This window comes from Fringilla coelebs, assembly GCF_963513975.1.
Source record: "Fringilla coelebs genome assembly, chromosome: 11".
In the NCBI taxonomy this organism is placed as follows: domain Eukaryota; kingdom Metazoa; phylum Chordata; class Aves; order Passeriformes; family Fringillidae; genus Fringilla; species Fringilla coelebs.
Window position 1 is genome coordinate 17956581 of NC_140037.1, and position 106081 is coordinate 18062661.

The 106081-nt window shown below is 45.4% G+C and overlaps 3 protein-coding genes across 3 annotated transcripts; 2 read left to right on the forward strand and 1 right to left on the reverse strand.

Annotated features, from left to right (window-relative positions):
- The first annotated feature begins 2035 nt into the window (after positions 1-2035).
- Positions 2036-41938, forward strand: MSN (moesin). The gene is made up of 13 exons (XM_084213341.1): positions 2036-2173; positions 23451-23534; positions 31464-31559; positions 32080-32354; positions 32814-32897; positions 33242-33388; positions 33846-33942; positions 35003-35166; positions 35538-35668; positions 36296-36456; positions 36961-37053; positions 37456-37689; positions 38732-41938. The coding sequence occupies exons 1-13, from the start codon at positions 2162-2164 to the stop codon at positions 38894-38896; spliced, it is 1743 nt and encodes a 580-aa protein (XP_084069467.1). The 5' UTR covers positions 2036-2161; the 3' UTR covers positions 38897-41938.
- Positions 41939-46894: 4956 nt separating this feature from the next.
- On the forward strand, positions 46895-51674 carry LOC311157909 (adrenodoxin-like; the record flags this gene model as incomplete). Its single annotated transcript, XM_084212959.1, is given in 6 exon segments — positions 46895-46926; positions 48171-48237; positions 48240-48409; positions 50611-50735; positions 51162-51291; positions 51548-51674. Coding segments are annotated over 6 exon segments (645 nt in total). The 3' UTR covers positions 51669-51674.
- A 3549-nt stretch (positions 51675-55223) lies between these two features.
- Positions 55224-82927, reverse strand: LOC311158111 (rho GTPase-activating protein 20-like). Its single transcript, XM_084213269.1, has 15 exons — positions 82775-82927; positions 71427-71509; positions 68676-68846; positions 68015-68164; positions 67451-67492; positions 66652-66736; positions 65739-65816; positions 65491-65557; positions 64017-64205; positions 63111-63286; positions 62432-62593; positions 61261-61370; positions 60145-60334; positions 59440-59557; positions 55224-58934 (listed from the first exon to the last, which is right to left on the reverse strand). The coding sequence occupies exons 2-15, from the start codon at positions 71504-71506 to the stop codon at positions 57202-57204; spliced, it is 3351 nt and encodes a 1116-aa protein (XP_084069395.1). The 5' UTR covers positions 71507-71509; positions 82775-82927; the 3' UTR covers positions 55224-57201.
- Positions 82928-106081: the final 23154 nt, after the last annotated feature.

The window sequence follows — 106081 nt, forward strand, 5'->3', positions numbered from 1 at the left end:
ATTTACCTCATTAGCACTCCTGTCATTAGCACTATGAAGAAAATCTTAGGTCCCTGGATGTTAAACTTAGGACCCTTAAACCTTAAACCCTTAAAAGGGATAGCCAAATAAGATAAAGATTGCCAGACTTTTATCATATAAAGTTTTATCACCTCTGCAATAAAGATTGATAGAATTCTCCGAACAGTTAGTTACCTAACTAAGACTCATGAAGGAATGCTGGTATAGAAGTTTCAATAGAATTGAGCTCTCCCCATCATATATGTTGCTAGCATACAAGAAATCTCCACAGAGTCTCTTGAATTCTAGGAGAAAGCTCTCACCTAACATTTCTGGATCCAAACCTGGCGAAAAATCCCGAGCACATGAATTTATTATTCTGCATGTCTTCTGTCAGTATCTATTTCTGTAGGAAATAAGTGTAACCAGTCTTATTTGACCTTGTCTAAGAAAGTCTCAATGTAAAAAGGAGACAGAAAAGGAAGAAAACTTTGTAAAACAGCCTCTTAGGCACCCTGTGACTTTCTGTGCAGGAAAGTTACACCAGTTTACATCAATCCAATTATACTCCTGCTTTTTCCTATGTAGGCACAGCATAGAGATTCTAGTTTAAGTGAAATCCGTATATTCAGCTGAAGCAAACAAAGTGCCTGGACCCTGTTTCCATCTCCTGCCAGACAGAAAATGTTTAACAGATTTGACAAGAAGACACAGTCAAGGAAAAAATATAGTATGTTCCTATTTTCTTTAAAAACAAGACATTACATTTATTTAATTTCCTTCTTCTGGATACTCTTAACTTAAAAAGAATGACTTCTAATTTCCTGGGAGAAAATAGTACTTACTTTGCTGTATGAAAGTTATATTCAAAGTCCCAAATGAGATGAGAAGGCTTCTTTAAATCCCCATGAAAATGCTGAACCTTGATTCCCTCCATCAGTAGTTGCAAAACAGAGATGGCAAGAGAAGCTTTGGTGTCTGGCCTGCCACTGGTTCTCTGCTAGTTTTATCCTTGAATTTGTTTGATTATTTATATTCTGTGATTGTGGGTGTGGTCTTGGAGAAGCCCTGAAGCCCAGACGTGATGTGCCAAGCTTCAGGGAGCCACAGTCCCTTAGGCTTTTGAAGCATCTGGGACCTGAGAGGGAAGCCGTGTGGTAATGTCTTTACAAACAATTCGATGGGTGAAGGTATGGATGTTAGAGTCTTTGAAATGGGTCTTAACGTCTCTACTAACTTTGGGCGCTAGGTTTGTTGCAGATCCCAGACAGCCAGGCTCCTGAAACAGTCAATTGGGTCTGCACAAGCTTGAGTTTCTGAACTTTGGGGTAAAATGACAGGTTCAAGGGGGAATATGCGGTGTGCTGTTCGGGAAGGCTGTGCCTTCCTTGTACCCCAGCCAGTGGGGAAAGGAAGAGGACAACGTGCGGCCAGGAGTTCAAGAGAAGAGGAGGCTGTACCCTCCAAAACCTCGAGAGAAAAAACCCTGGGGAGGTGTGTGTGCGCGCCAGTGGACTCTCTCCCTTTATTCGAATAAAGTTGCAGGACTCCTCTGCCTCTTTTATGGAGGCTGGCTTATCACAGCGTGATTTTCCATACAAGCTGGAAGTGTACTTTTTAGTCAAACAGATGGCTGTGAAAACCTTGTACAGAGCAGCACACTGACCGGCCACAGCACGGGCCGAGGAGCCTGGGCTGAGCTGCACCTGTGCGTACACAGCTCTGGCTGACAAGGGACAGAAGCACTGGTCACAGGTCAGTGCTGCGGTCTTACTTTGAACAGCGCAATCGCCGACGAAACAGCATTATTTTCTTCAAGAGTGCTTTTATCAAGGACCAGAAGTCCCAACGATCCGCACATAAACTTCTGCGACCGGGGCTGTCTATGGGCGCTGGAAGCCCCCGGCTCCAGCCGATGGGAGCGCGCCGCAGCCCCGCAGCCCCCGAGGCCGCGCCCCTCCCAGGCCGCCCCGGCCTTCTCGGGGCGGGGGCGCCGCGGCTCCAGCCCCGCACGGAGGCGGCCAGACGGCGGCGGCCGGGCGGGGCCGGGCGGGGCCTGGCCGGGCGGAGAGGCGCGGAGTCCCGTTAGAAGCAGCGAGGAGCCCGTGCGGATCCCCACCGGCGCAGGAGGAGCGACGGCCGTGCCCAGCCCGCCGGGAAGATGCCGAAAACGGTGGGTGCCGCCGGCGCGGGGCAGGACGGAGGCCCCGCCGCGGGGTCCGGGCGGGTGCGCGGGGCCGGGCGGGCGCGGCCTGGGGGGCTCCTCCCGCCCGGGGTCGGCTGCGCCCCGGAGGGAGCGGCGAGGGCCGCGAAGGAATGCCGGGGAGCGGAGCCTCCCGCCCGCCCCTCCATCTTGTGCTCCCCCGCCCGAGGGGCCGCGCCTGGAGCGCGGGGTCTCGGCGCGGCGGGGCCGCCTCTCCGCCCTAAAATGTCCGGCGGAGCGCGGCGGCGGCGCCGCCCGCCCGCGTGTGCGCCCGGGCCGGGACGGGAACGGGGCGAGGCTCCCGAGAGCCCGGAGGGAGCGGGTGGCTGCTATGGCCGCCTCGTGCGCTCCATGAAGAGGAGAAGTTGGGGTTTTCACAACTTGCGATTAGTCAGGTTGGGTTGCCAGGGAACCTTGTCCCAGCTTGACTCGAGGTATTTCTTGGCTGAGGAGATTTTGGTACTTTAGAAAGTCTAGTCAAGTCCGTACTTGACTCTCCTCGCAGCAGGAGTTCGGTGACTAATGAGGAGCATGGGGTTTTTCCATTTAATTTCTCCTGGTTGGAGCGAAAGAATTAGTCCCAGCCCTTCATTGATAAAACAGGAAGGAGCAGGCTGGAAGTCTCTGGATGTTTCCGTACCGGAGTGATCTGAAACGGCCTAAGAAAATCTAATGTTTGAGCTAAGAGTCTGTGGTTTACATAAAGGAGAGGAAAAAAACAAATCCAAACAAAAACTCACCTCTGTGCAAATAGAAGTTGAAATGAAATCCGCTGTGATTTTCTTTTAATAGTTTACTTTTTTTACTTTAGATATTGAATGCCTATTGGATTGTCAGCTACTTTTCCTGATGTCTTAAATGCCATCTCTGATAGCATGGATAGCTAGATGATGGTTATTATTATTCAAACATCAACATCTTAAAGGATATCAAACCTCAGCCTCTTCAAGGTTAAGACAGTATTTTCTTAAGCTTTAGAAAGACCTTCCATCAAATATTAGTGATTAGTGAAGATTTACTTACTAAAAAGCTAACATATAGGCAACAAGTTCAGTAAGATTAACTGAAATAGCACAAGCTAGGGGACTTCTATGTAAAATGCTTGAGACCTTATAGCCAGAGAGTTTACAGTTGTGATGAGTGGCTTTTTTTTAGTGTGAATCGGCCAAGAAATCCTGAACAGAGCTGCTTGCGGGGCGGGGCGGGGTTCCCAGCACCAGCCTGAATCTGAGCTGGCTGCGAGGTGCTCATTGCAGCCTCCCAGACACACCCTGGGCTGGATTCACCTTCTCAGTCTGCTGCTTTCTGGTTTTGACAGAGCAGTTCTGGTTTTGACAGAGGAGTTCTGCTTTCCGAGCTTTTAAAAGCTGGAGCAGATAGAGAAATGCAAGTGTTTTGGTGTAACGCTTTGTGTTGCACACTGAAGGCTCTCCAGAGAGCGGTAACAGTGTCTGTGCCTGTTGCAGTACAGAGCTGCAGGCCTGCTGCTGTATCAGCCTTTGGTTTCCTGCCCCATCTGCCTAGTTACAGACCCAACTGAAATAATATTTGAAACATTATTTCTTGATCTTTGGTTTGCAGGAACAGGATATGCTGGCATAACTGTGTAATCAGTTCTTCATGTGAAATAAACATGACTACTACTGTGCTAGCTTAAGATTTGTTAATAGCTGCTTAATTAACAAAACAGTAAAATGCAAGAGACTTTCCTCAGTCAAGGAAAAAAAAATCAAGGTCAAATGTGGGTGAAACCTGGGCAGTTAGATGTAGGTTTATGTGGGCTTCATCACAAAAATAAATCCACTGTGAAGAAGACAGATGGAGGAAATGTTCTAGGGAACAGTTCTGGCTGGGCAGGAAAAGCATTTGTGTCAAAACTACTTGGTTGGTAGCTCTTATCATTCATCTCACCAGGCTTACAGAAACATGCTGCTGCGTGGCTTAAGCAGCAAAACCTGTTGAGTTCTGAGTCTCTACACCTCCTCAAGCTAGGCTAAATGTTAGCACATGTACCTGGAGATTTCCATTTTGTTATGGGAGGCTCGCTATGAGTGACACTAGGCTGTGTAGCACTATTAATAAGAATCCAAGATTAACCCTGGTAACCTTTGAACTAGTGCACATGATTTGCTGTTGTGACATGTAATGGGGGGGTTTGGTTGCTGGAGGCTTTGTAAGCTGTGTAGAAAGTCCATCATGCATCAGCCTGCTGATCTTGCTATACTCTCAACAGGAAACCTTCCCTGTTTAATCTAGTGATACAACTCTGGTTTAAATATGTCGTGTTCTGCAAAGTTTGTGAAGTGTGAACAGTTAAAACAGACACCAAAAAGGGCATATAATTCCCCCCATGCTTTGTATTGCAGAGGGTGGAAGTAGTTGAGTGCTAAAAATGAGCTGTTGTCAAGCTCTGAGAAGTGTCTCCTCCATTTGTGTGCAGTCTGTTTATTTGCCATGAGTAGGCTCTGATCTCTCCCTGATTGATTGGAGCAAGGCTTCTGTTCTGGCATTCATTGACTATTTTGCCTGTGCATGTGCTTGCTCTGTGAATGGATGGGCCACTGAACGTGAAACAGGAGCATTCATCACATGTGATGTGAGGTGTGCACTCAACAGTCCTGTCACCAGGGCTTGGGCTGTTCTATTTTGGGTAACATTGCAGAGAAAGGGCTTTAATCAAAGCTAGTCTTGTGAATACAGAAAGTTTTAGAAGGTAATAAGGGAAAAGGTGCCAGTCCAGACTTGATTATACCTTAGTTTGAAGCTAAGTGTAGCAATGGTTATTAGGATTTTGAGACCCTGTCTGTAGTTTGAATTGATGGTCCTAGAAGTTTTTTTTTTTCCATTGTTCTTTAGAGCTTCAAGGTTCTAGTTAGAAAAGTCACTGAGAGATAGAGGTGTGTATCAGGAGAATCCTCTGGTTAATTAGTTTCTTGTGTCTGTGACTACTTGCTACCAAATGCTGCAACAAGATGGCAACTATGAGTAGAATGCTACACTTGTTTGGATCGTCTTTTTTTTCTTCTCGTGGAATTTGCTTGATGTCTTGAAGGGGGAAAGGGTACTGATGAAAACTGTGCCTTGAATAGATGGGCACTGCTCTCTTGATCCTGTTGTGCTATGAAGGAACTCTAGAAGCATTCTAGATGCCCTTTGTCTTATTTCGTGACTGGCCCATTGGTGCTGTCTCTTCCTTTCCTCACTCAGTACAACTTGGGAAGCTTGGTGACACTGATCCAAGTTTTACATGTGTGCTAACTTGTTAGGCAAACTCAATCCATTATATGTTTCTTCTAATGCCATCAGATCTATGACTTGCTGTAGAGAGGTGTGTTTGAATGCTCCAAAAGATCTTTATACAGAAGTGTTTCCCCTGTTGGTGATTTTCAGATGATTTTGTACTTCAGAAGCAGCAATAGCTAAAATATGCTGAGTTTACAGTGGAAGCAGGTAAACTACTGAAACTGGGAAGCAGTGAATTTTCTGTAGCTTTATACGTACCATGGGATTTTGCAAAACAGGAAAGGCCTTTGCACCCTAGCTTGTATTGTATTCAACAGCTTGGTCCTTAGATTCTGCAAGAATAGCAAGGTTTTACTTCATGTCAGGTGAAGCAATTAAGCCTGACAGTGAGCAAAAGCTTCTGTTTGGTACTTTTAGGCCTACTATATTAAAGTTAAACAGGGATTTAAAAGTACACCATTGATGAGAAACAAATATTCACTTTGTTTTTACATACTGGTAAAATCTTCCTTTCTCATCTTATGGCAAGCCCTGCCCCTGACAGAGCAAAACCCATCAGGTTTTACACTGTTGTGAGCAAGAACTGTTCTAAGTGCCTGAGCTGAATTGGAATTTATGATCAGGATCCAGCTCATAAAACTTCAAGGTGACAATGTTACCTATAAGAGTGCTTATCATACAAGAGGTTTTTGAAGATTAAACATCTTAGTTGAGTCCTTTATTTAATTTTTGCCCTGTTGATTTGTTGCCTGAGGCAGCTGAGAAGCATCAGGTTGGTGAGGTGCACCCAGTAAAAGGGGCCCCAGGAGAGCTTTAAGTCTGCTGTTTCTGCTGTAAGAATCCTATGGGGAACAGGGTGCCTCCTATCAGGGGTTCACCACCACTTGCTTCTTGTAAATATCCTGTCACCATAACGACTACAAGCAACATCTTTTTTAAACCTTCAGGGTATTTCCTTGGGTGATTCTGCTTTGTGTGATTAGTCACCCCTGAAGTTTCATTACAATTCTTGCTTTAGTCATGAGGATGGTTCATAAGATGTCTTAATATGGACTCATTTATTTTGAAAGGAAATGGCATCTCTGCCTCTAGAGGAAACTTGGTTCGGTTGTTTTATGTATAATGTCTAGTCTGTAGTGAAATTCTCCTCAAAAAGCTCACTAAGTCCCTAGTAGCTGCATGAAAGACAGCTGATGAACTGAAACCGGAGGATTCAAATACCTTCTGCTTGTGACACTGGGTGTGCCTGGGGACAGCACCCTCCTGGCCACGTCCCTGCTGGTCAATGGCTGCTCCACAGAGAAGCCCCTCTTCCTCCACAGAGGTGATTCTGGCTCTGCTCCAGGCTGCGAAGGAAACTGACTAAAAGCTTCCTCTGGCTGCGTCATCTCCTGGACTCTTTCCTGGCTTGGTGCAGCTCAAGCAACCTTATTTGGCTGACTTCTTTTTTTTTTTTTCCCTTCTGTGCAGCAAGAGGGCCTCCCTGAATTTGCACAATAAAGCTGTTATCTGTGCTTAATCACTGTTCTGAGAACTACAATGGGGTTTGTTTGAAAAGAGCTCCAAGATTTCAACTCCTTGGATCTCTATCATTCCAGTGTCCCGTTTCCCTTTTGTCTGTTTGCTCAGTGATTATACCAGAAACCAATTCTATGCTGCTGTAGTCACACTATTGGAAAAGAGGAAATCTCTCTCTACCCAGGAATAATCCAGGGCAATTAACTGATGTAAATTAAGAGCAATAGTAAGCAGCCAGTTAATTGCTTGCTTTTCCCTAGGGGTATTTGGGAACAGCAGTTATTTGCATAGTGCAGCCAATAATACTGAGTTAAAAGTTTGTTTTTATCCCATCTGAAACTTCCAAACTAGGCTGAAGTCTCTAGGTTGTGGGAAGGCTACTCTTTCAGGCACATCTCTCTGTAACGTTCCTGTGGCTGTTTCTAGGTGGAGCATTCAAGTGTTTTGGAAGTTGTGGGCATAAACCCCACCCTCCTGAGTCCAGTAGCTAATGCTGACTCTTAAGGTAGTGTTTAAAGTAAATACTTGGCAGGGAGAGAGGAAGAGACAGTCTCTGGCAGGCTTGGTGGTTGTAAGACCACAGGATCATCTACAACTGTTCAGGGGTTTAGAATCTGAAATTGCAGAGGTTTGGGCCTTATATTGACAAGAAACAATTATGGCTGCAGCTTCCTTCCTGTGCAGCTGTGAAAGGTTATATTCACTTCTATGAATGTGTGATCCTCCAGGGCAGTAGTGGGGCAGTCACTCCTCGCCTTTGTATAGCAGTTTGTTTACCTTAAATGGGGAAAAAACATCCTTTGAAGATGTTTTTAAAGGCACAACTCCTGCAGAATGCTTTTTCCTAGTTGTTCTAACATCTCTGAAGCTGCAGTAGTAGCTGAGGAGCCGATTGAAAGATACAAAGTGTGGATGAAAGAACATTGATCAGTTCTCATCCTATTGCCAGGCTAAGGAAGAGAACTACTTGGCCATGCTAAACCTCTTTCCCTTTGGCTGTTGCTGGTTGATGAATAGCTATGGGAAAGGGCACAGGAGTGCCCCTGAAGGAGGAATGAATGAAAAAGCTCTGAACCTGATCAGCTCTGTAGAGAAACATGTAATTAGGCAAGAATGAGATGACAGACTAGAAGAGGGAAGAGACACTCCTTTCTCTGCCAGCTGTGATTCTGTGTAGAGTAAAATGAAATCTCAGAAGAGTTCAGAAAGAATACCTGAAGTAGTGAATCAAGTGCCATGGTATGCATGGTCCAGACTGAGCTGTATTCTTGCAAATTTCTAGTTCTCTTTGTCAGCTTGTTTGTTTCCTAGAGGAAGGCTTCTCAGGGACAGAATTTTACTGTCCTGGAGTGTGAATACTGTAAAAACTTGCTTGTTGTATTTTTTCATTGTCTTTTTTTTTGGTGGGGCAGTGGGGTTGTTAAATTGATATTGGAGAATTTTGCATACAATGAGTTTGAGAACAGTTACTCTGCCATTGTATACCTTCCTGCGTTCTTGAGGTGGAATCATAGAATCAGTTTGGTTGGAAAAGACCTTTAAGTTTGAGTTCAGCTGTAAACTGATGACATGCAGCCATGAACCAGTCTTGTCTGTCTGTTTATCACTGATATTTACTATTCTCCTTTGTAGGCCTTTATCAGAGCATTTTTTCCTCTCTTGATTGGGAATTTCGTTATGGTGGCAAAGTGACAGTACAGGAAAAACCTGCCATTGCAATCTGATCAACCACTTAGTCACAGCATTTAATAAATGTATTTGGTTTTATATAACATAAGATAATAAAGCATAGAATTCTAGGCTAACTCATGGAACTCTGGGCTAACTTTTTCCTTGCCATAGCTTTTCAACTGTACAGTACAGTTGAAAAGCTATGGCAAGGAAAAAGTTAGCCCAGAATTCCATTGTGCTTGGTTACAGTGCAGAAACTGAACTTCCAGAGAAATGATTAGGATGAAGTGTCAGGATACTTGATATCTTCCATCCCCCAGAGGTGTGGTTTTTCATTCATAATGTCTCTAAGAATATAAATATGGCATAGATTTTATTTTTTAAATTCACTTTGCCTGAACGAGATACACAGAGGGCAAAAAAAATTAGTTCCTCAACATGCTAAATGTCTTTTCAGTCAGTTTTCTGGATGGACAAGAGGGTTCTGGTTGTGTATAATTTTTTTTCTCTGTTGAAATTGAGAACTGGATATCTTCCTGACTATTGTAGTCTACAGGACTTGCGGAATGTCAGCAAATGGTTCTGAAGGAACACTCTAAGAAATAAGGCAGTTCCACTGCTGACAAATTCAAGCAATATCAGGTTGCCCAGAAAAAAGTTCTATTGCAAAATCCACACAGTACTTGGTGGTCCAATACATCTTATATGAAAACAATCCTATTAGTCAGAAATTATAGAGAGGGAGGGCATGTACATATGTATTAAAAGTAAGGATTTGCTTACAGATCATTAAGTAGACACTTAATGAAAATAACCTCTTTGGACTGGTTGTTTTTGCTGTGTTTAATACCCCCCAGGGTGTGTTTTGCCCTCTTGTCTCCAAGGGCACAGTGCTGGCTCCTCTTGAGCCTGCTGCTGACAGCACTCTCAGATCCCTTTCTGCAGGGCTGCTCTCCTCCCACTCCTTTCCCACTTTGGAGTTGTGCCTGGTATTACTCTGCTCCACGTGCAGAATCTGGCATTTGTTCTTTTCAAATTTAATGCCACTGATCAATCATGCTCTGAGTTATCTAGATGCCTTTGCAAGACCTCGTGTCCCTTGAGTGAGTCAGCAGCACAGCCAGTGCTGCTATTGTCAGGACCTTTGCTAATGGTGCATTCAGCTCCTGCAAACCACATCATTGATAAAAATACTGAGCCACACTGGCCCCATTATGGAGACCTGGGGAACATCACTGCTGACTGGTTGCCAGCCAGACACAGCCCCATTCCCTGCAGCCCTCTGAGCCCTGCTGCCACTTCTTCTTCATCCAGCACACTTTGTTCAGCTGCAGGATAAGTTCAGTTTGTCCAGAAGGATGCTGTGAGAGACAGTATCAAAAGCTTTACCAAAATACTGAAAAACTGCATCCACCACCTTTCCTTCATCCATTGAGTGACCTTATTGTAGAAGGATATCAAGAGCCCTCATTGGCTGTGCCTGATGACTTCATTGTCTTTTAAACACTTTACTGTCCTTTAATTGCCTTTCAGTAGCACCCAGTAACTTGGTTAATCTAATTACTCTCTGATTTCTAAAACAGATCTGCAAGAAAGCAAAATTGCCTGGAAAGCTGGAAGGATTAAAAGAAACTTGCTTATATTGTAGCTTATAGCACAGCTGGGACAATAGAATACTCAATGTTTAGGCAATAAAAACCTGTAATATTGTGACATGTTTGCTTTGGTGTATGGTTTGTGTGTGTTTTGTTTTCTTTTTAAAGTCAGCAAAGTTATCATTTAAGAATGTCACTAGATTATATTACTCACTGTATTCATAAGTTCCTCTAAGTTTTGACAGCAGTCCTTAATGGAGACACTGCACAGCAGGTATAAAAAGGGTGTTGCTTCTCTAGTGCGTTGTTTGTTACTACTGTATGTTGCATCCAAACGTCTGTGGTCTGTGAGATGAGATTGAAAGCTTAAGCATCAATTACTGTTTTGCCAACATCTATTTATTTCATTTGTTCCTATGTGTATCTCAATATTAAGGAGTCATAAAACCACTTTTGAAAAAGTGACTGATTAACTTCATTTGTTTTTTTGGATAGACAATGAAGGTTGTATTGCATCCTGTGTCTGTCCATATTCAGTGTACTGTAGCTACTATTATCCTCCTGCAGTGAAAAATGAGGATCTAAGCTTGCCTAAAGAGAAACCTGGCTTCTTCTGTTACTGAAAATGTGGTGTTTGAGCTGCTGGATTTTTGTTGCAGTATCTGTAATTTTCACTAAGACACACTCAACATGGGAATGTGTTTGCATTGGTGAAGTACTGGAAGCAGAAGGCAGTAAAATGATTATGTTCTATCACTTCACTCTTCACAATCCCCTAGACAACCAGAAGCTGCTGTATGAGCTGTTAGACATGACTGCTCATTTTGTGAGCTGCCTCAAAAACTGTAAGCTTGCTAGTAATTTGAACAATGGGGTCAGAAAATACTAGTATTACTAAAAATGTCAGGAAGTTCCAAGTCCATGGTTGGGACTGTGGAAGGCTTGAAAATGTTATTATTCAAGAGCATGAAATGCTTTATCACTAAGCCAAGAAACCATTTTGATAAGTGACGTCTTGGTGCTCCAGCCTGCAGCTCCATTGTGCTGATTTTGTTACAGAAGCTGGACTGTAACTTATTCTTTGCTGTAGTACTGAGGTGACGTACTTCTGTTGTTGCTATGCTAGTCCTTCACTTCTAAAGCTGTTGAGGAACCCCTCTTACCTGAACTTGGTATTGAAGAAAATCCAAGTTTTTTTGTTTTCTTAAAACACTAAACTGTACCTGAAATTGATAGTATTCTGACCCAGCCATGATGAACTGGGAACCAGCAAGTTCCTGAAAATTAATTTTCTTACTGTACTTGTAGTGCCTTGCTGCTGCTTGTGTCTTTGGCTCTGTGAAATCTATAGACACCAATGTCTTCTGCGCTGTTTACCTGGAATTCTGTGTTGACAGCCACACATGTAGAAGTGCAATTCTCAAAACCCCCCAACATAGGTTTTTTTTTTCCCCTTTATCTTGCTCTGTGGTTTGTTACTAACATCTCAGATTGAAGGGTGACTGCAAGAGGCAATGCAATGTATTATGCTCAGTTTGAATACCCTTTTGGTCTTCCAGCACTTTAGGGTAGAGAGCTTTTTTTTGAAAGGGTCCATGTCAGTGTTTTACATTTTATTTTATTTTATTTCTTACAGCATTTTCAGCTGTAAGAATATATCAGTATAGTAGTGTTGTCTTGAATCTACCAAAAAACAGAGCAAATAGAACGACTGAGTAATTTCCAAATCACTAAAAATCAGACCAATATGAACAGTACTTGCTTCAGCGTGATGCACAGAAATACAATGCTATCTCACAGTTTGTTCAGACAATGGTCAATAATCAGGTAAAAATCTGACAGAAGGCTGCCCTGCTCCTTTGATGCTTCAAGTTCTGACAGATTTAATACATAGGCTTTGCCATTAAATGCTTTTATCATATTCAAATGACAGCTTTGATTTAGCAGTGTTTGGAAGGATTTGACAATAATTGTGATTGGAGAGGATGCAGATAGTCTTATAAACCAAGTGATTTTGCTGTTCTGCCATTCCCTTAGAGAGAGATGGGTGATTAGATGCATTAATGTGGATCTATCCATTTCTACAACAAGCCTGAGCAGGAGTAGTTAGCTGCTCTTACTGCTCCCAGTGTTCTGGACAAGTGCAGTTAGGGTAAGATATTTGCATGAAGGAATATTGAAGGAGCCCTGATTTTGATCAAAGTTGAATTCATCTCTGCCAACCCTGTGCTGCTGTACCTTAGCATAGGGAAAAACCTGAAAGCATAAAGCAACCCTACACTGCAGGTCTGGGTAAGAGCTAAACTCTTCTGAGTGTTCTTTGCAGAAGGCTGGTTTTCAGGCTCCCTGCCTCTCCTTAGTCTAGTGAGTTTTACTGTTTGCTTTTTTAGGTTATATCTGCATGTATGTTGACCTTTTCAGGAGATGTACTCAGCATCTGGCTATTTCTCTTCCTACTGCCCAGTAGAGTGTCTCAGTTTTGACCGGCAGCTTTAGGAAGATCACTAACAGTTTGGCTTATCTGCATGTTTGGCTGCATAAAGATGATCCATAACATCTCTGTAGAGGAGAATTAGGGATCCAGGTATGCCTGGGAGTGAGGAGTAAGAGTGGTTCAGAAAGTTGGTCCATCTTGTCCAGTTGTACCCAAAAAGCCGTCTTGCCCTTGCTGTTCTATGGCCTGCAGCACCTCCCCTGTGTAAATGTAGTGAACAGGACCAATGAAATTATTCTGTTGGAGAAAATAACAGGAAAGTTATTCCCACCCTGATTTCTCTTTTGAATTTCTACTTGTGCTGTAGTTGTGGAGTACAAGAATGAACCCAGAGAAGTGATTGGAAGGATGCTGGTTGTTCAGGATGGCTTCCTGTGGATAGCCAGGTGGTGGATACAGACACTGTATGTGCTGGCACTGCTCTCCTCAGCTTCTTCAGGAACCTTTTGGGACATGGGGTTCTGTGTCAGGGTGGTGTAGCTGCTCTCCTCTGTATTAGGAAAGCTCAGTTGCCTGACTAGATGGAGCTTAAAATAACAAAGACTACTTCAGCAATCACAAGCTGATCTTTTATAAACTGTGGACAGTCCCAACAGAACTATTTAAAATCTAAAATAGGTCGCTGGTGAGGGAAGCAAATATGGGTGGGGAAACTGAATATTAAAAAGAAGTGTAGAACTGAGCCATTTAGGGGAAATCCTGTGTTTTAGGGAACTGTGACCTAAATAGATATGAAAATTTAGCCAGCCTAAATGAGACCCTGTACTGAAAGGAAGTTGCAGGATTTGTCTAGCGTGCTGGAAATGATAAAGCTGAAAATCACAGGATGATGAAACATCTTTAGCTCACACTTGACTGTGCATGTAGTTAAATTTGGAGGGATGGCTCATAGTCTGGGCAGTCAGATCCCACAGTAAGACTGTGTTCTAGCTCCTAGAAGTCTGGCCATTGTTCAGAGGTTCAGTGAGGGCTGTGAGCTGGCCAAGAACTTGATGTGCCACACCCAGGCCATGCTCTGGGTGTCTAGAACAGGCAGCCCTGTGTTCAGCTCCCCTCCCTGTAACAGAGCTAAACTGCTAGGAGTCTCTTAGTTGAAGGCCAGAGAGAAGCACATGAAACAAGATAAGCTTGCTCTGACTTTTTATCTAAATGTGAGTCCTTTAGAAGGAAGAGCTTGGCCACAGCAGTTATCTTCATGCTTTCTTCCCTGTAGAAAGTGTCTTTAGTGATTAGCAGAGAGTTGGAGTGTAGCAATTTTATTTGCCCTTGATTCCAAGTTACCTCTGAAACAATTCTTAACTGTAGATGAATTTAGAGACCTTTACATAGGAACTGAGTATTTAGTCTATTAGCTCATGAACCTCAAGTACTTGCTGTACATGTGATACCTCAATGCAGGTCACACTTGTCTTGTTAGCATCCTGTCTTGATCTTGTTTTGAGCTCCTTCCAGCAAAGTAGGTGCTTGTGATTTTGGCAGACATTCACTGGATGCTATGTTTGGAAAGCTCACTGACTTTTTGGGAACATATCCTGGCTCCCAGTCTTGCCTGATCAGCCCCTCAAACTGGGTCTTTGCAACTGTTGAACAGTTCTGTGAAATTCACTGCCCTTGGCTTCAGGATAGAAGGGGAAGAACTGGATACAGGGGAGGTTGGGGTGGGGGGAAAGTTGCTTCCTAAGAGCCGTTCAGAAAACCTGAAGTGCCTCTGATGGTGGTAGGGAGTGCAGGGACTGTTTTGCTGGTTGAGTGACTGCAGTCACAGCCAGGACCATAACACCTTTGTACAGTGTACAACATAAGGGGTGGTGGCACAAAACACTTGTTTGTAACCTGTGAGTAGGATGGCCTGGGAGGAGCACACAGTGTGAGGAATGTCACCCATACCACGGCTGGCACTCAAACATGCCCACTGCCTGCTAACTGCCCTTAGGTTGAAGAGCTTTAGCAAGGGATGTGGTTAAAGTCTGACATGTGAAATACAACTGCCAACCCTACTATTAGTGTGCAGAGCCCATAATAGGTGTATGTGCTTCTCCAGAGAAAAGCTCTTCTAACAGGCACAAAAAAAAAAGGTGTTTATAAAACAAACAACCTCCCTAAAACAAACCCAAAGCTGCGCAGATTGTAAAAGTTGAATGATGGCAACTGCACGTTGCTAGATTTTGCTTCAAGTTTTACCTGCTGATCCAGATGTTGTGGAAAAGGGGTTGGGGATTTTCCCCATGGTGTTTTAATTTCCTAGTTTTGACTAGTAAAGGATGTTCTCTCTAAGCAGCTCAAACAGCAGGTACAAAAATAGTTATTCCAAGGTCTTCTTCAAACTGACTCTAAAGAAACAGAAAATGGCAATGTTAATTACTTGGAACAGCTACAGGAAAGCAAAGGGAGGTGCTTGAAGAATCTATTTATGGAAAAGGAAATGGCAGAAATAGAGGAATTGATCCATTGCACAAGGCTGGGAGTAAGTAGTGTAATAAGTGGCATACAAGTATCTGCTCTTGACTGTAAATGTGGGGATCCACCCATGGCTGCTTCTACTGGCTCAGTACTCTCATCTTGCAACTCCTTTCCTCTAAGTGAAACTCGTTTGCCCTCTGGAGAGGATGACAAGCCGCTAATATCCAGGGTGTTCAGACATCATTGGTGGGAGGTAACTGGTTGAAAAGTAAGGAATTACATTTAAGTACCTTTAACCTGGAAACATCATTAATGATTTTGGAAGACATGCTGTGTAGGTGGCAGGGGAATTTTAATAATAGGTTTGAATTAATAACTTCATAGTAGTCTTTGTAAAGTAGAACCTTCTTCCTGAAAAAGTTGCCGGCCCAAATCGGATCACTGACTAAATTGGGTAAATGGTACCTCCAGAATTGTGAAATGTGGCGATCTCCAGCCCTATGGAGCCAGCTTTGGCACAGCCCTGGCTTTGAGTGCTTGTGCAGGGCACTTATGAGTGTGTGCTCACTGGTGCTAATGGAGGAAGTGTCTCCAGAGCAGGGAAACATTGATTGTGAGAAAGCTGCAAAGCTGGGGCAGGGTGAGTGAGTGAAGGCATCTAAAGTAAGGCAACTGCAGACAACAGACTCTTTGCATGAGGAGTAGGCTTTTTTTAACTTTTCTTGTGAACTCTGTGAACGTGGATTGAAGGAGACCTGGTTTTTAAGAGAAACTGTCCTTGAGGGTAATAAATCTGATTCTCCACCATTTGAGGGAAAAAAAATGGAATCTGTAGTTTATATAAGGGTGTCTGAAGTAGACTCCCTGACTTGATATGAATAGCTGATCTCTGGACTGATGAACATGTCCTGCAAGGACAGTCCCCTCCAACTCCGCTTAGTGATCCTCTGCTCAGGCCTCTGTGAGTACCAGGTATCAATCACATGCAGAGGAGGACTTAAACAGGAAAGTAGCTGCGGCTTCTCACTCTTGGTCTTGAGAACCAGATAAGCAACAAAGTATTGCTGTGTTGCTGTGCTCTGTAGGGATTGCCTTTTCAATGGTAGCAACTGCCTTTAAGGAAACAGATTTTTTTTTTTTTAATGGGAGCATTCCTGATTACCACTTGCTATATGGAAGAATTTTATTTTCCTTCTCATCACTGTGAGATAAGCAGTACAAATTAACACAGGAATATTTTGAGATTAACAGTCAAACAAATATACCAGGGCTCTGACAATACCATATGGCAGGGTTTGTATTAGAATAACTCACTTGGTTTCCTTTTTTGAAACTGACCTTTAGCATTATATATTGTAGCAGATTTTTAGTTACAGACACATACACACACAGAGAGACTATTCTGAATTTGAAGGGACCCACGAAGATCAAGTCCAACTCTCAAGTGTATGATGTGTATGGGGATTGAAACTGCAACCTTGGCAAGCACTGGAGCATCCCTTGGTGCCTCAATGAGGTATTAAATGCCACAGGTGACACTGATCCTGTCTGCCCAGACACTGCTGCTTTCACCCTTTCTTAGTTGCTGGTCCCTCCAGCCTTTCTCTATACAGTTTTTGCAAGCAGGCTTCTCAAAGCTGTGAACTTTCTTGATCTTGTAGGCTGGTGCTCTGGCTTGCTTCCTCTTCCTGTCCCCAGCAGTGTGGCCCTGAAGCTGTGTGTGTGCTGTGGTTTGTTGCCCACATGAGCCATCTTGTCTTGCTGGGGACAAAGAGCAGTTGGTGGTGGTGGGGATACAGCTCTGGTGTGACTGTGCTCAGGTGTGGCTCCACAACAGCTTCTGAATCTGAGCTGGCTTGTTACCCTGTTCCTTCATAAGGAAGGAATAAGACCATGTGAGCACAAATTTATTTAGGTTTAGCCTGAATTCTGTTGCTCACAAGAGAGGTTTGTGAAGCTGGGGAGTAGCAGCTGCCCCTTCACTGCTCTGTCTGCAGGCTCCATGCTAAAGTCATTAGGGATGCTTTAAAGGGTGCATTCCTGCTACAGGCTGTACTTACGTACCAAAAGAAAGCCATACACTCCATAGGATGTGAGTACTGCTTTTGGCTCACTGGTACCAGAAGTACCATGGCAAGCTTTCTCCTCAGGTGTTAGCTTTATTCAAATAGTGGGGTGGGATGGGATGGGATGCCTCCTGTGGACTTACTGCATGGCCTGTGCTCCAGTCAAATGAGAAGTGCTGTGTCCCCAGCAGAGCAGGATGGGGCTGGTGAAGGGAGCTGAGAAGCTCCCAGGAGCTGCAGGGAGGGTTAACCTCTCTTGGTGTCTGCAGTGTGGTGCCTAGGGTGTCCCTGCTGCTGTTCTGTTCCCTGATGAGCTTAGAGGTATGAAAAGGCCCTTTAAGACTGCTGGAAGGGGGCTTGGTTATTTAAGTGTAATCCTTTGAGAAATTGCAAGCGCTTTCACATGACCCGATCCCAGCCTCACCCTGACACAGAGGAGCCAGGGCTGTTTCGGCAGGGTGCTGGCACTCGGGAAGGAGCCAGATGTCTGTGAGTATGGCTGGTGCTGAGGTGTGGGGCATCACCTCTGCTTCCCCTCCAAGGCATTGCAAAGCTCTGCTGTCCTTGCAGTGGGCTGTGCAGGCTGACCAGTGGTGGGAAGGGAAGTGCAGCACTGCAGAGAACTCTGCTCCACTTGCACGTTCTGAGAAACAGGGACACTTCTTGTTAAACTTACCATATTGCTGCTGATCTTGCTAAAAATCCAAAACTGGGCAGCTTTTTAGGTTATTAAGGTGCTTTATGAGATTTTAGTTTGTGCAACTCCAGCTGGATTTGATGTGCTTCCCAGGTTGGAACTGGTGAATGGCATTGGTCTAGTATTTTTACATGGAGTAAGTTCTGAGTAAACTGGTGCCTTTCAGTGCAGAGGCTATAAAGGTTGGTCTGGAATTTCTTTTTAATTGAGCTTGCTTCTTTTCTGTACCAGTCAAATTTGCAATAAAGTATGTTTTCCTTATGTTACTTTCTCCAGAAATAGTCCACTTGGAGGCTTGAAGCTGGGCAGCAGGGAATATCTGAAGATCGAAGCCTCCAGCCCAGCAGGGTATAACAGCTTCCTTGCATACAGGAAATGCAGGGAGGAAAGAAGCTTTAGCTCAGGGTCAGGGTTTTGTAGAGGTCGATACTCTGTTGTGCTGACTCCACTTATTATTCTGACATGAATTTCCTAGTACTCTATTCCTGTCTCAACTTGTGACAAACAGAATTGTCTTTTCTACCTCTCGTGCTGCTCAATGCACTGGGGCATTAGCACAGGCAATACATCCGTTACTGAGTGTGACAGTATCGGTCTTTCCTGTTTGTCCTGCCATATGCAGCTAAACATTTTCATCTCAGGAAGTTGTTATAGCACACTATTAGGAGGACTTATTCAGAAACCTAACAATTACTGCTGCTAGTAAAATTTATTTGAAATCAGAGTGGGGCAGAAAGTGAGACTTGTAGGTGTATGGGCAATATTAAAATACCTGAAAGGATGCTGCAGACAGGTGGCTGGTACCACTGTCTTTTAAGTGTGTCTCTTGTAGATTGCTAAGCACCATAGCAGGAGGGGGTAGTAGTGGCCTGGGCCTTTGGAAAACTTTTGCTGGTCAAAGGGAGCTTTCTTTGGATGCAGCTGCTCTGGGGCTGGAAGAGTATCTCTTCCATGCATGAGGTTCTGTCTCTGCAGGACGTACCACTCTTGACAATACTGTCCTTGGCAGCAGGAAGCTCTTTAATGTGCTCTGGCAGTGGCAAGCTTTAGCAGTGCTTAGACTGGTGGAACTATGGTAATTCCCCAAATAGAGAAGAGGAAGGGTTGCTAGTTTTCTATCTCTTTCCTGTAGCTGTTATGAAAGGAATCAGTTAAATATGGGCACTTTTTTTTGCATGCTTTTTAAATTTGATGAGTATAAATTTGCCAGTTGAACTGTGATAGTTGAATGTTCTTGCAATGTGCAAAATGGTGTCTGGAAGCATTTAATTAGTAGCTGTTTGTATGAGAGGATATTAAATGATAGAAAGACAAAGGACTATTTAGAGGCCACCTACTAGAATAAACTTCTGTGACTTTAGGATCCAAGTAGAATTCAGAGAATTGAAAATATTTGCATGTTGCAGTGGGTATATTATTAATGCTACGATGAATAAATTCAATTAATGGCTTTAAACAGAGTTTGAGTATAAATTACTGCCTTAGGATAGTATTTTTGATAAATCTGTCAGTGAAATCCAGTAAGCCTTCTTAAAACACCTCCTAAGTGTTGAAAGATTGATAGATGTTTAGTAAGAGAATATTTGGAATAGAAGGGCAGTATCCTTGGGGATGAGTGCTGCCACTAGACCTTGTGATTGAATCACTGGTGTGCAACGTCTCTTTTGCACATCTCTCAGCAGTGTGCACCTTACCTGTCTGGACTGACAGAGCTAAATTTGTATATGCTCAGCAGTTCAAGTCAGATACCTTATTGACTTTTTTTTCTGTTTGCAACCCAAATTATAAACATCCTAAGGCTTATGCCATCCCTCAAACCTAGGAAAACCTTATTAGATGGCTTAGAAATACAAAATCTAATAGCTTAATGCTGATGAATCTTGAGGCTTTTCTTAGAATAAGCACTGGTAGCAAGCTAGATAGATTGTTTAAAAGTGCTTTTAGGCAGAGTAACTCTCAAGGAACGAAGCAGATAAGTCCAAATTTTGAAGGGACTGCATAGTGTTGCTTTGTTTTGCTACAGCATTTTTATTCCTATGTGTAACATTTGTGTTGGTTGGTATTCAGCTATGAATACCTTAATAAAGTGGTTTTACCTAAAGTGAGACTTTAAATGAACAAGGAGGAAGAAGGTAAACATGCAGTGCCTGGCACATACTTGTCTGGTAGAGATTATAGCAGTCTGTAGATCTCTTCTTGTAGCTTGTTTGAGCTGCAGGCAGAGTGCATTAAGATCAGTGCCTCCCACCACCTGAAATGGTAGAAACCTCCCTCTGAGCCAGTTGTGAACTGGAAAAACAAAACCACTCTAGCTTGGTAGGGTATGGGGAAAAAATGTCTTTGTGTGTTGTTTTCACACCAATGAGCCTTAACAAAGCTCAATTTTACAGCAAACTAGCTTCTCAGCCAAGTATTAAATTACCACTGATGGTTCAAAGTAACTAATGGTTAAAATGTCACTGGCACAGCCCAGGATGTGCTCTGTCCCCAGCTCGTTGTGCTGACAGTTCACAGCAGTGTGCTGTTGAACGTGTTAAAACCCTGTTCAGCCTGGGGAAACAGCACTACCGGGGTGTGGTTCTGCAAAGCACAAGCCTGTTTCCTGTGGTATCTCAGCTTCTGCTCTCTTAGATCAGCCTGAAGCTGCAAGTGCAGACCCATTCAAGACTTCAGGTTGCTACTCATCCTGAGCACAGGGGGCTTCTGGGGGTGGTGGGGGGAAATGTGTAAATCTTCCTATTGAATGTACTAATTGAAGGATTACCTTGGGTCAGATAGCTTCAGGGCATATAAGTGACTGACAGTGAAGGAATTTTGCTGGTTCCAACTGTGCTAACAAAGATGTGAGTTTTAGTAAGTATTCTGCATGAATTATGGGGTTACTGAAGCAGCTTCATTTTAAATGTTAAGGTGTGATTTGTTCTGAATAACTCCTAAGAGCTATTTAGGCACATGTTACAAAGAGGTGCCACTGATGTTTCAGTTCAGTTTTCTGGCGCTCAGATATTTGGCACTTAATCACCTACGCACATGAAATCAGATAAGAGTAGCTACTGTGCTTTGTCCATAAACAGAGGAGCAAAGAGTGTTTTCTTTCATCGTAGCTGATACATTCATGCTTTAGGGAACAGGAAATACTTCAAAGCTAACAGAATATAAGGTGCAACTTTAAGGCTCATGAAATGTAACCCTTCTTTTACCTGAGTGTAGCTTATGGACAGCTTTGCTCTCACTGGTGGCTGTGCTGGGTGAATCAGGCTTACAGAGGAGAGAAGAAGAAATCTGCTTCCAAGTGTAAGCAGCAAAGCTGTTTTGGGGAGCATTCAGCCCTTCTAGGAAGTGGCTAGATTTTTGTTTCACCAAAGCACCATGAAATTAGCCCATTGTCAAGGTCCAGGATTCAAAGAGAGTAATTTTGGGAAGGTGTACACTAAGAGAACTTAGGGAATCTGCATGCTATTGAAAAATTGCTAATTAAAAAAAAAAAAAAGCTTTGTTCTCAGGAGTTTAGGCCATTTGTGCTTTCCTTGCTACATCTGTGGGATGGTTTTGCCTTAGTTTGACATTGTGTCAGAAGGTTTAGAGGGCTTCAAAAACAACTTATTCCTGATATACTTGTTCATGATATCTTTGTTCTAGTAATGTCTAAATACATTCCTTTTGCATGAAACAGGCAGAACTTCCAACTTATGTGTACTTCAGCTTAGCTGTGCTAAGCCTACCTTTAACCTTACAGAATTTTTAGCTTAACTTGAAACAAGAAAACCTTTAGGTTTATCTCAAGTAGATATCAAGTACAAAATAGTCATGTGCCTAGTCTGAATCAGGCTTTCTGGGAAACCTCAAAAAGTATTTGTTATAGTTAGTGGTGGTCCCTTTTTGGTACTTACCTAGATTACCTAGCAGAACATTTCTTGCTTATTGGGGAAAAAACCCTGGTTCTAGTTCACTTGCAGTCTAGTTTCTTAGTAAACAAGATGTGAAATCTGTACATATTTTTGGTAGAAATACAGGAATCAGAACTCTTTGTGATCATACTGGTATTATGTAGTTCCTTGAATATTTCTCTGCTTACTCTTGCTTTTTTGGTCTGCTGTGTCATGCAGTTAGCTTATAGTCCAAATATGACTTGGAGTTGTTCTTAAAGCTGTTCACAGTGTAATTCCCTCCACCCTTCACCACTGGAAGCCTGGTAGAGTGTACTAATAGGATTGATTGCACTGAAGAGCAAAAAAATTAGGATTTGTTGATCTGAGGTAAATGACTTAGCAAGAGAGGGAACTGTTAATGCAAGGCCTGTGTGCTGGGGTTTGGGGCATTGTGAGTATCTTGTCTGTACAATTTCAAGCCTTGAACCTCTGCTTTCATGGAAAAATATTTTAAATAAAGGTGTTTTAATATGTACAGCTTGTGCTCAATAATTGTGAAATATCTTTACCCTTTTCAGTTGATAGGCATGCAAGTAGAATTGGATTCTCAAGCAGCTTGGTGTACTCATGGACCTCACTCTCCCTAAAATTAAGGCATCTGCTTTCAGGCCAGGACAGTTTCTGTCTAGCCCCAAGCATCTAAATCATGTATCCCAGTAATTATCAGGAGTTTTGAATGGGATCAGCAGTGTTTTCCAGTAGCATTTGACCTGAAATGCCTCTGCTGTTTAACTGGCTTGATGAGAAGTGGAAAACGTGTATGTGTGTCTTCCTGCTTCTGTGGGATGAAGCTGTGAACTTCTTGTGCAGTTCCTTGCCACTTTCATGCCACAAGTGAAAATGTGATGGTGAGACATTCCTGTCAAAATAATGCATCATATAACATTTCTTCTGGAAGACCATTGATGATCTTGCATCTAAGGCTAGTATAGTCATGAAATCTTGGTTATAATTTTAAATAACACCTAAACAATTTCTGCAGTTTTTAGAAGTCTTTCATTTCCCTGAAAGAATTGGAAAGCAGCACTGGCACCTCCGCTGCTATGGGAATTGTTCTCATGTTCATCATGCAGCCTTTTTGTTATAGCCTATGAGGGTATCCTTGCATTCTGTCTCCTTCATCCCCACAGCCCCTGGAGCATGTCAGGGATTGTGCCTTCTAACTTCTCCAGATACTCACAATGACTGGAAGTGTGTTACTGTTGACCAGCCTTCTGTGGCAGAGTTGTTGATGCTTCTGGGAGCTTCCCTGATGTTCACCCTTCAAACAAAAGGGTTAAATGTCTTCTTGTGTGCCCCAAGTTTTGGAACATCTCTGCTTTTGTGAAAGACACCAGTATGTTCTACTCTACTCTGGAAATTAAACTTTCTAAGATGTAAATGGCTCTCATGTGTGTCACTACATGTGAATATTCGTAGGACCAGAGAGGATAAAACCACTGTGAAACAGGAAAGTTATATTCTACAGGAAAGTTGTGAGTGCCATGCTGGCAGAGCAGGTGACTTTGTGCCTGCTGGCAGTGAAGTCCCTGGAGGCCTGAAAGCTGCATCCTGGTCCTGGGCAGGTGTTTGTTTTCATTTTTGGGTAGCATCACTTAGAGGATGTGTTGTAATGATGCCTTTTTGTCTTCCAGATCAGTGTGCGTGTTACCACCATGGATGCTGAGCTGGAGTTTGCCATCCAGCCCAACACCACAGGGAAGCAACTCTTTGATCAGGTAAGAGATGCAGCTGCAGAAGATATAAAGTTGATAAAGACATTGTAATCCTTTTGAGGCAACAGCAAATAATTTCTAAAGGACTTCAAAGATTGAGTGTCATTATATATAATAGCTTCAAGAGAACTCAGCACAGTAAGGAATTGTACTTTTTCCCCAAAACTACTGCATTTCATGATCTCAAGGATTGTGTTAGGAGCTATTACTTCTAGTGAACTGAATTGGTGCTCAAAATAAAAGCAATTGGAAAGCACTGGATATCTGCAGTCTTAGTTTTTAAGAAAAGTCTTATGGGGGACCTAGTAAGCTATTTTTGGTTGACTTACCTGCAAACATTGTGTAATTGATTCCAAAGGGTAGTTGGTCCCTAAACCAGGAGAGGCTCACCTGGGTTTCAAATGCTGCTGTAGCCTTTAAGTGCAGGTAAAGTGATGCTCTGTACTCCCACCAGGCCCTGAGGGAAACCTTAAGAGCAGTGATGGTTGTACCACACTACATTGGCCTGTCTGCATGTGCTTTAGCCTTCCCCAGCTTTCACTGGGCAGGCAAATTTCCTGCTGCTCTGGCCCAGGCAGAAGCAGGGAAGTGTGTGCAGCCCAAAGCTGGAGCAGCAGAAGACAGACATTATCAGCTGCAGAGAATGAAACTTTGTCAGACTCTACAGCAGTGTTTCTCTGCTGTAATTGGCCATGGATTTGCTCCTTGGAGGGAAATGGGAACAGTCAATTCATAGCTCAAAGATATGCAAATTGAATCTTGGCCTAATGACAAGATGAGGGAACTGCCAGACCAGATAGGTCAGATTTGGGTGTGGTTCAGTAGAGCTAAGCATTCTGGGGTCAGCTCTACATAGTACCTATCATAAGGAAGAGAGAAAATTAAGGCCTGATTCACCCATTGAAGTCAGCTATTTCATTTGGGGCCAGCAAATATAATTTAAATTTTATTTATTTTTTTAGATCTTTAACCACAAACTACTGTTTTCTCTTGTACTCAGCTGGATGATTCAACACTAGATGATATACTGCTCTTTGCAGCCCAGCCCTGAAAAGGAGGGAGATCCAAAGCTTTAGTAAAAGAGCATCCTTTCATAATGGAGAAAGTAAAAAGGCTTTTGAAAAAGTTCTGAATTGCAGTGTAGTTCTCAGCTATGTCTTACTATGTAGTAGCTCCTGCATATTTTAGCCCTCTGTGGTCTCACATCTGACAGGTTTGGATTTATAAAAGTCAAAGCCAAGTTCTGTCCAGAATCCAGCTGTACAACATGGAACTCTGCCACAGTTAGTTCATGAAAGTGCTTGCTAATGAAGCTGAGGTGACATGTCCCCAGGTTCATAACAAAGTGAATTGGGTTTTTTTGTTTTTGTTTTTTTGAAGGGGGTGTTCTTCATGTGGAAGCTTCCCATGATTATTTTTCAATATCTGCCTTCTGCTATTATCCAAGCAAAGCACCAAGTGCTGAGAAACAATACTACTCACGTCAGTAATATTTTTAATCTGCACATGATATTTTCAGTCAGCTCTAGGTCATCTGTGGCTTCTGCTGCAAACTGACATTGGTGGCAGACTTGGGCTTCATCAGTTTGTCTCCGAGAAGCCTCCAGCCATGTTTCCAATATAGCAGCTCTTCATTTCTAGTAATTGATTCCACTCCTTTGTCATGCTCTTGGACAGCTGCACATTTTCCTCCCTTCAGTGTATTTCACACAGCACCTGTCTAAACAGACTTTTGTTTTGCTTTTCCACAGTAAACACTTTGCCAAGGGAGAAAACAAATGCTGTTGCAGAACTGAGTTTCTAAGTTGAGGCAGTGCTTACTTCACGTAAATTGGATTGTAGGTGAAGCTGGAAATGGGAGAGGGGAAAAAAAGTGTCTGAAGCTAGTTTTAAACATTTGTTATTTCTAAAAGGTCTGGCTGGCATAAAACGTGGTTTCTGTAGGAAAGGGATGGGCCTTTAAATGTATTGTCAGCTGTTGCGTGTCCAGTATTTTTCACATGACTGAGCTGCTTTTGTGTATTGGCTCCTGTAAAGGGAGAGTCCAGTGCTGCTGTCCCTGCTGACACTGTGGCTGCTCTCTGGCTGGTCACTGTTCACTCTGCCTCAGTTTCTATCCTTATGTTGTCTGGGGTCCCATGATGGGGTGTGTGAGAACAAAGTTACTTCTGTTTATTTTCTAGCTCCCTTTAGCCATGCTGTGCCCCTGGACTTGATTATCTAGTGTTTTCTACATGATACTGGTTCTGAGAAAAGATTTGCTTTCATCAGTGCTTTTTTGAGGGAAGGGAGAGCTCCTCTACAAAGCAGACATATGGTTTTGCTGTTGTAGGACATTGACTTCTGGTGTGAAACCTGATTTTTGACTCTTGTACAGAAAAATTTTAAGATATCCAGCATCTTTTTGCCCTGGGGTGCCCTTTCACTTTGAACTGTCAGTTCTGAGTTAAGCAAGAAGGAAGCTGCTAAGCATTACCAACTTTTTAGCTGCATGGCTACCTCAGTGCAATCTGCTGGCTTTGCTCAGTAACATTTAGGCAGTATTTATTTTCACCTCTTCTGTATAAAGGTAGATAAATGTATTCATTATGGCACACATGATTCTGGCCCACTCTGAATAGGATTCAGAAGATTTTGGAAAGCTTGTAGCTAGGTTTTAGCTTAATGAGGAGAATTTGAGTCTAAAGTTCCATAGTAATAATAGGTGAATGGGCATGAGGTAGAAATGTTCCTGTCTTCCTCTTTCCTGCTTGGTTAAATTTCAAAGTGAATTTTTGTAGTGACAGAACAATGTAGACACTTCACTGCTTTGAAGGAAGTGGTTTCTGCCCCAAAGTAGCTGGCTGTAGAAATACCACTGAACTGATATACCTGTGCAGTAACATCATGATGTATTCTAGAGCTCTTCCTATTCCCTAATCTTGTAACTGTACAGCTTTAGCTTAAATATCTTAGGCTTGTGTGCAAGGACAAAACCTGGATTAAATGAGACAGGATTGTACTGTCTGTCTTCTGCATTTTTGCTGACTTTTTAACATCAGCTGCTGAACTCCAGCACTTACAGTTTTTGCTAGTGAGTCAGTAACTTTGCTCCCGTTCCTCAGCTGCCAGTGATGGATTAAAAGAAGAGCTCAAGGATGGGCTGTGCATGTCAGGGGTGCTGCTTATCCCATAGGCTTTATCACTTCCCAGGTACCTTGAATTGTTGCTGTTCTGGGGATGCAGAGCACAGGCACTGCAGCAGTGATAGCTGCTGGTTTTCCTCCATTGACCCTTTTCTGTATTGGTCTGGAGAGCAGTCAGTACACCACAGCAGTGCTTTGCACTGTATGTCTTCTACACAGAAAGATTAATGTGTTGTGTGGTGAAAATTCTTAGTTATTTGTTGCTGTGGATGGCTTTGAAATTGTCTCTTCAATCTTTTGCCTCTCAAACTTCCTTTTTTTAGGTTAAAAAAAAAAAAGGGAAAAAAACCCCGTCCCTTTTCTGAGTAGCTAGAATCACTGAGCATCCAATCTCCTTAAAGGTGATTTCTGTCCCATTAAGAGCCATGAAGACAAGTCACAGGTTAAAGAAAATATCACATGAGAAACTTCAATAGCTATCACTTCAAACTTTAAAAACATGTGGTTAACTTTCCAAAGATGCTTTTCCTCATTATTGTGAGCTTTTTGGATCAAAACTAAGCTTGTAATAGACGTACACTTATCTATGGGTTAAAATGATAACAATAAGCATCTTTCTGCACACTTTAAACCTGGTCACTGATCCTGTATTTTATATTCAGCATTAAATCTTATACATTTTCTTTTTAATTCTTAAGATTCTTTCAGATTTCATCAAGAGCCAGATCTCCTGAGATCCTGCTTTTGTGTGCCCTGGTTTATCTTGCCTCGCTTTTCTGCATGACTGAGGTGTTGTGCAGCTAGAAAACTTGGTAATGCTTAGCAGCTTCCTCCTTGTTTATCTGCTGCAGTGAATTTAGTGGTTTTGTAGAGTGCTGGTTTGGTTTCATGGAGTACCAGAAGTCAGACTTCTTTCATGTTTGCTTAAGCTTATAGCACAGGCTGATCAAACCCCTCTTGAATTTTGAGTAACTCCATCTGAGTTGAGCTGTGCTTGGAGTAAAGGTGGTTGGTGTCTCATGGCTTACAAACGAAGCTTTTTGAGGAGGGAGAGTGTAAGAAATCTTTAGCTACTATTAGGTCCTACCTAGTAGCATTTAAACACATATAAAATGGCTCTGGAACACTTAATCCACTAGATGAAAGCACTGAAATCAAAACTCACTAAGGTAGTTTCATGGTAGAAAGCAGCAAGTCTCAGGATAGCGGCTGGTTGTCCCAGCAAACCCCAGAACACGTCCCTGTGCTGAAGGCTTGTGGTTGAGCAGTATGAAAATGTGTCTCAAATTTCACAGGAACATGTGGAAAGTTTCTGACTTTTAGAAAAGCAGTAGTTCCAACCAAAAATGGACTGCTTGTTGCTAAAGATGTCGATGGCAAACTGTAGTAAGTACAAAAACTCAAAGATCCTGTAGTTTAGCACTCTGGCATTTTGGAAGGGAAAACTAAAAGTACATCCACCAGCTAAATGGAGGGGGAACAATTGAATATTTGTGGCTGTAAATGGAGCCTAACCTGGTACTAAGTTAGGGTACCTGGAAGACCCCATTCTAAGTTGTTTTTAGCTGGCAGTTTTCTCTCAGATATACTTGACATGCCTGTCATAGAAAGGGAGAGAGAGACCTACCTCATCTTTAACTAGAGCAACATTCAAGGCACTTGTCCCATGATATAGCCTGAGATGATTTGGCCTTTGAGGCAGGAACATGATCCAAGTGCTACGCCTTTTCCTCTGCTGCATGCTTTGCTCTTGCCTGTGTGTAAATAGTGCTTCCATCAGAACCTGTGCTTGTTTGCCAGTGTGGTGGTGTGTTTCCTGGGCTGAGAATGACAGCCATTTTCAGTCATCATCTTGGTGCTAAAATATACATTAAAGAGGCTGCTTATGGCTCCCTCTTCTGCTGTGGAGCAGCACCCAACAGCAGGAACATAGTTCAGAGGGAGCTGGGTGAGTACTGAGGGGAAGGACAGGAATTGTCATGCAGACCTAGAAAACATGGAGTAAGAAGTAGTGAGGGAAAAGGTTACCTGAAAGGTCTTCTGTTTCTTCTCTGAACACAAGTAAAAAACCCCAACTAATGTGTGCTTAGACTTTCTGCAGAGGATGAAGTGAGTCACCAGAAAGGCACCTTTTTCCCTAAGTCAATATGGCTTACTGAGTAGAATTTTAAGCTAAAAGTAGTACTCAATTAACAGTTTTGTAGTAGCCAGTCAAGGTACCATGGGACAGCTGGATTTTAAGGCTGCATCCAATCTGTTGCCCATTGTAAACTGAGCTTTACCCAGCAGGCTGAACAAGACCCAGGGACTGACTTAATGCTCCCCCTGGAATGAAGAAGAGATGCTGCTGTCCAGATGGATGAGAGTGTAGAATTTAGGTATTGTGGTCTGTGTTAAACAGACTCTCTATTCTCCCATCCTTTGTGCCAGCCCTTCTCCATCCTTAGCCACTGCCAGTAGCTGTTTGCTTTTTGGAACATCTCACAATTCATTAGGGCTCTGAATGCTGTACACCCCCAGACATAATTATGCTGCTGCCAGTCAGATTCTTTGCAGCTGCAGAAAGCTGTTTCTTCTTCATGCCTTTCCCCTTGCTAAATGGAACTAAATAGCCTGCTAAAGCTGAGGAGGGAGGAGGACTATCCTCCCTGCCTTAGTTCAGTGGCAGCTTGGGACCATGATGGTGAGTGCTCTGCTGTCTCCCCTCTTCTCTGCCCCCAGCTCGTTGTTGTCTCTGCTATTGCTGTGCAGGCTTCTGCTATGGAATAAAAGTCCTTTTGTGTGGGACCACAGTGTGGAGCCTTTCAGCTCCTTGCTGGCAGCCCAGCCTCCCAGCCTGTTGAATTCCCAGGCATAAGCTGCTGTCAAGTGGAAGAGAGGAAAGCAGACCCATGCAGTCGAGTGAGGAGCTTCCATCCCATTCATATGTTAATGCTTCTAAGAACAGAGCTATCCTTGGGCTCTAGGACAGCCTTTCTTCTCCTCCTTGAACCATCTGCTTCCAATCACAGAATCACAGAGTATGCTGGCTTGGAAGGGACCCACAAGGATCATTGAGTCCAGTCCAGCTCTTGGCCCTGCACAGGACCATCCTCAAGAATCACACCATGTGCCTGACAGCATTGTCCAAATGTTCTCGAACTGTCAAGCTTGGTGCTGTGACCACTTCCCTGGGGAGCCAGTTCCAGTGCCCAACAACCTTCTGGGAGAAGAATCTTTTTTTCTGGTATCTAACCTAGACCTTCCCTGACTATTTCAGGCCATTCCCTTGGGTTTGGTCACTGGTCACCACAGGAAAGTGATCAGTGTCTGCCCCTCCTCTTCCCCTCATGAGGAAGTTGTAGAGTGTGATGAGGTCCCCCCTCAGTCTTCTCCAGGCTGAATGGACCAAGTGCCCTCAGCTGCTCCTCATACAGCTTCCCCTCAAGGCCCTCCATCTTCATTGCCCCCTTTAGACCCTCTCTAATATTTTAATATTAGAGATGAATAGTTTTCTTATATTGCAGTGCCAAAACTTCATGTATATAGCAAACCCTGCTTCTTCTCCAAAAGCCTCCTTAGCTGTGTGCATCCTGCTGTGTGATGCACAAGTGATCTGCATCCCCCTGAATCTGCAGGGGCTCTAGCCCAGCTCTCCTGTGCATGTTCAAGCAAGGACAGGCTGAATAATTTTAGGAACCCCAGTGGGATGATGTACATGGACTACATGCCCTAGTGTAGGTTTTGTCTGTGTGTGTGCCATCAATGGCATCCCTCTGCTGAAAACTGCATTTGGTTTTTCTGCCTGAAAGGAACAAAGGCCCTAATGCTGCTTTTGAAAGGCCAGATGAAATGTCTGATCCAATCCCTAAACAATCTAATTAGTGACGTGTTTGTGGGGAACCTATGTCTTTGGTGTTGTATCTTGCCAAAGTAGAGACCACATCAGAAGGGAACAGAGTGCACCTTTGGGCAGTACAAAATTATATTAACTGACCTGGCAGCTGGTTTTCACAGGGCAAGCCTCAGTCTCTGCACCAATGTTAGCCCCTTGCTGCACCCTGTGGATTGTCCCAGGCTTTTCAGGGCACAAAGAGAGATGTCTTGATAGTAATCAGGCTTTGGAGAAACTTTCCCCTCTTTTTAACCAACAGTGGCACTGTGCTGCAGTAGACTTGCTCCCCCACCATGAAGCTCTTCTCTCTTGTCACAACATGTCTTTAAAGCCTTCTAAATTCCTATTTACATGCCTGGTGTGCTAGGGAAGTAACTACAGAGAGAGCTCATATAGTGGTGTAGTTCATGTCTGTGGTGGCTTTGTCCTGGCACAGGGGCTAGCATATGGATGTAGCCTCTGCACTTCCTCTGAATGGTGCTGCTCAGTAAAGAGCTGTATGAAAGGCTGTCTGTAGCTATGAGTGGAGTAGAAACAAATCTTAAAGTAGCACATGACTTGCCCAGGAATAGTACATTTGCATGTTAAGTGTGGGATATACCTGAAAATGGAGCTGTGTTCCTCATTCCTGGAAGTTACTAGACCTGTCAGAGCTGCTGCATTGTATTTTGGCTGTACATGTTGGCTTATAAATAGCTGAAAAAAATAATGTCCCAGCTGTTGTTTATAAATAGCAACAAGCCTTAAAGAGCTGAAGGAGAAGAAAGAATATCACACACATCCACTTAAGATCTCTTAGATGCCCAATCATCTTTCTGTGCAGTGCAGCAGGAGAGGCAGGTGATCAGGGCACTTGTCTGAACTTACCTCTAACATGTTCTCAGCCAACTTCAGTCTATCTGGGGATCTTGCTAATAATCACCTTTCTTTCAGGTTGTCAAGACAATTGGTTTGCGAGAGGTCTGGTTTTTTGGACTTCAGTATCAAGACACCAAGGGCTTCTCAACATGGCTAAAATTGAACAAAAAGGTATGGTGGCTCCAAAATTTTGCTTGTCCTTGTTCCCTTCTGAGAGTGCAGGGGCAAATTCAGTCCCCATACTTCTGTCAGGGATCTGTTCTTGCCTACCCATGCACCTCAAGTACTGCAAGATCAGTGAGTTGGTGCTGTGGTGTCCAGGCACTCCCTCTCCCGGGTATGAGGAATTGTGGTATCTGACCTTGTCCTGCAACTAGCTCTGTTTACCAGGCTAGATTTGTTACCCTTCTTGGTAAAATGCTGATGATGTGCTCAAGTGAGCATCTTAGTTGGGGAGAAACCTGGAAAGTAACTTAGCTACCACTGGTCATAAGTACTGGCTTGTGTAAGTCCAGTGGGGAGAAGTGAGGAGGTATTTAACAGTAAGTAATTGAAAATCCTTGCTTTTCTGCACACTCTTCTGCATTGGAAAGGAGAATTTTTTTTTTCCTAGTGCATGCTTGTCTCCCTGTTTGTAAACTGCTCCCTTTCACTTGTATATAGGCTATAAAATCTGCTAACTCTGTTCCAGGTAACAGCACAGGATGTACGTAAAGAAAGCCCCCTGCTTTTCAAATTCCGTGCCAAGTTCTACCCAGAAGATGTGGCAGAAGAGCTGATCCAGGACATCACACAGCGCCTGTTCTTCCTCCAAGTGAAGGAGGCAATTCTGAACGATGACATTTACTGTCCCCCAGAAACAGCAGTCCTGCTGGCTTCCTATGCCGTCCAGTCCAAATACGGAGACTTCAACAAAGATGTGCACAAGTCTGGCTACCTTGCTAGTGATAAACTGCTCCCACAAAGGCAAGTGAACCTGCATAGTCTTAGCCATTCTCTTTCTTAAAGAGTTTGTGATTTTTTAAATTATTTTTTTTAAATGTAGGGGATGTTTTGATTGCAATGCTCAGAATAAAATATAGCCTTGTGCGACTTTGAGCATTTAGATTAGTATGCAATTAATTAAGTGCTTTAACCTTAAATTTCCTATTACTACTCTGAAACTCTAATCAGAAGTAGTGAGAGAAGTTCCAAAACAAAATACACTACAAGAAAAAGAATAAAATTTGTCATGTATTAGAAGTCTGAATACTGACCATTGTCTCTATCCAGCCATTTATTGAAGCTGTATTTCTTGGAATGTTTTTGTGGGGGAGCTCTGATAACAACGGAGTATTTAATGAAGCATTATTATAGAGTGATGTGATTGTGCGTGTGCATATATGTAGTGCTTGGTTTGAAACATTCCATGTGTACTCTTTCTAGGGTTTTGGAGCAGCACAAACTTAACAAGGACCAGTGGGAGGAGAGGATCCAGGTGTGGCATGAGGAACATCGAGGAATGATTAGGTAACTGATGCAGTGAGAAACTGCTGTATTTCAAGTAGTGTCAGTGTGTAATGTACAAATACATGAAAAAAAAATTAATCTGTGACTTGCTTCAGGATAAGTTAGCATTCTCCAGGTTATTTTGCTCAGAGTAACTAGGTTTACATGCCTCTGCTGGTCCATGTCAGCTGGTTGCTCTTAGTAAAACAAGACTGAGTTTGCAGAGTTTGTAATTATCTACTTAGAGTGATGCTTAGAACCTTTGCCAGCTTGTTGCTGCTCTGTCCACGTGGGAAGATAACACCTTCTTGCTCTAATGGCTTTAATACTCAAAAGAGAATATTTGCTTTTTTTACATGCTGCAGAGAAGATGCTGTCTTGGAGTACCTGAAAATTGCACAGGATCTGGAAATGTACGGTGTGAACTACTTCAGCATTAAGAACAAGAAAGGCTCTGAGCTCTGGCTAGGTGTAGATGCTCTTGGACTCAACATTTATGAGCAGAATGATAGGTAATAAACCCCTCTCTCTTCATTATTGCCTTCAGCTCCTTTCCAGTATAAAGTTATTCAAAATCAATCTCTCCTGGAATTCAAATCTTTAATTAAACTCCACCATTTCTGTATCATTCTTGGCTGTGTTTTTGACATTGCTAGAATAATCCATAAAATGTGCTTTTTTAGAGCAACAAATACAAGAAATTGGCAAATCCCTAGTCTTCCTGCTATAGATGCATTCTCCAGTTCTGGTTTTCATTTACAAAACCAAAAAAAGTGGGATTGAAAAATGGCTTCTTATATTTACATTTATATTTCATCTGCGTGACTAATTTTGTCTGCTGATTTCAACTACCATAAGAGCACTGAAATATAAGGGTGGATTTGGTATAATTTTGAGCTTTGTATTCTAAGTCAAGAATTTGGAATGACTTTGGGCTCTCTTATTTCTTTCTGCTTCCCATTTTTGCAGGCTAACACCGAAAATTGGATTCCCCTGGAGTGAGATCAGAAATATCTCATTCAATGACAAGAAATTTGTTATTAAGCCTATTGACAAGAAAGCACCAGTAAGAAGCAAGATTCATATTAAGCTATTAAACTTTCAGCTTCTTAGTTGAACTATTTCTGTGGGTTTGGTTTTGGGGGCTTTTTGGGGTTTTTTGCACAGAATCTTTTCATCAATAGCATGAATGCTGATGTAAGCAGGGAGACCTGTTCAGGGCAGTCGGGTGATAGTTATGATTTTCTTTTCTGGCTAAGAGGGTAGAAATTTTGTATAAGCTTAAGCTTTTAACAATAGTGGCAGGGAGTAGCTCTTTGCTTAAAGTTTCTGATTCTCCTAAGACTGTTGAGATTCTCTGATAATACAGTTAGGGATCTGAGGGACCTCTGTTAGCTGTGGATGCTTCCTTTGCAACCTGTTGGCTTTAACAGTGTGTGTGATGATCTTTTGCAGATTTTCACCTTACTTAAAGCAGAAGCTTTAAGTCATTTTGTAGGGTAGGGTGGAAGTTTTTTCCTTGCAAATTTATATTGAATGTGATTGCTTTAATCTTTAAGGCCTATTAATTTCCAGTGCTAGCCAGTACCTTCTGTTCCTCTGGTCATTCTTGTTTCATTGCTGCTTGAAAGCATTTCCCTGTTGCTGTTGCTCCTTTAGAACAGAGCAAAGTTATTTATCCATTGATTGTAACATTTAACACCCTTTCTGGCATAAGCCAAGACACATTACATTTTAAGTGACTGGCCAGGCTATTATACAGATTATTGAAGTGGGAAGGAAGGTGGGAGAAGCCAGGGACTTGGTGTGCCTGGTAAAGCAGCCCTGCTGCTGTTTGTAATGAAATGGTGATGGTAAGATGCTGTGTGCTTGGTGCTAGGGATGTGTTACAGTGAAACCCAGAACACTGGAATGATACATTGGGTGCTCCTGCCCTGGGTGTGCTTGTCAGGTTGAAACCTATTTCAGAAATAAGTGCCTAACTGCCACCACCAATGAATTAGACATTATTAAGAAAAGCTGGCTGGCAACTCTAAAAAGCTCGGGGTCTTAGGAGCATAGTGCATAGCACAAGGGGCTTCTTATGCTGAAAGAACAAATCTAATGCTGCCTTTTCTTGTCCCAAGGACTTTGTATTCTATGCCCCTCGGTTACGGATTAACAAGCGAATCCTGGCACTTTGCATGGGGAACCATGAGCTCTACATGCGCAGACGTAAACCAGACACCATTGAGGTGCAGCAGATGAAGGCACAGGCTCGGGAAGAGAAACACCAGAAACAGATGGAGAGGTTGGTAGGGCTCTGAGTAACCTGGGTGTGATTAATCAGTGCATGAGTAGCATCATGTGCTAGATAAATGGCTGACAGCACCTTAATCTGCTTGAGCCAAAACCAGAACAGGTTGCTTTCTGCTTCAGTAGGTCTGATGGGTTGATAGTAATGGTACTCACCACAAGTGTGACTTCCCATTACTTTCTTGGACTTATGAACTTGTCATTGAGATGAATGCCAGCAGAGCTTTATAGTTTTGCACTTCTATAAAGGGAGTAAAGCTCATTATCTGAGTGCTGTAGGGCACATCTTGTGTGTGCTCTTCTTGTGTGTTTACTAGGAAGTGCCCCAAGTTGGTTTGAAATTATATTGTGACTTCCTTCCATCAGAGCCCTGCTGGAGAATGAGAAGAAGAAGAGGGAGTTGGCAGAAAAAGAGAAGGAGAAGATTGAGCGTGAGAAGGAGGAGCTGATGGAGAGACTCAAGCAAATTGAGGAGCAAACCAAGAAAGCTCAGCAAGGTAATAGGAAATCTTTCAGTGTTTCCTTTGATGATGAATAGTCTGAGTGAAAAGGGGTCAAATAGTAAAGCTATGAGCATTTCTGAGTAATTTGTCTCTCCAGTGTTGTTTGCTGACTGGTTTAGCCTCCTGAAGCTGAATGTAAGCCCTCCATATGCAGTTGCTGAGAAAAGATATGCATTAAAGAAATGGGTAACAGTCAAGATGTCTCTCCGGCAGCAAAAGTACCTTGCCATTGTCCCTGAGCTGGTTGGAAACTTTATCCCAGCATATCTATAAAGGAAGGAGTCAGAGAGTAGCAGGGGTCACACCAGCCATTGCTGTGGTGATTTATTATCTAATTGCTTGGCTAGAGTTAGTGTGGTGTTGCCCAAGCAAAATGCTGAATGCTTCTCTGCCCTTAGGTATGTAATTTTGGGATGGGCGCTTCCCCACAAATTCATTGCGGGTGGGCCTGATTTTCAGTCTTACAGCTCCAGGTAAAATGTAAAGCAAAGGACAGGGAACAGTTGCTTCCTTCCCTCCTTTTCCTGTCCCTCTGAAGGAAAACCCTTATCCAGACAGACTTTCGTCTTCTACTGCCATTCTTTACTTGACCTGACTTGAAATGTGCTCCCCTGTTTTCAGAATTGGAAGAACAGACCCGCAGAGCTCTGGAGCTGGAACAGGAGAGAAAAAGAGCTCAGGAGGAAGCAGAGAAACTGGCTAAGGAACGTAGAGAAGCAGAAGAGGCCAAGGAGGCCCTATTGAGAGCATCCCATGATCAACAAAAGACCCAGGAACAGTTGGTAAGTCAGTGAACTGAAAATCAAGTAGGGAAAATAGTGAAAGGGGAAGCATCTAAGCTTTTGAAGCAAACCAGCCTATGAATATAGTGAGGAAGCACTACATTCATAGGTTCTTCAATTTTTATCCTCAAGTAGATGAAAATATATGTAAATACAAGTGTATTTGTACAGTAGATTTGTATTGCTTTTTGTCTTTTTTTGCATGTGATAATGATAAAGTGTTGCTTTCCCTGGTTTGGATTCAAAGAATTGAGTTTTGTAGCTCTGTTTTGGGGAGAAGGAAAAAGAACAAATCAACAACCAAACAAAACCCCAACCCACAATGAAATGCAAAATTTTTTTGGCTTCCTTTCATCTTTCATCATGGAGGTATTGGTGGAACTGAAGTTAACAGGAAGGCTTTCTTCTCACTGAAAAGATGTGTTTTCACTCAGGACTTGAACTAAATGCTTGATTTAGCAAGTACCTTGGGTTTTGTTTCCACTAAAAGCCTTTCTTCTGCAGGCTGCTGAGATGGCAGAACTCACAGCTAGGATCACACAGCTGGAGCTGGCCAGGCAGAAGAAGGAGAGTGAGGCACAGGAGTGGCAGTATAAGGTAAAGCAGAATCTGAGCAAATGGCATACTTTGTGTGGAATTGCTCTTTGTTCTGGGTTGCACCCTAAACTACTGCCCTAGATTCTATGCTAGACTCAATGCCTGCAGCTCGAGGCTGTTGGAAATACACAGCTTTGGAACTGGTAACTTATTCTAGCTCCATGTAGGAATTTTTGACTAATTAGAACCGTAGCCCATTTTCCATTAACAGTAACCATTCTTCAAATTTCTGAAGCGTTATCCAGCAGAAGATTTTGCAAATGATGGTGGCTGAGTAGCTTTGGAATGTACCCCTTCAGAGGTGCAAGGTTTCCTGTAACAAGCACCAAGTGGTGCTTCTGTGAGAAGTCTCAGGCACTCAGGATTATACTGACTGACTCACTGTGGCATATCCTACTGCAGGCACAGAGGGTGCAGGAGGACCTAGAGAAGACCAAAGAGGAGTTGAAGACTGCCATGAGCACCCCTCATGTCACTGAACCCATGCACTCTGAGAATGAGCATGATGATGAGCAGGATGAGAATGCAGCAGAGGCCAGTGCTGAGCTGCGGTCGGAGGCCACCATCAAGGACCGCAGTGAGGAGGAGCGCACCACTGAGGCAGAGAAGAATGAGAGGGTCCAGAAACACTTGAAGGTAAGAAGCTGGCAGCAGAGTGTGTGTGTGTGGGTGGGTGCTGCTTCTATTTTTCTCAACATTTCTTGCAGCTGGAAGGCATTGCTGTTATTTAAAAAATGAGGGGAGACACAGGGAAGGGAGATGATCATGATCTTGCCAGATAGCTGGTTAACCATTGGGTAGAGAGGCAGATCTGGTCTCCTGGCACTTGAATTCCATTTTACTGGAAGCAGTGATGTATTTTGAAGCAGTGCCAACAAGTAGTGTCTGTCAGATGTAGTGTGCTTTCTGTGAGTATTGCCAACCTCCTGACAGCTGTTCATAGCCCTGGCTGCAAGAAATTGAAGAACTTTGTCTGATTCCTATCCAGCAGTTGTCTCTAACTGTCAAGTCTGGGCTGCATTGCAAAACTCTGCATTGCAAAACCCTGGAGGAGCCCACTAGGGCTCAGCACAGAGACAGCACTACTGCACCACCTTCTTGTGAGGCATTCCAGTGTTCTGATGTTCAATTCCAAGCCTGTGCTGCCTGACTTGTACCAGGCTTTGCTCACTTTGTACTGTGGTGCATTGTACTGTAGTGGCTACACACAGAAGGGTAGAGGTGCATTTTATCTTCTGCAGTAAGTTTCTTTTCTGGTGGAAAGCTAGCAATTCCTCAGATTCTGCAAGATGTTTTTGCTGTTTTCAGGGATCCCTCCACATGGCGGATCTTTTAAAGTACAGGCATTGGAGACAATCTTTAACTGTGCTAGATGAAGATAAATAGGTGCCAGATTGCCTGATGTTTTATACCTTCAAACGTTAGGGAGAAACATGACCAACTTCCACAAAATCATAGATCTGTTTAGGTGTGAGGGGCCTCCATGAGATCATTTAATCCCACTTCCTTGCTCAAGCAAGGACAGCTAGAGCAGGTTGCCCAGAAGAATACACTGGGGCTTGTCTGTTTCCTGTCTTGATAGATACCAGATCTTTAGGAGAATCAGCAGGAAATCTTGTCCAGCTTTGAGTCTCTGGCATGTACTAACCTGCTGCTGTCTGTTTCTCCTCCTCCAAAGGCTCTTTCCTCAGAGCTGGCAAACGCTCGGGATGAGACCAAGAAGACAGCCAATGACATGATCCACGCGGAGAACATGCGCCTGGGCCGAGACAAGTACAAGACCCTGCGCCAGATCCGGCAGGGCAACACCAAGCAGCGCATTGACGAGTTCGAGTCCATGTAAACTCTCCCCTGCACCTGCTGCCCTGCACTCTCTTCTCCCCTCTTTCCCATCCTCTCCCGTCATCACTCATAATCGTGCTATGCTGGAACCACTACAGAAGAGTGACCATGGTCTTATTTATCAAGTTTTGGGCAAATGCTGGAGTTAAGTGACAGAAGAAGGAATAGTAATAACGTTTGCCTGGGGTGGCTTGGGGAAGCAAACATGTATTGGGGCAAATCTGAAGTTGTTTGGCTTGGGGTAAAGTCTTAGTGTCTTGGGTTTGCCCACTGAGGTGGCTGTGTTGCTGTCTTCTCCCGTTGTGTGGGGAGACCAGCAGATACTTGTACTGCATTAAATAGTCAAGAGCTGACAGTCTGACACTCTGCCTTCCTACTAATCTGTGCAAGCTTCAGGATTAAGCTTAGTAGCCAGGGTCTGAATTTCTGACCTAACCCAGAGTCTGAATCATGTAGTTAAAAAGGGGAGCTTTGGAAGAAGGATCGAAGGTAAAATATGGACTTTCTCTCTAAAAGACCAAAGCTTTTGTCCTACAAAATAAGCAGACCAAACAGATTCTGTGGTGTTCCTGCTGGTGTTACATTTTGTTGTTCAATGATGGAGCTTTGAATTTCCTAATCATGAGGAGGCCTTTGGAATATTTCCACTGATACAGTATGGTTTGAAGCCTCCAATTCCCTGCTTTCCAGAGGTTTTGTCTCTGGTCAATGGCTTTGTTCACTATCATTTGTCTGACTTCAATGTAACTAGTGAGGCAGAGATAGCTAAAGTACACTGCCTTCCTTTTTGGTTTTGCCAATGAAAACCTAAAGTGGGAGGTAGAAATGTAAAAGACTAAAAATTATTGTAGCTGTATTTTCCCTTGCTGAACAGATACTTTTCTAGTTATGTGAACAAGATTTCAGGTTTTTCCATAAGAGGCCTTTTTAGCACATAGTTGTTGGTGCCTTATGAATGTGTATAGATCTACTGTAGCTCAGATACCTTTAGCTTAAACTAGATGCAATCATAAAAAGTGATCAGCAGCTGGGGACCAAAAACTGCTCTCATATCTGGGTCATGTACAAGACTGCATCTGTCTTCCTGGCTTCAAGCAGCAGTTGAGGGGAGAGGATCCTGAGACACTTGTCCAATTGCTTTCTTAACCCTCACTAGCACTCTGCCACATCCCTGGCTCAAGTGCTTTTCCTTCCCCAGAAGGATGCTTGGCCTTTTGTAGCTTTGAGAACAGAAGGCTTTCTCTTAGAAATGGGATACAAATGGTTCTGAGACTGGTCCTGAGAGCTGCTTGTGCCAGGTGTTGTAGTAACCATCACCTCCTGTCATCCAAGCTGCCCATGCTGTAGCTACCCAGAGTCCTCCCTGCCATTTCTGTGGAGGAAATAGCCATGCATGCTCAGGGTTGAATTGGATGTTTCCTTGATCCCTCATAAAAGGAACTTCTAACCTTCAGGAGAGTCATCTTAAAAATGGGTTCCACCTAAACTGAAGTCCTCCTTTCTTTTGCCCCATGGATTAGTTTGTCCCTATAGGAAGTCATTAGGTTAGCCTGGGATTTATTTTCTTGCCTAGCATAATTCCAAATTTTGTAACCTGCTCAGTTTTGTTGATTCTCCTTTTGTATGATGTTACTGGTAATGGTGATAGAAGAAAAACATCTGAAAACTGGAGCATTTTCAGCTCCCTGGTGTATGGAAAAGGGCAAAGGGAGACTGTGCCAAAAAAGAAACGTTCATGATAGTGTTAACAAACTGCAGTATTTCCCCAAGAATTCCTTGGGTGGCTGGAAACAACCTCACCAGTTCTGTGTTACTTTATTTTTTGAAAGCAATGCAAGTCTGTGTGGAGATTCCTACAAATACCAGCCAACCTCTGTTAGAAGCAACATGCCAACCTATGCTCTTAAACCTCCAGGTGTGTCATGTGGGAGCCCCCTTCTCTCCCCTGGACACAGAGTGCTTTTGGGGGGCACATGACATGGCAAGCTTTTTGTTGGCCAAGAAAAATATGCCTCAGTACCATGAAAGTCACAAATGAAAGATTGGAGTTAAATTTGTTAGAATGTATTTGCATATTTCTGTACTGAAGGTGATTGGCATTGGCTCTGCACGAGTCTCGTTACTGGGGAACAGACAACCTTTAAACTTCTGTTTTGGTGCTTTAAAGCTGGTTCTCAGCACTTCTGCTCTGTCCATGGCAACTATTGATGCATTTGAGGGGAGAAAAATCCTATCTAATATTTTAATAATTTCCTAACAAGCTGATGTATGGTGCCTGGAATATGTGTTCAAATAATAAACCAGTAATTTTCTGCTTTGATGGGTCACACAACACTGCTGAGCTCTCATGTATTCTGATGTTGGCATGACTTCTGTTTATATGGTTTTTTAAACGTTCTAATTCCACATGGTCCATTAAAGGAATAGAACGGCTTGTGCCAGTGAGTCCACCTAACTCTTTGTAGTTGTTTCAGCCCTGCCTTCTTTTTAACCAGTATTATATTCCAGTGGTATCTAATGATATTTGATTTCAATATTTCTAGCTATGCACAATTAGAAAATATTAGTCAAGGGATGGAGGGTATGTTTATGGCCCTCCCCTTGGAAATGTATACTGTATTATAAAGATGATATTTTGCAAGAAAACTAATGTAAGAAGCTTTCAGTATTATGGTGAGATTTGTAGACACATTTTTTATTTGTTAGAATACAGTGAATTGTTCTTCCTCTTCATGTTCCAGTTTAATTGGATAACTACTCCTCTTGGGGGTGGGGGGAGGGAAGTACTTTATCACATGTTGCCTGGCTTATTTTTTTCTTGTTTTATTTTTTTGTTGCTGTAAATTATGTTGAAGGTTTTTGACCAGTTGTTTTACTGGATTATAATAAAACATCAATTCCCTAAGGTTGTGGAGTAATTCATGGGTCTATGTTCTTATCTGCAGAGAGAACCTTGATTAAGACATGTTTTTCCTATTCAGAGGAGTTGTTAAAATCCATACCTTTTTCTTCCTGAAGTGCCAATAAAGTTCAGAGAAATTCAGCAGATTGTGTCTGGCTGGTTACTTAAGGTTTGCTTTAAGTTCAGTGCTGTGTCCCATAGCTGGGCAGATCTGCCTTGTGGTGCCCAGAGGTCAGCCAGGGAGCTCCCTCACAAACTGGGAGATCTTTCTTGCACTCTGAGAGGGAACAGCTTCAGTAACAGCCCTTTCCCCCTCCCCAGCTCCTCCAGCTCCCCCAGCTGGAGCCAATACTGGAATCGACCCTTCTTTGTGGAGGCTCTGAGTACAAATGTTCAACTTGCAATTGGACTGGCCAGCGGGAGGGGATGCAGCTGCTGTGGGTGAGCTCCTGCTGAGCGCAGCCCTGGCCTGTGTGCATCCAGGAGAGGCTGGCTGGGCCTTGGGGCTGCTGCTCACATGGACACCCTGCCAAGTCTGTGCTGCCATCAGCCTGTTCTGGGGGCTTGGACACAATTTGCTTCTCAGCTGCCTTGCTGTGGCTGTCTCTGCCTGTTTCCCAGTGTCTTGGGATGGGGTCCAGCAATGGAAGAGTGGCTGCTGCCACCTTTCTGCTAATGAACTGTGTGATCTTTGTTTGCAGCTGCTTTCTTGGTGGTTGTGAAGAGGGGCCTCACAGAACCTCTGCCTAATTGTTGCTGCACTGCAGAATAAGGTGGAGATTTCATTGGAAGATGTTAGTGCTCAGAGATGTGGTGCTGGGAAAGAGACCTGGACTTTTCTATAAACTAAACATGAAGTGTGGAGCAATAGAGGCTTCTACAATTCCCACCAGGCATGGCTTGGATTCAGTTTCTACAGGTAAGTCTTTTTTTGGTTCCTTCCTGCCAGGATTCTAAAAACCTGAGCACTGGAGGAATTGCATGCCTCCTTTAATGCTACAGCAGCCTTCAATTGAAGGTTGCACTGGTCTGGAAAGGTTGATCTTATTCTTGCTGTTTCTAGTGCCCTTGCTTCTCAATGGACATTACTTTAAAGGCTTGAGGCTTAGTAATTCTCCACATAGGTTTATCTATATTCAGTTTGTCTTTGAAGAAATGGAAGTGTAAAACATTAAAGGCTGAAGACTGCTTCTGTTCAGGACCATGTTAAAAAAAAATCCACACCACCCTATTCTTCTAGTTTGTTGTAAGGTATTCTGTAGTTTAGGATCAGAAATTTGCATTTAACCTCTAATTTTTGAAGACAGCTTCTGTTGGATTTGCTAGTCTGTCTGGGATGTTTCAGATCCAGTTTAGGCTATATCTACATATGTTTGGAGCCCAGATGCTTTTGTCTATGGGACACTGGCAGACTAGAGCATAAAAGGCTTTCAGAAGGCTGGGGAACTAGAAACAGTCTTTTGGCAGGTTCTGCAATGTTGCTTTATTAAGCAGTGCAATTTATTAAGAACTCTAATGAAAAGCCAAAGTAACTCTGTAGAGTAAAATATTCATTGAGCTCAATCTGTTTGGTAGACTAATGCATTTGGCCTGAGATGCACTGACTCCAAGTAGGACAAAGTGCAGAAAATAAGACACTGACTGCTTTCTCTTCTCTTCTCTTCTTTACTCTTTCTAAAGCAGGGAATTGCGAGGGCATGGTCTCCAAATTCTGATTTGTTTGGATGCAGACAAACCCTGTAGGGATTTCTTTAGGTAGATGAACAGCTTATTAATTTCTTGCTCAGCATAATATCTTTGGAGGGAAGCACAAGCATTTTTCCAGCATCCTAAACTTGGTAATATACAGGGTAAGGTATGGTAATTGTAAGCACTCATATGGCAGCTGCATGAGCACCTACAAAGACAGACTGGAATGAGAAAGCAGAGAGCACCCAAGGCATGGCTTGTTTGCCCTGTACCATCAGTATGACTGCTCTGTTCCCTGCCAGCTTTGCAGCTGTGCATAACTCAATCTTTGCTGTAAAATTTGAATGTCTTATACCAAGGCATATAATCTCAGAGCATGTGACAACTGGCAGAGAACAGAATTCCTCTGTCACTGATGTCAACCCATAATTGTTACATACCCATATGCAAATTGGAACACATGTGATGTTAATGTCTCCCTTGCATTAAAATTACTTCTGTAAGAAAAATGCCCAATCCCTGGAAATGTTCAAGGCCAGGATGGATGAGGCCCTGAGCAATCTGGTCTGGTGGGTGGCATCCTTGCCCATGGTCCGGGGATTGGAACCAGATGATCTTTATCCCTTCCAGCTCAAAGCATTCTGAAAAAAAAGGTCTGGGCCTCAATGTATGAAATGTTAGGCTGAGGCTGGCTTTTGTCTTGCAGGTTTGCAGTTCCAAGTGCAGTTTGTAGGCAAGGTGCTCTAGGTGATTAGTGTCTAAACATTATTAGCAATTCCAAGATGGAGATTTTCAGAACAGGTGTCAGGATGAGAGGTACAGAGAAAAGTGGAAGAATGAGGAGATACTACAGAAAAAGTAGTGCTGAAACTGCAAAAAGTAATAATACTGGATGCTTGTGGAAGGAACTGTATCTTTAGCTTATGGTCAGAATGCACTTGCTCAGAGCAGGTGTTAATACATATATTTCTGGTGAGGAGAGCTAATTTAAAAATTACAAGTCCCCATGATTGCTGTAGCCTGTGGTTGTGCATCATCCTTTAACAAAATACAGGCCAGGATTGGTCTGGAGTCAACAAGTTTGAAGGGGGTGTGAAATAAACTGCTCTTGAGCTGGGAGGTTATGGTGAAGGCTGTCTACACCCCACATGCAGCAGTATTGCACTCCCATCCATCTCTGAAGCATCCTTGACTGGATGCTTGAAGGAGAAGCATGTGCAAGTGAAGGTCTTGGCTGGGGCACTGTGACTTCTCAGTGGCCTTCACCCAGCCAGGCAGCAGCTGCACTGTCAGACGTGGCTGCTGTCCAGAAGCCCTGCTGTGAATTCATTGTGCTCTCTTGTTGCAGTGCCAGCCCATCTCTGATTGCATGTCTGCCCTCCTGCTTTCAGCGGCGAGAATACGGCTCTTGCTCCTTTTGTGTGCGTCATTCTCAGAAGGTTGCTGAACATACGGGAAAGGTTAGAATGGGGCAAACAGCCTTGTTTGAGAGATGCAGAAATTGAGGCATATTTACATTCTCCCCAAGCCCCAGCCTCTGGGGCAGTATCTGTGACTTGAGCTCCCTTGATTGTGCACTTTGTCCCAGATCTGTGCTCAGTGCATCTCTTGTGAGGCAGCAGAAGCACTCTGTCTGGGCTTGTGGCTCGCTAAAAGTCAAACCAGTACAAGTTGTTCTGTTTGCTTTTATTAGCAACTTGCTCTGGAACAGGAAAGGTGGTTAATGGGTTTTTAAAGTGACAATGGGAAAGGTGAATTTTAGTTTTGTTCAGTGCTTTAGTTCTGTGTCAGCAAGCAGCCCATATCTGCTTCCCTGTAGGAGTATTTGTGAGGCAGTGGGCTTGGTTAGGAAGAGAAGGGTAAGCTGTTCTTGCTTTTCCAATTAATGAAGGCTGCCTTCTGGAAATGTTCATTATTCCTGGGCCTGTGTGCCTGTTGCTCTGACTACAGTCCCTGAGACTTCTCCCATGGGACCTGCACGAGCTTGCCCCTCTCCACACCTGAACAACATGGGCAGAGACTGAGCCAGGGCAGCTCTGCCTGCTGGCAAGGAACTCTAACACTGGTCAGAGGAGCTGGCTTTGGGATCTCAAAAATCCAAGTATGCTTCTTGCTGTGGAGGACTGCAAAGGTGCTTTGTACCTTTTGGTTGGGTTAGGCCAGTGCTAATTTCAATGTTCACTTCCTTGTGCAAAAGTTGGGGCTGAGGTGGGGCTGAGGCAGCTCACAGGTGTTTTGGATATTTGCATGAGTGCCTCGACTGGGGGGAGGGAGGACCACATTGTTTGGTGTGTGCTACAGAAGATATTGGACAATGTATTTCAAACTAGAAAACCACTTCCCTACCAGCATGTGCCAACACATGACTGGATGTGTGGGCACAGCCACTGCACTGACAGAGTGTGGCCTGCTGGCAAGAAACCAGGGAGGTGGGGACAACGTGCCTGCATGCACTGGGAGGTTGGTTTCTGCCAAACCATGCTTGAAGCAGAGCTAAGGGCTCTCTTCAGCTGTGTATGGCCTGATTATGTGCTGACCTGTGAAGCAAAATTTTGAGTTTTGGTTTGTTTTTTTTTTTTTTTTTTTTTTTTTTTCCAAAAGAAATGATATTTTTTCTTCATTGGTTTAGTTGGTTGTTTGGTTTGGGTTTTTTATTGGCTGGTTTGTTTTTTTTTTGTGGGAGGGTGGCTATTTGCAAAGCTTTCTATTTTTGTGCCCTTGGCTAAATGAACAATGATTTACTCTAGAAAGGAGATTGTGCTTCTGCCTGTTCTCAGAATTTTAAAGACCTTAAAACAGACTATCCAAAATCTGCAAGGGCCTGATTCTCTCCTGCCCCAGCAGAATTGTTTTGCTTTCACCAGGGAGCAGCTGTCCCCTTTGCTGCACCTCACGGTCTCCCTGATTTCCTTCTCTGCACTGGCCTCTCTTCCATCAGGTGACATTGACCTGTCACTTGCTGTGCTCTGAGCTCCTGGCAGGGACAGGAGTCAGTGCCAGACAAACACACAAATGTCCTTGCTGTGGAAACTGCTGTGCATATATCTAATGTATCTCAGCTCAAGGTTTGCTGGAGAGATAAGATGCTTTGTGGTTTTTGTGCTGTGGCCCCTCTCCTTGTGTCTCTCATGGCCAGCCTTGCTTCTTTTCCATGGAAATGGCTGAGAGACAGAGCTGGGCTGTCTGCTGCATCTCTGTAGTGCCTGAAAAGCAAAGGCAGAACTGGCCAGAGTCTCTCAGCTGCAGAAACTGCAGAGAGTAGTTTTAAGTTTGGGGGTGAGATGGAGCTCAAGAATTTGGCTTTGAAGTCTGAAGCATTTGGGGCAGCTTGTAGGAGAGAGAAAACCACCTGGAAAAGTTGACCTGAGAATTATTATTACTTTTTTTTTAATACTTTATGAATTGCCCATGAATTTGTCTCCAGTGCAGCTGTCTGAGAGGTATGTTTGAATGCTTGAACGCTTGCCTTTGAACTGAAGAATACATTTCCCTCCTGGCTTATGGAAAATACTTGCATTCCTTAATGTCTTAAATGGTTTTTTTCAGAAAGCCTAAGCACTTCTTTCCAACCCTTCCAACCTGAAAGCTTTGGGTGGAAAACTTTCATTTTGGGGCAAAAAGCCAAAACTTTCTGGTCATCTTCAGAACTATGAATCCAATGCTCTGTGTGTGTGTCTGTGTTGAGGCAGACATTTTCTATCTTATGCTGTGGTTTTTCCCCTGTACAAATTACTTAGAGAGTCCAGTATCAACATTTTTTTTTGCTCATACTGGCTACCAATATATTATTGCATTAAAAAAAACTTGATTAAAGCAGATATCCTACCAAATGGTGAGCTGTAAATTTGGTGGAAGGAACCATTCATGCTCTTGAGGTGAGAGCCGTTCCCTAACTCCACAGAAACCAGGAACAGAAACTGTCTTTGCTGTTGTATTTTTGGCCCTCAAATTCATATTGATTTACCCTGTAGAGGAGGGTAGACTAAACCAGTGACCATGTTTCTGGGAATAAGTTAAGCATTTTATTCTGCAAGGCTTCAAAGTTTACTAGTGTAGATTATCAGTTAGCATGAAATGAATTATAGTTATCTGCACCTTTATGGTACTTTTCAGCAGAGCATTTAGCAAATGAGCAGCTAAGTGTGGCTGCTTCTCACCACCATCATGTGAAGTGAGGGAATATTCACATTTTAGAGATGGGAGCCTGGTGTATTGGGTAAGGCAATGATGTGGCTGGATGCCATCTTGTCAAGAGCAGAATTCAGTGTCTTGCTTTCACTCCATTCCTGTAGGAACTGTGTTCCCCTCTCCTCAAGGCAGCAGTCATCAGCACTCCTGCCTCTCTGCTCTTCCAGCGCTCAACTTGCAACTCCTTGTATGATTAGACATCACATTTAATACTTCTCCTGAAATTTGATTTAGTTCTGGGTCCTAAAACAGAAGTCTGTAAAGAGAACAAAGTGAGCATTTCTCATTTCTCGGAAACTGCCATGTGGAGGTGATGTTTCACACGTTCCTGTGCTTCCACCAAATCCCATGCCCTGCTGGGCTGGACTGCAGCAAGATCGAAGCACAATCCCTTTGTCCATCCTTCCTTCCTGCTTCCCCTCCCTCCTCCCTCCCTCCACCCCCAGGGAGGCTGTCCTACTCTGGTTCTTTTTTTCCTTCCCCCCATCCTCTCCAGCTGTACGTATAAGTCCCTAATCAGGCTGTCCTTGCATCAGAGGACAGCCCAGGGGACAGGGAGCAGGCCAGCAGCAGCATGGCTCACGGCGTCCTGGGGCTCCTGCGGAGCGGACTGAGCGCCAGCAGAACTCGCCTGGTTCTCCTCTGTGCTGTGACTGAGCAGCACCACAGCCCAGCCAGGGGGTGGGCAGAGAGAGGCTTCAGCTCCACGCACCAGGATGCCCCTGGGGAATCCAGGTGGGTCAAATGCTGCCTTGCTGCATCCCCAGAGATGGGCAGGCACCTCTGCCTTGCCCCGTGGCAGGAAGAGGAGAGAGGCTGCTGAAGCCATGGCCTCTGGGAGGCGGGGGACAAGACCACCCCCTTGGGTGAGCAGATGCTGATGGGGAGGAAGGTGGTGCCAGGACCCAGCCTGAGAGGTGCTGCTTCCCATTCCTGGAGCTGTGGGGACCTGCCAGAGGTGCTAGTCCTGCCTCCAGAGCAGGGCATGGGGGCCACAAATGGTGGCTGGGAACCATCTCATGAAGGTGACAAAGAGTCCTTTGGCCCATTTCCACAGCAGGAACTACTGCAGGCTCCCTGCCAGCCTTTCTTCTCTCTGCTTTAGGGATAGTTCAGGAAGAGAAGGTAAAATAAATGTAATTTGTGGATCTCATAGACTAGTATGATCTGGGTCAGACTGTAATCTGCTAGGCATTGAGAGAGAGATCCAACCATCACAGCAAATACAATAAACTATTTTGCTATCTGACCTTAGAGAAAAGTCATAGTGATAACACCACTTGGTGGGATTTATGAAGACTCATTATCAATGGGATTTCTTTCTAATTGGTTTGTTGGTTATGAAATTATCTCTGGCAGTACTTGTAGGCAACTTGCTGGTTTGTATGGCCTTGGAAAGTATCTTTTAGGGAATACATTGACACAGGGAAGAACTGCTTTTTTGAAACCTTCACCACTTTCCTGTGTCACAAAAGATTTGAGATTTTATTTTTAAAAAGGAAATAATCAGTTGGCATATACTGAATTTGCAGTGTTGAGTTTATCACATCCTGGTCAGATCTTTCCAAACCTCTGACCATTATCCAGCTGAAAAATCAATTTGGTTGCACCACTAAGTGGAATTCTATCACTTTACCATTTCTATTGTGTAACAAATTATCTCACCCTTAAAGATAAACCAAACATTGCCTAGACACATGCCTATTTGCCATAAAAATGGAATAAATTACTCTGATCCATCAAAAATGAGGAGGATTGTTTTGTTTTATTTTGACATTTGAGGGCTTTAAATTGTGTATTTAGAAATATCTGTAGGTGTCTTTATGAAACTGGTGTATGTTGTCAACTTGATGAAAGAGAAGCTTCTTCCAGTGGAGAATGCCCTGGGCTTTGGGATGATGGGCACTTGGGCAGTGCCACACTGAGAATTACTGGACAAAAGGCCCAACCACTTCCAGGGTGCTGCCTTCTTTCAGCACAGGATCTGGGACCTTTGGATAACTGGGACCTCCTATATCTAAGTGAGCATTTGGTATGTACACTAAGGAAAAAACTCATGTTTGCTCATGTGCTTCCTCTAGCAAATGTAACAGTCTCAGAATATACTTGTCTTGGTGAGAAATCCTGAACACTGCTGTCAGGGTAGGATCCTTCTCCACATTGGTGAGAGCCTGGTCAGGAGGAGATGAACTGGGTGCTGTTTCCCTCTCATTTGTAGATTCCCTTTCTGCAGTTATCATTAAGAGAAGTTGATGGCTATGTTCCTAACTCTTGGCCAGATTAAATCTTTCAGGCTGTCAAAATAATTAGCAATTTTTCTTGAGCATGGATCATATCAGCTCAGAGGAAGTTACCCAGCCCAGTAGCTCTGTAAAAGCTGGGGCTGGGCATGTCTCACCACAAGAAGGCTCCCTGTGATGGAGTTAAGGAAAGGCGTAGGCGCTTCATGGAAGAAAAAGCAGCAGAAAAGGAACAATCAGCAAGTAACCCCCTTGGGAAAGGGAAAGGGAAGCAAAACATGAATGACAACAGCCCTTCTTGCTGGATTAGTATCGGATCCTGAGCACTTTGCTTGTAATGGCATCTCTCTACCCAGGATGAACAGCCCAGGCCTGGGACTTGCAAATGCTCTGCCTGCCTCCACATGCTCTCACTGCCAGCCAGCCCAAGCAGGGACAGCATGTGAAGAGCACCTGCACTTGTTTGTGCACAGATAGACTTATATTCTGTGGGCTGTTTGATAAAGTGGGAAATATTTCGAGGCAATTCAGATTTGCCTGCCACTGAGAACTGATAATTTGAATTTTTTCTTATGTGCATGTTTGTGTGCATGTTTCCCTCCAAGAGCCATGTCTCTAGCAATCAGCCAAAAGACCTCAATTGTGGGTGTGAAGAAAAGGGTGGACTCCTGATTTTTTTGCAAATTTGTCTTACAGCTCTGAGGATCGGGTGACAGTGCATTTTATAAATCGGGATGGAGAGCGACTAACGACCACAGCCAAAGAAGGGGAGAGTTTGCTGGAAGTGGCAGTCAATCACAACTTGGCCATTGATGGATTTGGTAGGTGCTGCAGCAGGATATGTGCATGTGCTGTTAGGGCCAGTGGGTACTTAGGAATAGTGCAACAGTTCATATGCCACTGTGCTCTGCTGAGACCATAAACAAGCTTCCCTTCCCCACCAGCTGTTTGCTGGGTGGCTAACCATGCTGAGATGGCAAAGTAACCTCACACTGCCCACACTGCCATTCCAGCAGCTTCTGTCAGTGCTTTTGGCTGCATGGAGCTGGTGTAAAAGTTTGAAAACTTATGCTGATTCTCCCAGAGAAGAGGCAGGCTGGAAACTGCATCCATCTGTTGTGTTTCCTAGCATCTCTTTTGACATGCTCCAGATCTGTTAAAGGGCCTTTTCTCACACTGTTCCTAAAGATGGTCTCTCACCCCCTTTTTTTTCCTGATTTGCTGTCCTTCCCTTGCTTCTCCACCAGGTGCCTGTGAAGGGACATTAGCCTGCTCTACCTGTCACCTCATCTTTGACAAGGACACCTTCCAAAAGCTTGGTGCTATCTCAGATGAAGAGCTAGACATGCTGGACTTGGCATATGGACTCACTGACACGTAAGCCTCCCTGCTGATCCCAGCAGATCCTCAAGCCTCCAAGGCAGATTCTCACCCCGTGGCACCTCTTTCCAAGGGGATGGGCCTTGTTCTGTTTTATAGCTGCGCCTTGAGAGCTGCTTTCTCTTGAGGGCCAGCAGATCTTTAACAGGAGCTTTAGTGAAAACCCATCCTGAGCCAGACATCCCAGTGTGGGTGGGGGATTTCTCCCTTTATGTGGGGAACAGAGGAGCCTCACTTCATGTTTTCTTCTCAGATCCCGCCTTGGCTGCCAGGTGTGCGTTAAGAAGTCGATGGATGGTCTGACAGTGAGGGTCCCCATGGATGTGTCGGACATGAGGAGGCAGTTGGAGGTTGGAAAGCAAAGCAAACAGTAACTGGAAACGACTGCTGCACAGCTTACACTGTCATTTAGGTGTGGCAGGGTACTTAGCTCTTGGTTGACACTATTGCTTTTTGTGGCTGGCTCGCAGTAGGCCATAAAGGTCTGATTCAGTATAAAAGGTGTGTTTGGCAAATCTCTTATTTGAACAAGGCAGCATGCTTAATAGGGTCTTTGGTATGTATTTTAAGTGCTTAAATGCTCTGCTGAACGCAACTGGATTAAAGTGTATGGCTTTATATTTCCCTGGGCGGGTGTTAGTAAATATCTCTGCTGTATGTGACTTGCTTTTTCCTCTGAAAATTAAGAATTCTGATATTCTGAGTAACTGCTGAGAATTTTGCAAGGCTTGGCTCTTTAAAAGTGGACTAGACTTTTCCAATCTGGGAAGCTTGAGAAGAGATTGCTGTTTGCAAGTCAGTGTACTGATGGGCTTGGTGATGTAGGTGACTTGAGTTTGGTCAGCAAGAGCATACCGAGGACATTTGTGTGCTGACCGTTCCTGTGAACAGGAACCATTTCTATGAACTTGAGATGTTTTAGGTCCCTGAATTGTTCTGTGCAGTGAGCAGCCACTTTCTCCAAATGTTAATTTTTCTCATTGCTGTACTATCCCACCTGTCAAATAAAATTCTCACAATGAGCCTTTTAGACCTATAAGATGCAGTGTTCTGGCACCACGAGCCTGGGTGGAATAGAAGGAGATGGATGGAAATTTGGTTGGCTGCATTAGGTGCAGCACTGCCAGCTGGTCAAAGGAGGTGGGGCCTCAGCTGCAGTACTGCAGGTAGTTTTGGGCACCGAAGATAATAAAAACATTCTTCTGTTAGAGAGGGTCCAGAGTAGGATCATGAGAATGATGAGAGGTCTGGAGGGGGAAGCCTTGTGAGGAGCGTCTGAGGTCACTTGGTTTGTTCAGCCTGGAGGAGATCGAGGTCAGCCCTCATTGTGGTCTTCAACATCCGCACAACGGGAAGCAGAGGGGCAGGTACCAGTCTCTGCAGTCTCATGAGCAGTGACAGGACTAGAGAAAATGGCACGAAGCTGAGTCAGGGGAGGTTTAGGCTGGATCTCAGGAAATGTTCTTCACCCAGAGGGTGGCTGGGCATCGGGACAGACTCCCCAGGGTAGCAGCACCCAGCCTGAGCTAACAATCGTGTGGACAATACTCCTCAGCACATTATGGGATTCTTGGCACGTCCTGCACAGGGCCTGGAGTCGGACTGATGATCCTGAGCGGTCCCTTGAACTCAGGATATTCCGCGATTCTGCGCTTCTGTGATTTACGGAACGGGAGCGCGACGCGAGGCCTAGGCCGCGGGGCTGCTGTGGCGGCGCTCTGCCGCCAGGGGGCGCGCGGGGCGGCGGCGGCTGCGAGGAGGAGGAGGAGGATGAGGAGGAGGCCGCAGTGGCGGCGGGGCTGCTGAGCTGTGCCCGTCCCTCCTCCTTCCTCTCGCCCTGACCGGTGCCTGGGCCTGTCCTGGGGAGCCACAACTGCCATTTGTGTCTAATCGTGTCTGTGCACCTCTATGCCTTCCTGCTGCGGACACCGGCCCGGCCGCGCCCGGCGTGGCCTGCTGTCCCTGTGGGCACAGGCACAGGTGATGAGTGACACTCTGTGAATCCTCTCAATGGGCTTTGTCTTCCTCTCTGATCCTTCATACAAAAATCGGTACAAATGTTTATCCATGCCAGAATTTTGTCCTTAGCAGAAGGGTACCTGCAGGAAGGATTTCTGGCATGGGCCAGAGCCATGTGCTGTAAGAGGTGATGGCAGCAGGGTGGGTTTTTGCTGGATCCCAGCCCTGTTTGGGGACCATGGATGTCGTGATGTACAGGCTTGTGACTGGCATGTGACAGAATAGCCCTTTGCTTTGACATACATCAGAAAAATATTCCAGGCTGTGCCTGTTTCTCCCAAACCTCTTCTCCTCCAACTTGTCCCAGGTTTACTGTAAAAAAAGCAAAGAGAATAAATATGGATTAAATGAAAGCAGCTAAGCCATCACCTTCAGTAGCACATCAAGTCTCTCCCTGTCCGGATGCAGCCACCTGCAAAGCCAAGGTGATCTGGAGCTTTGCAGTCCCACTCCTCGGTCCCCACCGTGTTGTGAGCTTGAAGCTGGAGCCCAGGCTGCTGCAGGAAAAGGTCAGGTCTCTGCACACATCCTGGCAGGATGGCAAAGGAGGGAGCAGCTTCTGGCTTGGAAGGGTTGAATGACTGCTGTGTTCCTTTTCAGAGTGTGGGTGACCTCTGAAGAAAGAGTTTCCAGGACAAGCTGTTATTATTGAAATGCAGGGAGTCAGAGTAGCCCGTGCTGCTCTGGTGGGGCTGTCTGTCCCTTGAAGGTGTCCTGGGATAACGGAGAGACCTCTGCACAAAGGTGCTACTACGAAGGATGAGGGAGAGTATGTCTTGGAAGACTGGCTTTCCTGACAGTTGATACATCAGAAATAGAATTGCAGAGTTTAAAAGTAAACTACAGCTGCCTCAGGCACTTCTGTCATGTTTCTATCAGCCTGCAGGATAAGGAAAGAAGTCATATATCCTGAACAGAAATAAGATGAGGCTGAACTGCATGAGTCATTTCTCTTCAAGGCAGATGAGCTGGACTTGTTTGGCCTTGCTCTAAACTGGGAGCAGGCCCTGAAGGCTCCTTGCTTCCTGGGTGGTGACCATGGAACACGGCTTCACAAGAGCCTGCATTTGGTGGGGCAGTGGGTAGGGCTTTCAGTATGTGACAGGCCAGTGTGATCTAAATGATCTGAAAAAGGGCAGAGAAAGAAGGGAAACCTGTTTGCCTATCAGGTCTATACATTAAGGGAACGTGTGGTCTTTCTGGGGCAGAAAGCCAACCAAGTGTCCGTGTATTTGTTATTTCTTGTTATGAGCAAGCTGGGGGCTGTGGAACATTTTCAAGATTGGTCTCTGAGTTGCATTATTGTCTGGCTCGTGGAAAAGGAGGGCTGCGAATTTCCAAGCCCAGAACTCTGGTTTGTGTTATGTTTTGCAGGATTTTGTTTTGTTTAAAATAAAGAAAAATGTTATAATACAGAGCTAGGTTAGAGCAGCTACCCAGAGAACTGTGCCCAGATTAGGCAGCCTAAGATGAGGCAAGGAAAATTGGGTGTTTTTCCCTGTTTCACCCAGTGTTTCTCTAAACTAATCTCTTTCTAAGTGTCTTGTGATCTTTTTAGTTGATGCAAATTATGAGGTCTTAGTCTGCGTTTGGTTCAGGTCCCCTTTGTTTGACCTGAGCCCAGCCACTGATTTTACATCTGTTAGTATGTTTAGAACACAGAATCATCTCTCTTCCAAGAATAGGCGGACTTTTCTTATAATATTTACTGCTCTTTCACCTTCTTGAAAAGACAAGAGTAATGCCCAGACTGCTGTGCTGGCAGAAGGCTTCTTGCCAGCGTGGCCAGCCTGGCAGACCTGGGCTGGGATGTGAGTGTGTTTCACAAACGCTCAGTGCAGATGCCATCACCCTGACACGGGGGAGAGGGGAGCAAGAGCAAGGGAACAAAAGGTGACAAAACCACAATGACAACTTGTGTGTCTTTTATTAAAACAGTTACAACTTTAGCTCTGGAAAAAGACTGTGGATGCCTTATTGCTGTTCATGTGTGAGGAAAGTTATGTTGGTGGTGGAATTGTGTTATGATTATATACACCTTTCATTATACAAGGGCCACAAAGGTGATCTGGGACAGAGTGCCACATCTGAGAGGTAATCACCCTTCATCTAACAAAACAAACTGTATACACCTTGGAAAGTGGACTCTGGGCCTCCCCCCGGTTCCCTTGCCCTTGTATTTGATGATGTGAATTTGGAGTGCTGGGCCAGGTTCCTGTCACTGACCTCATGGGCACCTGGCAGATGAGTGGAGGGATCTGACACTAGATAATTTTACAGAGGTGGCTTTCCCCTCTATGTGAGGACTGAACCATGGCAGCTGTCATGCATCTCGAGCTCTGGCTATTTGCAGACACTCAGCAGCTTGCAGGGATGCTTACTCCACAAGCACAACATTTCAGTCCTTGGGATTCATATATTTCTCTTTTCCTTCACTCATTCACTGTTCACTGATTAAAAGGACTGTCTCTCTGACAGATACCACCATAGAAAACTCTCATGTAACTTTCGAATGAACCATCCCAAACCTTTCAACCTTTGAGACCTTTCCCATTGTTTCCTTAAAACATGTCAAACTAATGTGGTGCTCTCAGCATCTTTATAGAGCTCAGCTGGCAGTGTCACAACCCTCTAACAAGTCCCATTATGTCTGTGGCACTCTGAGCATGGCTTTGAGGGATGCTTCAGGACTCCACTGGCTGCAACTTTGGTGGTCCTTACCAGCAGCCTGCTTAGCACATCCCTGCCTGGAATTCCCCAAACTCAATTCTGCTGGAGTGCACAGGGCCACATACTCTGCTGAGGGGGAACTCAGTGTTTCTCTGAGCCAGCGTCGGTGATGAAGCCTGGACAGTTTCAGTGTATGGACTGACAACTTTCTGGCAAGACGTGACTTTGCTTCAGAATCTACTCAACAACATTCCTGACAACTTCCACAACTCCTTGACCTCATGCTAAAACCAAGCCCTGCTCAAGTCCCTCTCAGCATGATGAGGAAACACTTGGCTCTTCCACACTGCCTCTAGAAAGGGGCATCAGCATTGACAGAAGATTGTCAGCTTTCACTAGGACTGAAACTCCTAGCTACTGAGCTACTCCCAGAGGACACAGAAGAACATTCACAGCCCTGTCAAAGTACAGTACTAAAATCCTTTATGGCAACTGTGTCTCTGTCAAATGCTAACTTTGGGGAAGGTATGAGAAGAAAGAATCACCGTGTAATTCCAGAAAAAAGCAATCTTGGCCTTAAAATGTTACACATGCTGTCTGCCAGTGAATGCTGGACTTTGGACTCTGGGCTCCAGCTGCTGATTTTGGAGCCCGGACTCAACCAATAATGGTTGAGGACTGTGAGCTAGACCAGAGCAGACAACAGATGAGCAGAGTGAAGCAGCAGTGATTTCTGGAATGAAGGTGAAGAATTTTCCTTTGGATGAATGGTTGTGATGAACTGTGAATAATGGTGGGTTTTGTGCAAGTGTAAAGATTTTTAACTAATTATTAAAAGCATTAGCTGTTGTCCAGTCATCCACCCACATCAGCAGCTGACTGGAGAAAATAAAGCAATGTTTCTCTTTTCCTGCTATTAAAAAAAATTGAGTCAGGCCCCGTACAGATCAGCTAATTCAAGGACAGGAAGAGTCTGGTGGTATTCACTCCATTCCACACCCAGCCAGTGAAGTCTCTTTCATCAGAAAAGGGCATAAAGAAAACACAAGAGCAGCCCTCCCACCTCCCACCAAAATGAGTATTACATGCACATTAGTGTCACTTTACACTTGTTGCCCCAGGCAGCCTGCTAAATTCTTCACACCTTGATCATATATTACAAAATATTTTCTGTTGCACATACACAAAAAAATATTTAGTTCCTCCACAACCATCGCCTTAGACAAAAGTCTCTTCTGCAAACACCGCTGTGTCACGCTCCTCTGCAGCCACCTCTGCCACAGGCTGGCTCCTGAGCCACTCCACCCTGCTTCGGAGCAGTTCCTTCTCCACTGCTTCCACCTCTGCTGTGGGACAGGGCTCGCTTTCATCCTGCTTGAAATAGTCCCTGATGGTGTTCCGGATGGAGTCGGGGAGGATGATGCGGATGGTGTGGCTGAATGTGTCCGAGCCCTGGCTCTGGGTTGGCGCCTGCGCCGTTTCCACTGGTTGTCTCGCCAGCTCCTCGGGAACAGAGGCACTTTGGGGGCTCTCTCTGTGCTTGGCCCGCAGGGATGGGACTGTTGGTTCGCGGTGGTAGCGCCTGGAGAAGGACTGCAGGACAAGGGGAGTGTTCTGCCCATAGAAAACTGTCTGGGGGATGTGAACTCTCACAGTCTGCAAGCTCTTGGACAGGCTCTGCTCATTGCTGCTGCTGGGTGAGTCTCTGCTGCTGGTGTTTGTCACAGATCGCTCCTCTTCTCCCACTTGAGACCCCTGAGAGCTTTCTTTATTTGGGGCCACATAAAAAGTTATCTTGGTGCGCTTCACGCTTTCCTGGCTCAGAGGGCAGTCATCAATGCCTTTGATTTCTATGTTCTTCACTGTCTTCTCCCTGTGCTGCTGGTGGCTGACCTGTGGGGATGTCTCGCTGGATGGGCTGGCAGCCGGGTACTCAGGGCTTTCTTCAAACTCTTTGGTATGATCCTGGCTCCTGAGCCCTGGGCCAGGGCACCCTGAACAACTCAGCTGTTTCCCCTCTTCTTCCCAGTCAATGTCAGTGAATGGGCTTCCCATGGCAGCTCTGCTGACACATGGAAAACTTTTCTGCTCTCCAAAGCAATGATTGGTCTCTCCAGCCTTGGGTTCACCCTCATGAAAACTGTCCAGATTGCACAGATGTAAAGGAGATGTGAAGGATTTGTGCCACTCTTTTTGGGACCTCTTGGCAGCCGTGGGAGACACAGCATGAAGCCTGGCAGAAGTGCCAAACATGAATGGCAGGGATGAGACATCTGTGGGACTAATAGCTGATGACTCTGAGCAGTAGGAGAAAGCACTGTCTAAGGAGCTAAGTGAGGAGGCAGAGGGGGAGGTGGTGGTAGAGGACAGGCTGGAGAAGCTGGACCTGTTGGACAGGCTGGACTTTTGAAGGCTGAGCTGCTTCACCCTGGAGGTGGTCTGAGGTGATTGCCAGAAGTTCTGCTTGGCCTTGTTAACCCCAGGGCTTAGGCCTTCATCAATGAGCTTCTGGCTCTCCATCTGCAGCTGCCTGAGCCTGTGGATGTAGTCTGTGTGGCTGCTCATGATGGTGGCATCGCAGCTGGACTGGCGGGCCACGGGCTCGTGGCTCTGTGCGGGCAGCTGGGAGCTGAGGCAGACGCTGGGCTCGGAGGAGCAGCGGTCCCGGGCCGGGCTGAGCGAGCGGATGGAGCCGATGGAACAGAAGGAGCCGTCCTCCTCCAGGAGCTCGTAGCTGTCTGCACTGGCGTTGGTCTGGGCTTTGCTTTGGTAGCAGGCTGTGATCTCGCTGAACAAGTCCCAGTCTTCCTGATCCTTATCAAGAAACAAGCTGCTGGGTTCTTCAAAAATGGCATCTGTCTCAGATTCCAGGTGGTGCTTTGGCCCTTCTGGATCACAAGTGGAAAACTCCAGCTCATCAGAGGAATCATCATGCTGAGCCAAGCCTATGTCTGGGGCAGAGGACACAAATTAATTTGTTGCCATATATATAGTACCTCACAACCAAACCAGGGAAATTATATCAAGCCCATGGAAAAACAAAGATAATCCATTATTCTCACTGGCCTGTATTCATAGGATAGCTAACAGATACAACTCCATCTCTTTCCATACAAACCGTGTGGTTTAGCTTTACAGAACTAACCTGGAAAATAAAAATACTGTTGGGACATGGCAGTGCTAAGGCTACAATTCTTGCAATGGCTAGAGGAGGTTTAACAGCAGCCACAGAGAAAGACAACCATCCCTGGGGACACATTGGAGTTTCTGCACCTCAGCCCTCTGCTTTGCTCTCTTCCTACCCATGCTTGACAGGCAAAGGGAAAACCAAGCCCAACTGGTTTTCAATGCTGTTCCTTAGAAGAAACATGAAGGTAAAGCAAACTCTTTTGTCTGAAGACTTTACCTATTAAAAGTTTTTAAATATTTCTGGAAAATTTACTACCACCAACTTACCCAGAGATTCTGCTGAGTTTTTGGACTTCTTTATGTCAGGTCTTTGGAACAAAGAAGCAATATCACCCCCAAAAATCTCTCCTGAGTTTTCAATCAGAAACTGCACTAACAGGGCCACCTGGCAAAGACAGGAATTCACAGATTCAGTTTCATGAAAACAGAGCAAGTAAAATCATACCCAGATTGTCTCATTAGTTTTTACAAGGACGTAATTTCCTCAAGAAGCTGTTAATAATGTGGCAGTGCATCTGTATGAACACCTGAGGCAAGAATATGAACTATGTGAACTGGTGCTGTGAGCCAGGTATAGCACATTCTACAGTTTTCCTCACTATTGCTTGCACCTCATAAGCTCCAAGCCAGCATTCCTCCTTTCTGGTGCACTGTTGTGCTCATTGCCTATTTTGTTCCAGCTGAGGTGGCAGTGTCCAACTGCAGCTGCTCCAGTTTTCTTGTGCTTGCTTGGCCATATAGGAAGCTCATCTGGTGAAACAGTCACTGCTTCCCTTTTCACCCTGGACAGTCTGAAGGGCTAAACCCCTCCCAGCATGGGCACAGCTCCACAGAGGAAAGGATGGGGCTTGGGTGCCACTCAGCCAGCACTGTCACTGGTCCTGTGCCTTCCTTTAGACTACAAAAGGCAGTGCCCATAAAAAGCAATGAAAGGGGCAAACAGTGGTTTTGCCAAACCCATGGAAGATTTACCTTCTTTGTAGACCGGCTCTCCTCCTCAGGCCCAGTGGGACTCGGTAGCCACAGCATATTGGGTGCTATGCAAAGAGCCAGGTTAAAGGCATTCATCTGATTCACTCCAGAATTCTGCTCAATATGATGGAGGACTCCAAAGAGGTGTCTGAGTAAGATGAGGTTGGCCTCTGGAAGCTGGTTGACAAGCCTATTCAGGGAGTGGGAAAAAAGGAAAACAGTGCTGTTCACAAACATCTGCTCTTTGGATTCCAGAAGCTGCATCTCAAAGCTTTTTCCCCCTCCTGCCCCTTTGTACCCAGCCTGAGACATCCACATTTGATAATAAGGTGAATCTGTGTCACTCCCCTCCACCAACTCATGTGAGAGCCACAGCTCTGCATCCAAATTGCCCACCTGCTCTGGTCTCAGAGCTGGAGGGACAAGGGACTTGGTTTCAGAGCATGTGGGGGAACCCACAATGCCTTAACTAAACAGGGAATGCCCAGAGGAGACAGGAAACAGCTCCAGGCCAGCTGCACTCCAGACCACACCACTGCTGTGTCATGTGCTGTGGGGAAGATGGATGAAGAAAGTCCAGGATAAATGGTAAGGTTCAAAAACTGAGCTGAGCTATGGTTGAATAAATGGAATATCCAACAGGAGGCTGATAAACTGCTCATGCTCAGGGCAGCAGTTTCAAGGAAGTAAAGCTGTTTTCAAGGTCCACATCTCCACCTTGAAAGGGCTGTTTCTTCTAACTGCCAATATGATGATAGGCCTCATTTTTTGCACGTAAGAATAAAGTTACTGTCATTAAAGATTTAATTCTGCTACCATAGATGTACTCCTGGTGGCTGAATTATTATGCTTTCTCAGTTTACTTGTTCTGGTAATTTGAACTAATCATCAGAAGAGAATTTTGAAATTACTTTTTTGGGATCAGAAATGTTGAGGATGTTCAAAAAAGACCATTGAAAAGAAAATTTTCTGATCTGTGACACTGGCAATTGGCAATAGCTCCTCCCCTGTGGCCTGGAGCATTGCCAGTAATCTCCCAGGAAATGAAAGCTATTCTTAGGCCATATGATCCCCCTTTTCCCACCAAAAGAAACTTTAACAAAGGCTTTTACAAACCTTTTGATAACTTCAATCTTATGTGCCCGATTTTCTGTGTCCACAGCTTCCATCCACCGTCCGTGCATGTCTGAGGATAGAACACTGTCAGGTATATTTCGGAGAAAATCCTGAATTAAATATATATATGCAGAGCAGTCTGGTCAGTTTTGAATTCCTGGTTTCAGTTTCACAATGCATATAGTCACTGTTTATTCATATTAAGCACAAGATAAAACAAGACACTACACAAACATGTTTATTCTCCCCTCCCATGCCCACCAAGCTGCCTTCCTCAGGCTCTTTTGTGGCAGCACTGCAGGATGAACAGGCAGCCCTTCTGTTTTTCCCCTTCTCCAGAGCAGGACTGTCCCTTTTCCAGTCCAGCAGAGGACTCAGCCCTGGGGCTCTGCACAGATCTCTCTGAAACATTTCTCAGCTAGGAGGACTGCTGGTTTTTCTCAGGGGACTATTGAACAACTCAATATCTTGTCTTGGAAAATGACTGGATATCAGGCCAACAAGAAAAAAGGGGATTTTTTTTTAAACTTTGGTGCCTAAATTACTCTGACCAGATTTAATTGCCAGTAAAAAATACAAGCTTTTCCTTATTGAAACGTGGGTCTTATCACAAGCTTCATCCCCCACCCACCACAATTCCTCTGCTTGGATTTAGCAGCTGCTTTCCCTTGTGCTTGCTGGCTGATCAGAGGGTGAAGGCTGGGGGTCCAGAGAGCAGGTCAGCTCCTGTTTTGGGGGTCGCAGAGCAGCTGCCCTCAAATGGCACAAGTTCTCCCAAACCTTCTGCAGCCTCTGTGTTGCATTCAAAAATGACAAAGAACATCTGTGCTGCTGCCAGCAAAGGGTTTTATGTCAGTGCAGTATCTGCCATGTTATTTGGCACTGTACAGACATCACAGCTGCCTTGCAGGTGGAAATCACTGTATTTCCTGCGGGGGTGGTTTGGTGTGGGCAGGTGCCAAAGGGAGCCCCATCCTGAGGGGCTGCACATGTCTGCATGTGAAAACCAGGTCACTGTATCACCTCTGTGTACACAAACAGGTGAAAATGTTCCTTACTGGAAAATGCTTTCTGTTCCCCTGAAATCCTCCCTAGCCATAAAGACTCATTGCTCCCTTAAAGAAGGAAGGTACCATTAGCCCAGACAGCTGAGTTACTTGGCCACACATACCGTGATGACAGCTGCAGCCACAAAGACTGACTCTCCATCCACCTGAACATCATCTCCAGAGTTCAGCTTCTCTTTCAATTCCTTGCAAGTTTTGGCATTGGCAGAACGTCTGAAAATGCCCCTAGTAGAGGGACCTTCATGGTACAAGAGGAGCAGCATATCCTAAGAGAAAAGCCAGTTGTTCTTTAGAGCCTAACACTTTGCCCTCTTGTTTGTGTATATTATACATCATGTGTTGCAATGTAATTAGTAGAAGATCAAGTCAGTAATGGGAAGAAAACAATCCAAGAGATTTATCCTGATCTAACCAGGGACAAGAACCTGACAGGCAAGCTGCAGATACAGTTCATGTGGGCATGCTTATCCTGTGACCAGTGTGAGCCCAGGGGACTCTCGCAGTGAGTTCTGGGCTACATAGCATGTTCAGACTGACATTGCCCCTGGTCATGTGGTGATGACCTTGAGACACCCACTGAAAAGGACAGATGCCTGTGAATGAAGTGATGGGGATTACCCAGGAGAGGGTTGTTCCCACCCTTGCTACTGAGCTGAGTCTGCATCACAAGTAAACTATGGTCCTTTTCCCCATTCAATCCTCATCAATGCTGCAAGTGGCTTTAAATTTTGGGCTAGACACATCAAGTTTACATCAAGACAAGCAGTCCAGGCTGCTGCTTACCATGATTGGCTTGGGAAGGATTCCATCAGGACAGACAGAGGACAGGGACAAGCCAAAGAGCTTCCGTGGTGTGGTGGGGGACTGTGAGGGAGGGCTGCCCGTGGGGGTGCTGGTGCTGCGGCGCAGGGCCCAGTCAATCAAGGACTTCTTCCTCTTGGTGTGTTTCTGCAGTGACTCTGAAAGCAAACACAGACCTTCATTACACATCTGTCTGCTGGACAGTAACTGATCTACAGTGGAGGCAGAGTTCCCAGCAAAAGAAGCACTTTCTACCCTCATCTGTTTATTAACTGCACTTTTAATGGGGATGGTTAGACAATATACAGCAGTGAAGCCACTTATTCATCTCTCAACCATCAGCAAAACTCTCAATCACCATTCTTCTCTTGCTGTCTCTGCAGTGCCAGAATTACTTCACCCTTGTGACCAGTGATACGCCTTGAGAAAATGGCATGAAGCTGAGTCAAGGGAGATTTAGGTTAGATCTCAGGAAAAGGTTTTTCACTCAGAGGGTGGCTGAGCACTGGAACAGACTCTCCAGGGCAGTGGTCACAGCATCAAGGCTGTCTGAGTTCAAGGAGCCTGTGGACAATGCTCTCAGGTGGTTGGTGGGGCTCTTGAGTACAGGGCCAGGACTCGATGACACTCATGGCTCTCTTCCAACTCAGCCTTTTCTGTGATTCTATTACAATGACTTGCAGTTGAAGGCTAATGAAAGACTGAAAGTGAAGTCTGAACATTTGCACAGAGAAATTTCACCTCTCTGCATTCTTTTCCTCTTTACATTACGTTACATTCAGGTATGAGAGCAACTCTGGGATACATGTATGATGCCAGAAGAGCTCAGCACTGCACTGGTCAGTAGAAAGTCTCTACCCGGCTGTACCACACTCCTGCAGCCCTTACCTCTCCTCAGCTGCATTGGAGCCTGGAGTCTGGGTTTCAGGACAAACTGACATTGTTTTTCCTTTGGGAGCTGAGCAAGGAAGGAAGCCTCTGTCCCATCAGGCAGGAGAGTGTTATTGTTGGTTCTTTGTTGCTGGTCAGCAGAGTCCCGGAGACAGCTCAAGGCGATGCTGAAGGGATGCTCGTGCCCTGTTGAGTAGAGTTGTGTAAAGAACAAGCAAAAATGCAGAGCTATGGTAAAAACTCTTACTGTTAGTGGAAAATTCCAGATTTGGTGATCTCCATGGTGAATGCTTATAACTTGACAGATGAAATTCAGTGTTTTATTTTAAAATGTTTCTTCTATTTCTGAAATCATCCCCTACAGATCTGTAGCACTCAAACACCATTGTGACTGTCCTCAAGGCCCCCATATACACACCTACCCTCCTTCAAGCCTGAGGAGTTTCTAAAACCTAAACACAAATTGTTAGAAAGGAAAGTTTTCAAATAAACAGCCTGTGAAGGCATTGATGCAAGTGGCCTACATGTGCTTGTGACGTCAGTTTAATATTGGATTAAGGCTGCAGTTCAGAAGATAACAACCCATAGGCAACAAACTGGGTTTTCAATATGGGGCAATGTTTTGTGTGGGAAGCAGTTTCATTATTTAAAAACTGAAATGCAATGAGAACTAATTAAGTACAAAAAGAGTAGGATAAATATGTTAGCTTCCTAACTAGAGGCTTGTAAGTCACCAATAGACCATGGAAAAATTCTGCTTCTTTCAGTTGTGAAAGTGCTTTCCTCTAGATCTAAAACACTCTTGCTGAATGACCACCTGACTGTAGCAATTGGTTTGGTTCTGACAGAGCCCAAAGGAAAAGGACCTGGGAAGTGTCAGGAGAGGCTCTGTCTGACAGAGGTCAATGGACACCTCTGTCACAGACAGTGTAGGCAGGCTGAGGCTGCCCCTGACCTCCTGCTCTGCCTGTGAGGAGATGCCTGCATAGCTGAGCAGGAGAGTATGACAAACCTCCAAGCCTGTAGCCCTGCAAGATCATATCAGCAGCCAGAGAGATTGAATTAGGTTTTGAGGCATGTCCTACCCCTGCACCACATCTGCTACAAACAAGGTACTTCCTGGCCCAGCCTAAAGATCTCCCATTTACTTGGAGCATCTGCTGAAAAATGTGATGGGCTCCCACCCAGAAATGCACAGATTCGCTTGGAAAAGGGAGGTGAGTGTGAAATTTTTCAAAGATCTCACCATGCTTTGATTAAATGTGGATGCTGAGATGATAAAAGCCAAGTGACATCTCACAGCAACTTGATGTTGCATCTTACATCAAGAACAGTTTCCCTATTGCTATTTAAGTGAAGAGTGCAATGTTTGTGATGTTCCTCTGCCACATACACTAATACAATTTATTACTTTTTCCTCTGGTGCCAGAATTAAGCACCAAAATCATGCTCAGTATGGGAGGGCTCTTACCAATGAGAGGATAAGCAGGTTCATCTTTTCCTGAGACCACCCAGAGGTGGTGTTCACTGGTCCTGCCCTGTTGGGTGAGGAACAGAGAAAAGAAAAATGTTAGTTGAGAGGGGTCAGAGTGAGGGTCCATGATTTTGCCCTCCCCTCAGAAAGCAACAGACAGCAAATCTACACTTATCCACACCCACACTGTCCTGTGAAGCAGATGTTGCCACATCCTTAGTTAAGATCTGTCACCTGCTACTTACAGGGACCCCAAGCTGTAGAAGGGTCTTCTTCATCACACTCTCTGCAGTTTCCACATTGGACACCTTGACTGCAGTAGTCTAGAAAGGCAAACAGAGAAAATACAGGAAGCTAAGACAAAAGTGAGAAGTTTGGTTGCAGTTTCTTGTAGCTTCAAAATCTGGGGAAAATGTCACATCTGTGTCTAATGACTGTCTTTACTAAATGTTCATGGTTGGATGAGCTGTACAAATTTGAACTACACCAGAAAGGATGATGGGTATACAAAGTGAAAGCTATTCTCCACTACTTCTTCTGTCATGGGTCGGTTATACCATCCAAAGATTTCATCCAGCAGAATCACAGGAGGTGGGTGGTGCTCAGATGCTGTGTTTGATCCCATCATTGTTTGGCTGATTATGCCACTGCCACTCAAAAGGGTGAACATGGAACATGGCAATGCTCGTCAACCAGAGTGTCAGGGGTCACTTTTTGAGGGAAGAATACCCAGGAGGCAAATGTGACGCACCAAGCTCGGCATGAAGCCAAAAAATGTATGCTAGACTGGGACACATTCCAGTAAATTAATTCAGGACAACACACCAGTGACTCTGTGATCAATATCCTCAATTCATAGCACTGGAAATAGGAATTGACTGTGGCACTGAGCCACAAACTGTCATGAATTTTGAAGTGAAGCAAAAGGAAAAGAGAAAAGAAGTAAGAGGTAAAGAATTATTTCAAGAATTAAGTGCTGTTTGGTAAGGGCCTGGCTACCTCCTCATTTCTCAAGACAGAACTCTCCAAGTGGGCTTCCAAGTGGAAAGGATGATATACTCAGATGCTGGAATACCAGCGCAGCCCTGTTTTCTCTCCCCTACTCCACAGCCCCCTGTGTAATCTTGATCTGATAAGCAGGTTCTTAGCTTTACTTACAGAAGAACAGTTGTCATCATCCAGCACAACGATCCGAAGGGTCAGATTCTTCAGATACTCATTTTGTTTCACCTCACTGATATGCCTGAAAGTCAAGGAAAAGGGGAAGGAATGTAATTTCCCAACCAAATTTGAGGAGGACCCTAAAACTTGGATGGGACATCCTCCTTGGCACTGTAATAAATACAGATTAATTATGACATACATGAATGTAATGTTCATAGTGAGGCCATGTGCTCTTAGTGACTTCTTCATCTACCTGGAGCACAAAGACTAAAAATCCCCCACATGCAGTGCAGGTAGATGTGTCTGCACAATACCTTCCAATATTCCCTCAGGATCACTACTGTTCTCCACAAATCAGAAGATTTCTTTCCCTCTTTGTCTCTATATAAACACTTTTGTCTGTGTGTTAGTGGGAGCAACATATAAAACATAAAAGAAAAAACTGTAGCCTCTAGATGCAACAGAATAAAAATTTTTGTTCGAATCAAAAACTGTCTGAAGAATCAGTAACACTTGTGACAGTTCCACAGTGATTAGCAAAGTCGACCTCCAGCTCCAAAGGAAAAAGGATGCTCCATCAATATCATCTTCTGATGGACCCTCTTTTTTCCCAGCTGTTAGCACCAATTTTGCACTCTCCTAGGGGCATCTATATTCAGATTTCAAAGGTGCATTTTTCAAACAGCACTTGGACCCTTAACATGCTGAAAATCAGAGAACAATTTGAAGTACAGATTTCTCTAAGGCCTGCAGAGGAACCACCTGGAAGGAGGATAAAAGGAGGGTCACTTACCGCAGCAATGCTGACAGCCATCGCTCCTTCACATCAGCTGAGCTGAAGACAAAAAGGGAGGCAGATCATCAAACAAGTGCTGAATGGGTAACAGCCTTTGGAAACTCTACCCAATTTCATTTATATATGGCTGTAAGTCAAAGTTGCTTCCTGCAAAGCCCTGGAACAAAAGCACAGTCCTTTCCTTCTTCTGTTCTATTTTAACAAATAACAAAAATAATAATAACAAAAAAATCCCAGCAACAAACTGGACCAGGTTTCCTGTCAGACTGGTGAGTGTTCAGATAAGGGAAAATCCCTTTCTGTGAAGTTTGAGTTAACTCATCTTGTTGGCCCTCATTATTTTTGCAGTGACCTTTAATTGCTATTTTCTTTCTCCTAGTATTTCCTTCCCAAAGTCTGCTGTTCCTAGAACTATTGCTGCCAGCACAGGTTACCCGGGTTTCAGGGTAAGGAAATGGAAAAGGAAATGGGCCCTTTAGCCTCAGTCATTGTTTCACTTGACACAGGGAGACCTGAGTAGCTAATGGGATGCAGAGGGAGCTCTGATGTCTGATAAGGTACCTGAAGGTGACAACATAGTTGGTGATAGGCCAGCCAATGACAAATGAATTCTCAGGACTCATCTTTTTCTCTGTCACTTCACTGAGACAGGTGCCGGTCCACACTTCACTCAGATGCACTTGCTTTTTCAGCTTCAGGCTGGAGGAGGATCTACAATGGAAATTATCAATTCCTTAGGCCAGAGAATAACATTTAGACCTCCAGAGTCTGATCATTCTCCTTTCAAGTAATGCAGATGCAGTTAGACCTCTTAATTTATGTGTGACAGGAGTCAAACTGAAAGTCAGTTTTGTCCTTCTGCCTCTTGCCCTCATGGTGTATCTTCAAGCAACCTCATAAGGAAATGGGCAAAACTGATTAGACAACCTTTTTCTTTAGACAAATGGAGGGAAACATTAATACCCCAAGAATTTGTGAAGGTGGAAGGGGGAAATGCCACGTTTTAGATCCACATTTCCAAAGAAGCATTGTTTTGGAGGCTGCTAGGTGCCCCACAAATAGATCAGAGCCTCACAGAATCTCATGAATTGGAAGGTACCCACATAATCACTGAGTCCAACACCTGGCTCTGCACAGGACAGCCCCAAAAATCCCACCTCATGCTGAGCCTAGCTTCAACAGCCCCTACTGGGGAAAAGGAATGAGTGGAAATTCCTCTTACTTGGATTTGGCAATGACCAGCACATTACTCAACAAAATCAGATGTCTTTCCTGGGTCTGCAGGCCCACAGTTAGCTGCACTCGCTCGTCCAGGATGAAGGTGGAGCCTGGGCTGCTGAACACCCCACTTGGCAGCCCATTGTCTGAATGGGAAGAGGAAAGAGTAGTTTCCCTGGAGGAGTAAGAAAAATCACAAGACTTTGTCAGAAGTTTTTCTTTTCTGTTTTCAGTAGCCTGAGAGCTCTGTGCTTCTCCCAGCCCCTACTGCCCTCTATTATGACCCACATTCACCTGCCTCTGCACAATTAACTTTACCAGCCTCAGACAGATTGAAAACTGCCTAAAAGCCCACACCAAATCTTGTGAGATTAACTTGCTGAAATAGTAGTTTTGGAGTAATTTCTCACTGAGGTAAAAGACCTACTTCCTGCACATGTGTATGAGCTGTGACTTGAACATGGGAAGCCCGTGGCTCATGGCGTGGCTCAGCTGGGCATGGGGGGCACTGCCCTTTCTGTGCATGTTTTCCATCCAGACTGAACAATTTGTCAGTGCAAGAGTTGCAGCAAAAAGAAAATGAACTGCATGTACTTGTCTAATTCCAGACATCTGATTCTGGCTTGCCTGGCAGCCATCCAGCTTGCTGTTTCCACTGACATTCATAGAGGGGCTCACCATTTCCAAAAATCCCTGAGGGTTTTTGCATGTTGACTTCAGTCAACAAGGCAGCATGGAGAATGAACCAGACCTTCTCCCTGTGCTGTCCCCAGCTGGAAGAGCCCTGCCAAGTGCAGTGTCCTGGCTTGCAGCTCAGTGCCCCACAGAGCACCTCCTCAGTGCTGCTCTGGGCTCAGGTCAGCTGGCACAGCCATTTCTGTGCTGCATGAACATGGAAGAGTTCCTGCTCACACAGTGTGCTTGTGTGCCTGAGCCTGACTTCATTAGTGAACCTCTGAGACATGGCACCCAAAAAACCTCACAGAGATCCTCCTGTCTCTACATATAGACAAAAATGTGTATCTTGCTTGCAGGCAAGGATACTTGCCTTCCCTTAACCCCTCGGCAATTCTGCTATCCCTCTGCTGCTCTACCCTCTAGTCTAAGGACACTCTACACAAACAAATAAAAAACCACATGAGCTGTAATTGCAGTATTTCTGACGTTGTTGGTCTTAACTCAGTTTCCACTGCCTCATAACTGAACTCACTTGATTTCACAGGAATGAGGTTAAAACCACCCAGTAGCTGCTTTACTAAAATCCTCCCCCAGTCCCAGGAACACCTGCACTCTGGCAAACAGAAATTCCCTCTTCCACAGTCACCACCAAATGAATCTTGACTTATGCAGCTGTGGGGCTGTAAGTGAGAAGCTTAATCACCTTTGGATATGATATTAAAAGCTCTCCATGTTCATCAGCTGAGCAGTGGGAGCCCCAGCATCTCACAATCCCAAGCAGTGGATTTCCTAAAGCTGGAGGATTACCCAGCTTTATAAACACAATGGCAGAAGAGCAAAAAAATCTCACTGATGCTTTCATGGCCTGAGCAAAGATGGCATTGGACCAGCTCCCTCCATAGCAATTCATCACTAGAAACATTTAAAGCTTCCCTCCCTCATGAGGATGTTCTCCAGCCAAATAAAGTCAAGAATTTGTCTTCCTCACTTTTTTTTTCCCTACTGCAATTTAGAGGGGGTGGGAGGAAGAAGAAAGAAGTCACGTAACTTTGTCAAATGACAACCAAATGAAAATTAGTCCTGCCCTTCATATTAAATGGTCCTGTGAGACTGACACTCCCCCCTCATTCCAGAGAAGCAGACTGCACTGTGTATCCATCACCAATGGTGGGATACAAAAGGGATATTCTTTAGGAGGGTTGGTCCAGATCAATCAGTTCAGCTTTATCTTCTCCTTCTTACAAAGAGAGAAAAAAATCAAATGGAACAAATCTGTCAGGAAATGTTATTTACAAGACTGCTATCAGAGCAAGGCAGAAAGGACCATGGTATCCCCTTATCTGTCTCTAGCAGTGACACAGTGCTGCAGGAGGGGAGGACTCAGCTCCCACTGGGCTGAGGTGCTCAGTTCAGGGCTGATTAAGAACAGTCAGTGTTTCAGTAGAAAATGTGCATGTCTGGCATGTGGCTCCCTGACTCTGCTGACACTCCTGGTGCCTCACTGCAGGAGGAAAGCATCAGCAGACACTCGCTGGAGGTGCAGGCATGGGGGCAGCTCTCCACTGCCTGAGCTGGCAGGAAGGGAAAGCTGCTGCCCCCTGACAGGGACAGGCTGGCCTGGAGCATGCCTGGGTCTGGCAGCTCTTCCCACAAATGTCCTGAGCTGATGCCATCCTGCACAGGGCTCTCAGGGCTGGGCATGCCTCCCACCACTCCCTCCATCTCCAGCCCCTTCACCTGCCCAGGTGTACCTGTAGCTGAGGCAGAAGCAATTCTCAGGACTATCCCTCCCACTGGCAGTGCAGCACACGGAGCAGGGGCTGCAGAAGGCTCTGGCAGTGAGTGAGCTGGGAGTGGCTGTACAGGGAACTCCAGGATGCTCCTCAGGGGTGCTAAACCTGCCTCAGCCCATGTCCTGTAACCCACCACGTCTGTCTGGTACCTTGTCCCCCCCACCTGCCGCTGCCACAGGACCAAATTGCCCCTTAACATGGTTAAATGAATTTGAAAACCAATTTGATTTCAGTCTGTGCAGGCAGAAAGATGGAAACAGGAGTCAGAAAGATATTTTTTCTACCTGGAATGGGACTTTGATTTTCCAAGAGCTTTAGTAAGGGCAGATGAGGTAGATCGTCTTCTCTGGACGATGGGCTTCATCTTCTGCAAGACAAAAAGATATTTAAGTTAGCCTGGCCGCCTTGGAAGCAGACCTGCTCATTGCACTCTTCAAATTCTCTTTTTGTCTAGCTAATAATGATGAAAAGTCAGTACTGAAAGCCATGATCTGTGCTGCCAGACACCTCCTTCCCCTTCCTGATCATTAAAACACTGGTCAACTCTCACATTTATGTTTTTACAGCCAAATCTCAAAGTAATTATATGAATAAACAGAGGAAAAAACCAAAGTATGACATTCAAGAAAAACTTCCAAACACTCATGGAATAGTTTCTTAAGGAAAGGTATAGAAATGCAATTTAAAACTGGACCAGACCAAGATATGAAGAACATGTAATACTCTAGGGAGTTGTGCTTCATCAGCTGGAGGAATGGATGAGGTTCCTTAGTAGATTTTTCTCTATTTTCATTTTCTATTACTCACAGTTCAGCAAACAGTTTGTTACCAGGCCCCTCTCCAGGCAGTCTAACCTCAAGACACTTGTGTCTTTTTTAACAGCCACAGCCACCAAGTCTTGTATAACACAGAACTGGAGTGACTGTAATGGCGAGACCTAAGAGTCAGAAATTATAACTATCCAAGTCAACATATACAGAGGTCACAGATCCCCTTTTATTTGCTAAATAAATTTTGTGCTGGAGAAAGATGAGAGATTTTAGCCTGGGAGAGAAATCCTTACAGCAGTGACTCTTGATTAGTGAGCATGGGAAAATCTGTCCCGTGGCTCATTTCTAATTTCAGCATTTGCCTATGTTAGAGCTTTAAGTGCCAGGGAGTTCAGAGCATGTTGAGACTCACTGATCTTTTGACTTCTGAATGTTACAAAATATGAAAAATTCTAGGAATTAAAGAAACCATGATTGCTGGTTGATGAGGGAGGGCTCCTAAGGGGAAAGGATGTTGCTTTTGTTAACTGTATACTTTTCAAGGTCTGTGCTGAGCAGTGAAAACATTCATTGCATGTGAGCTCACTGGTCCCATCTCTGAGGATGCAAGGCTGTTACAGCTCAGCACCTTATGACTGCATTACCATTCCTGTGGTGCCAGGAGAAGGTATTATCTCATATCAGTGATGGAAATGCAAAGGACAGAATCATTTCAGTCAATTTGTGTGACTGGTGTTCACCACATTGTGTCAGGTTTTTCAGAGCAAACTGGAAGGCTGGCTGGGGCTGGTTTGAAGTACTTGCTGCTGTTTACCCTCCCTGGAGCTACAGGAGCTCAGCATGGCTGCAAGTCTGTCTCCAGGGGTTTGTGTGAGAAAATAAAAGTTGGTGGAAGTGATTTAACACTGTGCAAAAAGGAAATCCATGGCAGAAGCTGGAGTGGAGTCCAGCTGCCAGGGAAGGGACATCCTCCTCATCTCCCATTTAGTTTACAAGACAACTTTTGACTTCTGCAGCCAAGGACCTGGGAATCCTACAGGCTAGAGTCTTCTACTACACAGACTCCTGACTCCATGCCTCATCAGGTCCAACAGAGGCCTCCAAAGCACAGGTGACCTTGTGAAAAAGAATGCATGATTACACAACTCAAAGCTGGAGTGAGCCTGCAAGTGTGACTTAATAAATCAATTTCCTAATATGTGAATATTCCGCTTTGCAGTATCCTTAGTGCTCCCTAAGCAGGTTCCCTGGGTACATGTACATGTGTAGACAGAGGCAGATGGACAGCAATTCTCCCTCATACCCTGCTGTGACATTGCCAAGTAAAAATGTGTCTTTGGAAGTTTCACAAGGAGAACTGAATAAAAATAACATCAGCTCACAAATGCTTGTTTTAAAAAAAGGAAGCCCCTACTAAAACAGAACATCTGGCTTCTGGAAGTGCCTTAATAGGATAAAACATTCCCACAAACATAATGCAGCAAAGCATCAATCATGCATCATCTGAAGGTGGGCAGTGAGGATGGGTGTGGATGTCTGGGGGCAAATGCCAGCAGCTGCCACTGCAGAGGTCACTGATGGGGACAGGGTGAGCTGATGCACCTCTGTGCCAGGGGCACTGCAGATTGCAGCAATGTCTTCAGAGGCACTGTAATAAACCCTTGATAGTATCTCCTGTGCCAAAGCATCCCATGACACACAATATCTGGCTGTAGGTAAGGCAATAATTTTGGCCACTCCAAAGCCACTCTCTTCTGGGGTACAAGTGGTGCTAAGGACAGACATGATGGAATTTTTTAGTGTAGGAGGGCATTTATCCCAGAATAAACTTCAGGGAGTTGATACTGGTGGATTTCTTCTTCTGACCACTGGGAAGGCTTTCAGACTGTTCCTGGATGGTGACAGCAAAGCAGCCTTGTCTGAGGACCTGTCCTACAGCATCACCTCCAGCAGGCACTGGGGTACCCCTGGAAGTCTAAGAAAGACAGCACTGGGATTTCTAGTGAAATGCTGTGACTGCAGGACACAAGGTACTCCCCATCTCTCTGAAAAAAATGCTGAGATCACCAGCTGTCCAGAGGTCCAGCTGCCTGACCCCAAACAGACTCTAGGCAAACAAAAAAATTGCTTTCCAAGACCTCAGCCAAAGTCCCTTTGATCTTAGCCAGTCCCTTTCCTTTGGCAGGACATCACTGACATTATGGAATCCCCTTACTGTAGGTAAGGCAATAATTTTGGCCACTCTAAACAATCATCTGACTGAGGGAATTTGACACACAGCTAATTGGCACAATTTCAGGGTTAACATACTTAATTTGCATATTTAATAGAGGAATAATAAATTGTTCAACCTTTAGTTTCAATAGGCACACAAAGTAAAACAGTTGCTCCTGTACTCCCTCTCTGCATGGGAGAACCTAGCTGTGGATCTCATTGTAAACAATTTGATTGGGCATGGCCCAGCTCATGTAAGTGATATTTTCTTAAGAGACTGCTGGACCAGGACAGAGTCTCCAAACACCTTGAGTGCTCTCACCGTGCCATGTAAATGCACTCTGACTCCAGCATATTTCTAAGCTCTACAGTTTTATGGTTTTCTTGCAAAAAACCCCTCCCATCTCACTACCCAGAAGCAGCATTACAAGTCCTCTGTGTGATGCTGGAGCCCCCTCACCCTCCTGCCCAAGGGCTGGGCTCCAGCAGAGCTGGCTGGGCTCTGAGGGTGGCTCCCAGCCAGCTCACCTGGCTGCCAGCAGCCTTGGGCAGCCCTTGCCCACAGCACTGCTCCTGGAGGAAGAGGGGACCCCGCTGTGCTCCTCCACACTGGAGCAGGCAGTGCTTTTCCTGGAGGTCAGCTCTGCTCTCATTCACCAGGCATGGAATCACAGAAGTGCTGAAGGACGTGGTGTGATCTCTGTGCTGTTTTGGTGCCATGGAAACAGAGACTCATTTACCCAACATACCCTGGAAGTGCTTGAACACTTCCAACACTCTGGACCATGTTTGTGCATTACTCATCTCTGAGCTGCTGATTTTAGCTGTGTATTTCTTGGCACCAGGGAGGTTGTGAGTCTGATGCCCCTCATTCCAAATCCATGTATGGTCTCTGCTATCGGCTCAGCTGGCCAGCAGCAGTGGTTGGGTTTTTTTTTCCCCTCCCCGCTGACCTCTGCACTTGAATGTTATTCTCCAAATAGTTAAGGTGGGATGGAGCTGAAAAATAATGACATCTGCTTAGCACAGGGTGGGTTTTCCTTCTGACAACAGCTGGTCAAAGTTTGCAATGCCTGTGGCACTGGAATGATGCTATTTGGTTTAGTTGCCATTCAGAAATGCAAAAAAAAGTTTAACAGGGCTATTTTTCTGCAAAACATAAATTGAAATATTTGTTTCAGAAACACTGATACACTGTTTCTTTGAAACCACACCGTGCTTTCTTCAACCCCCAGCGTTTCAGGCTGTAGTTGCAGCGCCCAGCTCACACTTCCAAGGGAAATTTGCTGCTCCCAGGGCTCTTAGCTGCCAGGTTCTGTTACTCTATGTGGAGCATTAAGCTGTCAGTGTCACTCTCCCCTCGTCAGACAAACAATCCACTTCCCAGCTGCAAAGATGATTAAAGGGTATCATATACTCTTTAAAAAAAAACCACCCCAGTTTTTATAATCAGGGATTCAGAGTCCATTTCATGCTGACATTCTTATCTGTCAGGGAGGCTTGTGTTGCTAAAGACATGGTCAGAGAGAGTAAAACATGGGCCACAATGTCTTTGATTATTTGGAGCATCACAGATTGTTCAGAGACCACAACATCAACATGATTCTTATTCTTGCATGGATGTTGTGAAACGTTATCTTCCTACAAATATTCTCCTCACAGTATCAGCATGTGGTGTCAGGACAGATAGCAGATCACTGCTATTGATCAGCTGAGCACAGCCGTCAGTGGAACAGGGCAATCCAGTGGGCTACTGGACCAGGGCAAAAGTTACTGTATAAATGGAGCCACTTAGTTCTCAGGCAACATTTAAAAAAACACTTAAGAACCAGTTGAGAGTAGAGAAACAATTCATCACTTGGACTTGGATCCATCTATGTGAAAACAACTGCTGCTGTTCTCTCCAATAATGAGTTTACATTAGCAGAGGCATGCCTATAAAAGCTTCTTAATGAGATAATGTGGGCACTGCTGCCTCCCGTGCTGTCCATGCTCCTACCATGTACCCATGGCAGACTGCTGTTGCATTTCCAGTTAAAAAATGCCATTAGAGAAAGATAATGAAACAGAAAATTGTTCAGTGCATAAAAGGAAATCAGGCATTAAACTGAATCAGGCACGCAAACTGAAAAAAACCTGGGCTTGCCATTGTATGTGGATTTACACTTAAACTGAGCTTAGGGAAAGGTGCACTCACACGGTTGCTGTCTCCTTCACCCTGCTCCCAGACTTCCTCTGCCACTCGGCAAACTGTACAGCTTGAATGTGACAATGGATTAGACCAAACACTGGCACTTGCTGGGATTTTCCTGAAGTGCTTCTTCCCATGGTGAAAACCCATCACAACAGATTGTCCCTACATGTTTTGATAAAAATTTTCTATCACGACTCTTTCCTCATTCCTTTCCTTCCTTTGAACCAATGCTGAAAGCCACCCCAGGAACATCTCACACGGAATTCTTGCCTCTATAGCTCTGAAGAAAACCTCTACGCAGCTCTACACACACATATGGTCTCTGGCCTTTAGCTGAGGCATGCTCTGATGATGAGCATGACACCAGTGCTTAGAAGGTGACTACAGATTCTACTCACATGGGAAATCAGAGGCGGCACACTTTTCTAAAACCCATTTAATTTAGGTTGGCACTGTGGGGTAGAAGTTTCTGTTGTGAAGCTGTATATACATAACATTGGAAGGGAACTTGCTGGGTTTCACAGTATAAAAATTCATCAATGAGGCCAAAGTAAATGAAGAATCATGTTCTTTCTTTAAAAATGCAAATAAACAGTCCACTGAATTGAGCTTTGGCAAAATGAAAAACTTGCAGAGCAGCCAAACCAGAGGAACAGAAAAATGTAGCACATTCCTTAGTGCCTTTAAAATATCTCCTTTTCCCCCTGCCTTTTGGTTCAAAACCCCTCCTCCTGTCATAGTCATATTAAAAATTAAAAACTCAGACACAACTGGATCTGCTCAGCTGCAGAATTACTTCAGCCTTTCCACGCAGGGCTTCTGAGCATGAGAACGGTGGTCCAGACCCTGCTAGGGTCTAGATTTACTGCCAGTGCTTGAAATGCAGACTACCCAGGTCTGGTGTGTGACAAAGGAAAATATAAACTGCCCAAGGAAGAGAAAGTGCAAACCACAAACAGTTTACAAGGCAGAAACGCTCCAGGTCTCCTGAGCAGACAGTGCAGCTCCACACGACACTGGCTCAGATCCTCAGCTCTCCCACACCCCCACCAAGGTGCCAGTGGCCCACTCAGCCCTGGGAGAGTGACCAGAGACCCACCAGCCTCAGAACTGCCCTGGCCTTGGCTCAGGGATGGAAGGAGGCTGTTTCCAAGCCAGCCTCCCCCAACCCTGATGGAAACTTGCGGGAATTGCGCACCCCAAGGAAGGGGCCAGGTTGCCCCCCAGGACTGATGTCCCTGCAGCAGGGGGACAGTGCGTGACCCCAGCCCCAGGTACCCAGGGAATGCTGCTTCATGTTGAGTGATGGTGCTTCTTGTCTATTTACAATGATTAAATCATTTCATTTGCAGCTTGGCCAGAGGAAGGACTTTGAGAAGAGGCAGCTCTGTGCATCTGGATTTCATTAGAGCTGAGCATTAATCCCTTTATGCCTTATAAGCATCCCGTTAGCATTCTGCAGAGCCGGCGGTTGTTAAATGGCATTTGCAGAGCTGGCTGCCTGAAAAATGGGTTAATCAACAGCATCTCTGCTAGCACACACACCATGAAAGGCATTTTCCTCCTGCTGCTTGCTCATCTGCCTGTCAGCATCAGTGTGGGCACACTCGTAGTAGCATTTACTGTCAAACTACTTCTCAAACCCCAGGATAGATTTGTGCTGAATTGCAGGATTTAATTCCACAGAATTCTGCAGTTGATTGAAATGAAAAATAGACATCCTAGCCTCAAACGAGGATCCAATCATGAATTTCAGTGGAGCTGTGAGTCTAAAGTTACATGAGCTGGGCAAATAAAAGTAGATTTTGGCTTAAACAATGGCACTTTTTTGCCAGTTTTTGGAGTTGCAGGAAGACATTAAGGGTTGAGCAGTGATAGAGGCCAAGAGAGAGACTCTGCTCAGAAGCTGAGAAAAGGTCAAGAAAGGGAAGGCAGGAGGGAGCAGCTGAGCCCATGTGAAAAAGAAGATGCAAAGGAGAGGTTTGAAAACACAGCCTGAAGAGCTGCCAGTGGGCTGAGAAAGGGAGGGAGAGAAGCTGATCAGAGCTGATGAGGAGCTTGAAGATCAAATAACCTGGAGGCCACGGGAGAGTTTGCCAAGGCGAGCAGAGATGTGCGCATTCCTTTACTAAAAAGAATGCTATGAACCAATGCAAGTCAGGCTGTGCAGCCTTAAAGAACACGTCCCATTCTTTGATGGCATGAGAGGTGGAAAAATACAAGCAGTGGAATCACTACTATGCACATAAAGTTCCCTACACAAGGCTGTTATGATTATTCCACAGGAGCAACTGCTGCAAGCCACTGCAGAAACTCAGAGATGAGCCAAGGAAAAGAAACAACAAAGGCAGAAAATCGTGTTCCCTTGAAGGCAGTAATAAAATGCCAGTGTTCTGCAGGGGATGGGGGTGGTGAGAGTGGTTTATCACCCCCTGGCAAGCAGAGTAAGGCTAAAGCAATGACCCCTCATGCCCCATGCAAGGGCTCAGGCTGGGGTTGCTGGGGTTGGATCAGAGGTGTGGAGGTTCACCTGCCCCCAGGAGCACCTGGAGAGTGGCCATAGGGCTTTTTGGAGGTGTTGTTCTCTGTGCCTCCATTTCCAGTACAGCCTGAAGAGACAGGCAGTGGAAAACTCCAAGAAACATTCAATTTAAAGACAATTATTCTATTCATATAATATTCCCTGCTTTAATTTCTCACAGTATTTCTTTTTCACTTTTGCCTTAACATCTACAGTGGGAAAATTGTATCAGCTGATACCTGGCAAAATACAGGACATACTGTGGGGTACAGATGACCTCAAAGGCTTCCTGATCTCCCTGTTATGCCCCATTTCCCATTACCTGGGCTTAATATGTTTATGCATAAGCTAATACCTCCAGTCATGAGTAGTTTCATGTGTCTTTGGTAAACACTTTATAATTTGACATAATCTTTCGGATATTGAGGTGTTCAGAGCAAAAAACCAATTATCCAGCAAGATTTACAGAAGAGCTACATAGAATTTATGTTTGCCATTACTTAGCTGTTAGTACCTGCTAGTTTTACTAATTTTCAGGAGGAAAATTTTCCTCAGGTTGAATAGTAGCCTCTTCATGAGCAATGCCCACACAAGGACATGTGCACATACACATCTGCATACACACATCATACACACACAAAGCTCTCTGGATTATAAATTTCCCCAAAAATATAGCAGACAACTTCAAAACCAAACAGAGCCTTTAAATAGGAATTATGAAAAATAAGTTTTAAATCACAAAAACATCCTGTTTTGCTTCAGTTTCTCTCTCACATTCCACAAACTGGGCTCCACCCCAGCTGTTTTCCAAGGGGCTAACTATGGGTGCCCAGTTTTGGAAACTTTCCTGTCCTTATCTGTCCTGCCATTTGCTCTGTGGGAACATGAGGAGAGCAGCACTGTGCAGAAGCACAGAAGGCTGATCCCTAGTGCACAGGCACTGAGCACCCATTCCCGTGCCAGCTCCTCTTCCCACAGCTCTAAGACATCTCAGGAGGAAATGCAGAGAAGTGAAGGTAGAAGAAGTGGGGTTTATTGGTTTTGGTTTTGTTTTAAACTACAGTGACTGTCACACTTCCAGCCCCTGGATGAAGTGGACAAGGTGCTGTTAAGGAGAGTTTCTGTTTGCTCTCTTAGAAGTCAACAGCCCCAGTGCTGACACTGCCTTGAGGAGATGTCAGTCCCTCCCCAGGAGCACAGAGGGGTGGGGAGATGCCAGGGCAGATTTCCTGACTTTGCTGAGAAACCATCAGTGCACCACAGCATCAACTTCAGCAGGGCCCCTGGGGGACCCCTGCCCCCACCCTGTGGGGTGTCCCTGAGCCAGACCCCGGGGTGTCCCCTCAGCAGTGCTGATGCACTGCCAGTGCTCCAGAGGCTGCTCATTTGAGACAGGTGCAGTGTGACATTGGTGTGACTGCACACAGGTGATGCAGGACACAGGTGAGCAACATCCTGAGGGGCTGAGTGCTGCCGTGGGCGTTCTCAGAGCTGTTTGTATCCAGATCTGCCAGGAGCTCTTGCTCCAGCAGCAGCTGAACGGTGTCACTGGCAGGCGTGGAGGAGTGAGCAGTGTATGGATGAAGGTAAACAGAACAAATACAGGAATGTGGGGTGTTTTGGAGGGTTCTGGTGTGACAGAGGGGTGCTGAGCCTGGGGCAGGTAGGAAGATGGAGCATGGTGTGCTGAGGTAATGCTGGCCACGAGGGACTAGGAAAGGATCCACAAGGATCTCTGCATCAGAGCTGCAAATCAGAATCCCATGCATTGCAAGCAGGAGGGGATCTGAGATCCCTCATCACTGGTCATGAAGAACAAGCATCCGCTACATCTTCAGGTTAATTAAGAGAAACCATATTCATGGTACATTCCTCCTCATCTCCCACACCTGTGGAGTAAAACCAGTCTGACTACACAGGAGATTGAATCACATCCCCTGGTTACAACCTAAAAGAGTTCCAGCCCCTGGAGCTAGCTCCTCTGCAAAGACAAGGCCACTTCCCAAGTCTGGGGCCAGCCCAGTTGAATTACAATTAAGGAAGGTGGAGCACCAAGAAGCAGAAGCAATCACCTAGACCAGAGCCATGTCAAGTGATTTACATGTGGGTTCAGCCAAAACCTAAAGTGCACCAGCACTTAGAGACAGGTCAAAAGAAAGGAACTGTGTCCAGTGCTGTTGTTGCAAAGACCTTCACTGAGCACCCAGAGACTGCAGGGGAGACACACACTATCAATCTGTATCCATGCCTATCCAAAATCAGGCTATGCATCCATCCAAAGCCTGGTATGATGCTTGAGAGGGATTCCCTGAAGCCACTGACTCTCGGAAAATGTAAATCTTTTTGAACAGACAAACTCTAATATTTATTTTCCTCATGGAAGGAATCTATGTTAATTTTTAAGACCTCACTAGAGGGCGATAAATAGATGGGCTACAACCAAGCTATTGCCTGAGCCAGCAGTGAGATCTTGGAGAAAACTGGTCAGCTGCAGGCTCGGGGGGCAGCTTTAAAAGGTCTGTGCTTACCAAGCCAGCCCCTTAACACCTCTCTCTGGTTCACACACTAAATACTTTACTTCTCTTTAGCTGCTCTCTGGAAAGCACCAGTCCAGGGCCCCAGGAAGTTTACCCAGGAGCAGGGTGTGAGCCAGGACTCAGCGAGACATTGGCAGCTGTGTCATGACCAGGAACGTTCCCATTTGTACATAACCCATCAAGTACCAGTGGCATAATGAGCTGAAAGTCATGCTGGACAAACTGATGGCCAGGTCCTTGAAGGCATCAGTGGAAGGCTGAGGTGCAGTGCCTGGTCTTGCCTTGTCCATCTGGGGAACAGAATCTATGCAGAGCTTCATGCTCCTGCAGAAGCAGGCATTCATGGCCCTGCTGCTGAGGCTGTGCAAGTGAGACCCTGGCTGGGATGCTGAGGCAAAGGGCACTCTCTTAAACGTCCTCATTTTCCATTACCTGCAGATAATGTGGAGCTGCCACATCACAGCAACACTCTAAGTGACAGAGAGGTATCAATAGGCAGGGATCTGCTTAGGAAAACAAATGTTAAGGAATGTTCTAAATATGGAAGACCATCAGAAGGTAAAGGCAAATCCAGCCACCTGTGTCTTAGGTAGTGCTCATAGGTAAAAACTGCAAGTGGCTCTAAAGAACTGGCAGCAAAAGCTGCAATGAACCACCACTCTGGATCACAAGGATTTTGTGGGCACATTCCAGACCCTGGCAAGCATTACAAGTATTACAACTAGCTGCAAATTTTTATTTTTATATTTTTTTAACAGAACTTGCTATTTATTCCAGTGGAAACTCCCTGCAAAGAAAATTGTTCCACTCTGCTACTGTTTGTGTTGGATGATTCATTTGAGAATTTCCAACTGGCATTTTGGGAAATGCTTACAGTTTTCCCCCTTATTTTCCATTATTTCAAGCTAACCTTATGCTAATACGATATTTTGTTGCTTGTTCTGTTGAGTTGAAAAATCACCGAGGGCAGTTGGGTTTTATGAAGCCCGGGCACCCCTGTCCGGCCGCAGCCGGTGCCGCCAGCTGCGCTCAGCAGCTGCTGCCGGGGAGGCGAAGGGACGGGGCAGCGACGGCAGCGTCCTGTGTCTGTCCCTCTGTCCCGACACGAGCGCACGGCTCGCAGCCCCGACAGCTCCCGCGATCAGCGGCGGCACGCAGCAGCGACCCCGCGGATGCGCTTCCCCGCACCGGCGCTGCCAGAGCCGCGCGTGGTTCCCGTCCCGACCGCCGGCGCGACCCCGGCCCCGCACCCGCACCGCACCCGCCCGTCCAGCGCCTCCCGATGAGCCTCCCGCACCCAGAGCTGAACGAGCCCTGCCGGGACCCGCAGCGCAGCCCCCGCGGCGGTGCCGACCCGCCCCGCTCCCGCCCGGTACCGCTCCCGCCCGGTACTCGCCTGGCTCCGCGCGGAGCCCGCGGCGCAGCTCGGGGCGCGGCCGCGCTGTCATGCCCGCGGCCGGGGCTCGGCGCGGCCCATGGCCGGTGGCCGGTGGCTGCTGGCCGGTGGCTGCCGGCGGCGGCGGCCCCAGCGCTCGGTCCCGGAGCGGCGGAGGCGAGTGGGCGCGGGAGGGGCGGAGCGGGGCCGGGAGGGGCCGGGCCGGGCGGGGCCGCGGCGCCCCCGCCCCGAGCGCGGCCCCGCCGGCCGGACTGCCGAGCCCCGGGGCCCCTCCGGGCACGGGAGGGGTTCTGAGACCGCCCCGGAGCTGCCTCTGCCCCGGCTCGCGGTGGCCGCGATGAGCGCGGTGGGCGCTGCCCAGGAGCCCGGAGCTGGGACGGAGAAAGAGCGACCCAGAAAGTGACGCTGCGGGATCGATTTCCTGGGCAAACGCGGTGCGGGAGCCAAGAAGCGACAGCAGCCGGGACAGCCGGGCAGCGTGTTCTGGAGGGCCGCTCTTCCTGCACGCCGGCGCACCTGAGCACTCTGCTTCCCACTCTAGGACTCTCAAGGCTCCTCTCATGGGGATTTTTGCCATACCAGAGAGAGCAGAGTGGGGTGTAACAGCCCTCGGAGACTGGCCCGAGCTCCTGCTGCGCTCCTCTGGTGCTGCCGAGAGTGGGGTCTGTTTGCGATGTCGGCTTCTAGTACCAGTTATCACAGAGAAGGCAGGAAAAGCAATAGGGACCCGAGTGCATTCCCTTTCTGCCCCCTCGTCCCACCCCCAAACCCATTTGTGGGTTTTAGTTGTTGTTGTGTAGGAAGTTTCCTTTAGAAAGTTTTCTACGTGCACTGCAGGGAAATTTTGTGTCTATGAAGAAGTCTGTGTTGAGAAAGAAGCCTCTTGAGAGGCTATTCCAAGGTAAACACATACCAAGGGCACACACTTTCACAGTTCTGTCACTTTGAGAAATCTCTGTGCTATGAAACCCTCTCTGGAGATGTGCTGAAAGGGATATATTACATGAGAAAAATGTACTCTAATCCACGTTAAGCTATTTTGATCTCTTTCACGTCACAGGTTCAGTCCTGCAAACAACTACTTAAAGTGTTAAATAAATGGAAGTCTCTAGAAAACGGGAGTGCAGCACATCTCAGTCACACAGACTGTCTTGGAAGGTCAAAAGATTTTTAAAAACTATGAAGAAATATGAACGATACTGTATTTGCCATCTGGTACTCTGTGATCTGATCTTTGTTTTCTCTCTGCATACAAGATTTTGACAAGTAGTGAAATTTTGGGAATGACATCTCCTCTGTCTCTAAACAACCCTTACAAGTACTTTTGAATGTAAGATATATAAAGACATTTTCAGAAAATGAAAGAGTAGCCCACTTCCCCCCATAAATCTGATTTGCCTTTAAAAAGACAAAATAAAGCAGCCAGTCCCCTCCTTCCCTTCCTCCTTCCCTTCCTCCTTCCCGCCTACCTCCCTGCCCTGGCCTCCTCACACACATTCATGGACTATTCCAAACTATGCAGTCTCTCCCCATCAGCTCTCATTCTCCTGGGAAATACCTCAGGAGGCATTTCCTGTAAGCAAAAAGGTACCACTGGGACAGGCTAATTTAAGGCTGCAATCAAGACTAGTGCTTGTTAGTGCTTTTCATCCATATTTTTCCATGTCTGGTGTCCACAGTCTCAATATGGTTCTGCTTACTGTTGTAGCAACTATAGAATAAGTAAAATGGAACAGCCTTTTCCAAAGGATTCCCATGGATAAAACTTCTTGATCTTTTCTTTCCAAAGTACCTCTTTTCTAATCTATGAGCAGAAAATGTTTGCGGTTCTAAGTTCCTCTGAATTCTGAGGTTAACAATACTCATTATACTAGATAAAAATGCTTTAGAGCCTCTAAACTTATTACATTTTATTACCACTGGTAGCTGGGTGGACTTCAGCTGTGTTCCTTTAATTCCATTGCATGGGAAAGGGGATGCAGGATATCTGTGTGCCATAGGTCAGAAAAATGTGTCAGGAACAATGGGAACATTTCTCCTGAATTTTTTAGCAAACTTAAACAGAGAATCATCTTCCCTCCTATTTGCCTGCTGCCCAAGAAACATCCATGAATGACCAGTTTCTGAAGAACAGTGAGTCTTCATAAAAAAAGAATCATAAATAGCCCACTGTGTTTTCAAGTTATTTTTTATGGTATCACAGCAGCCATGTAAGGAATCAGATATGGAGAAAGGAAATAGTTGTATCGGGCTGGGGTACAAATGCTCAGGCACTCTCTCCAAGGAGCAGAATTAGTGCTGTGGAATTTAGAAAGGTCATCTCTGCTTGTGTTGGCTTTGCCAGCTTGTGCTTGACTTTGTTGCTCCACTCCATCATCTGTGTATCTTTCTGAATCACTGCAATGCTGGGTTTGTTTGGTTTTTTTTTTCCTTTTTGAAATCTGAATACACATCAAGCATGTTTTAAAGCTACAACTGTTCCAAGCCAGCTAAATTGGCTGAAAGCCTGGATATTATAGGGAGGAATTTAGTCTTGGAAATCTGACAGCATCAATGGTCTTTAGGTCCCTGGTGTCTTTCAAAGGGGCCCTAAATGTCACTGCTCCACTGAAACAGCCTTTTCTAGCAGGTAAACCCATTAGTAAGCAGATCAAAACCAATTTGTTACAACTGTAGCTCTTAGGGTTGAAAAGTTTTATTAAAAAAAGAACTCAGCACCCTCCTCCCAAAAAAAACCACCCAACAGTTTGGAATTTGTTTTCAAAAGGGCAATAAAAATAAATTCCTTGACAACTGTTATTCCAAATCACTGGCTTTGGAGAAAGGCAAACTGTGCATTATCCCATGGGAAGCATCACAGAGGGACCCAATTCCACACCTTTGGCTCCATCCACTTTAGAAAATGAAGAATAAGCCAAGGGATTCCGTTCCAACGCAATTGTTTCCTTTGCTGGTTATGGATTCGTTTCAGACCATAGTGCAAGCAGGGAAGGGCTTGGAAAACTCTGCTTGTTTATGGGACAGGGCTGGAAACTTTGCTGCTGTCAGATCTCCGCAACGCTGCTGTGGGAGCAGCAGTGATGAGGTCTCTGTCTGACAGAGCTGCTCAGACAGACCAGGGCTGAACAGAAGGAAAACATTTATCCACCAACAGGAATATCTTCTTTTATGTTTTGGACTTACTACTTGATAGTGAAGAGAAACTATTTGAAAGAGTCTACCAACACACAGGATCAACAAATAATTCCACTATGCTTCTGGGTTTGTTTGTGATATTACAGTGCTGCAAACACATAGCAGGACTCAGGGCTTGCCATGCTGCTGACACTGCTACCTGTGCATGTAATGCTCTGATGTCCAGTGGCCCCAATTAGATGAACAAATGTGGGAACTAACTGAGACACTTCATCAAGTCTGGCCTTGCACTGTCAGTGAGCTGAAACCAGGGAGGACCCTCCTTTTCCAACCCCAACCCTAACACTTCAAGCACTAACTTAATGGCTGCATCTGACAGAAAGAGACAGGGTTAGCTGGGGCATGGATCAGATCTGTAAAAAAGTAATCTGTGTTCCTCTGCCATGACTTGGATGGCAACCTTTGATGTGTGAAGGCCAGGCCATGACATCCTCCCCACATAATGCCATTTAACACAGTTGCCCAGGCTTAATCTTACTCAAGCCAAAGGTTGAGCTGGCCCCTTCTATAGAAGTAACACATTCTATAGTCATTGTGACCTCCTCTCCCTTATTTACATGGTGTTTCCTTTAGCAGGGCTTGCTGGCATCCTGTTTGCCTGGTTCCTTTGTGTGTTGTAGCTTCATTCTGGGCTGAAAATACTGTCAGGGTTTCTACACAATGATCGGGCACGTCTGAAGAGCATGAAGGCTACTGAAAGGAATATGCTTCCAAATGGCACATACTCCTTTTTCTTTCCTTCTTCAGGGCAGAAAGTCAGTTTTACAACAGGATTTCTTGCCACAGTCATCTGAACTCCCACATCAGGATATGCATTTCCCATGCCACTGTTGCCAGTCATTGCCCTTCCTTACCCTCAGCCTTAGGATCCTCACCTCTCATGACTGACTTGCTGCTTTGTGAAAGATTTTTTTCTCAGTTAGCAATATGTTCCTTCACTGCCTGCCTAGTATTGGTTAGAGTGGGGTGACACATAGTTTTGCTGCTAGGTCAGGCAAAAAATGTATTTACAACAGACGCAGGTTGTCCCAGAGGTACAGCCTTCCTCTCCTGCCCAGCTCAGGGCTGTGCTCCTGTTTGCAATACAAACACACAGCGTGTCTTGCTGCAGGATTAGAAAACACCTCACTCCTGTTTTGGCCAAAGTTATTTGGCCAAGGTGTTGCTGTTTTTGTGATCTCATCTTTTGCATTTCCATGCACACAAGACCAGCCAGTTCCATCGGGGTTAAACCATCATTTAGTTGTAAATACCCATGCAAAAATCCACAGTCCACTGAAATTGGTGGGATAACTCCTTGGTTGCCCCCTGTTCTCCTATTTCAATGGAAATTTAATCACATGAGTAAACCCAGTGAGACCAGGCCATGATTTAATCAATGAGATAATTAGGTTGTGTCTTGCTTCTGTTTCAGAGTCCTGCAGTCTCAGAGGAGAAAGCCTCTGGATTAGCAAAGCTGTATTTTCCAAACAGTTTTGCAGAGGTGTGGGAGGGACCGGAAAGGGAAAGAGCTGGAGAACAGGTCTTTAGATCTTTAATAGCAATGGCATGAGGAAGGCTCTCTTCCCCTGCCTGTTCTTGTCATTGCCTGCCTGGAAATATCTTGACACAAAGCTGGTTTGAAAGGGCAGGAATGTCTATTTGCATTGGGACTGCTTAATCTTAGGTTGAATAGAAGATCAGAAAATTCCAGGTGAAAAGAGCACCTTCCCAGCTCCCTGCTCTCATTCACTGGCTCTTGTTGAGGCAGCTGAAAGGCAGAAGTTCCCTGCATGCTGCAAGACCTGTGACTTCCTTTTTTCTTGAACAAAGGCCAGGTTGCCTGAGAATTCTGCTTTGTGAAGCTGATGTTGAAGTCTTCTTCATGCAACCTACTCCAGCAGAAACACTGAAGCAGCAATGACTTGTCCCATACAGTGATGGAGAAAAAGCCTTGCTAAGGTCCACTACAAAACTCTAAGAGAGGCCCCAAAGCACACTCAGGGGAAACTTTCAAGCACTGGTAATAATTTCCCTCCAGGTTCCACCCTCCTGTCTTCTGCCATGTAACATCATTGCAGCTGGAGATTTAGTGCTGTTGGGTTAAGTCCCGGTTTCAGAGCTGGTCCTGAACTCTGCCTTTCATCTCTCCTTGGTGGAGGCCTGTTGAAAAAAGCACAGCCAGTATTGGTGCAGAGGGGAGGATTGCACAGTGGGGGCTTGGGTTTGTTTCTTTTTACTTTCCTTGAACTTGAAAATACCTATTGGGATTCCACACCAACAAAACAACCTTTCTTAAGAGGGACCAAGCATGGGAAATATGAGGTCAAATACTCAGTGGAAGCAAACTCAGGATGACAGCAAATATTACAGTGTGACCTGGCCTTGGTGGTGTCTGGCCTCTGCTGTAACAGTACACTGAAACAGGGTCACTTCAAGAGAAAATATTCCAAATTTTGGCAGGCTCAGGGAGACTTTTCTATGGCCCTATGTGACAAAGTTTTTGAAATATAGTTTAAACAGGTGATTAAAGCAGTGTATTTTCTGAAATGGTTTAAAAGGAGCTGCTGTGGCTGTTGGAGTACACTCTATCTCCTTAGAGGCAGTTTGTTCAGCTCAGGAGATCCCATCAGATGCTGTCAGTGCCCAAGATAGGCTGGAGTCAGAGCTGTGTGCTGCTTGGTCTGGATGTTCAGCAGCTGCTGAAAACCTGAGAGTGCTAAAAAGGGGCTTTTGTTGCTCTGTGTCCTCCAGGGGCTGGGGGTTAGGTGAAAGTCCAAGCCCTGTGTGCTAGCTGAGAGCCCCAAGTACCATCAGTGCACATTGCACTGGCTGTGAAGTCACCCACAATTTATTCTGCAGTTCAGTCATGTCACAGAGCTGCTCCTCATCAGTAATGGACATTAGAGCTCCTCCCTATGCCCACATCAGCTCAGGGTTGCTGGTTCTTTGTGACTGGCCATTTATGGGAAAATATGTGCTTTTGAGAGTATGAGGTTTTGCCATGGAAGCGCTCTGCCTATGCAGACAGGGTTGTTGTTCTTGCCAGCTTCCAGCCTTAGTCCTGTGTACATGATTTAGCCTTTGGAGAAGGAGGTAATCAGTGCATCCCACGTGTGTTTGGAGAGGAATGCACAGCAGCTTGTGAAAATGATCTAGTGCATGTGTTGAGCACCAAGAATGTCAGCAGGCAGAGCTCTGAGGGCTCTGCAGGGGCAATTCACTGCTCTTTGTAGTCACTGCTGAGAGCAGCTCTGAGCAACAACCATCAAACAGCCATGGCTGTGAGGAGCACAGAGTTCATCCTGGAAAACTGGACCCCCAGGAGCACCTTCCTTCCTGGTTCAAACAGATTAGTTATGAGGAGCACAGCAAAGTTCACATGGCTTACCTAAAAATGATTCCATCCTGAAATAAGAGAAATAAGACCTGGGAAAAGACCCCCAGTCTGGGATCCAGGATCAGGAACTCCAAAGGAGAATTGCATGGCACAGGTTACAGTGGATGGGCCGAGTTCACTGTCTGTGGGCTGTGGGCTGGGGCATCTGAGCTGGGAGATAAATTGGGCTGGGAGATAAACTGAGGTAAACTGAGCTGGGAGATAAACAGCACCAGCAGGTTGGCCATGGCTGCAGACCCTGTATCTCCCAAGAGGAGCACATGTGAGTTAACATGAATCACATCACGTGTGTTCATAACTGCATGGCTGCAGCATGTGTTTTTGGATGGGTGTGTTTACAGATGTTTTTGGCCCACTTAAAATATCCCAGGCAAGAGGCATTTCTGTGAATCTGAATCAAACCAAACACACCTCTGAGGTCATTACTGCCATGAGATCACCACCTAGGCACAGTGCTCAGGACCTCTGAAGGCTCCTTTTGTCTTTTTTTCAAACATTTTTTCCTCCTATTTGAAGCTGATCCAGGGCAATTACTATCCACCAAAGGAACAAACTGAAACCCTTTACAAGCCAGAGTTGTAACAGCAGGGCATGCAGGAGATGGCATGCAGGGGCTAAGACAAAGTGTGTGTGGCTGTGGTCTGATTCTTCAGAAGGACTCCAGCTCATGAAGTCAGTGTACATATCAGATTACCATGATCCTCTGGAATTTTGAGCAGAGCCTCCCATTAGGTCACTATTTCTATGTTTTCACTTTCTGAAGGAGATTTATGAGCAAGCTTGATTTTTTTCCCCTCTACTTTGTCTTCCAACCTGCTAATTTTATTTATCAACCTCTTTGGCCCATGCTTTTCAGGAACCTGGCTTAGAGAGGCGTCTGATTTCAAATGTCACTAGCTCCTCAGGGTGTTGGGGGTCAGCTGCATCTTGGTCTATGCCATATGGGTCAGGCAGTCTCCAAACCAAGCCAATTTAAAAAAAAAATAATTTCTTTTTAAGGAGAAGGAGCAAAAACTTGAACTGCAAAATGTTGAAATTGTAGGGAGGATTATAGCTGGAAGGCTACTGCAATGAAGGATGAAGCTTTTGTTTTCCCTCTGGTAAACACACTGATATGTGCGAATACTTGTTGTAAGAAGATGAGGCTCAGTGACTCAAACATCAGGAGAAATATTTCTGGAGAGGTTGTTCTCTAATGACCCCCAGACCCAGCATTACAGCAACTCTGAAGCCTCTCTGTGTGCTCAGGGGAGCTTTGAAAAGATGCTGTTTGCTTGAAAGGATGCTGAACCTTGGCACCCTACCCAGAGCCTTATACCACAGTTTTTCTTCCTAGACAAGGACATTGGATATTGAGGGTTAACAGGGTACAATAAGGGTGTAGCTGATGGGGTTGAAAAGGTGGTCAGAGCATCTGGGATGGAGTGTTCTGCTTGGCAGCACAGAGCAGGCACTGCATCCTTCTCCATGCCACCCACAGACATTCTGCCTCTCATCTCATCTTTGCAATCCTCTCACACACAGCCATACACAGCCTCTTTTGTCTCCTTCCCACTCCCTTGACACCACCCACACATCCACTCTCTCTCAAATACTTTCTTCTGCTCTGGTTTTCATGCAGATGCCTCCCCTCTGGACCCTGTCTTGCACAACATCCCCTCCTGCCTGGCACTAGCACCCTCCCTCTCCAGACCATATGCAGAGCAGAGGCATTTCCTTTTATTGTCCGTGCAGCCCCGGCAGCCCCACCCAGCTCCCGTCTATTCCCTGCAACAACACATTTGGAGTGGAAGTAATCCTGCTCAGAGCAGCCACACAGACAACACAGGAGAGCTGTCTTCACCCCAGATTGCTTCTACTTGTAGACTACTACTTCCTGCCTGTGGTCCCAGAGGAAGAGGCTAACTCAGGCTTGGAATAGGTGGTGGCAAGATGCCCTGTGCTGCTCAAAGGCTGTGAGAATGATTGCAAAGCACCTCTGTGCTCTGCTCTGCAAGAACAAACCTGGCACAGGCAGCTTCAGCCAGGAGTTCTCCAGCAGATCCTGGGACATCCACCTGGTCTGCAAAAACGTGTGAGCATTACAGGGATCAGAATGACATGGCAATGTCTTTATGGGTGGTAAAGCACTTGATCTCCTTGTTGAGGGTGATGGCAAAAGGGCTGGAGAGGACCAGTGATGACCATCTGAGACCAGCAGTCTTTATTACACAAGTCACAGGCAGAACAGCTTCAGTGCAGTCAGAGAAACAACACCACTGTGTGCAGGCCAAGGAGCTGACCCCAAAAGGTAAATCTTAGTAGAAGTGGGTGACAAAAAAAATCCACCAGAAATAAGAGCATAAGCAGGGCTCTGCCCATATAATCCATTTCTCCCTTAGAAAAGCAAATTTGGAGGCACACAGCATTTCTCTATTGTGATAAGCTGCAGCCTACAGGACCACACTGGACTAGGGGAGATTTCCAGCAGTGTCTCTGAGCTCTTTCCTCAGGACTTCCCCACAGGGAGCTCCTGTGCCAGTCATAAGCTGAGAACACTTTTGGCTCTCTACCACTGTCTGCTCATGAGAGGCCAAACACAAACTGGAGTCCACTATTCAATACAGAGCTTGTCAGCCCTTTCACAGCAAATCTAAGTATTCCCTTACTCCTCCTCATCTCCAGAATTCCCAGACCCTGCCACTGCACTGCCAGCTCCATACAGAGCCCAGAGGAATGTGTTACAAGACACCTGTTCCTTGCTTCATCTTTAGTTGGTGTATTTTGCCAGCAGGGTGCACCTTGCTGGTGAAGGATCAGTGATGCTGCACAGGGCCAAGGACCCAGTGAAATCAGTGCTGCCAGGAGCTGTTAGTGAGGCACAGCCTGATCCCAAAGTCATCAGACTGGCATGGAAAGGACAAATGGTGCCCTGGTAATCACTGGGAGCTGGCTGGGTGAAACACATGTGCCATTTTCTGGGGTGAAGTTGGGATAAGATCTTCAAGCATCATGAAAACCCTGTCAGCACTGCTGCTGCTGCTGCTGCTGCTGCTGCTGGGGAAACCAGCTTATGCTAGTTTAAAGAGAATCTGAAAGTAAAATACTTTCAGACAGGGACAGACAAAGGACAAAGGCAGCAAAGGGACAGACAGAAGCCAAACCCCTGAGCTGGTCAGTGCCAGGGCTGGCAATGTAACAGCCCCAGCTGCTGACTCAGCCAGGGCAGCAGACCCTCACTCAGGCTTGCTATAGACCTGCAGAAGCAAATAAACACAGCAGGGAAGCCACAAAACCTGAAGACTCCACATCTGTATCTCTAAGCTCTTCCTCTCTTCATTTGGCTGGAGACATTTGGCAAGGGATCTTGGTACAGCCCTTCCTGAACCAGGGACAGTGGCAGGAGTGAAGGGCACTGAATCCACCAGCCCTAACCCTTGGTACACCACGGCTGTCTGAGACTGGTGAGGACCATGGGCATGTGGCAAACCTGATTGCTCTGGAGATGGTTTTAATAGAGAAACCTTGCATTGGGATCACTTCTGGGACATTGACATCTCTGTCAGTTGTCTAGAGCAGGAGGAGTAGTCATGGGCTTTGAGAGGTGCTCAGTGCTGCTTTCTGGAAATGTCTGACAGCCCCAGCCCAGTAAGAACTACTGACTCTCCTTGCCAGGGAAGGCATTGCCAGAACTTTGTTCAAAGTTTAACTAATTAGAAGCTTAATTACTTTTGTGTTATATGTCAAAGGAAACCCTAGCAAGGACTTTTGCCACACAGACAGATGAGAGGCCAACATTTTTACAACCAAAACTAATGAATCTGATGAAAATGTGGTGAAAATTTGCAAGTATTCAGATGTAAAACCTCCCAGTGCCTAGACCTCACTTCATCTTATGGCTTGCCAGACTTGGTTCACAATACTTTCCTTCCTACTCCATGTTTTGAGGGGTTAATAATGCTTCTTAAAGTGAGGACTCTTGTGTTCCATTGTTTTATATAATTTCTACTACTAAAAATGTATGTTCTTATGACAAAAGGTCATAAGAACACTTTCTAAGCATGAAGACATGCAAGACCTCTGGCTTTGTAGTCTGACTGGGCATAATTCCATTAAAATTCATTAAAAACACCATGTCCAGGTGAATTAGAGCCTTCCGGTTTGTGTTGTGATGGAATTATGTGTTTTTCATACTCAAAATAAGCAAAGCTATCTCTTTACGGCTCCTCCCATCTCATATAAAGATATATTTAATTGTGAAGTGCTTCACAATTCTTGGGTGAAAATTTCAAAGTGCCAAGTACCACCACCCTGCTGCAATTATCAGTTTGTCCCCCTATAAAAGATGCTGTGATATGCATCCTTATTAGAGAGGGGAACCTTATCATGAGGATGAACTCATGTCAATCTTTTCTTTTGGTGTGCTGGATTCCAGACTCCCCTTCCACATCTGACATGTGGGTTTTATTGTTCAACTGGCTTTCTTCTTGCACAAACATCCTGGCTGAAGCACATGGAAAGGGAGGAGGGCAGACATTCCTCTCTGTATATGTTTGAGCTTTTCTGTCTTCTTGCTATGTGGTCCCAGGAACACAGGGAGGTCCCTGCATATTTAGAAGCTCTTTGTTTCCCAGTTTCCAAGGCCAGATGACACATTCTGGTGTCTTCAGAGCCTACCTCTAGGCTCTGAATTTGTTATAAACAGAGCTGAGATGCCCTCACCAAGGCACTGCGCAGCTAAGGAACTTCCTATTGGTAACCACTGTGGAAACAGAGCAAGTTGCTCTGAAAAAAGAGGCAGAGGAGACCCTGGCAAGGCACTTTCCTTGCACTGATCTTGGCAGAGGGCGCTGTTCTCATCACCTTGGCCACTGTCACAGCACAGGTGATGGATTTGTTGGCCACACCCAAGTGCATTGCCCTGCATCTACGTGCACAGGTGCCTTCCACTGGGCTTTGGACTTGGTCCTTTGTGCCTTTGTTAGCAAAACAAATTGTCAGGTGATGCCACCTGGTTTTGGCATCACCTTTATTATTAAACAATTTATTATTGACTGGATTGTTATAATACCTCAGTGTTACATTTTACTTAAGCAGAAGTCCCAAGGTGGTCCCTCATAATCACATGCAAGGAGAGGAGTAGAAGAGTCAGAGTTCACTCAGCTCATGGACATGCCTTTTCTCATTCTGTTTGGGAAGAATGCTGCAAATCATGGATGATTGAGAAGGTGAACCTGTAGTGTATATGTGGACCAGGTATCTGCTAAAGTGCAGGAAGTAGAAGAAAGTATCCACTTGTCAGGACAAGGTCTTGTCTAAGATTGTGAAGTTATAATTTTTTTTTTAGATGACCATAAGATCCATGATCTACAGGGCACAAAAATTCTTTTTTATCTTTCAGTCAAAACCTGCAACATGTTTTATATCAGAGAAGGCATGAACCATGTCATATGCTTTTCTGAAATGAAAACAGCAGGATGGCCAAGGCCCAGGGAGCTGAAATGCTGGAGAGTGGGAGCAAAAGGAGCCAGGATGCCCTGCTGGGGTAGCACTGTTCCCCCTGGGCTGTGCTTGGCAGCGGGTGCAGCACATGTGTTCCCCTGCCTGCCCACAGTGACTCCAATGGCCAGCGCTCCCTGAAAGAGCTCATTTAACATCTAGGTGGGAGAGCACAAAGGAGGCATGGAAGTGAAGGCAGTGAAGCCAGGCTTTCAGCTTTCCACCCTTTAAAGGGTGAAAACATCAGGGAAGGTGTCACAAGTCAATTTGCTTTGGCAGAGAAAAGGGGAAAGAAACCCTGTGGGCTGGCTGGGGGCCAGAGGATTTGTGCTGGCCACAGCCAGGGTGATGCTGTGCCCAGGAACAGAGCAAGGTCTGTGTGTGGGGCTGCTGGCCCAGCTCTGAGCACTGGGAGGGCTGAAGGTTCTGTGGGGTGAGGGCAAGGACTCACCAGCTGCAGGTATCATCTGAGGTCCTGGCCTGTGTCCTGCTGTCCTGCAGGGAATTCCTTTCCTTGCTCCAGGATGTGTGTGTGCCAGGCCCTGTGTGTGTGTTTGTGTGTGTTGGAATGGGGGGTTGGAGGAGAGAAAAAAAAAGCCACCATTCAAGCTAAAAAACCTCCTTGGCATTAACCTTCACCTTCCTGGCTTCTTCTGCCCAGCTGGACAAAGGAACTCTCTGAGGGATGAGCAAAGGAAGATCCCATTCCTCCATGCAGGGAAGAACACAGGCTTCTTTGCATGGAAGTTTTCAGGGACACCTCAGTTTTTGTCTGTCTCACTCTATTAATTTCCACATTCTGGACAGTCCTGAAAGAGCCTGAACACCAAACTTGCTGACCTGGAGGAGATAGTAAAGTTTTTAATCTAGACTGGAAGTGAAAGGTGCATCTGTTCAGGCTCTTTAATCAGTAAAGTAAGATCATGGTGTTGAGAGTTCAGTCCATGTCAAACCCTCCCCACCTCACACCTCCAGCAATAATTCCGCCTCTGCTCACTGACACATCTGTTTGCAGCTGATTTTATTTTGGTGGGGTGCTGGAGACCAAAACAGAACACAGGACAGATATTATTTTAAAGGACATGGAAATCCTGCTCTCATCTAACAAGCTGTATCTATCTCCTAACCTGTAGTTCTTGTTTTTGAGTCCTACATATGGAAATTGTTACTCTGAGTTATTATAAATAATTACTTCGTGACACTGGAATTCCTGGGCTGGGTATCACACCCATGTTAAGGCTCCCTCAGACATGCTGGACTGTGCTGGCTGTACTGGGGCAGGAGCAGGCTGCTGTCTGCAGCCTGTGATTGCTGTTCTGAGGAAATGGGCTGTATGCAGGGGAGTTAGTCACAGTGCTCTGAATTGGGTGGAGGAGCTTTGCAAAACTGTCTCGCCCTTAGAAGCATCAGCAGGACCAGATCAGCCAAAGTGTCATCAAAGTCTTTCCCTCAACTGCCTCCTGCCCTGGACAGCTGCTTATTGAGGTGGCAAAAATCCTTTGTAGGAAAATGACAAGTGTTTAGAAACAGTCCCAGTCTCCTTCCAACAACTTAGTAATTTTCCTGTGACCTCACTCCTTCTGAAAAAATGCATGTAAAAGTTCCAAGATTTTAATCTTACTCTCTAACACCATTGTCCTGTGCTTCCAAAGGTGGAGCAACTTAGAGACCTCTCCAGGAAGTCAGAAATCCTCAAAATATTTCTATTAAGATGCAGCAATGCCCATATACAAAACTTTGCCATCATCCCCCCTTGAACAGTGAGGCCCATCAACCTCACTGATGGGAAATAAAAACCCATCATTGTGTGAGCCCTGGGACATTGTGAGGCACAAGTTGTGTGCATGAGATGGGTCAGAGGCTCGTGAGCCAGTCCCAGAGCTGGTGATGTGACAGCCGTGTGACACCCTCCCTTGTCACACTGGTATTTGGACAGAATGAGCAGCTCTTCTGCTGTCCATGTTCCCAAGGATTTTATGGGATCATTGTGATACTGTATAGTTAATAGACATAGTTAGGAATAAAACAATCTCAGAAATGGATTTTTGTGACTCTCATGACAAATGAACAAAGAAAATAACATAATTCTTTCTGTTTCCTTACTTTTCTGCACAAAGGTCAAAACATTTCCAAGATTAAACAAAATGAAAATAAACCAAACAGTTAAAAACAAAGAAAAGAAACCTATTGCATGTTTCTTTTTCTATTTTTTTTTTCAAATTAACCTTGGGTAGCTTGTCCCTCATCCTTGTAGGACCAGGGCTCAACTCTGCACATTTTGTCAGACAGCATTTCTCTGAACCGTTGGACTGCTGGCACCTCCTGACCTGTGAAACAAGAGTTGGGAGATGTTGTGTAACTTGTGCCTTTGACTGACATGAAAGATCCCCTGCAGTCAGGCTCCCACCCATACCTGGAGGGGCAGGCACACCCTCCCAACATCATTAGCCAACAGGTCAGAAATTCACACCCCCAGGCTTTGAAAATGTTTTTAATTTTTTGTGGGTTTCCCCCATTCCTTCTCTGCACTAGGGCCACACACTTCCTAGAACAAGAATCAGTTGGAGAAAAAGCAATGACAGAGACGGGCAAGCAGAAACATCTGTCAGCCAAATGGTTACCCAGAACCAAAGCTCCAATTTTCAGTCCATGAATGGCACTTTTTGTCTCTGCCAGAGGGTGAGTCTGGGTGAGTTCCCAGGAGCCAAACAAGAACTGAACAGAGAAAGCATCAGCACAGTCAGTAATACAGGAAAAGGTGGAATTTTTGTGGAATCTTCACTCTTTCCTGCTGGTTTCCTGCTTGCTACATGTGAGCCACAGAGACATCTTTTGTACTGCGAAGTAAAGCACAGCAGTGATTCTGGGATGACCAGACTGAGAAAAACAGCCCATGGATAACCCACTGCCATTAACCTGACTTCAACTTTTGTTGTGATGTGCAAGTCAATTAACAACTGCTCTGATTACCAGGGGTTTGGTCAAAGTTCTCATTCTCTTTATTTTCTCATTCCTTTGGTAGCAGCCTGGCAGCCCCCAGCATCAGGGAGAATGGTCACACTGGAAGCCAGTGCTGTGACCAGACCTATTGATGTCACACACAGGCACCCAAGCAGCTCCCCACCTGCATGGGTTTTCCCTCTTATGGTCATAAGAGTTTCTATTTATTGATGTATGCTAACCTATGTGTGTATTAATTCAGGAAAACCTTTATCTGGAGATCTCTCAAAACTTTCATTTTGGTGCAAGGACTAGTAAAAACCTTTCACATGAGTTTCCTGCTGTTGAGGACAGAAATAAAACTGGACATTCACTAAAAAGTTTCTTTCATTTTGTCTTAGATTTAGTTTGGCGGTGAGGTGGTGTGATTTATGGTGAACACCACATCCAGCACAAGGCTGCTGTAAGCTATGTGAGTGTGTGTTTTTATAAAGAGATTATATTTATCTCAAAACCAGAAGGCTGGTGGGGGAAACTTTCCCAGGGTCCTTACAGTATCTTGCACAGAAAGGAGGGAAAAAGCCCAACATAAAACCTCACAAAAAATATCATACGACAGTTTTGGAATTGCTTCTGCTACCAAAGCCTGACCTACACAAGAATAAAACAGAATAATTGAGTCTGCTTTTGAAAGAAATGCCTGCTTTCTTTTGAAAAAAAAAAAGTCCACGCCCCATCCCAAGGCATCTGGCTTAAGAGCAAGTGCCAGAGAGATGGGAGCCTCAGAGATAATACACTTAGCAACCCTCTGTTATCATGGGTCAAACATGATTAATTCATGTGAAACTTGTTGCAATAATATTAGTCTGGTGACCTCATTTGTTATATATGTTGCTGCCATTAGAACTCCAATACATCACCTAAAAGATACAGAGCTCACAGCCATCTGTGCTGTACCTGCTTGTGAGGTTCTCTGGATCTCCTCCTCTGCAATTGGCCCCAGAATGTTCAGACTTTGTTTTGGTGTTGCTCCACTCACTGAGAAATCCTCACTTCATTCAATTTGTCCTTATTGAGTTTTAGTATTAACTTTTTTTTTTGCCCTCTTTCCCATCACCCTCATCAAATCTCTCCTTTTTATCCATCTTCTTCACTTAATTCTCTCACCTGACAGATACTGGGGGTCTAACCCTAACCCTAACCCTAACCTTCCTTCTGTCCACAGCATGGCTCTCACCTTAACCTGATTATTAGAAAAAGCGAGAAGGATTAAATCAGTTTAAAACTCTTTTTTGTTTGCAAATGATTGTGGACCAATCACAGCTACCATCAGATGTTGCTGGGCTTGGATCTTCTGCTCAGGGTTTAGGCTAGCAATCCATTTCCAGTGCAGGCATCACTAAAATTCCCTCTGTGCTGTTCAGCTCTCATACAATCAAACAAAGTTTGTCAGGCACTTAGAGTCAGATTAATGCACTTTTCTTGAGTTTGAGCCTTGCTCCTAGAAGTTCCCCCCTTGTCTGTGCACTCCCCAAGCCAGCAGGTTCAGAAGATCCCTGTGGGGATGGATGCCCAGCACTGGAGATGCCCAGCTGGGTGGGGGTAGGCACAGGGAGAGATCCAAATGCCCACCCTGCAATCCCCTACCCTGAGCTACCCTGAGCACTTTGCAGGTCTGCACTATGAGGCTAACACATGGGGGCTTCACAGCAGTTATAAAACTTCTTTGGTGTCTGCATCATGAAATGTGTTATTAACAATCAATTTCTTTGTTCTCCCAAGGACATTTTGTCCCCTTCTATCAATGTACTCTGCAAACATCACTTCATGCATTTCCCTTGGCTTCATTTCATGACTTTCTTCTTCATTTTAGCTTGTATCTGAAACTAGTGGGATGCAACTGTGCAAAAGGATACTTAAGATCGAAACCTAGTAAGAAAAATGCCCTAACAGCACGATTTGTAAAACCTTGGCAGCATTTCCCAGTGTGAGGGGATGGAAGCCCTGCCACTTAAATCATGTTAGTCTGGGCTCAGTCTGCAGCTCAGGAATGTGCTGCAGGGAACCAACTTCTGCTACCTTTCCATGCATATGAATACTCCCACTTCAGATGTGAGGCTTGGAAGAGGTGCCATGGAATACAGGCATCTCCTTGTAGTCTTCCAGTTTGATTTTCTTCTACCCTCACTTTCATTAAAAGTCCCTGGAATAACTGACAGATAGAAACATCTCAGAAATCATGAAATAATGTAAAGCTTCCTGAGAACAAATAACAGTTTAGGGAAGGACAGCAGAAAAGGCAGTCCCTTGGCAGTCTCGCCCTAGCTGAGCCAGGTGTATTCACTAGGAAGGTCAGGTGCTGATTAGTGCACCTGAACTGGGAGCTGCCTGTGACAGAGGATGTGATCTCAGACTGGAAACACAAATAGTTTTAAACAGTGAGTAAATAGAGAAAATGGTGGGGAGGAGTGTCAGAACAGAAAACTTGCAGAGGGTGAAGTGTATTGGATCAGTTACTGACTATGAGAAATTTTTGCTGTGCTCAAGAGAAGAAAATGAGCTGTTTAAGAGATTCTAATGTCCTTCAAAACACATTAAAAGTCTTTATTCTGAAATGCTTTTCTTTTAACTTAATGACCTTGAGATGTTTTTGACTACTTTTCCATGGAAATGTGGACCACCCTGATTTTAGGAATAATCCACACTGATTCCTTCCTGATCCCAATACTGCTCCCATAGTATTTGTATTCTGTACAAATAGCAAGAGCGAAGAAGCTTCCTGGACATTTGAAGAACAACCAAGGCAGCCCTTCAAAACCATACTGTCTGTGCATGCAGCACCGATCCCAGTTGCTTTAGTATCCACAACCTCTAAGAATGGCACCACAATGCTACCTGTGATGCTGTCACTCTCCTTGGAGAAAAGCCTCCTCCTGCTCCCCAGGTGCCAATCCTCTGCTTGCTACAGACCCAGCACATCCACTGCATCCCATTCCTGCCTGAACCTCTACACAGTGTGCAACACTTCATTCATGTTCCTCCTTTGAACCAAAACAACCTTCGTAGTAGAACTGATTTTGTGATTATTTATATAAGAATATAAAAATAACAGTGCTTGAATTATGGTATGGCAGCTGATGGTCACTGAACAAGAAGAAACAGGGCAGTGTTGGAAGGACCAAGGCTTCCTGATGCTATGGGATATCCCAGTTGGCAGAGCAGTGTATAAACTGCGTATCTCCCAAATCACATCCCTCCAGCTTGCACTGATTCCCAGGCTGTGGCTACGCTGTGAACAAAACATTCTCGGCTTAAAAGCTTCAGCACTGGACCAGTGATTGTCTATCCTACTTAATTATTGGCTCACACCCTGGCACTATTTTAGCCTTTGCTAATAATACTCTCCTAAACGATGCCTAACACTGTTTGGACAATATCATAAATCAGGAGCAATTGCCAATAGGCAGCATGGGCAAGCATACAGTTCCATGCTATGTAAACACTGCTCAGATGAACTGCAGCACGGGATGTGTTTTCTTTCATGTGCTTTCAACTGAAAAAAAACTACATGAAAAATTGAGGCTTATGCTTTCTGAACACAAAGGCTCCACATGTGGATTCAAGGGCTTTGTAATGTGGGCACAACCAAACTCATGCTGTTTGATCCTGGGGTTCAGGAATGGCCTGTTCTGTTCAGAGGTGTGGGCAGAGATGGCTGCTCCCCACAGGACCTGGGTTTCATACCATTGCCCTCCCTCCTCTTCTCCAGCTGCTGGGCAGGATGAGGGCACTTCCCACATCACCTGCCCCCTGTTTGTGCTGGGTGGCACCAGCTGGACCACGGCCAAGGGAGGGCACCAGGCTGTCTGCCTGACTCTGTGATCCAGGCTCCTCAGGGCACAGCTGTGCTGTGCTGTAGGCTGCAGGTTAGGAGGGAAGAAGCTTTTCTGTTGGAAGAAAAACCCCCCTTTAAAGACAGGAATGAAAGAAAATGGGAAGCAGTCCCACTGTGCCAGTTTAGCCTTTACTGGACCTTGTCGAACTTCGTTGCAAATGCATTTAAATTGGGTACAGAGCTGAAATGCAGAAGGTTTTAGGGGTTTCTGTCCTTCAAGTTCTTCCTGAGAGAAAGAGTTTTCACTGCAGTGGACCCACCAGGACCTCTCTTCTCACAGGACAGGCAGCTTGCCTGGTGCCACTGCTGGCAAGGTCTGGGACAGGCAGGGTCTAACTGGCCAAATGCATGGGGCAAGCTCAAGAGAGGCTAAAGCCAGGACTTTGTAAGAAATTAAATGCTCCCAATCTTTTCTATGTGAGCTAAAAAAATTGAGGAAGACAAACTTGCTTTCAAGGTATTGTCACACTGTACATGCAGGGAAGTGTGTGTGTGTCTGTGTAAACTGAGAAAAGGTTTAAGAGACAGAAAACCCCAAATTCTCAGGTCACATGAAGTAAGAAATACTTTTTATCTTTCCCATGGGCACATGATGCAAAAGGTTAAGAACCAAGGGCTGAAAAAAAAAAGTATTTGAAATATGCATTTACTTTATTCTTCCCATGTTTTTGCAAGTGAAAAATGTTACATATGTAAAGAAACTGGAGAGCCCTCTCACTTCATTAAATAAATGAAAGGAAATGTGAGAACGAACATGCCACAGTCAGTATGCATATATACTTTTATTTATCTCCCAAAGATTGATTAAAGCAAAAAAAATGTGTCCCTGAGTAAAGAAACAAAGTGTTTCATTCCCTAAGAAAATGACATTGCAAACCACATCTTCATCAACTAATTGCACCAGCAACAGTGTGGCTTGGGAGCTGCTCAAAGGGGATGAACGACCTCTGTGTAGCTGTTAGCAGGAACACTTGTGGGACCCCAGGGGTGGGAGCCAGAGCCCTGCAGAGATGCACAGGGAGCTCTGGCTCTGCTGCAGGAGTGAGGCACACTGGCACGGCCACACTGCTAGAGAGCAGGCACTGATATTTTGTTTGCACCAGCCTTGGTTCTCCCCACCACATGGTCACAGGAATTCCAACTCCCACTGCAAAGTGCAGGTACTCCGGATGATTCAACTCAGCTGTTCTTGAAGAGCAATAATGTCTCCCTTTTTGCCCCTGCTCCACTATGCTTTGCAACTGCCGTCACTCTTCCCAGCCCAGGCAAACCCGCTGTCCCTGCTCTCCCTGAGGCTGGCTCCCCTTCCTCAGGATGTGACCTCCCTGTGGGTCAGCTCAGTTCCTCACCTCATTTCGCATCCTCTCAGGCCTGGCACAGGCCCCTTTCCTGTAGCACATTCCAGTGGTGAGTACTCACTTGCAGCCTGACCGATGCCACATCCACACACCCAGTGCCGGCTGTGTGATGCAGTCTGCCACTCACCCATCCTTTTTGTTCTTCAAGTTTCCTGTCTCAAGGCATTTGTAGTATGAAACTCATTATAGTGCTCATCCCAACTGGAAACACCTGCAAAACCTGAGGGACTGTGACTGCCAGATAGCAAGGAAGAACTTTGCTGGGTCAGGCTGAAGGATGCAAAGTTAGACCAGTGGGGGAAAGATGGTCATTGTGATCCTGTGCAGATGCCTGAGGTGCCCTGTGCCCAGGAATCAGGTCCATGGCAGGTGTTCGCCATCAGCTGTGTGCACAGAGTACCCAGAAACACTTAAAGACAGTCCCTGAGCACACACTGTGCTTGGCAGCAGTGCTGGGATAGGGATGGAGATGGCCGGCAGAGCAGTGGGAGTTTGGTTACGGTTTGGGGCTGACACGAACCAGGTTCTTGCCATTACTGACAATGGCACACCCTGCAGGATTTTTTTCCAGCCGGGTCCAAGCAGAAAGCTGTGGCTGACACAGCGATATCGAGGGCCACAGCAGGAGCAGGGCTGTCAGGAAGGCAATTCCCAGCACAAGGAATTCTTCGGTGCTGAGGCTTTCCGCAGTAACTGAGCAGGACTGCCCGGCGCTGACTGCGAATGAGCCTCCGGGCCCGTCAGCCGGCTCGGGCTTATTTGCAGTGTTTTTAAACGGATTTTAAAAATAAAACCGGCCCTCCCCCCCGCCTGAAAGTCGTCCTTGTCCCTTTCTGACCAGCAGTCCTCTCCCTGGAGAGGCCGCGAGCCCAGGACCGCCAAGAATGTTCCCACGCAGCTTCCACGGCACCACCCACCGCCGAACGCGGGGCTCTGCCGGGCGCCGGCCGCGCCGGGGCGCGGGTTCCTCGGGGCGGTCCCGGGCGGGGAGCGGCGCGGCAGCGACACCTGACGGCCGCGGGCGGCAGCGCGGGCGGCGGGGGCCGCTCCGCCCCAGCGCCGGCCCGGCAGGGCCCCTCCGCAGCTCCGGGCCCTGCCCCGAGCAGGAGCCGCTCTGTGCTGGGGGGAGCCCGGCCCGGTCTGGTCCCGAGAGGCGGCTCTGCGAGGCCGGGGCAGCTCAGTCTCCCCTGTAACCTCCGGAGACTGCGCCGCTCCCCCCACTGTGCCGGTGACTTTGGGAGCGCAGCGTTTCTCCCGCTGTGTCTCTCCCGCCTTCCTTGCACCAGTCACGCTAAATTTGACTTTGTATCTACTAAAAAGTTTAAATCCTTAATATAACACATACCTCTGATACAAAGCAAAACAGTTTTTAAATGACACTTGTCTTTGTGGCCTGCCCACCGGGCTGGGTATTTACCTGCTCAGAGAAGTGGCCCTGCCTCGAGTTACCCTCTCTGCTCCAGGTTTAAGATTCAACATTCACATTTGCTCAGCCTTTGACAGAAAGCCACGAGAAGGGCTGTGTCCCTGCCAGCCCTCCGACCAGCCCTGCAGGCAGATAGGATGGTCTGACTCCTTGCCCGTGGGCATTTCAGCGGATAATCAGTGCTCTAACTCTAGCACCTCACTTAGGCCATATGCTCTGATGGGCAATTTTTTGTCTTTCTTGGTGCCAAGTGTAAGTTCACTGTCTGGATAAGGCTGGGGTGCTGCTTAAAATAGACCTTATGTGCCTTGTTGGATTTGTGCAATGTTCCATAAGCTGCTTTGGAAAGAGACATTTGTGTCTACGTTTGAACTTTTCAGTCTGAGCGTTGTTAAAGCTCATTCACATCCTGGGATAAGATCAAGCCATCAGGGTCAATAAAACCTCTTTCCTTCCATGTATTTCCATGCTTGTGCCTGAAGGGATCTCTGATTCATACCTGACTGAGTAAAGGATGTGAAGCAACTCAGCTGCTTTGGGAAAGGGAAGAAATCCCCTATGCTACAGGCTGGACTTTCAGCCTGCATCACTGCTCCAGGCTGTCACATGAGGCACTGTAGAGGGAAGAGGTGTGCTGAGAGAATTTAACTGGACTGGAAAACACTCTGGAAAGTCTCAAAAGCTCCAGCACAAGAGAGAAGATGTGATGGAAATAGCTAATAGGTGTTGGAGAGATTCTGGTGTGTTTGGTGTGTCTATCCCAGTTCAGCTATAGTGAGTGTAAAGGCATATGACTTAATGAATAATCTCTTAAGAGTCCAAAAGAAAAGAAAAGGCCGCCCAAGTTATGAGGGCTGTGGCCTTCTCTCAAAGTACAGTTTTCCTCTTGGGAAGGGTGAGAAGCCTTGCAGCAACCAAGGCAATGCTTATGAAAATCAGGGTTCCCACTTTTGCAAACTCGTTGGCAGTTGTACCAACCCACACAATTCTGTTTTGGCTTTTCTTGTGCCACTCTGAAGAGGTCTGATGAAGCAGGTCATCCTGCTGTGACAGATGTTTTTTCACAACGTCTGTGAACATCTTCTGTGTCCCAAATGGGGAGATTTGATGTAATGACTGCAAGGTGGCCTAGCAGCATGATACTTCATGTACTGAGAGACAGAGGTGTGTTATACAGAAAAGCCCTTCTGTTCTGTTATGATGGTCCTTGGGAAGCACTTCATTGCCACAGAGAAAGGTGGCTGATGTAAACCCAACTGTCATTGTTGAGCAACACAGCAGGCGAGCTGCGAGCCAGAGCCCCGCGGTCAAGTACTTCCCTTTGACAGTGACTCTGCAAGCAGAGGCAGCAGTGTCGAAATGCCCTCTGTGTTCTAAAAGGGGGGTGAGAGATAACTGCACATCTGCCTTCTCCCAGAAGCCCAGAGTGGTCCGACAGTGGTCAGTGCTGAGGGACATCTCTGTGACACTGCAGCAGTTGCCTGTGGAGTGCAGGACTGATAAACACATCGACTTGGCGTTTAGGTGTTCCTGGTGTGTTCGTCTCTTGCTGTTCCTGGAGTCAGTTCTGAGGCTTAACCGAAAGCAGAACATCTGCCCAGGGTCAGACTCGGGGCTGGCTGACCCAGCACTCTAT

What these genes read in the sequence shown, in the direction of transcription:
- LOC311158111 (XM_084213269.1), bottom strand. Translation starts at nt 71,506, where the DNA reads ATGAAGCCCATCGTCCAGAGAAGACGATCTACCTCATCTGCCCTTACT. An exon ending in AACTATGTTGTCACCTTCAG is followed by an intron (nt 67,493 to 68,014) that starts GTACCTTATCAG and finishes TTTTGTCTTCAG; the next exon opens with CTCAGCTGATGTGAAGGAGC. An exon ending in TTCTACAGCTTGGGGTCCCT is followed by an intron (nt 65,558 to 65,738) that starts GTAAGTAGCAGG and finishes CTCACCCAACAG; the next exon opens with GGCAGGACCAGTGAACACCA.
- MSN (XM_084213341.1), top strand. An exon ending in GATAAACTGCTCCCACAAAG is followed by an intron (nt 32,355 to 32,813) that starts GCAAGTGAACCT and finishes TACTCTTTCTAG; the next exon opens with GGTTTTGGAGCAGCACAAAC. An exon ending in AAAAGACCCAGGAACAGTTG is followed by an intron (nt 36,457 to 36,960) that starts GTAAGTCAGTGA and finishes TTTCTTCTGCAG; the next exon opens with GCTGCTGAGATGGCAGAACT.